The 144,179-nt window shown below is 40.0% G+C and overlaps 1 protein-coding gene across 1 annotated transcript; it reads right to left on the bottom strand.

Annotated features, from left to right (window-relative positions):
- Positions 1 to 75,413: 75,413 nt before the first annotated feature.
- On the bottom strand, positions 75,414 to 129,078 carry LOC148009757 (uncharacterized). Its single transcript, XM_087672332.1, has 8 exons — positions 128,949 to 129,078; positions 101,660 to 102,367; positions 101,380 to 101,531; positions 101,218 to 101,303; positions 78,616 to 79,027; positions 77,485 to 77,619; positions 75,817 to 76,077; positions 75,414 to 75,718 (listed from the first exon to the last, which is right to left on the bottom strand). The coding sequence occupies exons 2-7, from the start codon at positions 102,349 to 102,351 to the stop codon at positions 75,857 to 75,859; spliced, it is 1,698 nt and encodes a 565-aa protein (XP_087528458.1). The 5' UTR covers positions 102,352 to 102,367; positions 128,949 to 129,078; the 3' UTR covers positions 75,414 to 75,718; positions 75,817 to 75,856.
- Positions 129,079 to 144,179: the final 15,101 nt, after the last annotated feature.

Below are 144,179 nucleotides of genomic sequence, written 5' to 3'. Positions count from 1 at the left end.
GGATTATAATCATGTCTAGCTGGGATTACCTTCAATACCTTGTCATAGACATAACGGTCTAGACGTATCTACCCACCATTGGTAATCATAAGTGGATTCCTTTTGGACGGACAAAAGATAAATGCCTTAACTACTTTTAAATTTTCCATCCATTCAAGGCGTTTTAGATTAGCTTGCATGTTGAAGAATCGATCAGCCTCGATGTAACAATAACACTCATCCTAGAACCATCTTATTTCGCGATTCACAGGGAATGGATCATATGGGCGATCAAGTATCCTCATCATTTCTCTTCTCCACTTGTCATCCGTGGAGTTTAGCGCGCAGATGTGTACATTGCTGGAAAAACAAGGAACTAGTTCCAGGCTTCATTATTCTACCAAAGTTTATCCCTTAACAATTAGCAGGCATTATTCCTTAGAACAATTGGTCTTAAAAACCATAGATATTTTTAATTTCAATTATGCTCTATTACCACATATCACGTGCCTACCTAACAATTCCTTGGCAACACATTTTAGTGGTCCATCCTATCCTAGACAGCTTCACCTAGCACTCGCGAGAATGCATGGGATCTATAACTACCATGTCAATTTCGCTTCACATCCAAGGCTCCATGAGATCATAGAAATTCAAAAAGTCCATTTGAAGCAAGGGAAGCAAAGAATGCGGTCGATGGAGAAAATGTTGCGGTAGGAATTGGTAAAACCCCCCGTTATAGCAAACTTGAGAGAGGTAACATCTTGTCGGTTTGGAAAAGGAATAATGTTTTATAAGCTTATTGCTATATTTGGCTTTAAATTATTATAAACGCATTTTAAAGAAAATGCAAATGAATTGTCGCTTAGAAAAAAAGCCTAAGTAATATAATAATTAACTATTCAGTGAAAAGACTCTTTCACTTGAAAAATGAGTATATGCCTCTCATTAAGAAAATATATTAATTATGGTTTATTTCGTGATATTTATTTTTATTTCATTAATGACATATGTGATCATAATATCAGAAAAAAGGTAGACGATGTTAGGGAAATTAATATTTTATAGATTTTTTCCTGAAAGTTACTATCTCTATTTCATTTTGCTAATGATAAACATATGCATATGAGTTTTATAGTGATTTAAAAAAATCATTTAGATAATATCATGAAATAACCAATGCATTAAATCAACAAAAAATTGCATAGGAAAACATATACTAGATGTGCAAAAATTAGGTACACGAAAATATAATTCGATGTATGAAAGATAAAAGAAAATTTCAACTTATGTTTTTTGCATTTCTTAGAATAAAGTTGTCAAAAAAACAATCAACATTACACTTAGGACATAGCTAAATGAAAATTGATCTTTCTAGATAACGTTGAAAGTTCGAACATCATTGATTAAACCATGGAATATGAATAGAATAAAATAAAAATTATTTTCTTACTGAAAACACATATAATGTTAATATTGATGATTATATTAGCGATTGTCAATATCATGAGTTGACCCACATATGAATCAGCGAGAAAACCTAACCTAAAATATCGAGAATGTTGAAGCAAAAACAACTATGAAATACTTGACAACCCTGAAACTATCAGTACCAAGAAATTAAATAAATATCAGAATTCTATAGGGCTTGTTGGATGTTGATAAAAATTTGTCAATACAAATTCTAAAGTCTAAACAGACTTGGAAAAGCATTTGAAATCTTGCTAAGTGCGGGTTAGGACACGACAGTGCGTGAATTGCTTGCCATAGGTATAAATGCTATGCTTTTAGGGCGGAAATACTAAATTTTTCATATGGATAAAATAGACTTTAAATTCACGAAATAAACAGTGGATCCTGAAAAAGAGTTGCAAGTAGGAAGCGAAACCCTAAGAATAAGATGGGACCTTAAAAGAGAAACCCTAGATTTAGGTGGGGTTGCTTCCTATGCTAAAAACAGTTGTTGTTGTTTCTTTTTTATTTGTGCATGCATTGATGGTTGCACAGGAAATATTGATTGTGCTTGCATTAGTTAGATCTGATTGTAAATATATAATCAGGATAATAAGAGAAAAGATTGCGCTATGCACTTCATGAACCAAGGGTAACTGTGATCACTCCAGTCAGATGAGAAGTCCTTGTGAAACACCACCGCGATGGAGCTAGTTGACGCATTGAGACCTCAATTGTCAAATCAAGACCCCGAGCTTGCAGGTTGATCCTCATGGGGATGGTCGGTACCTTCCATTACAGGATGGACTCTAGGAAACCTAGACATAGTTTAGGGAGAGTTGGTGGTCGTCCAGAAAAATTTCTCCAGCGTTTTGGTTAGCGATATGGCTGTATGGGAGGAAGGCGTAACAGGGGGTAGAGAAAATGAAAATGAGGTAGAAGAGGGGTATTTTCCTCCTTCAAGCCTCAACCTACAATGGAAAAGAGAAGTGGATAAATTTTTCCATCATTAGGAGTTCTTCCTTCTTGCTTTCTTTGTGAAGGAGAGGGGGTGTATTTATAGGCGTGAGGGGGAGCATGCAATCGACTCATTCTTTTGGCTATTGGTCAAGAGCTAAGTAAGCTTTATAAAAAATGCATTTTGATTGCCTACCTATTGGATAGTGGCATGGGGATGATTTTAAAATGCTTTCTCTCCCTCCAGGCATAAAAAAGTCATGAATTTTGGTCTTTTTTTTCAAAAATGTCTTTTTTTCTTCAAAACGACTTCATCTGGTGATTTTTGGCCAAGTTTCCTAATAACTTATCTAGTTTATAAAGTCATGCCATACTCTTTGATACTTAACTTACTCAATATCATGCTCGTTCTTGCGCATTCTTTGTCTACCGATTAAGCCTTTTGCGATTTGTCTTGGGTTACAAAATCAATGTGATCTTTGACGCATTAAATGGAATTGAGAATGCTAAATCAATGAGATCTTTGATGCATTAAATGGAATCGAGAATGCTAAATCAAATGTAATGCGAGAAAAATTATGATCAAGCCATCATAATATTATTTATGAGGCATCTTTGCTTTTTGTTGGCTGGGAACATTGAGGCACCTTCTCGTGTCGAATTGCAGAATTGATTTAATATGAGACTCGATATCAAGAAAATTACATGCGGTCACTTATGTGATAGCTCAATGAGTAATTTTTAAAACATCTCAAGCCTGAATTCATTTCTTGATATGAAGCGATGTGGCAGGAATATTACAAAAACCTAGCCCTCTTGGATCTAATAACTCTTGAAGAAGCTTCTCCACTTCATGTCTTACATTACAAAACAACCATTTGTGTAAGGATTAGAGCTTCATTCCTACCTAGAATATGCCCAAAAAATGTATCATATTTTTTGCATGATTACTAATCTCTTCTTCATCATTTCTTGTCTAGACCATCATTGTCATGAATGTCTAATACGTGGCAAGAAAAATCATCATGAATCATCAACATTCGATCACTCTCCTTCTTCTTCTAACTCCTACAAACCCTAGATGCAACCATGAAAGCTTGGTTGTAAGCTTCAAATCTTTGGTAATTTCTTAAAGATTACACTCTATTTTAGCCTAGGGATTCATCTACATCAAGATTTCTTGAAGAAATCAAAGATATTGAGCTTGGTTGCAAGCTTCAAATCTTTGGTAATTTCTTAAAGATTACACTCTATTTCAGCCTAGGGATTCATCTACATCTCGAAGAAATCAAAGATATTGAGCAAGATTGGCAAGATTTCATCAATGGAGTTTTTATGGATTCAACATTTGGAAAAAATGGCTACAATGTATCAATCTCCTACCTTTGATGCCTAAAGTTCATTTCAAAGCTTTCAAGGAGTGAAGATTGATGGTTATTCAAGTCATATTGGTCATCAAAAAGCATTGTTAAGCATTAGGAATGTCCAAACCTTCTTCGGCTAATTGAAACAAGTAGTCTTCTTCCATTCTTAATCTCTCTTGTTCATCCTTTTGCTAGCTTTATCCATTTTCTATGATAAATCAATGAATTGAAGTTTTCATTAAATTTTATTTCAATTCATTATTAGAATGATCGTACGTCTTAATAATCAAAATAGTGAATAAGAAGCCTTTTGTATGAATTCTTGTATTGCTATTTGGCATCTGAATCTTGCCTAGGCAAGCTTGATTAGGAATGAATAAATATTTACAATTTTTTTTGCTATGCTTGATTCATACTTGACAAAATTCATAAAAGAGAATTAGTGTATTGTAATGGGTAGTGAGTCATTGATCTAAGAGGTACTCTCTACTACAATTTGCTTCATTTGATTGATCATGTCCTTTTTAATTGCAATTTCCAATTCTTGTTTGCTTAAGAGTAGCAAAATTTCCATGTTGACATTCTCACCAACGAAAATTGTAGATGCCTAGGGAGATAGTAGGACAAAAGAAAGGTAACCCTCTCTCATTAATCAAAGATCTCAAAGGCATACATAACCCAACCCAGGGAGGAATTTGACACACCCCTCAATGATTTGGAGCCCATGTAGGGATCCCTTTGCCCACATTTATATCTGTCACATAGATACCATGTATGGAAAATTGAATATTCAAGCTCCCATGAGGATCCAAGACTCTTGATGACTAAAACAAGGTTAAACAAGGTATTTACAGGATATTACAAGGTTTTTAGAGGTCATTACATGTACAATATTTACTATAGGAGATAACATACAAGTGTTATAGGTTGCCTACATGTCATATTTAAGGTCCCCATAGGGTTTGATGGCTTGGAATAGCCTTTACAGGTGTCATATAGCTTGAAATGGGGCACTTACAAGTGCAATCAAGATCTAGGACTACACAATTTTTTATGGCTTACTCATCTAGTGGTAGATGTGAATATTGCAAGAGAGGTGCCTACATTGCATTGTGATAGTCAAGGTGCCATTCAGTTGTTATAGAATCATGTCGCTCATATAAATACAAAGCACATTCAGCTAAAGTATCTTCACTTTCCTTTTATATTCCCATAAAGATGCATTGGCATTTAAGTGGGAGATTGTTGGGGTAAAGGCCAATGGCCAATAGTTGAGTAGGAACCCATTATGTAAGTATACATTCTATCGTACACTCATACATAAGTGAAGATGACAAAGAATAAGGATACCATTCATTATACCCACAAAACTTACATGTGTGCTTCTCTCTCTCAACCTCTTGCACTCCATTACTTCTACTTCATATCCCACTATTGCTTCCCTCTCACTCTATGTGTGCATTCCCTCTTGCACTTTCCTAGTGCATCTATTCATGTGGATTCTAGATTAGGCACAATGTAAGTGCATAATGCACTAATCTATGTGCAATAACACTTATTGGATAAAACTTCATGAGCATATAGATTCAACATAGTGTTTTTGGTGAAATTATTTATATTGTCAAATATTGTAATTACAAATTTTATTGTTATGTTTTTCTCTGGTGGTAGATGTATATATTTATAGGGAAAAAGTAAAAGGAGTTGGTCATTGCATGCTTACAACTCAAAATGAAGTTGCAATTGTGTAACCAATAGTTTTGTAGTCTTTTTAATACTAGAAAATTGTACATCTATTTTGCATGTATTTTCCCACTTAACTTGCAAATCTAATACATGCATGACATGGGTCTCTATACACACTGATATTGCACTCATAAGTTTTTTTATAGTTCAAAAATTATGTTTATTTACCCAACAGCATGAATATTTTATCGTTGTGTGTGTGTGTGTGTGTGTGTGTGTGTGTGTGTGTGTGTGTGTGTGTGTGTGTGTGTGTGTGTGTGTGTGTGTGTGTGTGTGTGTGTGTGTGTGTGTGTGTGTGTGTGTGTGTGTGTGTGTGTGTGTGTGTGTGCGTGCGTGCGTGCGTGCGTGCGTGCGTGCGTGCGCGCGCGCGTGTGTGCGTGTGTGCGTGTGCGTGCATGCGTGCGTGCGTGCATGCGTGTGTGTGTGCTTGTGAGCGCATGAATGTGCACACGCATGTGCGCCCGCATGTTGTCTATGGTTAATTAGTCAAATGCCTTAACTGTTGGAGTTTAAGAGTGAATGATGCATAGAATATAATTTGAAAAGAATAACAAAATTAAAGATTGGATCAATTTGTGAATAAAGAAACTCTATTTGAAGCTGTTACAAAGCCCTTTGATTCATGTAATGCACAACAAAGCAAGTCCAATACATGCACTCACTCTACAAGTGTACTATCTTGTGATGGGACATAGCCCAAAAAATCAGAAACAAGAACTCAATGAAAACTCTATTCTACAACAACACCCTACTATACATAGACTTTATGCAACCATAAAAGCTTCAAAAATAATCTCCAATCCAAGAAAACATGTAGTGTATAATAGCTACCATCAATCAGGCATGTTACCAAGTCTCAGTAATCTTGAATCGTATGAAATCCTTGTATAGGTCCAGATGAATTCAGCCCTATTTTACTAATATATACAATAGTGAAAACCCTCATTTATGCTGCCCCAACATCACCCTAAGAAAGTTCTTCATATACTTCAAGCATAAACTCATTGTAGACAAGCATTTGCATTTAGTATCGATCCCTATGTTCAAATATTTATATTGAAAATTAGAGACAACAATATATATCTTTGATACCTTGTTCTTCCATGTTTTCCATAGCTCATATGAGCCACAAATCACTTCTTTTCTGCCCCAAATATATACCTTGAAGTTCTAGGAGTATTTAGACATGTTCCTCTTCTCCAAAGCCTCCAAGTTACATGAGTTTCCAACCCCCTTCTTCTCCACGTTTTTCCCTAGCCCTCTAGAGAGCTCTAGATAGCTTGCACCCTTTTTTCTCCTCTCCTTTGTTGGCCCTATTCTCCTCTCTTTTCTCCCCTTTTCCTTGTCCTTAGAAGTCCCTTAAGTTCCCACTTAATCCTACATGAAGTCACATGCATACAAACTCCTAGTCACAAACTTATATCACTTTCCTTTCTCCTATTAAGTCAAACATCATTATTTGTAACTACACAATTGGATAAGAACTTAGCAATGTCTCTAGATCTCCTACAACATGTCCTATCATGTCATATTACAAACCCTTGAATGCATGAAATTATGGGATCTCATCTATCTTCATATTATGGATATAAAATCGTATGACATCCACCCCTTCCAAACCTGTACACCCTCTCTGGCATATGCCAAACTATCATTCTTTTGCAAGTTCAAAGCCCTCATCATCCACTTCAAGATCATCCTCATCCTCATCCTTAATAATGTCTTAGGTAACTCTATCCAAATCCACTTCTTTATATGCATCAGACTCACATCTCTTAAAGACTTTGATCCATTTCCCTGTAATTGGTATCCTCAACCCTATACATCTAACTCATTGAGGGAGTAGATAGTATTATCAAGCATAGTGCAAGGTCACTACCTTGCATCCACCCTTATTAGGTATTCCTTGTTCTTAAAATTTTATCAATCAGGTCAGCCATGTCTTAAACTACTCATAACTTTTGATTCATAACTCAAATCGTTGAGATTTCTGAAGGAAAATTGTAGCCCTAACTTCAAACTAAAACTTCCCTTAAGACACCAAAGACAAATTCCCAAATCTTTAGATTGAAAAATTCTCTTTGTAGCCTATAATGCACTTTTTTGATGCATAATCTTCTACAAACATCGACCTCCCAAAGCATGTATCCTCTATCTAATGACGGTTGGGTACCAAACTTGGTAGTCCTCTTCCTTAGGTGTAAAGTACATTGTAGATGTGTTGTGCACCATCAAAGGCTCCTTAATGACACTAGATTTTGAAAGTACCAAATCTACCCCAAAACTACTAACTGCATTAACCTACTCTATGCCTTGTCAAAAGACCACATGCATCTCCCAATAAATCATGTGCACAAACATACTACCACTGAGATCACAAACCCAAATACATGTCATCCACATTAACATATATTTAAACCAAGAACTCCCTCCCAAATCATAGGGCATCAAAAGTGCATACAACCCAAATAGCATGTTTCCCTCTGCATCCAAATCCACAAAAGCCATAGGTTCACCAAGATTGAAAGGTAGCTTCCCACCTCCCTTTTGCAATTTATTTACTTGGTTTTGGTACATCAAAGATAGCTATAGTTACCCCAATGTCATGCATAGAAAAGAATATATCCTTGTCTACTCCATCATCATGCATATTAAAGTATAAAATACATCATCTTTGGCTTGTATTGGTTGCATTATATCTATAACCTTCACAATTGAATCATCAATCACTACTTCCATATATTTATGCATCTGCATTCAAAATATCATATTTACTCCCTTGCAAGATTTATTCCATGTCCATAGCCAAAGCATCCTCTTCAATCACTATCAATGTATCATCTACATTCACAAGCAAAGCATGTGCATCACTCTCAAGCAGTACATGCTCCTCTACCACTATATCTATAATATCCTCAAGTAATGTATATGCTAGGAACACATTTGTGACATTAAACAACTCATCATCATTATGTTCAATTGGCCTGACTCCTCCTTGAGTATTGCTACAAGGAACTAAGTTTTTATCCAATACATTAGCATTTGCCTCCTCAACCACCAACTTTTTAGCATTATCCATATTCAAAACAATAGTCTTTTCATCTCCTTTTCATCCCCATAATCAATGTATATTCCCTACAAGCTAGGCTCTTCTTGCATCTACACCATAGCATTTGCATGTTCACTAAGGGGCTGTCATTTGCTCTTTTATAATGTTAATGATTTCATCATGAGACTCACATTTTGCAATATCAAGCACCTCCCCAAGAGTAAATTCCACCCTTCTATTGAGAATATGCTCTTCAAGAACTTTCTCTATATCCATTTCAATCTTAATGTTGGATTGCAACTTGTATCCCAGTTACTTACCCTTTTTCTTCCTATCCCAATTCTTTTCTTGAGATACGTTCTCCATTACATGATCAAGAGTAGGCTGAAATGAAACCTTTGGCTACACTAGATTTCTATATGTCACTCTTTTTTAAATCCTTATAGTATCTTCATCCCTCTCGCATATCCGCCACAAGCACATCTATATTTTGCAACTTAGCCATATAAGCATACATTGAGAAGGAATCAACTGGTGAGTCCCATCGTCTCATATCACAAATGCTTGTCCTTGCATTAGTTAAATCACTTATTGACATTTTTTCCTTCTTAGTTGCGTGCAATGTATGAGACCATATCGTAGCTTTCTGACCAGCCATAGCATTCCTAGGGACTTTCTCGATATGCAATCCAAACATGGCAACATGCACTACTGTGTATGCATTTTTGGCAACCACATCATCCATAATTTTTGCATTCCTCCTTTTCCAAAGTTCAAAGCAAGAGGAAGACTTGTTTCTCTTTCATGAACTTTCCATCCTTCCAAAATATTAAATCTCTCTCTAATGCATCACAATACATGTCAAATCCCACCTCTCATACTGAGGATTGTCATGTCATATATAATGACGAGCAAAGCCTTCCTGACGAGGCTTAGGGACTACAACCCATCGCTTTTCATCCAACTTCACAACCTTAGCTATAGATCATGCCTCCCCTTCACTAACTCATCCATAACATCCTCTTTCATTATAGGTATAGCGTGTATAGCCATAGCCACATGCGACTTAATTGCAAAATCTGTCGCCTTGCATGAAGCAATAGGCAGAGTCCCAACACACAATCTAGCCCTTCTTCTTTACTTCTTTTTCATAAGTGCATTAATAGCCTCTTTTACATGATGCCAATCTATCTTAAGCCCTATTCCCTTATCTGCTATTCTAAAGGTTCTTCCACACTTTCATGTAAGACAAGATCCATTGCATGAAAAAAAATCTCAATCTTCTATGCCTCTAGAACCTATTGCTCTATTACATCCAATTGATCCTATCTAATTTCCAATTATCATAAAAATTTAGTAGCCACAAGTCCTTTGTTGGCCTTATAATTACCCACTCTTGGAACATTTTCCAAGTAACCAAATTAGCATTCTCTATGTAAAACTCTTCTCTTAAAGCTTTTTAAATTTAGCCCAATTTGGGTCCTTCAAATACAATTCAATAATGAGTGCTTTTAACTCATGCAAGAGACACACTTCCGACAGCCTTCATGTTAGATTCACCAAATGTTGAGGGGTAATAAGTCGAAGGCCTTAATCGCTAGGGTTTAAGAGTGAATTGGCAAAGAATATGATTTGAAAAGAATAAGTAAACCAAATACTAGATGAATTTTTTAATAAAGAGACTCCCTTTGAAGCTACTACAAATCCCTTTGATTCATATGATGTACAACAAAGCAAGTCCAATACATGTACTCACTCTATGAGTGCAATACGCTATGATAAGATAATTGCTCAAAACTTTGAGATGACAACTTAGGGAAAACCATGTTGTATGACAACATTCTACTATACATAGAATTTATGCAACCACAAAAGCTTCAAAAATAATCTCTAATCTAAGAAAACGTGTAGCATATAGTAGCTACCATCAATTGGGCATATTACTAAGTGATGGTAAGCCTCAAATCCTTGAAATCCCTATATTGGCCTAATTCTATGAATTTGACCTTATTTTATTATTATATAAAATACTTAAAAACCTCCTTTATGCATCCCTAAATTCACCCTAAAGAGGATTCTTCATAAAGTTCAAGGATACACTTGCTGCGGGCAAACATATGCATTTAGTATTGATCCCTATGTTCAAAGATGTATGCTAAAAATTCAAGACATCAATATACAACATGAATACGATGTTTTTCCATGTTTCCCATAGTTCATATGAGCCACAAATCATTCCTTTGATGCCTCCAATCTATATCTTGAAGGTCCAAGAGTGTTTAGCCATGTTCCTCTTCATCAAAGCATCCAAGTTGCATGAGCTTCTATCCCTCTTCTTGTACACTTTTTTCCAAGGAGCTCTCCTTGTACGAGGATTTGGTCGAGCATGGGGAGATCCAAGAATGATCCCATTAGCTTTATACCTTGTATAGTGGTGAATGCTTAAAGAAAGTCACAACTATGTACATTGGGTCAATTAAGGACTTCCATACAGCTCATCTTTACTCTGAAATAGTCATTGACTGACTTTCCGTTTTAGCAATGACGCTCATATGGTATACTTGGCTTTCTCAAATGGGCTTTGGCCTTCTCCTTTCTATTATAGCCCTAATAATTCCTCAATGGTGTTGTGACACGATGGAATGTAGAAACCAAACAATGTTCCTCAACTTCCTTTTTGTTCTAGCTCTAATAATTCCTCAATGGTGTCAACATATTGCTGTCCTTGCTCTTCCCATTTTGCTCTTCCAATTATAGAATCCATTCTAAGAATTCCCTATGCTCTTTATCTAGGATTCCAACATCAACCTAGGCATAAACACGAGCAAGTAACATGAGTTTATCATTCAAATATTTAAGGCATACATTCATTGGTTGATATTCATTTTTATTGATATTAGTTGCCATCTCCTTCAAATTCCTAATCTTCAAGCTAGATTTCAATTGAGCTAGAGGGTTCATCAAGTTTGAGCATGAATTAAGAGTTGTTGAGTTGCTTGGGCTTGTTTGAGTGCTAATATCTCGTTTCATTGAAAATGAGGGGTGTGTTCCTTGGCAAAGTTAATAGGTTTAGTCATAGCTAGGGAGTGTAAAAATTTGTGTTTCTCCAACTAGATGAAAATTAGTAACCGTCAGGTTAGTGGATTTGATTGTGGTAGCAATTGTGGACAACTGTTGGATTGGGCCCTCGGTTTTTTTGGAAGTACCTCTGAATTTCAAAGGTTTGCATGTGGTTTGTTCAATGTCTTTGGACCCTTATGGCTATGTATTCAAGGGCCTTTTCCCATTGCCTTTAGGATCCATTCTAGCATATCCATCAAGAGATGTCAACTGTGTTTGAAAAGCTCAATCATATCACTCTTTGCTTCTATGTTCTTGTTAGGAGAGGTTTTGGAAAATTCACTCCACCTCACATCATTGGATGATGAAGTGGATTGTGCAAGAGCAGAATTAGAAAATGGATTAGGTTTGGTGCCACTCAACAGTGGGTTAAACCACTTGAATAAGTTCAAGTTGTATTGAAGCAAAGCATAGTTTTTGAGAACTTGTAGGTCTTGGATAAGCCACAAAACATAGGCACTAACATCAAGTATCATGCTTCCTTACCCTAACCTACTAGTCACATGTAATGCTTCATCTATAAAAAAAATTTCATACAAGGGATATTGCTAGGTAGGTGCAGAAGGTTTGACACCATGGACAATTCATAGCACTCTCTAAAAGGTAGGGGGCATATATGTGTGATCATGAATTGAGGTTAAGAGAGCTTTTCTTTGCTCTACAATAGCCATTACTTAGCTACCAACTTTAGTTGCCAAATTTCTACTAGAGTACCATCTCTGCTTGAAGACACTTTGTGCTTTTCCTTTCTTCTCTACTATTTCTAGTTTTTCCTTGTTTGACTCACAATGGTTAGTGTAAAATGAGGAAATTAAGTGTAGCTATCTAGATTTAGTTGTTGGCATACCCTTCATGACATCCTCAAGTAGGGTCATGTAATGAGAACAAATATGTTGCTACTTATCCCATGTCACTAGGTTTTCTAAGATCTTTTTTTGCTCTTCAATCAGGTTTCCAAGGTCGCCTTGTATGTATGCATGCATGAGTGATGTAAGCTCGATATCTAGCTCCATGAGACACTTCATTTCTAGTTCATTAGTTTGTTGTTCTATCGCCTATGCAATCTACATGAGGGATTTCTTATTGTGTCTGCACTAGAAGTTCTAGATGTGAGGAGGATATTTTGTGAGGCAACAAAGCTCATTATGCCTCTAGTTGTAAAACCAAGATTCACTTCTAGTAGTGAACAAGTAGAGGTTTGTTGATCAGGCAAGTTTTGTCACAACCAAAGGCCATGACTATTTGGGCCCCCCTTTAGGTTTGCAAGCTAAGTCAATGGACTATGTACTAGTGGCAATCAAGGATGACTACTTGGTTAAATTAGTAGACTGATTGAGAGTGGACATACTCTTGGCTATTTTTTGTGGATTTAGTTGCTTAGGTCAAGCAATTGCACTAGGTTCCCACTGTTGGATTTCTCATGTTTTCTTTGGCTATTACTACCTCAAATGGCTACCTTTCTTTCTTGAACAGCTCTATTTTCTCCCTTCTTTGAGCATTCGTTCTTGGCCTGACTAGCATTATGTGAATGGCACTTCATTCCCTTATCTAAAGTTGATGGCTCGTCACTCTCTATTAGTCTTGCTTTGGGTTTCACAAACGCATGAAGCAGTTGTGATTTAGTTGCACTAAGCTCCATTCCTTTTCTCTAGTAGGTAAGGTTTGGCCTCGAAATTTCTATCTTGGCTTGATTAATCTTCCCAGTGGTTTTGTTCCTAGACCTTGATTTATGTTTTGGTTTTTTCCTTCATTTTCTTACCTTAGGTAAGATCTAGGTTTTGGTTGACAGAGGTTGTGATGCAAGTGGTTTAGCTAACCAAATCCATTTATTTCCCATGTAATACCCTTGAGTATGTAGCAACACTTTGGAGACCCATTGCGACAATGTACTCTCTATATTAGCATCCCCAAGATCTTCACCTCTTCTTGCATGTTGGTCTTTTTGTAGCATTGTTAGGAACTACCTTGGAGCTATTGGCCAATTTTGATTTCTCACTCAAATGGGGGAAATATCCACAAAACAACACTTGCCTTTCCTCTTGTGCCCTTAGCAAGCCTTTAAGAACTTCCTTATTCTCCTCTCTAAGATTTCATGCTAGCTCAAAAACAAGTCACTACCCTTCCCTTTTGCATTTACAAGGTTGCATTTTCCAAAAGCCATGATTATCTTAATACCAAGTAGAATCAATTGTATCCAATATGCCTCATAATCCACATTGTATGAAAGGTCTTCCAAGCAGGTTTTCTTTCCTAATGCTCTCTTGGTTTGGAAGCACGTAAAACATAGTTGGCAAGCTTTTAGTTTCCAATGTCATCAAAATCTTACATTTTCCTAAAAGAGGGTATGGGGGGTCCCTCATGTGGATTGATTATGGCATTGGTGGACACAAGTTCATATTTTTGGATCACAGAGTCCATGCATGATAGATAAGGATGTTGTCCCCTCCTTCATCAAGGAGAGCTTCAATTACTTGCTCTCATTAGCCTTTAAATTGACTCTAAGATATGCAAGTGGAATCAACTCTTCTCATCATCTAGATCAAAGTGACAGCCTTGACCACATGTGTGGGGATGTTACACTTAGTAGGCATAAACACATTGCTACTATATATCAAGCCTATAGGACAATCTGATACAAGTGACCATAGCTACACTCAATGCATCGAGGGTCGTTTGCATTAGATTGTGGTTTTTTTGGGCACCACCAATCCTAATGACTTGGATGATGGCAACTCCAACAAGCTCTAGGTCTACGTGGCCTTTCCATGATTGATTTTTTGAGTAGCACATCATGAGATGACTACCAAACATACACATTTTGTGCCATCATCTCCTCTCTATTATGTGAAGGTTCATCAATGTTCCACAGGGGTTTCTACTATCATTTATATCTACCAATAACAACCACAACTTAAATTTAAGTGCTTTCAATGCTACTTGGTGTTCATCAAGGCTTTCTTCTTTCCAAACAGTTTGTGATTTCATAGAACAATAACTTTATAGTATTTTTTGAACAATCAGCACACAAGTTAAAGTTGATCTAGATTTTGGTCTCATTGGGCTCTCTTGGTTATTGTGATTTAGTCGCCCTTCGATTTATGTTAAAAACTCAAAGTATGTTTTTTATTGTTTACTTTACACCTTGGGTCTCCTTGCACTGGTTGTGTGTACATGGGTGTATGTGTGCACAATGGTGCAATTCGACCTATGTGTAATATGCCTCTATGTGTGTGGTGGGTGATGTGCCAAAGTTGCTATGCAAGAGTGTGGAATAAGTGCACGAGAGTTGTAGTGTACATGCAGTATCCTAAGGGGGAAAGTGTAATTCAAATATGTAGGAGCGGGCCAAGGGGGTTTAAAAAGAAGATTGAGACATAGAGAAGGGGTGAATGGTGCCTCCCAAGCCAATGTCCCTCATGGAAACAAGCCTTTGCAAATTCTATGAGCGACAATTGTAGATAGTCGGGGCCTAGGTATGCAGGGGTGATATGTGATTACATTGTTGAATTGGAGTCATTGTTGGAGAGGATGCCTAGCAAGACCAAGAGTATACGAAATATGCTATCGGAGATGAAGGCTTCGATCTAGCAAAAGAAGGTGTTCCTCAGGTATGAGGGGTCAAATGAAATGGCTGAGCACATAAAGGATGACACTAAAGTGTATGAAGTGCACCTCCAAAAGCTCCAAGAGAAGGATAAGCTTGAGCAGGTATACTCAATGTACTTTGTCTTGGTTTTTCCCTAGTACTACATCTTAATCTTTTGGGAGCACTTGGTGGTTTTGGATACATTTAGTACTCTTGAAAACCTTTCAATACCATTTGATCCTCCTTGCAACTCTCTCTAGTTATTCTTCTTACTAAAAAGGTTATTTGTATAGACTTTTTTTTTTGTATATTTTGGTGTTTCCTGTACTCTTGGCACATTTTAAGCTCTCAAGTACTTGAAGCATTTGGTAGAAATTGGTGCATTCTCAAAGTATTTGGTTGATCTGGTCCCGATTGATACTTGGTATATTTTAAGCTCTTTGGTACTTAAAGCATTTGGTAGAACTTGGTACATTCTTTTTGAACCTTTGGTGCAATTGGTGCTTTTTGGTGGTTTTTGAACCTTTGGTGGTATTTGAACATTTGGTGAAATTGCTACTTTTTGCTAGTTCCTCTTAATCTTTTTGTAGCACTTTGTATTTTTGGATACATTTATTACCTTTAAAACCGTTTCAATACCATCTAGAGATTCTAGGTACTTTCTAGTTGTTTTCGTTACTAAAAAGCTAATTGGTACTAGATTTGTCTCTTTTATATATATTTTGGTGGCTCTTATAGTCATTATACTTAAAGCTATATGGTACATGAAGTAGGCTATTAAATTTGGTACATTTGGTACATTTTGGTTCCCTTGGTATTAAGTATTTAATTGTACTCTTTGGTACCTTTGGTGTTTATTATTACTTTCTTGTGCTATTTTTGATCCACATATTTCCTTTGGTGCTACTTGTAGCTATTATTTATTGGTGAATATTTGGTGCTCTTTGCTACATTTGGTACATTGGTTGTCATTGCTACAATGGTTGGTAATCGTATTATAGTGGAAGTTTTGGTACCTACTTCTTGGTTCCCATGATGTTTTTTTTTTGTAATTTTAATCCTCTTTATTACTTTCACTTGATAGCAATAGTATGACAACCTAGAGGCCTCTTGCAAGGAAGGGTAGGTCCACATGGACTTTGTCAACCAGATGATCGTTGATGTGAAGAAGGGAAAGAGATTCGCCCTCTTCCCCATGTCACATATTGTAAACAAATATAAGATCACATTCATGTGTTTGGCATTTGTGTTGCATGCAGGGAGTCATTGAAAGTGGCACATGTTGTGGGTAGCTTCATGCCTCAGTGCTAACATCAATACCACCCCCTTTGCTTCAGTATAGTTCTATGTAGCAGTGGGCTTTGTGTGAAAGAAAGGTACATCATTGAAGTACCTATGATGGCAAAGGCATGGATCACTTGGCACTACAATGTGAAGAGTAACTTGGTATGATTATCCATCACAATTAGTTTTACATGTGGATTACAATGCTAATTTGGTGTGCTCATGCATTCGGGATTGCATGTGGTTACTGTGCAGATGAGAAACATGCGGCTAAGGTTGTCAAAGATAGGAAGACTATAGATAATGTAAAATATAATGAGCTAAGGCCAACAAAATTTGTTGCCAATCCCACATTCGAGGAGTTGTATAGTATGGAGTGTCAAGATTGTGGGAGAGAAGGAAGGAGTCTCACTTGTAGCTTTCTTGCTTGCACAATGGGGGAATACACACACAGGTGGAGGCTGAAAATAGTTTTCCTCTTCTTAGTTGTGTAAGCCAAAAAAGAACTCAAGTACATAGAAATAGAAGAACCCTATATATGGGTCTCAAACCAAACTCAACTAACTAAGGTGGCATACTAACTGAGCCACGAACTAGAGTAGATAAGGATAGTTGTCATCTAGCTATTATTGATGGTTGGTGTACCAACCGCATCTACAGCTAACAAGTCGGTGACATAAATGCACAACGGTCACCCTGGCATATCACGAGTGGAGCTCGATATCTCAACATGGAGAAGGTGAGAGATGTCCCATAGGACCTGAGCCCAGGAGTTGGTGATGTTGAACCTAATAAGAACATCGAGGATGATGCGCTAGATGTGAAGCACACTGGTGCTAAGAAAGACTCTTCAATTGATGAGGTGGTGCCACATGCCATTGGGATCGAGGGGGGTTTGGAGACTATTGATACCAAAAGTGGGAAGGGAACTACTAATGGTCCGAAGGGGGGTGGCAGGGGGACTAACAAGAAGGCAAAAGATGCCAAGGGGGGCATTGTTCCTAATGGTCATAGAAAGTAGGTGGAGGAGGCTACAGGGTCAAAGGTCTATGAAGAGACTACTGAGGGAGCAAGTACAAACATATCAACACTCAAGGGTGTAATTGATAGCCTACATAGTGATATTGGAGGAGTTACCAAGACAAATGCTTATCTGGAGATGGCTGGTATGGCAGCAAAATCTTCAGGTAATTGCACCTTGTTGGAACTCTTTTCTAAGGTAGGAGAGAAGCACCCTCATGGTCATTGTAACAAGACCTGTGCTTGCAAATTGTAGCTAGTGTAACAATGTTGTCATTGATGTTATGTACATGGTTTTTTTTGTCTCCTTCCATCACCTTCTATTTTAAAACCCAGATATTGTTCCATATTTACCTTTGTTGAGAAGATTCTTTTGATTCCTTCAATAGAATCCCATTGAAGTCAATGGTTATCAATCTACCCTTGGTTATAGGAAACATCACTTGGAAGCTTACTTTCCATGGCAGACTCCTCTTCGAGTCACCAAGCTCTTGGGGCTACAAAGTAAGTTAACAAATTAGGTATGCGTAGGAGACTAAACAAATAGTTGAACTCAAAAGTAGATGGGTTACATATTATCTTCATCTAGTCTCTACTCATTTGTAGGAATCATAGTGAGCTCCCTTTCTCCCTCGAGCTCCATCTTTTAGTCTCCAGAGATAGGAACCATAGTGGCATTCTCCTCTCCCTCTAGCTCCCCCTTCTATTCTTCACAAACAATAGGCTTAGTGGGTATTTTCACATGCATTTTTGCATCAACCCTGGTCATTGTGTTGGGTTTAGGATCCCCCAGCACCTCTTCCTTGACATCACTAGAGTCATGTCTAAGATCCTTTGGGTCCTTGTCTATAGCATGGTTGTCTACATGCACCATATTAGCCCCACAATCTACAAAGTTCAGCACTATGATCCATAACAAATGAGGAAAGGAAGAATAAGGCAAATAATATGAAAAAGAAGCAAATAGTTACTTACTACCATGAATGTATCCCTTGTGAGCCCAACTCTTGGCCACTTCAGGGATTCGATGATTACATCTAGCTTTCACAAAAGTATCGTTTGTCATGAGAATAGCAGCAAAACATAGGGGGTGGTATTAGTGCCTACATGCCAACATGAAAGAACCCACCACATAAGCAGAGTCTTAAGAGTCCCCATACAAGCAACATAGTCCCCAAAACATAGATTGTGTTGCCTTCATCCACAACTTGGGGTTTGGGAAACATTGCAAGCCTTCTTCCTCCCTCCAATTCTACAATTAACATTTTAAGAAAATTGCTCTAAGCCTAAGCCTCTTAACTCTCGGTCATGAGCAAATCACATTCAATTTGTAGGATAAACATGAAAATGTCATCAATAAAGAGTACCAAACAATACCAATATTATCAAAAAATACCAAAAGATAAATAAAAATATATCAAAATACACAAAATATATACCAAAATGTTTCAAACGGTATCAAAATGCATAAATAGTTAGATGCAAAATACACTATAATGTATCCAATAAAAGTGTACAAAAGTACCAAATAGTACCATGGAGTAGCAATTAATATTTGATATTCAAAAATAAAAAGAATCAAATAGTACTAAAGTACCAAAAAGTACCAAATAATGAGGGTTCCTCTACCAACTATGGGGGCCCCTCCGAAAAATTTTACATGAGGGTCACCACCATGCAATGGGGGGGCCCTCTACCAAGGGATAATATCCTCTGCCAATCGATGGGGAGTAGTAAATAATATTTGATATTCAAAAATATCAAAAAGTATCAAACAATACCAAAAATACCGAAAATTTACCAAGTGATGGGGGTTCTCTCCCAAGAGATGAGGGGCCCTTCACCAAGCAATAAGGAGTACCAAATAATATTTGATATATAAAAGTAAAAAGTACAAAACAATTCCAAAAATATTGAAAAAGTATCAGGTGATAGGGGGTCCTCCGAAAACGTTCATATGATGGTCACCACCAAGCGATGGAGGGCCCTTCGCCACAATGAGGGATCTCCCTCACTTGGTGGTGACCCATACGATGATTGGTGCACATGAGGGTCACCACCAAGTGATCCAAGGGCCCTCTACCCCAATGAGGGGCATCCCTCACTTGGTGATGACCTGTAGAGGGTGTTCCATGCACATGAGGGTTACCATCAAGTGATGTGGGTGATCTCTGCCATAATGAGGTGCCTCCCTTGGTGGTGACCCATATAGCATTCAATGTACATAACGGTCAACACCAAGCCTAATATACCAAAATGTTTCAAAATGTGTTAAAAAAATTCTATGAAAATGTACCAAAATATTCTAAAATTATCCAAATTTTTCAAAAGGCACCAAAATAAATATAGCACTAGCCAACAGAGTACAATAGCTACCAAGAAAAAAGGATGATATCAAAAGGTAAGGCAAAAGTACTTGTTGAGCTTCCATCTCTTAGGCAAGAAGCTTTGAATCCTTAGTGATTCCAAGTTGACAAAGCACATGCTTTGACGCATTCAGATCGGTCTTCATTCATTTAGCTCTTCAACATCAAGCGAACCTTGCAAGTGTAGCTCCTCCATGCATTACTCAAACATAGTAATGACATCCTTAATTCTCTTAGCCATGGCATTGGAGCTCTCAAGTCTCAATAAGCTCTCCTTTTTTCGTTGGAGAGATGCCCTCATCTCATGTGACCTGATCAATTTCTACACGTGCAGCTTGTTAGAATCCTCTCAGCAATGCCCTGCAAATCAAAAATGTAATCTAGTTTAGAAGGTCCTAGCTTGAAAACATAATCCTCTTCAATACACATGTTGCTTACACCCTACGTGCAATTAGTCTTTCTATTTGATCCATGTAGGCCACCTTGAAATATGTCATTTGCTCTTCTCCCATTTTCCAACTTCTTTTCTATCCCTTCCAGCTTGCTTTTTCACATGTCTAGCACAGTTGCCCTAAAATTTTCCCATGCAATCTTATATGTGGAAGGGTCTTCTTTTGTAGCACTATACCTCTCAAATGTGTAGTACCTGACAAAATTTGTCGTGATCTCCCCACACAATGGGGGGACATGATAAACCTTGTGGAAGAGTAGTCTACAATCCTCGAAAAAATTAGGTTGTAAATGGTTCAGGTAGTCTATGTAATCTAAATAATTGCTCCATGAACTAACCAGTTGCTTGTGAAGCAGTGAATTAAGTCTTAGTAGGAATGAAATGGGCTGCCTTAGTGAGTTTGTCCACTACCACATAAATGTTATTCCAACCCTTTTTGGTAATAAGTAGACCAGTTATGAAATCCATGGTAATATGTGTATATTTTCCTTATGGAATAGGAAATGGCTGCAACAAACCACTTGGCTTACGGCAGGTGCTATCCTTATTTTGCTAACAAGGCATACACTTCATGACATAGCTCTTAACATCTTTCCACAATCCTTTACACGATTATCCAAAAAAGTTTTTTAGGGATTTTCCAAAGCCTAAAACGTTTTGGAAAAGTCTTAAAGCTTTAGAAAAGTAAAACGAACATGGAGCCTCTTTTTAGAGAGAGAGAGAGAGAGAGAGAGAGAGAGAGAGAGAGCATGCTATGAATAGTGAGTAGGCCACCATGCATGTAGCTTTTCAATGGAGAGAGAGATAGAGAGAGCATGCTATGGTGATTTCTATTGTGCCAATGAGGAGAAGAGAGAAAAAGAGAGATGTTGCATCCTGACCTTGACCCCTCCCTCCCAACCCTACCACATCCATAATCAATTGCAACTTCCATTAATAAGGGACTATGGTACTTCAATCCTTGAGTTTAAATATTTTAATCCTTTTATTTCTTCAAAAAAACTTCTTCTAGTCAATGGGATTGTAGTAACCAAAAATTGGTTTATTCTACACACAATTCACTAAAGACATGTGGTTTTATGCCACCAAACCATTCTTTCAGTCTAGTACTTTTGTTGTCTATCATTCATTGATCATGAACTTTGAAGACATTGCATGCACCACCTTCAATGTCTCGTCATTGCTGCATAGAAATTGCCCTTCGATGAATCTCTCAAAATATTTCCTATTCCTTTTTAAATCTTTGTTTCTGGGGACTCTAAACCACATCAACATTGCAAGCATGGATCACTACTTATAACTCAATTGCAAATGAGGATAGTCATAAACATCTATACCATCTCCATATTGATCTGGAAGTTGAGTATGAATCCATTTAGAAGAGAAACCAAGTGTCTGAATACATCAAGTGTATTGGAGGCAATGAGATTAAAGGATAGAAAGAACATTGATCTATGGACTGATTGTAGGTTGTATCCTATGGATCCAACAACAAGAAGCACCCCTCCATTCTTGTCGTATGCCACATTGCTAAGGTTTGTTGGAGATGGTAGCCAAGGGCTTCAACCAGTGAGTCGTGGAAGTCCTTGACGAGCCCTTTTACATCACAGACAACTATCATAGAAAGAAGAGAGTGCTAAACTATAACAGTTGTAAAATGATATTCTTTGACCTAATGATGTTACAAACAGAAATTATTGGGTCTTACATGCTAGAGCATGAAAAAGAAAATGGATTGTCATTTTTTTAATCAAGCTGGATGAAAGTGAGATTATGAAGGGCAACAAAATAGATAGATTTTCTATCACCTTGATGAATAAGGCTCTTCAACCACATACCAAGGGGGGTAAAGGCTCGGAGAACTCAATGCACTTCAGTGTGCAATTAGAGTAAGACGTCTAGTGGTTGGGAGCATTTCAAGTTGACGCTGAAGATTTTGATATGTTAAACTAGGTGTTTCAACGAACTTCTATACGCAAGGTGATAAGTGCTCAACAATCAAGGGAGGAACTAACTATCAAAGGATTTGGACAATATAAAGTGGAGTGGCACATGGATGTAGATTTAAAGACACTAAAGTGCATGTATAATGTGTCAAAAGGCACTACTAATAAGAGTCCTTGCATTTACTGCATGGACATGGCTAAGAAGTGCAATGCTACTAGTTGGAACTAGGTGCCCGATAGACACAACAAAGATCCAAACTTTCAAGCTATTCTAGATATCCCTTTTAAAAATATCTAAATGTGCACATTGCATGCCCTGTGCATAATAGTTGAGAAATTTGTGCATGTGTACATTGGATTTGCATGGAAATTGCAACCTCAAAAGGCTAGGGATGGTGCTATCAAGGCTTATTAGGGCCAAAACACTTCAAAAATAGCACTTTTGTTAATCATTAGATTAAGAAAAGAGCCAACGAGAGTTTGCCATGTGTGCAAAAAAATGATATTCTTGCCTCCTCTACTTTGGAGATAGTAGAGATCATTTTGTGGATTTTTCCTCAAAATCTCTGAGATGATCTAATATCCTTTAGTAGTTTCAAAGCTCATAAATTTAATAAAGGCTGATAAAAGATGAGATAAAAACAAGATGCAATTAATACTATCGATTTATAACTTTTGAGACACATTTGAATATTCTTCTTGGCGGCGAGTGTATTTTTTTTAGTATTGTTGACATTCATTTTGGATTCATTGATCTTTTCTCTCTGAGTTTCCTTTTTTTGCATATTGTCTGCACTCTCTTTTTTCCATTGCCTCCACAAGGCATCCTTCTCATTGTATATACTCTTGCACCATCTTTAACAGAAGTGCAAATGGAAAATGTGAGTCCAAAATGTTTCATATAAACAATTGGGTTACACTATTACCATCTTGCAAGGGATCTCATAAGGTAAAGAAAATGAAATGAGAGCATATCAAGTATTACTAGAAGGGACATACCACTAGTTCCAAAATCATAGCTCATGGTTGGTTTGCTAGGGTGCAATATATTTACATGGCGAAGGAAATGCACTTGTCTCCAAATGAACATTTTTCGCAAACAAAGCCATTGCAAGTTTAATTTTGAGTTGAATCTCGTATACGAATATATTTTTTGTCAAAGCACTAAATAAATAGTGGATTATTAGTGTTAGATATCTTTCCATCAACAAGTTTTGAATGGCAACCCATGGAGAGTCTTAGTGGCATGTTCTATACAACTCATAAAAAATTTGTAAACATTATCTATACTGATCAAACTGTAGGTTTTTTTTTTTGTGAAGGTAGGATTTTTGTATAGTATGTATAAACGGATATATTGAGGATTTGGCACCAAACCTTGCATCCTTGAATTGTAAGACTCGTGATGAAGTAATGGTAAAGAGTTTCAAACTCAGAATAGCCAAAGAAATTCAAAAGGCCATGATGCCTACAAGGATATCTAGAAGAATACACTTGTCATGGTTTAAATACAAGGCTAGTCAGTTTTTTAATCTTCACTTTTTCTTCCTTTGAATTTTTATCCTTCTTTGACACACATTCATCTTTATCGGTTTCATTCATCATTGCTAGGTTTCTTACTACATGCTGTTTTTTTTGTTGCTAGAAGAATTTAAATTCACAAGTACCCTCTTCTCTTGAGGCTTCAAAGGAGATGGATCAAACCAAAGGAGAAAGCTTTGGTATTTCTTTCTTTGTGGAGGTAACATGAGTCTTTATGGTGCTTGACTTGACTATGGCCTTAACTTTCTTTGTAGAGGCAACAAAAGACTTTATATTGGTTGCCTTGGTAGTGCCCTTACTACTTGTAGATTTCATCGATCTCTTGGCTTTGCCCTTGAACACAATATTAGTGAGTTTGGGAATCTCCCAATTCCCATTTTTTGAATACTAAAAAGGTGGCACCCCAACAACATGCCCATAAGTTTCTCAAAACCATATGATGTGACCTATCATTGGAAAGCACTTGAAAAATGGAATCTATTGAGCTATAGAGCACTTGATTTGGAGTTTTAGTGTTCAAGTTATGAAAAATCTAAATATTTGACCATGTGTCCCAAACTTATGGGAAATTCCCATATTCCCCAATATGGTGTTCTTGGAAGATTTAAGAGAAAGAGGGGAGTCAGGATCTACCACTATGATTACCCTATCCAAAATTATCTCAATATACCTCTCTTATCCACAATGTATATGACTCAAAGTAATCTTTGTATTGAAACAAAGCACACAACAACTTTGTTGAGAACACAAGAGAATGTTAACTTAAAAGCAAAAGATGAAAGACTTGCATTCATCTCATCTATGTTCAATGACTTTGAATCTATAGTCTTGCAAACATTTGAGATACCTCTCCATCCACAACTATGTACATCACTTTGTAGTGTGACCTCTTAAAGTAGAAACTTAAAAGGTCTCTCAAAGTCAACAATATCATCCAATTGGATAGTAACAAGTCTAGCAGCACTGCACTAGAAATGAAAAATTGTTAGGAAATAGTATAGACTACATGCAAGAACAAATCTAAAAAACAAGAAAATGCTATTGATAATACATTTTTCCATGCCATTAATTTTTTAAAGAGAATTCATAAGGATGACCTCTCAAGCAAGAATATTGAAGTAGATTAGACTCCAATGACCCATATAAAGAAAATATTAGTTAGCAACAAATATGAAAAAAAATCACCAAATGTGACTATGTATAAGGGATTTATCTTTCAACATACAAAAAAAGATATGTGTGTGTGTGGCACTATCAAAAAAATTTTAACTCATGCAATATTTAAACTAGACTTTGGAAGAAGATCCATAGAGATAAGTCGATTAAAACAGAATTTGATAGTTGAATATCTTTCTTCTCTAATATAATCCTCTTTATCTGCATCTCGAGAAATATTCACAACCATTTGGGCAAATAAGTGACTAACATCTTCAATGATAGGCTCTGTCACTTTTCTCAACTTTGAGGGAACATTGAGGATCTCAAAGGTAGTAGTAGGCAAGGGCTTCAATAGTTTGTCAAATCTATACCTAAGTCTTGGTATGACAAACTATTAAATCATGTTGATATCTCAAACCAATGTGTGTGGGAAATTATTGTCGTCCCACCTCTTTACTATCAACAAACCAAGCTAAGACCCCTTATCCCACATGAGAGGGTCACACACTCACAGAGAGCATGAGTAGTGGCCTAGCTTGTAGTCGAGATATAAATGCAACTCTACCAGCAGCGTCTCCTAGCCTTGCCCCACCACCTCAATTTCCATCATATTGAGTCCCTTCTGGCCCTCCAAGACAAGCCCCTCTAGAATGTTTTCCTCAAGGATGAGGAGGCAGTCAATTGAACGAGCGAACAAAACCGAGCGAGCCCAAAAAAGCGAGCAAGATTCATAACTAGTTTCACCATAACAAAGATTCATAACTAGTTTCACCATAACTACACATAAGTTCTGCTGATAAAAGTGACAATAATAAAAGTTGCTTCCAAAGTATCAGAAGTTTGAATGCTCACTAATCATCATAGGGATTGTCCACAACTTGCACTTTGTAGGCATCTAGTTCTAGCTCCTCAACATCAAGACCCAAGCGTGCTCTCTTTGCACCTACTTCTTCTACAAGAGATCGAACCACAACATCGACTATATCTTCACATATATCAAATGAAAAACATGGACGAGAAGATGCTTGGCATGCACGCATCAGAGGTGCAGTGCCACACCCCATCTCCAAAATCAATCTCGATGGTGGACACAAAAGATCTAATACACAGAGCAAGAATACAGGTGATCTGTGAAGACCTCCACGCCAAAGAGTCGAAGAAGATGGTTGTGCCAATCTATTTCTCTCTGGAAGGTAATGGGGCCAGCAGTCACTCGAAGGATCAATTTGCAACTTGCGGAATTGAGAGCTGCTCTCTCCAAGAAAGGTGGGTGGATGACATCCACTACGACGAGCAAATACCAAAAGAGAAGATTGGCTCTACATAAAGCATAAAGGTCAGATATGTTCACTACAAGAATTACAAACCAAAAGTTTAAGATCACTTACTGGCACCTCAAGATCGCATTGTTCCCCATAGCCATATGGAAGCTTGTCAAGCACAAAAACTTGCCTGACAACTTCAAGACCAAGCACATGTATGTACTTCTCAAGCCAAGATAATGCATCACCTATTTTATCAAAGAAAAACTTTACTTTCTTGTTTAGTTAAGTACTTATGCCAACACACATTGACCAGGACAATATACATGTCAAAGTAATCCAAGTAACTAACCATCCACTATCTCCCAAAGAGGCAGCAGCAACTGTAATTCCTAGGCGAATGTGTGCCTCCGTGAGCATATTCCAAGCAGGCAAGGTGGTTTCTTTATCAATCAAACATCCAGTAGGAAAGTCAATGAAGACAACATCGCAAGCCCATTTCACATGCTTCCCATTCCGTACATATGTCATATCATGTTTTGCAAGCCTAGAAAAGAACTCATGTATTGTCTTGTAAGCATCATTTTTTCTCCCTGCAATAAAATCTTGCCCCATAGAGATGTAGTCACCCATCATGCACCCATAACTTATCACGTCATCATCTTTATTGGAATGGCAACTAGATTCTATTGTTTACAAGTATATTATCGCCACTCAAAACTTCATCATGACGTTTTTGTATACAAGATGGCACCGTATTTGTGGGAAACTGGTGCCACTAGACCAAGCATGAGGGAGTTTTTGGGAAATTCATTACAAAATCATTACAAGATATTGATGTTTGGCTAGATGGTGAACTTTTGATCATTATAAAGGTAGGGTCAATGTGCACATTATGATAATTGAGGATGGAGGACTGGCACAATAAAGACATCTAACTTCCTACTTCGTTTAACTTCTATGTTAATGATAAAAAGGTGCACTACTATTTGCATTGTTTATCTTGCTTTAAATTCACATGATCAAAGGAATTATTTACATCACATTATCTCTAACTACTCTCTTGATGTCTGCCAGGTTCCAATAAGAAAAGAAAAGAGCTTTACATGTAACAAGATAACAAACAATGTTGTGCATCTACATTGCCATTATTAGCCTGATAGAGCTATCTTTGAGGACTGCACAATTATAGGATTCCAGGCACCTACTTGTAAGATTCAAGGAGATACACCTAAAATCAAGGCTTGGACTATGAAAGAAAGATATATGTCATCATTACCTAAGAGGTCCATCTATACTCAACAATCACAAAATGAAGCTAGCTTCACTCCTATAAAGAGATACAATTGCTTTAATGATAGTGATAGAGATAGACAAAGGCAGAGAGTGAGAACACAAAAATAAAACAGAAGTTATGCATACATAAAGTAGAATAGGCTAAAGTTTAAGAATCACAATTAGCATTTGGATAGTACATTCCCTAGCTCTTTGCACTTGTTTTGTATTTTGGAATCATTCCATACGTATGTATAGGACTATGTTTATTGGTGGTTCTCTCTATCCTAAGGTACCAAAATGGGTAGTTTTGGTACTTCCATAGTACCATTACTGTTGGTCTCACCATAGCATCATTAGTAGTTTTTGTACTTTTGAGTACTAAATTTGGTAGTCCCAAAGTACCTTTCTATGGCATCTAGGTACTTTTTTTATATGATAAATAGATTTATAAATGCAAGTTCCTTGTGCTTCATTTGAGTAATCTCTCTTATTAGTGTATACTAGTCTACCTTTTGTGCCATGAGCAAATCACATTGGAGCTAACTATCATTGCGAATGGCATCAAATTTGAGCAGCCTACACTTGGAGCATCACAACTAAGTGATACGGGGGCCGTCACCCCAAGGAGGTGCTCCTCTCGCTCGGTCCTAACCCATATAGCATTCAATGCACATGAGGGTCAATATCAAGCAAAGTGGGGATCCTTCGGCTTAGATAGGGGCCTCCTTTTCTTGGTGGTTATCCTTTTGGGACTTATCGCATATGATACACACTTCAATCAACCCAACTATAATCAAAATGAATGAGCCTTTTCACAATTGTAGACACAAGTATTTTTCACAAAAAAAAGGTATATATTTCATAGGGCTTTTGTACTGAAGAATAACCATACTATTAAATAAATGTAAACAAGTTTAGCAATACATATGAGAACCTTTCCTTTTTCTTCTTTTTCATATACTAGCCAATGATCACCATTGGAATGTAGTGGATAAGTCCCTCTTTATCCATTAGTGACAACTCCTCAAGATAAGCCACTTGTGAACCGATGACAAATTTCAACTCACTCATGTGGAAAACATTATGGATCCAAGTAGTATAAGGAAGTTGCAACCTATAAGCCAACTCTCCATTTCCATTTACAAAGTGGTAAAAGAGCACCAAAAAATTACAATCAGAGGCTACAAAGATTAAGGGTCTCCTTGAGGGTAGGGACCAAATCTTTGAGAATGGGCTCGCTCATAAGGGTGGCAAGACTACTTGTGAGGGCAACAATGTTATCCTCAGGGCATAAAAGGGTTGTCACAAAAAGAATGCCCTCCATGCCAAGTTGCAAGGGTTGTCACAAAAAGAATGCCCTCCATGCCAAGCTGCAAGTTTGTACCTAGCCCTAGAGATATAGATGAAGTTAACCTTTAAAGAGCAAGAGTGTAACATCCCTCGTGCTTCCCCCGAGCCTTCCCCCATAAGAACCCCCCCCCCCTTAAAGTTTTTTTTTTTATTCAATGAATTTTTTTTACTCTCCCTCTCTCTCCCCCTTCAGTGTGCATGGTGGGGGGAGAGAGAGAGAGAGAGAGAGAGAGAGAGAGAGAGAGGGGGGCATGCAGCCCCCCAGATGGAGGGTGGCGCTATCCCTCCCCCCTCTATAAAGCCCCTTGTGGGTTGAGGCACAGGGCGCCCCTGCTACTGCTGCAGCGCTCCCCCCCTCCGACTGTAGCACAGCCTTCCCCCCTTGTCATCCGGAACAATGCTCCCCCTCCGTCTGGAGTACAACGTGCCCCCCCTTGATGTCCTGATCGGCAGCAACCCCCCCGTGTGATCATCGTGGAGAGAGAGAGAAGAGGGAGAGAGAGAGAGTAGGAGAAGAAGAGAAGAAGAAGAAGAGGAAGAAGAAGGGAGAGAGAGAGGAGAAGAAGAGAAGAAGAAGAAGAGGGAGAGAGAGAAAGGAGAAGAAGAAGAAGAGGGAGAGAGAGAAAGGAGAAGAGGAGAAGAAGAAGAAGAAGAAGAGGGAGAGAGAGAAGGTGAAGAAGAGAAGAATAAGAAGAAGAAGGAGAAGAAGAGAGAAGAGAGGGAGAGGGAGAGAAGAGAGAGAAGGAGAAGAAGAGAAGAAGAGAAGGAGAAGAAGGAGAAGAAGAAGGAGAAGAAGAGGGAAGAGAGAGAAGAGGGAGAGAAGAGAGAAGAAGAAGAAGAAGAAGAAGAAGAGGGAAGAGAGAGAAGAGGGAGAGAAGAGAGAGAAGGAGAAGAAGAGAAGAAGAAGAAGAAGAAGAAGGAGAAGAAGAGAGAGAAGAGAGAGAAGAGAGAAAAGGAGAAGAAGAGAAGAAGAAGAAGAAGAGTGAGAGAGAGAAGGAGATGAAGAGAAGAAGCTTGAGAGTCATGAGAGATGCGGGAGCTATGAGAGCCGACAGAAGCTCAAGCAGGAATTAACACCCCAGTCCCATGGCACTAAACCAAGTTCTTTTATAAAATTATGATGGATTTTGCATGGTTTTTCGCACACATAAAATAATAGGTTTTACTCACAAGAAATGATGAACGGAAGTTAGGTTTTGTTACATGAAATAGTAGCTTTCATCTTAGAGGTTTAGTTGCATGATAATTAACAAAGGGTAATAGGCTCCATGTTGAAATTTGCATGCATTGTCATGTATAGAGTTGCATGATGAAACTATACTTAAGCCACATCACATATATTGAAAAGCAGGAAAAAATAGGGTCGTGTTGGAGGTTGCATTGTAATGCATCCTATTACATAGAGGTTCGCTCAAGGCTTAATTTTTGCCATCAAACTTGGATCTTGTTCGCAATATCATAGAAAAACATAGGAGTGATATGGGTAAATTTCTTATGTAGATTTATTCAGGAAGTTAAAAAAAGTATGGCTTTTGGATTTCACACATATAATAGGGGTCATGATACCCTTAGGACCCTACATGATATGAAAAGGGGGGAATGCATATCTCAAGGAATGTGTTAATGCTTTAAGTGCTCCATGCGGAAGAGTGTTGAGTCTAGCAAGAAAATTCTGCATAGTACTGCACTAAGAGAGATGGAAGGCATGCATGCATCTAGACTATATCTTGAAGGCCTAGGTAAAAAGTCTTGCATTGCCAAGTGTGTTAACTTTACTTGGTTAGAGAGAGATGAGTAAAGAATTGGAAGAATAAAAGGCTCTTGGATGGGTTGCGAATAAGGCTTGTCCGTTGCCTTGGTTGACCAGTCAATGCTTTGAGTTAGGACTAAGTTACCACAAGGAAATGCCCAAGGGGAAAAGAAGCAGACCAAATCAAGTGGAACTGTTAATGTCTCAACACCTGCAGATCAAAATCAGGAAGGGGAGACTAACATACTAGGGTAAGGACGTCCTAGTGGACTCAATGCGCAACAACATTTAGGAGTTAGATAGGTAAACTATATAGGGAAAAATTCCTATGAAGACCTAGTCGATGCTAAGGTCGTTGGAAAGGGCAGATCACCGGTCCATAACTCGAAAAGCACGATTTGAATTGGCATTCGACTATGTAGATTCTTGTTCCTTACAAGCAAATGCGTACTTAGGGGAAAACCCCAATTCCCAAGGTATCGGATCTTGCGGGTTGCAATTGACCTAAGGAAGAGTGCTGAGGGTATTCAGGGACTTCACCTTAACAGGAATGTTGTACAAACTACCAAACAACTTGTCAATGTTTGAAACAATAGGGCAATGTTAGCCTTGATCAAATCAAGATCAAGGGGAAGACCACTTAGATCACTTAAAGGATCTAGAAGGATTTCTACCTTAGAAAAGGTTGTAAATTCCTTGAGCAAGTGTTTTGATACATCCAAGTTAAAGTATGGTTGTGCATACAATGGGATTGCGATGCCTTGAAACAAGAGGTTGTGCATTCAATTGTTTGTTAATGTGGTTTTGGATGTTAATCCCAGTGGGGTGTGATTGATGATTTCATGGCCGGGTCTATAATGATTGATTGCCATGGGAACAAAAAGGACGTTTTCCTAGTTAAAGGATGTTAGGTTGGTTGTTTCAGCTTGATTGTTCCCAAAAGGATACTTAAGGATTGGCTGTGGTTTTGGATGAATATCTGGGTGATTATATTTTCATGGCGGGAACTGTAAGGATAAATTTCCATGGGAACAAAAGGGATGTTTTCCCTAGTAAATGTTATTGGGCTGGTTGCTTCAATTGTGGATGATTTCCTAAAGGGATAATTAAGGAAGGATGGCGCTAGCTACCCCTTGCGAACCGCCAAACCCTAAACCAAGGGGGTTATGAATCCGTGTTGGGAATGTGGACCGAACCCACCGTGAGAGATCTCTCCGTGGAAATTACTTGGTGTAGGAGGACGCTTGGGTGCCAGGGAGGGGCTTTGGCCGTAAATCCCAATGCTTCCAGACCCTACACAAGTGTTCTATGTGACTCGAGATGGGATCTTGAGGCCTTGATACTAGTTACAAGGTAGAATCTTAGTAGGATAAACCTTCGGGTTTTTATTGCCGGGAGACGGAAGGATTTTTCTGTGGAGGCACAAAGGGACACTTAATTATCCTATATGGGCGGGAGACAAACATTAATCTGAAGATAAGTTAAGGAAGTGTTTGATCTTGTTATCTTGTCTTCGTGTCTGTGCCCTAAATTACGTAAAGGAACCTGTGATCAACGGGTTAATTAAGGAAGCTGCTTTTATGTGTCAAACATAATGTGGTAGGTAATTAGATAACTAAAACAACCCTTGAGGGAAGCATGGTGGATGTGACCGTCGGGTCCATCCTACGGCAGGGTGGTCTTGGTTAGCCGACAGCTTTCCTCAATGGAATTTATTTGATGTGAACGTTAGTTAGACAAGGACCTTAGAACTTGTAAGTTGAAACCCTGATTTATACCATTTTAGGGGACCAGAATGGGTCTATGCCCTACAGGCAGAGAGGTCGAGCGATACCTCCCTCTCGTTTCCCATTCTCTTTGAACCAAGTGCGGTATGTGTCTGCTTGGGTCTAGTTGTATCTATGCAAAGTGGAGCGGTTGTCGACCGACGCTAGAAGACTATTAGGAAGACCCAACTATGAGGAACCCGAACTTCAGGTCGATCCTAGTGGGAACGGTCGGATACTTCCACGTGGGGCAGACTCGGGAAGACCTAGATCACAAACCTTGTGACATTCCTTGCGAGTGCTGGGCAGCGCTTTCTAGACTCTCTTCCCGATGGGCTGCTAAGACGTGTCCCACAATTTGAGGGGCGGGCACGTTACAAAGAGCTAAATCTCAAAGGAGAGCCATCGACACTTATTGTTGGGCTCTTCCATGTAGTATTTGTAAAATAAAAAATGTTTTTATGCATGTCATACAATATTAGACTCCATGAGACCTATTCAATCATCAAATAAGATAGATTACGAAAATAAAGATAAAAAAATTAGCTGTACATAAACAAGCAATGCTATTTAATCGTGCACTTACTATTGCTGATGGTACGAAATGGAAAAAAATTGCACATCCTCGATCATCACGTAACTCCATTAATTCAAACTATCCATCCATGAGACATCATTGTCTTGTAGAGGACATGATAGTAGCGGTTGGGTCAAGACAATATACAAATCTCTAGATCTTCAGTAGTAGTGCTGCATAGCTATCAAAAGCAAGAGGCATGAAAAAGGATTATTAAGGTAATATACCAATGAGATCAAGGATTGAGATGCCCGAAAAAGAAACAATGACAACTTACTATTGGAGGGCAAGAAGGATGGAGTTGGTCAACTACGTCCCTCACTACCAATGCATACTCATTGAGGATAAGGTTGAGCTCGTTATCAAGGATGAGCTCATCCTTTGTTAGAATTGGTGGATGTCGAGGAGCTAAGGTGGAGGCAGAGGTACAAGAAGATGAGGGAGAGGAGATGGCTCCTATGATTTGGGGCTCTACACTTACTGAGGATGATTGTGGGTGTTAGGGCTTTGGCGGCATGGAGGGGCTTGACCTATTGGAGGGGGTTGTCCTTGAGGGGCTCCTCTTGGAGAGGATCAACCTAGAGGGTGGCTTGGGAGGCTCATTCTTGGGGAGCTCAATTTAAAGGGGCTAGGTCCTTGGAGACTCAGCTTGAAGGGGCATCCTTGGTTGGCTCAGCGTAGAGAGGCCCATCGTTGAGGGGCTCCTCTTGTAGGGGCTTGTCATCTTGGAGGGTATCGAGGGACTCAGGGTGGTGGGGCTAGGGCTTGTGGGCCTTAAAGGGTCTCATCTTAGCTCACAACCTCAACCTAGAGGGGCTCATCCTTGAGGAAAACCAAAGAGCGAGCAATGAAAACCGAGCAAGGCTAGAAAATCGAGCATGAAAATTCGAGCAACAAGCTACCTTCTAACATACCTACCCCTAGAGCATCACTGACGTATACAGATAAAAATTGTAGATTAAAATTAAATATAATGAAGGCACACATAGAGCTCACATAACTCATCCCAATAATGACACAAAAAAGTGTAATCCATGTTCATCTCACAAAGAAGGTGGTAAGAAAATAGTATGATCTTGAAACATAGATGAGGAACTAATTTCAGTCTCCCAATGAACAAAACAAGTTCACATTACAAAAGTATTTCTTATATCATTCCATATCATGGGATGAAGCTAACAAAACGGACACAATAGATGAAAGCTCATTAAAGGAGCTGTACATGTCCAAAAAGAAAAGGCCATATGTTGAATTCAAAAATACCCTAGCCTCGAATTGTTGAGATATCGAGCTCCACTCGTGATATGCCAGGGTGACTGTTGTGCATTTATGTCACCGACTTGTCAGTTGCAGATGCGGTTGGTACACTGCCCATGAATAATAGCTAGATGACATCTATCCTTATCTACTCTAGTTCTGGCTCAGTTAATATGCCACCTTAGTTAGTTGAGTTTGGTTTGAGACCCATATATAGGGTTCTTCTATTTCTATGTGTACTAGAGTTCTTTTGGCTTACACAACTAAGAAAAGGAAAATTGTTTTCAGCCTCCACCTCTGTGTGTATTCCCCCATTGTGCAAGCAAGAAAGCTACAAGTGAGACTCCTTCCTTCTCTCCCACAATCTTGACATGGTATCAGAGCCTTGTTCGTGGTAAGGAGCTCAAGAAAACAGCCAAGATCGCGGTGTTCTGGTAAGAGGACCAGTGTTGCTTTCATTCTTCTGTTTTGGGAGCAAGTCTCTGCAGGTAGCACAGCCGGAAAGTGCAAGAGTGCATTGTCTCAAGTTGAGACGCCCTTCGCGGTGAAGCAAGAGGGCAATATATGCTGCGGGAAAGGGCTTTAGGCCTAGGTGACCCTATTTTTTTTATTTGAGGCCATTTCGGGGCCTGTTTTGGAGGCGGAAGTTTTCTGCACGCACTCAGGAAAAGGCCTAGTTTTATACTATGCGACCACTGTTCTACAAGTCGGTGAAAAGTTACTGTAGAAATTACATCGTATGCTTGTGCCCAGAGACATTGGGAGTTACAGAATCATCCTTGTTGCCTATTGATGCAAAATCGTCACTAGGAAGTGACTGTGTGGTCAAATACCACTTTCGTCAGTTTTGCAGATTTGCTCTTGTGAGGCTGAAGCTGTGTTCTTTGTAGTGACAGAATTTTTTGCAGTGTTTTGTAATGGCGTCTGATTCTCTCTCACAGATTGTCACTTAAAAGCTTGACAAGAACAACTTCCAAGCATGGAAGTTTAGAATGACGAATTTTCTTATGGGAAAAGGATATTGGGAATTTGTTGTAGGAAATGAAGAAGAACCAGTTCTTCCTGATGTTCCCAATCAACAGCAAATGCAGGCATTTAAAGCATGGCATGAGAGAGCCATGAAAGTTATGTATTGGCTGTCTATCAGCATTTCAGACTCTATGATTGTGCATATTCAAGATGCAAGTACGCCAAAGGACGCATGGGATACTTTGTCAAAAATGTATAGCACAAACACGCAAGCCAAGAAAATGCAGCTCAAGCAAGAGTTGCACAATGTGCAAAGAGAAAATATGAGCATCAATGACTACCACATGAAGGTGAAGAAGATTGCAGATGCACTTGCTTCCATTGGGTCACCAGTGGAAGATGATGATTTAGTTTCTGTGACCTTGAATGGTCTAGGAAATGATTATGCACAGTTTCGAATATCCATTTCTGTCCGTGAAAGATTTCCTGATTTTGAGGAGTTGATTGCTCTTCTAATTTCTGAGGAGCAAAGAAATGGTGGTGCATCTTCTTCAGGAGGAACTTCAAAAGAAGCTATATTCTACTCAAATGCTGGAAGAGGTAGAGGCAGAGGTAGAGGAGGCCGATTTGGAGGCCGTGGTAGAAATCAGAATATGTAGCAAACTCAAGAAAACAAGTCCTATGGAGGAGGACGTGGTAACTCTAGAGGCAGGGGCAGCCAAAGAGGTCGTGGTGGATGGCAAAGAGGGCAAAATGCTAACAACAATGTTGAATGCTACTACTGTGGTAAAATGGGTCATATGGCTAAAGACTGCTATAAAAAGCAGAATGACATCATGAATGGAAAACTGCAACAAGGGAATTATGCATCTTCTAGTAGACAGGGTGATAACAGAAATGAGCATTTATTTATGGTGTAGCACGTGACCAATTCTATGACAAGTACAGAAGAAAGTAACGATGTGTGGTATGTTGACTCAGGTGCACATCCTATTGTGCAGATTGGAAATATTCCTTTGTCTATGCAGGATGGAAAAAAGAAATACATGTCAGATGTATTTCATGTTCCGAATATCACCAAGAACCTGGTTTCTGTTGGTCAAATGGTTGAGCAGGGCTTGCAGGTCAGATTTAATTCCCATGAATGCTTTGTTGAGGATATGAAAAATAAAGGTCGCTTGATAGCAAAAGGAAAGAAGAAGGGCAGAATGTTTACATTGGATGCAGATATGCCTGAATTGACTACAACAATGTTTGCACATGGGACCGGTGTAGTTGCAGATATTGATATCTGGCATAAACGCATTGGCCATGTTAATGTACAGCGACTTAAATCAATGCAAGCCCAAAATATTGTTGCAGGATTGCCAAAATTCAAGGTTGCAGAAATGCATAAGGTATGTGAAGCCTGTCAATTTGGAAAACAGGCAAGGAAACCATTTCCTAGACATGTTCAAGAGAGTAAGAAGCCATTGGAATTAATCCACTCTGATGTATGGACTACTAAAGCTGCATCTCTTGCAGGCTGTCATTATTTTATCACTTTTATTGATGACTATAGTAGAAAAGTTTGGGTGTATTTTATGAAAAAGAAAAGTGAAGTTTTTGGGCATTTCAAAACTCTTAAAGCTATGGTTGAAAAAGAAACAAGCCTGCAAATAAAATGCCTAAGGTCAGATGGAGGGGGAGAGTACCTCTCAAATGAGTTTGCAAGGTTCCTACATGAGCATGGCATAAAGCAGCAATATTCATGCAATCATACCCCACAACAAAATGGAATTGCAGAAAGGAAAAACAAGCATATTGGAGAGGTATCTCGTGCCATGCTCAATGAAAAAGACTTGCCAGATTTTTACTGGGTTGAAGCAGTTGCTACAACAGTCTACATTATGAATAGGACTCCCACTGCAGCAATACATGGGATGACTCCAGAGGAGAGGTATACTGGTAGGAAACCAGATATTTCTCATTTGAAAATTTTTTGTTGCATTGCCTATGTTCATGTGCCAGATGAGTTGAGATCCAAGTTGGATCCAAAACCTGAGAAGTGCATCTTTATTGGTTACTCTTTGCAGCAGAAAGGGTATAGATGCTATAACATTTCTACTCGTAAGTTTACAGTGAGCAGAGATGTTGTTTTTTATTAGATGAGTAGCTAGTATAAACCAGTAAATGTGATTGATGATGTAGATGCACAAAATGGTAATGCTGCATAGAATTCACAACAGCAGTCACAAAATATTAGTGGACCTGGAGCGTCCTCTAACAGTGGTTCACATTCTTCGCCATGGATAGGCAGATTGAGATCAGGAGAATCTTCTCAAAGCAATGCAGATAGTGGTATTTAGGTATCACGAAAAGGAAAAGAGAAGGTAGATCAGCCCATGTTTGATGTGAATGCAGGTCACTCTTATGTGGATGGTGAATCCAGTGGCTCAGAACAGAGCATTGATGATGAGTTGGGTATTCCTTCTATTGTTACACCTAGAGTAAGGAAGACCAGGGATTTTTTGAGAGCACCTGGGAGTGAACCTATTTTGCGCAGGTCTACCAGAGCTAGGTATCCTGTGGATAGGCTGAAATATGATGGATTTACAGCCATTCACTATGTCTATATGGTCAAAGTGATACAGGAACCAGAACCCACTTCTTTTGACCAAGCCATGGGAAAAGAAAAATGGGAGAAAGCCATGGATGAAGAAATGGATGCCTTGAAAGCAAATGCTACATGGGAATTGGTACCTTTGCCTAAAGATAAGAATGCAATTGGTTGTAAGTGGGTTTATGAGGTGAAACACAATGCAGATGGTTCTGTGAATAGATACAAGGCAAGATTAGTAATCAAGGGGTATGCACAAACATATGGCATTGATTATGAAGAAACATTCAGTCCGGTTACAAGGATGGCAATCGTAAGAGCAATCATTGCTATGGCTGCATCAAAGAAATGGTCTTTACATCAAATGGATGTAAAGAATGCCTTCTTGCATGGCGATTTGCAAGAAGAGGTATATATGGAGCAGCCACCAGGTTATGTGCATGCTGTTCATCCTGAGTTTGTTTGCACGTTGAAGAAAGCCTTGTATGGCTTGAAGCATGCACCTAGAGCATGGTCTGACAAGATAGGACAGTATCTTGTCACTATTGGCTTTCACATTTCCAAGGTAGATTTCTCACTTTATGTGAGAAAAATAGAGAAAGGTATTATGATGCTTGTCATTTATGTTGATGATTTGATTATCACAGGTGACAGTGTGATGAAGATATCCTTCATGTGAAAATGCTATTGAAGCAAAAGTTTGAGATGAAGGATTTGGGAGAGCTACGTTATTTCTTGGGCATTGAGGTGATAAGATCACCAAGTGGGATATGGCTCTTACAGAGGCAGTATGGATTGGACACGCTGTCCAAATATGGGATGACAAGCTGTAAGCCTATTTCAGTTCCTTTGGAGCAGAATGTGAAGCTGAGCGCAGATGCAAGTGAGCTTCTGGAAGACCCTACTATGTACAGACGCATAGTAGGAAGTTTGATTTATATGACTATTACCAGGCCAGATTTGAGCTATGTTGTTGGATTGGTAAGTCAATTTATGCAGGCTCCAAGGAAACCACATTTGGATGCGGCTAGATGCATACTCAGGTATGTGAAGTCGACATTGTAGTATGGACTACTTTATGAGACTGGGGTTCAGATACAGTTGTATGGATACACTGATGCTGATTGGGCTGATAGTATTTCTGATAGACGATCTACCAGTGGATATGTGTTCTCTTTTGGGAGTGCTGCAGTCACTTGGAGCAGCAAGAAACAGCCTACAGTTGCCTTGTCGAGCACAGAGGTTGAGTAGAGGGGTGCAGCAATGGCTGCATGTGAGGTAGCTTGGTTGCATAAGCTACTTTATGATATGCATCGGCCTACAGATGGACCAGTTGTCATTTATTGTGACAACATGAGCAATATACACTTGGCAAATAACCCAGTCTATCATGCTAGAACAAAGCACATTGAGGTGCATTATCACTATGTGCGGGAGAGGGTTTTACTAGGTCTTATTGATCTAGTTTATGTCAGCATAGAGGATCAGGTAGCTGATATATTTACGAAGGCATTGGGCGCAGAGAAGCTGGCAAGTTCAGAGACCTGCTTGGTGTGCAGGAATTGGGATTGAGCTCGAGGGGGAGTGTTGAGATATCGAGCTCCACTCGTGATATGCCAGGGTGACCATTTTGCATTTATGTCACCGACTTGTCAGTTGTAGATGCGGTTGGTACACTGCCCATGAATAATAGCTAGATGACAGCTATCCTTATCTACTCTAGTTCATGGCTCAGTTAATATGCCACCTTAGTTAGTTGAGTTTGGTTTGAGACTCATATATAGGGTTCTTCTATTTCTATGTGTACTAGAGTTCTTTTGGCTTACACAACTAAGAAGAGGAAAACTGTTTTCAGCCTCCACCTCTGTGTGTATTCCCCCATTGTGCAAGCAAGAAAGCTACAAGTGAGACTCCTTCCTTCTCTCCCACAATCTTGACACGAATACCTTAAACATAGTGATTTATCTACCTATATAAAACCCTTAAGACGAAAGGATACTTTTTTTAAATGACAAAACATTTAGGGAAATGTTTCCTCAAAGCTTTGGCCATCCACAAGACCAAAAAGCACACTATCCAACTCTTGGAAGTAGTGCTTGAGCCAGCTCCACCTTAGTAAGAGCTGCTTGGTGTATGAATTGATGCACGACTTCATTATGAAGACATAGTATAGGTGTTTGCATGGCATGTATACCAAATTCTTCGTGTCTCGCTGAGTAAAGTCCTCACATGAGCATCTTGGATATTGTGACATAGTGATAGAATAGGTCAACCCATTTGCTATTGAGCCTTCTGTCTTTAGAAAGTAAACATGAGCTTCACCAAGAGTAACAATACTCTCTTTCACAACCTCTACAACCATTCACTTTTCCCTATTTATTCGTTCTTGAAACTGTTTAGATAACTTGCTTCTCCACTTCACAGGCTTTCCATTTTTCCACAGTGCCCGCTCATGGCTTGGAGGTGGTTTATCACATGGAACTGTGAAGCTATCCACAACCTCATCATTCTCTGCAAGAACAAATCCAGCTCTTTGCAAGTTTGCTTTCTCTGTCTCTGTCACCATGGTGCTTTGAGCAATCTTCCATGTCGCTGGAGCATCTCCTGGTATTCCTATCACTGAGCTATCCACCTTCCATGTATGGAGAACATCATTTCCACAAAACCATATGAATTGTCCCACTATACCATCAGAACTATAACGTCTCCTTCCTTTGAAACATGGTGTAGGCACACCTACAGTTGCATTCTTACCAAGAGGGTTAATTAGTTTCCCACATCTAGCCTTCTTGGACTCCAAGAAGCCAAAACAAGTCACAAGACTATGTGCTTCTGTTCTTTTGATGGCCCAATGCGTAGGGTGGATTGTGCTCTTTTTGCATATCTTCAAGGCAATTTCTGTCTCCTTTTGCAAATTTTGCTCCATTCAATCACCTCTAAATCCCATTGTTTTTCCAACAGTCACTGTTGAATATTCAGGTCTATGGCTATCTGTTGGCAAGATCACTCTTGGGTCTACGTTACCCCTTTTCCTTCTAACACTTATTGTCTCTTGTTGTGGTTTAAACATCTCTGGTGATTTCACACCTGCCTCTGAGAGCACTACATGTGTCAGATCAATCAGCTTTTGACTAGGACCACTTGATTCTCCACACAAAATTTTTTCTTTCAATCTTTGCAAGGTTGGTCCACTACCAAGGTGCTTTCCTTCCATAAATGCTTTGTAGTGTGCACTTTGCAACACAGCCAATGCCAAATCAGCACTACATGCCTCATAGAGTGAGACATACTTAGATTGCCCATGAGTTGCTTGCATGCTCAAGTGCTTACATTCCGATAAATTTGTTGTTGGCACAAACCTTGCATTTTCATGCTGCTTCATGAACATCCCTCCCCATTGGGAAACCCTGACATCCCACTAGTGGAACCAAGCCATCAATCCAGGGAGCTCTCCATCCTTTACATGGACAGGAGACCAAAACTTTAAGAGTGCCTCTTTGCACTGTTCGGCTTCTTGCTCTGTCCTTGCAACCTTCCATTTTCTACAAAGAAGTTTGTGCTCCTCTAGATATGGGGCCTTGACACATCTCTTTGCATGCATGACCATGCTCATCTCCCAATGAAACGAGCAAGTCCTTTCCCTACCATGCATGATGTTGCTTGGTCCTCCATTGTAGACTATTCTAATTTCTAGCCAATTTGCTTGTGCTATATCTGCCATAAAACCTCGAAATTTTGGGATAGAGAATCCATTTGCTATCATAACATTATTTAACATTTGCCAAAATGATACTTGTGCATGCTCATCCTCCACTTTGAACTCGCAGGTTGCAATGGTCATTATTTCTCGAATATGGGGATCATAAACATGAGCTCCCATTGTGTTCCAACCTTTCACCCTATGTACATGGCCAAAGTGGATCCATTGATCTCCCAAAGATCCACCAAGTTGCATTCTATTAACAAGGTCAACTCCTGAGCCTGGTCCAATTGTAGACATCTTGAATATGTGTGGCATGACATTATCTCCAAGCTGTTGCGGAAACAAAATACTGTGAAAGAAGGGGTACATGCACTTTCTTTTCAATGCCAAAATTTCATCAAGCCCACCTTCAGCATGTCGCTTGTCTCTTCTAGCAATGTTTACTGACCTTTGCATCCTTCTTCTCTAAAGCAATGGGGTAAGGTTCTCCAGCACCTCATGCAACTTGGCTTCATTGAAATCCTCGGAGCAATCTTCTTTTGAAATCAACATTTCCATCACAAGATCTTGACCAACAAACACTTCAATGCTTTTACATGACACGGAAGGATTTATTTGTGCACGAGTTTGCACCATGTCTTCAATCTGCTTTTGCTTTTGTCGACACGAGCCATCTTGCACAGGGTGATCATGAAAACCAACATGAATAGCACATCTTGTGGTATTCACTTTGTCAAAGGGAATACAGTAGTACATATATGCAACACAAGCCTTTACACACTCAGGAGACATTCCACAATGTGTACACCTCAGGGTCCCAACCTCAGGCTGCAGAGGGCCAGTTGATGAAGGAGGCCTCTTCAACTTACCTTTCCACTGGGTCATCTGCAATACCAGTCCTCTCTAGATATGGACATTCCAAGGAGAAGCATCTAAGATAACCACAACATCTGCTCATCCTCACCGTACCATTGAAGAATCTTGAGAAACATTAGTGTACTTTGCCCATGTGTGCCCATCATTCTTTTGGTCCATTCCATGCATTGAGCTGCCCTCGATCGACTTAGGTGGCAACTCAAACATAATGTAGCCATTGTATGTAATTGGTAGCTCATCCACCTTTTGTATCTCTTTGACAGATGAGTATGCAACATGAAGAGAACTAGATAAGGGAAGCCTATCCAGTAGAACTTGCACACTCATTGAGTCAGTCATTTGCTTTATAAGAGGGATATGCTTAACTTGGAGACTATAGACACTACTTTGTCCACCATCTAGTATGAATCCCTTGCTACCATCTTCTAGTCTCATCAATGGCATGGTCGTGTACACACCCGGCTAGCTTGTTGCATGCTACACTTCCACATCAATATCATCACCAATCTCAAAGTGACTCTTAAGCTCTTCCAATGACACCTCACAGAAACATGAGTCATACCTTATTGACAAGGTATTGAAACTACCATATTTGATTTGCATAGTGTTTGGCATTGTTGCTAAATAGGTAAATAGTCTTGTCTGCGTGAATGTCTTCTTAAGAAGCCAATAGACACAGTTAGAAATTCAATAGAGTTGAAGAACAATCTATGCAAAGGGAACAAGATAAGAGTTGTTCTTCAAGTAACTGTAATAAGATGGCAATATGAAAATAGATCTCGATATGAAAATAGTAATTGTCAAGGTTAAACAGTCATGTTAATAATAACCTTTACTTTTTCCATAATGATAGGTGTGTACTAAATATACACACCTAATGGTCACTAGCACATCTAGTGATCATTAACCCCACCTCTGTCTCTCTCTCTCTCACACACACACTCAATCATTACATGCACTCTCTTTTGGTGTTTTTATTTACTAGCACACACAAACACTCTCTCACATTGATGGTTGTTACACACACACACACACTCTTTCTCTCTCCCTCTCTTGCAACAGAAAAAGGACACCTCTAATTAGGAACTGTAGTCTCCCCTCTGCACTAAATATTCACAGTAATGGCCACAAACACATCTGATGGTCATTAACTCCACCTCTCTCTCTCTCAATGACAATCATTACACACACTCTCTCTTCTAGTGTTATTTATTTACTAACACACAAATACTCTCTCACACTAATGGTCCTTTCACACACGCACGGGCACACACTTTCTCTCTCTCACATGTCAGAGAAGAAGACACCTCTAAATAGAATCTGCACTCTCTCTCTCTCTCTCTCTCTCTCTCTCTCTCTCTCCCCCCCCCCCCAAACAAGCAAGCAGAAGGAGGACCAAAACAACCTCGCACAGAGGAGAAGGCAGACCAATCAAGCAAGCGAGAGCAAGTTTTTTGTGTGTCAATATGGGTGCGTTTCATAACGCAGGTACAACAGGGGTGCTGCATCTGTGAGCCGACTGTGAAGAGCCAGAGGCTTGTAGCTTGCATCGATCAAAGCCACAAGGTAGGTGCTTCTCCTCTCTTGGGGGTGTTTGAGGTTAGAGTGTGTGTTTCAGCTGCGTTTCAAAATGCACTCTCAGTCACGTTGGGGCTTCCACAAGGCCCGCTCTGGTTCCAACAAGGTTTACTAGTGCATTTTAAAACGCAATTCATAACCACATAGTGGGCAATCAGAGAGTGCTGATGTGCCTTCTGCAGCTCGCAAAGCAGGGGATCTGCGACGAGTGATGCAAGGCCAGTAAGGCGGCCCTCTAAACTTTGCAAGAGGCAGTCCATGTAGGTGCGAGAGAAGTATGAATACTTGCAAGAGGCAGTCCATGTAGGCAGGAGAGAAGTATGTATGGCCTATTTCAAGTGCGTTTCAAAACGCAGTCATAGTCACAATGGGGCTTCTCTTCGAGTCCTGCAAGGCAGTAGGAAATGGAACTGCAGAGGCCAGAGAATTGGGTGATTAAGTGGTGCATTTTAAAATGCAGTTCTTGAGCTTGGATTGCAGTAACATGCGAAACCCGTAATGTAATGTCACATCTATTAAGGATTCCAACTTCTACAGTATGACTGGATAGCTCATGATCTGTTACAAGCAGAGAAAAGGGCTACGTTTTAAAACGCAGTGAAATTGGATGATGCTAATGTATGCAGAGCTATTGATGCCATTTTATGTGGAGCACAAAGTGTTGGATGATGCAAGCAAGTGAAGTTGCATGGATGTTACATGGACTGCACCTAGATTAGGGTGCGTTTTAAAACGCAGTAAAAAATGGATGAGGCTTGTCTATGATTGGGCAGACAACGTTTGAAGGCCAGTATAGTAATTAGACTTGCTCTTCAAACTAAAATGTTACATTTCAGCTACAGGACAGTTGCAAAGTACTCCAAGAATAGAGTTTGAGACATTATTTGCTTGGTTTAAGACATTATCTGCCATTATACTTGCAATGTTTGGTCATTTAATAATGGATTACTCTCTACAAGCTCAGTGCTTTGTATTTTGTAATAGTGTTTTATACTTTGTTTGCATTTTGTAAGAACGTTTTAAAACGCTTGCATTTTTTAGCCAGAGTGAGATGAGACTTTTGTTTCTTGAATGTTGCAGGTCAAACGATCCAGTCTCTCACACGTATCTACTTGTGTTGAGCATCTCAGTAGAGATATTGCTGGTATTTTGAAAAGCCAATCTCAGGTACTCTTTGTGCATATTCAAGTAATACAAATAGATATATATTCAAGCGCTACACATGTACTGATTCTTTTATGTGGTATTTCAGTCATGTCTCCACGAAGGGCCAGAGGCAAAGGTCGTGCAAGATCATCCAAAGATAATTTAGCCACTCCACAAAAAAGAACTCGTGGATCATCCCTCTCTACAGTTCTAGAGGAGGGTACACCAACTATAGAAAGTGAAAAGACTTCGAGTGTTGTAGTGGGGACTTCAGATCCTCAACTGCAAGAAGAAAGTGAAGAAGGAGATGACACAGTGGTGGGGCAAGGGTCTCAACTGGTACAGGAGGAAGACGAGGAAGCAACAAGCCAGGTTTCTAATATTGATATGCAAATGGTAGGATGTGGAGATGTAATAAGTCAATGTAGACTTCTATCTCAAGAAGTTTGCCCTCGTATCCCCTTGTGTCGTATGATTGCACATGCTATTGTTAGAGGGATTCGTACAGACATGTCCTCTTTAAAAAGTGCATTTCAATATGAGGGTTATTTACCAAAGAAGGGCTCATTTGTTGTGTCTGTATGTAAGTATAAAGGAGAAGAAACACTAGTGACCCCTCCCATAGTGTCAACTTGGTCTCCTCTATGGCGTGAAGTGGATGCAGAATTTGAGAAGGGGGTCTTAGCAAAACCGGAGTTCAGGTTCTTTTCTGGTAAAATGTTTTACGTTCACTAAGAACATGGTTCTTGAGGTCTGGACTTCAATGCTAGAGAAGAAGTCCAAGAAAATGGCTATAGGCATAAAATTGGATATTTTTCTTTGACTACTTGAAATGTTGGGATTTAAATGTTTTTGCACCTCGTGAAAAATTTTTCACCTATAACTCTTGCTTATTGTAGAATCTGGTAATGGCCACTCTTTGCTCTTGAAATCTGAAAAAGGGGAAGGGCAAATCACGCTCCCCATCGTCCACCAGAGGGCGGTGATAGGTAAAAATGGTCGTAAAAGAATGTGCCCCTCTTAGCTAGTGCCACTTTGGTCCTCCCCTTGTAAACCTCTTCGCCAACAGATCCGTGAAAGACATCCAAAATATCTACCACACATTCTATTGGCTACCACTCATGGGCACTTGATGGATACAAGTCTGTTAACATCAAAAGGTTTTATCAATTACAAGGTGAATAAGAAATAGGACCTTCATTCATACCAAAAAATAGATGCACCAACAATTGGGTCTATAAAGAGGAAGATTATAGGTAGTGGGCTTAAGGTGAAGCTCCTTATACATGAAAACATGTTGCACATGACTTCTTTGATTGTCTTCTTGGAGCCACCAAGCCTAAAATCTGTTATCCTACCCTTCCATCATGATAAAGAAGGGTTGGCTATTGAAGATCTCTTTCGCTTTCTTCATTGCATGATTATCCAACTTCACTTTGTTATAGTTGAGAAAATCCATATGTCCTGCTCATCAAGCATATTAAAACCCTATGGACTCGATGGAAGCACTAGGTCTTTCACATTAAGAAGATGCCTCCATGGAGCATAAAGATGGAGAGCATAAACATGTGGTTGAGTGGAGAGAAAACAAATAAAAACTTGAAAGTGTGTAGAGTGGAGGTAAGAGAGGGGAAATGAACATTGAGCACTCAAAGATTTCAAACGAGGAGAGGATTCCATCATGTTTTATTTCCTTCAATAAGAGAAATGGCTAAAATATGACAACGAAACATTACTATTGGAAAATGGCAGTCACTGTGCTTTACTACTGGAAAGCAACAATTACTCTACTCATTTCAATAAAACTAACAATATCAAAAATATCAAATTTAATTTTGAAATTTATCAAAATAATTTTTGAAAAAAGTTTTCTCCTCATTGTGGAGCACACTCTGTCTCTACATACTAAAAGACCGAAAAATGACCTCAAACTCCTGCTAATGTCTACGAATGTGAATCTTAGGATGTAATGGATGAGAGATGGCCTTAGCACTAGTATGCATTGAGGTAGGATGAATTTAAGTGGTGTGCTTGGAAAGTCCCACATCATTAATACTCAATGAACTCTCCCCTTCCACTAGGATGAAAGTCTAAAGACTTGAAAGAAGGAGATTTCTTATGGCCATATGCAATTAAGGGTGATCTACATCGTCTATTTGCACTAGTTAGTGTGTGAGAGGTATGTGCACAAAGGACCTTAGTGTGAGCTCCAATGTACAAGTGCACTTGATCAGTATTGCATCAATAGTGGCTATGTGTGCTAAATGCTATAGTACCAAGTAAACTAGTGCATGTGTATACTAGTGTGTTTGCATGCACTAGGACTAAGTAAGAGTAAATTGGATGCCTTGTCTAAGTAATGCACTACATACATGCTTATGTGCAATGAATTGGATGCTATGGTATGCTAGATGCACTTGTAATGGGTGTGCACTAAGCTTATATGTGTAGTAGTGATGCATTGGTGCACTAGGGGGTCATTAGTGAGGTGTAGTGAAATGGATATTGTGTTATGGTTGAGTGTATAGTGGCTTATGAATGTAAGACTGCGGGCTAGGTGTAAGGTTATACTTAATGGTGGTTATGCTAGGCTAGGTGCAAGATGTGTGCACTATGGAGTGCGTAGGAGGTAAATTGGTAGCATGTGCACTAGTACACTTGTGCATTAGTGGGTTTATAGTGTAAAAGGAGCCTCTAGTGCCTGTGTGCACATGTGCGAGGTATATCAAGATGCATGTAATAATGGTTCAAGTGGGTACTCTAATATATGTGTGTACTATGTTGTGTGCACTACACTTGGTGCACTAGGTGGTGTGCCAGTGTGGTTAGGTACACATTGTGCATCTGTGAAGGGTCCTAAGGGTTAGTGTAGAGGTGTGGCTTATGCGCAACGAGTACACTAGTGTAGGATGTGGGTGGTGCAATATTCTAAGGATGTAATGTGAATGAGTCCTTAGTCCATATGTGCATGTATGCACTTGGTATGCTATTGTGTGGTGTCACTAGGTTGGTGCATATGAAAAGAGTCCTAAAGTGAGGTTCACTATGGCTGGATAGGGTTGGTGTGTGGATGATGCAAAGGTTAGTGTGGTGTGTGTATGTTGGATGTGTGCACAATACTCTATGTCGAGTGCTTGTGGGTATGTACTTTGGTGCACTAATGAATGCATGTGCACTAGTGTGGCACTTGCATTGGCTTGTAGATAGTGCAATGTCCTAAGGATGTTTGTATTGCTTTGTATGCAAGGTCATTGCTCTAGGGTGGAGTACACCCATGCAATACAATGGTGGACCATGATAGTGTGCTAATGGGTGGTGCCTTGATGTATTATAGAGTATACAAAGTGATGTGGATAGGGGGTTGTGCACCATAGTGCTTAAGTGTAGAATACTAAGGTAGGATGTAGTGCCATGTGCACAATGGCTCTTCCACCTAAACACCCTACAAACACCATCCTTGGCAGTAGGAAGAGATTCTAGGAGCTTGAGATAAAGAGACTTCTTACAAGAGGTTGTGGTGTAGCTATGTGCATTACGATGCTACGTACTGGATGTGTTAAATGAACTAGTGCATTTGCGTACTTGTGCACTCTACTGCAATATGTGTTCTGGTGCATGTGTGCTCTAGGTTGCTTATGTTGTAAAGCGAGTCTCTAGTGCACAAGGGTTTAGGGATGCAATGTTTTCTAGCACATCAAGGTGGTGTAAAAGGACTTACGTGGTTTTATGGTATCACATGCATTGAGAATAAAGGTTTTTAGCACAAGTGTTCACATGTATGTCTCGATTGAAGTGTGTTGGCATACAAAAGCACATGGGTATCGAACACAATTTTAGTGAATTTGGGAATATTTCAAGCCCCATTCTTTATTATTTAGAATATTTGGACTCCAAAAATACATAATTAAGTTTTCCAAAGCTATCATATGACACATCGTTGGAAACCTTATGAAAAATGGAATCTATTGAGCTATTGAACAATAAATATGGAGCAACGATGTGAGAATTATAGCAAAGAGAAAGTTTTGACCATGAGTCGTAAACTTGTGGAAAATTCCCAAATTCACTAACAGCGTGTTTATACACACATTTAACCAATGGTCATACTGCTAGGAAACAACAGGGTGGATGCAAGGTAGCAAAGACAAAGGAGGGCTCTTTATGTGCACTATTAAGCCTAGGTGTTGTGCACTATGAAATCTTGATATGGTGTGAATGCAAGTGTGTGTGTGTGTCCAAGATGCAAGGTTTTGTGCAAGGTGGATGTGCACAAAGCTACCAACCAAGGGTAGTGTGTGCATGGTGCACAGTGTGTAAGTGCACTATGGGGTCTTGGGGGGTCACCTTATAGAATATGTAATATACCATGTGAGTTCAAAAGAAAGGGTATTTTTATTATGTTGACTTACAGTTTTCCAAAAATAGAAGGGGTTTATAAATGCACCTCATGTAAAATTTACATTAGGGGTTTTTTTTATTCAAAGGCGGGGGGGGATGGGAATGGGAATGGGAATGGGAAGGGGATGGGGATGGGGATGGCTGGGGGGAAGATGGGGGGAGGGGAATCAATAATTAAATGCATATATGTTCTCATGAGACAAATATTTACAACTAGCATGGGGGAGAGGGGGTGGATTCTATCATAACTTTTCATCAATATGAAATTACCTTGTGTTCACATTAAAATCTAGACAACTTCCAAGTTTGAGGATATATAGGCCACACGTGTGCTTTTGTCTGATGAGGCAAAGCATCCATAGTTGTTCCCTCTCCTTGCAATTTTATAAGCATTGCCCTGTAGGGAATATGTTAGTAAAATGGTGTGTGGCAAGGTAGTGCATGACTCCAAAAAATTAGCCACACTTTACACAAGTTAAGTGGCTCACTATCTTGAGTAAAGTGGCCCACTTTATGAATTAAGAGTTGTGGATCTTGGAAAAAAAGGAGTCCTTAAAATTAGGCATTGGCTACATCAAGACAGATTAGAAGTGTTGGAGAAGGGCAATCAAGAGGTTGCTCAACTCACTCAACCTTGTAAACTATCATGGATAGTGTTCAAAATAGAAGTGGTACAATGGTATAGTAGTAAATCGCATCTTAGTACGGATAGCACCCCCCTTCTCTGCATAGAAGGCAAGAAGATTAGCCAATCATTGTCTTCCACTCATGTTAAGAAGTTATTGTTAGGGTACAGACCTGACTTTAGCCACATTTGCAGAATCTGGGGCATTGAATTGTTAGATGTTGAGATTGAGGGGGCACTTGTTCATCTTTGGAACATTAGGGCTCCTATTTGAGATAGAGTATTTGGCTAGAAACTCATTTCAAGTGCTCTTTTTATACATTAAAAATTGAATAACATAGGCATTTTAGATGGTCTATGTGTTTGTGGAGAAGTGGAAACACCTTCACACTTGTTCTGAGTTGGTTTCCATGCCCCCCAGATTTCAAGGGAGGTTCTTCCAAAATTGACTCAATGGGGATTAACTATTCACAACCCAAAATTTTATATCCCAGCCCACAAACTTTTTCTGTTAATATAACTAGGTGATTTACACTATGTGAGATATGGTAGGCACACGTTAAACTCCTCTTAGGAGAAGGAGATGAGAAAGTTGTCTAGGCTGCAATATGGCCAAAAGTTTGGTGATATATTAGGGGACTTTGTAAAGAGAATCACTTTAGCAATAATGAGCTAAGTTAGCTAGCCAAATGGCTTCCAATTTTGTAACCCATCGATTATTTTTTGACACCATTAATAATAAAACAATACTTAGTGACCTCCAAAAAAGGAGTCCTCGATTTTAGGTTAATGCATACTATATCATCAAATGGCTGCCTCACAACTTGATACTAGACAAATTTTCTCCATCCATTCCTACAATTAGAGATGTAGAAGAGGAGGTATCATCATCATCATCATTCACCATTATCATCAATCAGATTGTCATTCTTACCAGTAGCATTTCTACAAGTTTCAGTAAGAGAGATGGTCTTGCAATTGGTAGCTCCCCTTTGCATTCAATCAAATATCAAGAAAGTGAAGACAGAGTCGTTATGGATGCAGTAGTTTAAAGATCCCTCGTTGTGGTATGACAATTATAACAATAAGTTAGTTTGCCTCGACATATCTCATCATGACATATTCAACCTCTACAAAACATGAAATCTTATGAGCTATCATAGAGACATGGCTTTTTCTTTCACCCCATTCCAACCGCAAGCCAGTGCAAAGGTCTCTAGATTTCAAGCACAAAGTGACAACAAAGCTCTTGTGGTTGGATTGCCAGTACAATCCAACCTAGGTTTTTGAATAGCTTAGAAAAACAAATCAAAGTTGATACTTGAATTGAACAAAGCGGAGCCTCAAGAGGAGAAAGGAGCTATCTTTTGATAGGAGACTATTCATGTTGTGGGACTTTTGAAGGCTTGTGCAAAGCAAACCAATCTATTTAAGGGCACAAGGCTACGTGAGAACATTTGCAAACTGCGCTTACTTGAAAGAAGCCCCTATGCTACAAGCACTTTTTATGTATGCTAAATGTGATGCTCTTGAAAAAGCACAACAAGTACTTGACAAGGGTATTGTTCATGGATAGATTCTCATGACCTGCACTAATTGTAGGATATGCACAAAATGGCCATGATGATGAAGCTCTAAAATGCTTTGATAAGATGCAGCACGAAGGTCACTTTCCACATTTAGTCACCTTTACATGTGCATTGAAACCCTATACTTGTGTAGAAGCACTCGATAAGGGTGAATGAATCTGTGATGAGATTTTCAAATCAAATTTGTTGAAGAAATATGTTGTACTCGTCAATAATTCTGCTTTGGTGAACATGTGTGCCACTTGTGGTGCATTGGGAAAAACACGAGTGTTAGATAATCTTCCTATCCAAGATGTAGTCACTTGGAATGCAATAGTTGTTGCAAGGTATGCACAACATGGGAAAGGCAAAGAAGCATTGAAATGTTTCAATAAGATGCAACATGAGGGACACTCCCCCACTTTAGTCACCTTTATTTGTGCCTTAAAAGAATGTGTCAATGTAGGAGCACTTGACAAGGGCAAACAAATTTGTGACTGGATCATTAAATTGGGGTGGTTGGGCCGAAATGTTATGCTTGGAAATTCTTTGGTGGACATGTATGCCAAATTTAGTGCACTTGTAGAAGTGCATGAGCTCTTGGGCCAGTTTCTTGTGCACTATGTAGTGTCTTGGAGTGAATGAATTGTAGGGTGAGTGTAGGGTATGCATAGCATGGGCAAGGGAGGAAGGCATTGAAATGTTTCAATAATATGCGATATGAGGGGCACTACCCCACTACAGTTTCCTTTACTACCTTGAAAGCATGTGGAGATGTAAAAACAATTGCAAAGGGTGAAGAAATTCATGATGAGATAAATAGACTAGGGTGGTTGGAGAGAGAGTGTGTGCCTAGCAATTTTGTGGTGAATATACGTATGCCAAGTGTAGTGTGTTTGCAAAAGCAGAGTGAGTAGCTCCATGTTAGGGATGTTTCTTGGAGTTCACTTATCATAGGCATGGAAATATAAGGAAGAACTCAAATGTTTTGACGAGCCACAATAGGAGGGTCACATTCCTAATGTAGTCACCTTCTTGAGCGCCTTGAAAGCATGTGTGCTGACATAAGAGCAATTGACAAGGACAAAGAAATTCATGAAGAGATTGTTAGGACAGGTTTTTTGGAGGAAAATGTTGTGCTTAGAAATTCTCTAGTGGATATGTATGCTAAGTGTGGCAGATTTACAAAAGCACGGGAAGTGTTTGATGAACATCCTATGTGTGGGATGTAGTGCGGGATATATCTATGTAATCCCTAGGGTTGTTGACTAGGTTGATGAATATAAAAGTTTTGTAAAACAAAAACTATCATGTAGCATGATGACTCCATGAGGAATTCATGAAAAGTGAAAAAGAAGAAGAGTGAAAATGTGTAGGATTGGAGTAAATGTCATACAACGAGGGGCTTGCTCAACTTCTTTCAAGTCTAACAAGTGACTTGTAAGTGACTTGTAAGTTTGTGATATCTTCTTAACCTTATTTAACAATTCTTTAAACAATGTTTCGGGAAAGAAAGCATGTACCATGGGTTGTGTTTGTTGATGTGGAGGCCGCTATGATCGATGAAGTGCGCACATGAACATACTTCACATTGAGCAACTAATCAATGGCAAGGAAAATGCTGCCAATAACTTTGCTCACGGTTGCTACACCAAGTAAGCATCTTTGCATATTAGGTGCTTCATCATTCCTTTATTTTTTTAAGAAAACATGTTTTCTATCATAATTGCCCACCTTCTCTTTCTCTCATAATTGCCCACTCTATAACAATAGTGATTTAATGGTTGAAATTTCCTAGAGGCTCCTAAATCATGATTAGGTCCCCTTAAACCTCTCTCCCCCCATCAGCTCCTCTCTCTCTCTCTCTCTCTCTCTCTCTCTCTCTCTCTCTCTCTCTCTCTCTCTCTCTCTCTCTCTCTCTCTCTCTCTCTCTCATAATTGCCCACTCTATAACAATAGTGATTTAATGGTTGAAATTTCCTAGAGGCTCCTAAATCATGATTAGGTCCCCTTAAACCTCTCTCCCCCCATCAGCTCCTCTCTCTCTCTCTCTCTCTCTCTCTCTCTCTCTCTCTCTCTCTCTCTCTCTCTCTCTCTCTCTCTCTCTCTCTCTCTCTCTCTCTCTCTCTCTCTCTCTCTCTCTCTCTCTCTCTCTCATAATTGCCCACTCTATAACAATAGTGATTTAATGGTTGAAATTTCCTAGAGGCTCCTAAATCATGATTAGGTCCCCTTAAACCTCTCTCCCCCCATCAACTCCTCTCTCTCTCTCTCTCTCTCTCTCTCTCTCTCTCTCTCTCTCTCTCTCTCTCTCTCTCTCTCTCTCCCCCTCTCCCCCTCTCCCCTCTCTCCCCTCTCTCTCTCTCCCCTCTCCTCTCTCTCTCTCTCTCTCTCTCTCTCTCTCTCTCTCTCTCTCTCTCTCTCTCTCTCTCTCTCTCTCTCTCTCTCTCTCTCTCTCTCTCTCTCTCCCCCCCTGAGATTTACTCTCTCCCTCTAGATTATTCTCCCTCTCTCTTACTCTAAAACCTCAATTCCTCTTTCTCTCTCTCTCTCTCTCTCTCTCTCTCTCTCTCTCTCTCTCTCTCTCTCTCTCAATTCTCTCTCTCTCTCTCTCTCTCTCTCTCTCTCTCTCTCTCTCTCTCTCTCTCTCTCTCTCTCTCTCTCTCTCTCTCTCTCTCTCTCTCTCTCTCTCTCTCTCTCTCTCTCTCTCTCTCTCTCTCTCTCTCTCCTACCTGCTCTGTCAATAGCACCCTAGCTGAAGACTTCCTGGAGCTGACGACTTCTTAGAGCTGCCCCATGTTGTTGCTGAGCTGCCCAGCATACGAGAAGTCCTCCACAGATGACCTTGCCTCTCTCCAAGCTACCACATGTTGTTGTTGAGCATACGTGAACTCCTCAACTCTCGCCACAAGCTGCCACACGCCTCAATGGCATTCAACCCATGCTTATGTCACCCTTTTGAAGCTTTATATTAATTCTCACAATGATGCCTATTTAAGTCCAAATTTGTTTCAGTTTTATTGGGAAATTATCTAAAGAGTCTCATACTTTATCCTCTCAGTTGATCCCTTTCCAACTACTCTATGCTAGCAAACATGTCACATCAGACGGAAAACCTTTAGGGGCACTGTACCAATACGCATACAAACAGGAATGTTGAACATGTCGAGTGCCAATTGCTTATGTTTGGGGCAATTACCAAAGCAATCTCTAAAGATAATACTGTGTGATTTTTCTTTCTCCAACAAGAGGATTTGCTAGAAATAATATATCACCTCACCTACCTACACTCTTTCTCGATGCAATTTATTGGCACCAAAGTTAAATCAAAGCCAAAGTAGTGGTTATTAAATATGGAAGGGAAAACACATATAAGCATTGCGCCATGTGATAGCAGCTACATAGCTATTATTGGCTAGCATGTGACTAGGAAGAACATAATAGACGCTTCATCAAATGAATGGCGATAAAGCCTAAGGATGTATTTATTCAATCATTAAATATAATCATTCCCTTGTGAAAGCATCCCATGTAGGACATATATTTAGCTCTTTGCCATCATCTTTATCTTACTTTGTATAATTTGTAGGTACACCTTGGTGACCTGGAACAAGGAGAAGGCTACCAAGCCTGCACAAGGGTGAGTACTTCTTGTTGATCAAGTGCGCACTCTCTCTTTCTCTCTCTCATACGAGTGTGCTCAAAGCCAAAAATTTATATTCCTCATCCTCATCTTCTTTGAGGTATACGCATTTGATAATCCAACTTTGTGTTGTTATTTTAAAAATAATTAAGACATCTACTCTGAGATGCTTGATCCATTATATGTCAGAGAAATGCTTTCCAACATAGATCAATCAAATTTTGCTATGTAGGAAAGCCATTTAGGAATAAAATAGATTAGATTTACAAAAATCAAATGGTTGATATTAATGTTGATGAACATGAAAATTAAGATCCACCCTTTGCCCTTAGTTAGGCATATGTAGCTTGCCTATCTTTATGGTCACTACAAGGGACGAGGGATATATCAATACCAATTTTTGAAGTGCACTTGAAAAAATCAAAACTCTTGCTAAACTTCTTTCAAGTCTAGCAAGTGCCTTGTAAGTTTCTAATACTTTCTTAACCTTATTTAATGATTCTTTAAATGATGTTTTGGGCAAGAAAACATGTACCATGGGTTGTGTTTGTTGATCTAGAGGCCACCATGATCGATGAAGTGCGCACATAAACATACTTCACATTGAGCAACTAATCAATGGCAAGGAGCATGCTGCCAATAACTTTGCTCACGATTGCTACACCAAGTAAGCATCTTTGTATATTAGGTGCTTCATTCCTTTAATTTTGTTTGAAACATGTTTTCTATCATAATTGCCCACATCCTCTTTCTCTCATAATTTCCCACTCTCTATAATGATAATGATTTAATGGTTGCTCTCTATAATGATAGTGATTTAATGGCCCCCTTGAACCTCTCTCCCGCCTGTCAGTTCCTCTCTCTCTCTCTCTCTCTCTCTCTCTCTCTCTCTCTCTCTCTCTCTCTCTCTCTCTCTCTCTCTCTCTCTCTCTCTCTCTCTCTCTCTCTCTCTCTCTCTCTCTCTCCTCTCTCTCTCTCTCCCTCTCTCCCTCTCTCCCTCTCTCTCTCTCTCTCTCTCTCTCTCTCTCTCTCTCTCTCCTTCCTGCTCTATCGAGAGCTCCCCAACTAATGACTTCCTGGAGCTGATCCAAGTGGGTCCATTCTTGTTGTTTTGTCAGTGCTTCCAAAAATTTAATTATTGCATGCTACCATTATCAAACCCACCATTTTCGTGCTCCCAAGTTTAACTCTTGCTGCATGCACTCGATGTCAATCATCACTGCCTCATCCTTAATCTCTATCCATCATGCCGATTGTACCAGCTGGCTTGTAAAAGTAGGTATGAACTTGTGTGTTTTGAATTGATCATGCATGCATGCTCTCATTGACAACTCCCCAACCGATGACTTCTTGGAGTTGACCCAAATCCCACAGTTTTTGTGCTCCTAGGTTTAGACCCTACATGCGCTTGCGTTGATCATCACTGCCTCATCCTTAATCTCTATCCATCATGCCGATTGTGCCAACTGCTGGTAAAGAGTAGGTATGAACTTGCATATTTTGAATTGATCGTGCATTCTTAGAGTTGACCCGAGTCAATGGTCCATTCTTGTCGTTTTGTCAATGAATATTATATACATTCAAATGGTTGGGAACACACTTCAAATGTATATATTCATTGTCAATGTAGCTCGTTTTAGATGGTTGGGAACACATTTGAAATGGATGGTTTACTCGTACTGGTTTTTTGATCTTTCTATTCAACGTGTACCTCTCCTATTTTGGCCAAATTAGCATGAAGGGAGACTTACTTCTGCAATATTGAAAATAGGATAAGATATTATTGCTTAGACCCACCCTAGGACCTACAATTTGATTTAAAGGCTTAAAAATTGTAATGAGAATCCCTTTGATAAAGAGAAAGGGGGGATAAGAAGAGGATTGTGAAAAAGAATGTTATAACAAATGTGCAAAGTAATGTGTATAATTTGAAAAATTGCTTATGCACTAATATCTTAATAGATGTATGTATGTATTTATGTATATGTACTTCTATGATTAACACTTAATGCTCCCTTGCCCCCTTGAATGCATAACTCAGGTACACACACATGATTAGAATTATCACCATGTATAAGGGTCTTAGGGGATGAGTGCATCTTAGGAGATGAGTGTGTCATGATATGTTTGTCTTGTGATGAGTTTGTAGGACCAAAAGGTTATTGTCAAATAGGCACTTAGTCATGAACTCGGCAAGTGAGTGTCTTTTGATAAGTATGTCACAATTGACTTGGCACTGTATCGTGAACTCAACATAGAGGTGTCACTTTGGTTGTGATACCCTCCCTTCCCCCCTGGGTGTAGATGGGCACGTGGTCGTGAATTAGGCTAAATAGTGTCCTGATGGGCTACACACGAAATAAGTGATGGGCATTTGATTGCGTATTCGGCTGCACAATGTCCTGACACACTAATTGTTTGCTATTGTTCAATGGGATGGGCATTTAGGTTGTCTATTCGACCAAAAAATGTCCTGACCTATATGTAGTTTTTTTTAATATATCATGTTCTTGCATTTGTATGCTTTTTATTAGTTATGACTTGATGTAATTTTTGTTACCTTTTCAACATTTAGATGGTATCATGCAATTGAAGTTCATATTCAACACCAATATAAATTAAGATTGATATCATACAATTGTATTCTTAATCAAAGATTATATGTCATATATTTATATTAAAGTTATGTAGCTTAGCTTACAATTGGTAGCTTAAGCCTTGGCCATTATGCTTATACACTTGCTTTTCTTTATTGTAGAGAGTTTACAATTTGTGAAGATGGCCTTGAACGTTGCCAAAGCACTACACATTTTCTTAATAGAGGCTATATCATCCAAAACAGAAGAGCAGATATCACTCCTCAATAGTAATGGAATTATATTTTTCAACTTCTACAATTTAGCATGTACATCCATGCGGACCATGTTGCAACAGTGAGGGCTTTCGCACCTAGTCATATGCATTTTGTGATCCCAAGAAGAACTTTCATCTTTGTCATACATTGCTTGGGAATGCACCCAAGATGGTTGAAGATCTTAAGGAGTTAGCACTAGTGTCTATATTGAAGGAGAGGTAAGCCTTATGGAACATGAAGTGGAGAGAAGAGATGGCATGCTTAAAGCGAGCAAAGGACTTGTCCGGGGCAACCTCTCTACCAAAGCATCTAAAGACCACTATAAATGCAAGTCCTAGTTCTAGTCCCACAAGGTAGAGAGATAATCCATCGGGGGCAAGAACTATATTGTGCACATTGAGGAATCACCAATGAGCACCAACGATTGGCATTCCCTTTGACGCCATCAAGCTAGGTAGAGTCATTGGTGAAGGTTCCTTCGGACAGTGTGTCCAAGTTATTATAGATAATATTACTTATTTTCCTTTAGATTTAGCATATTTTGCCAAAATGTACAAGGGCTTCAACAATGTTAAGTTGTAGCAATTCCAAGTGGGGCGTGGGATGTAAACAGTCAATGCATCCATTGTACGATACATTGCCTTTACTTATGAGCCCCCCTAGGTTACGGTCTTTCTCTTTTTCAATGGTGGTATAATAGATTATATATTGATGTGGGACCCTTTTTAAGAATGTAAATATAGAAAAACCATCGAGCACCTCCACAAGCCATCAATGGGGTTCAGACCTGATCCTGATAGGGTGTCTACTACTGCAGAGGAGAGGGCTAGGATCGTGGGCATCATCAATAATATGCCAAACATTATTCATGAATTGGTGGAAGGGATGAAGGCTGTGCATAGTGCTAGTATCATCTATTCGGTCTTACATGCCAAGAACATGGTGTTGGATTTCACCAGAGATAACACCCCCAAGGTGGGCATCATAGACTACGGTCTCATGCTTATTTCTAATATGAAAAGATGAGCTCTCAACTGCCCATCTGGGGGACCAAATGAGCCCATGCACATCGTAGATGAGTGCCGATGGAAAGGAGTGTTGGAAAGGAAAAGAAGACCATGGATTGCTCCTGAGATCTATGATCCATCGTGCAAGTCTGCTTACAACAAGGAGTCACATGTATACATAGTTGGTTGGTCATCTGTCTTGTTGAGTTTTGGCAACTAGGCCAATGTCTATGGTTGCGTAGGGAGCCGAGAGATGCCCCAGATGATTTCATAATGCACCTAATACAGTTCAAGGCAAGGGATCGCATGTTGCTAGATGATAAGGCCATGCGAATGTCCTTTGCAGATCTCAATGACTTTTTGAGGGCACAATGCAACACTAATCTTGTAAAGGCACAAAGACTACTTGTAGAGCTTGACCCTATTCTAGTTCACCCTTTTTGAACATCCCACCTCTTGTAATCTCTCCTTGTATTTTGTAAAACAACCTATCAATTTTTTGAGTCTCTATGACTCGTGAAACTAAGGATGCCTAGAAAAGTTTTATTTTTTTTGTAAAACTATATGCTCTATAGAATACATCTTGTAATTTGTGCTTTAAGATTAAGTTAGTTATGTGGATGTACTTCTTCAAGAGCAATTATCTTAAGATTTTGTGTCTTTATGTGTCTTGTCAACAATTTGCATGGTTGACTTTCTCAATTTTTGAAATTTAATAACCACATTGTTTCATATTTAATATCATGGTGTAGATTTTATATCTATAAATAGTCTCTAGCTAGCATGCATGAAACAGTAACGAACCATATAATGTATGTTCAAAGTTTCAATCTCTCTTATTTTCTTTGCTAAATATGATTGTACAAATGGAGTGTTGTATGCATGCGATTTTTTAAAGTTGCCAAATAGATATATTGTACACAAGCGTGCAAGAAAGAGAACTACTTCAATGGTTTAAAAAGCTATGATTTTCACATCGTATTCATATTGCATTTTAAATTACTATGATTAGAAAACAATAATACATTATAAATTAATGATTAAAAAACTAATAACCAAGTGTACCTAGCAACTATAAATGATGCCAAACCTCTTAAACTTTCCCTGACAAATTACTATTTTTGAAATGATGCAATAACTTGTCACCTCCACTAGTGCAAGTAGACATTCTCGTGTGAGATATACCCTAGTTTTGCAAGCTTAGTCATCAACGTTATCAAGTGTATAAAATGTATTGGTGAATTGTATATCTTGTTATCATTTCTAATGCTATGTACTTTATTTTCTATGGATAGGCTTTATTAGATAAATATTTAAGTCTTTACTAGATGCATTGCTTTTATAGTTGCAAGCTAAAAATGTAGGGTCTATTTTTCACTGAGTAGAAATTGATGCTTGTGTTATGCGATGGAAACACTTCTATTTTATTTTTTAAATATTAGTGTTTTTTTTTACATATGAGAAGTTACTAAATTATTTTTTGTTTTGTATTTGGTTATAAGGTTGATCATTCATGGCTTCAAGAACTCGCATGAAGGTCTTTGATTATGGCCTAGTGAGAAGAAACTTTTGGGTTATGTTCAAGTTATGGTTGATTCCACGTAGTGCTATACGACAAGAGATTACACAAGATGAGCTTATATCTGGTCCCTTTAAATTCATAATTGAAGATGAAGATGATGACATTGGTTGCACCCTAAACCCAGTACAAGAAGAACGTTGCCATGTAGAAAATGTTAAGTTTATTGGTATAAAGAGAGATTCAAGCATGGTAGATAAGGTTCGGGATGAGGGTAGGCCTAGAAAACGCATATGTGAAGGCTTGAAGGATACTCTCGCGGACACTAACTTCAATGCAAGCGATGAATGTCATCATAGTTTGCACAAGTCAGGTTCAACCTAAAGCATGTTAAAAGCATGCTCAAGAGCACATTGATTTCAAAGTCTACTCTTGAAAGGTGGCTAAACCAATGTGAGAAGACTCGCAAGAAGTTGAGGGAGTAGAACCCACCAAGAGATGATAGGTTTGAGCTTGCCATAGAAGATCTTAATGGTGCACCCTTGGCTCGAGTATGGTGCCATGAATGTGAAGCTCCTTATGGATCAAAAGTCATTGGCAAGTAATTTGCTTACTCATGTCTTTCTAATTTCATGAGAACCCATATATTGGAAGGCCAAGCCCATCAAATAAGATATTTGACAAATCAAAGGTTGAATGTGGGGGCGACATCTAGCTCCAAAGACGTAGAAGAAAGCAATGAAGATAATATGGCTGCGGTTTTAGCTGTAGTAGAGGAGATGGATATTTTTAATAGCACTCATGAAGGCAAGTGACATCTTTTTAACCATTGAAACCTCCAGTAAAATGTTATTTTCATATACGACAATTACTGGTTTATGAAAGAGTTGAACTTTAGTAAGGTTTGGGTTTGTTTTAAAATCACTTTTGTATATGTATCTTAGGGATAATTTCTAACCATTTTGGAGATTAATTTGTGAGAGTCTTGACTTGAAATCATACAAGATCTAATTTTGAGCTTATTCAGGCAGCATTGAATGACTACAAAGATAAAGGGAGAGTAAGAGATGTATGCAAGTATGATCAGAAATGGTTGCATTTGTGCCCTTTAAGATTAGACTTGCATACGATTCTCACAGAGCATATCAAGTCCAAGTCTCACATCATGGCTATATCCAAAAAAACATCTACCAACCATGTAGTTTTGACAAATGCTAGAGGGCGACCAAAGAAGCTCTTTCATGCAGATCCACAACAAAAGTCACTGAGCTCTTTTCTTCAGTCAACCAAAGAAAGTACCATACTAACACATTCATAAGGACCTTCTACTTGTACAGGTGACCCATATATGCCTTCTTCTTGTGATTTAAATTTGGTCAGTTGGGGATTATGGCAAAGGATCGTGCCTTACAAAGCATGCGACGTCAACATAAAATATACTTTACATGACCTTAAAATAGGAAAGGAATGGTATCTAGAGCCATTCACAAAAGCTATCTTATATGACAGATCTCTTGAAATTAAGATATATGGATGCTATGGGCACATAAATTGCCTTCGTATTTCATGTGATGGAAATCCCCTTGAAAGTTTTACTTGTATCATTAAAAAATTCCCACTTATGATGATTTTTGCATGACAGTATACAAAGAGAGTATTGCTATTGAGAAGAGAGGGGTTAGGAATATAGAGGAGGAAGGCGATTAGATTATCTTAGCAGTGAAGAGTTTAAAAATGTGACAGTTAAGTCCAAGAAAGACTTGAAAGAAGCCAAGAGATAGATATGGTAGTTAGAAGCAAGAATTATCGTGCTTTGTGTGAGGATTAGGTCCTTCAAATAAGCAAACTTTGAATGCTTTAACAGGAAGGATGTGTGGCGCTTTTGTAATAATATAGTTGAGGCCCATCGACAATGTAAATTTGGAGGTAAACAAGCTTTGTGGGACTTTTTTCAAGATGTAGCAAAGAATATAGTACGAACAAAACAAGCACAATGATTCAGTGAGTCCACAAAGGCCATGTTTGAGCTCATTAAGCTTTGGGGTGGGCCATGCTTGCATGAATTTATGAGTACTAACCTTGGAGGGCCATCCATGTGCACTACAAGAAGGCAAGGGAAGAAAGAAATTCACTTCATGCTTGGAGAACATGAGTATATATTTGAGGCAGTGGGTAAGATATACATGGATGCAAAAAGTAAACATGGAGTAACGTCAATGGTGCCGATTATCATTGTTGAAGATAAGATAGCCATCAAATGTTGCATAAGGTGAGCTTAATAGATCTAATGTCTTGTATTTTGCAACATTTTTTACTTTCAATCATGTAAAGGAAGTTTGTAAGATATTGAAAGTTAAAGCAAACTTTTATTTATGCAGGTGGAATGCAAAGGATGACACTCTTATTGGATTTTGTGGAAGTAAAGGAGAACATCACCAATGCCTTACCTTGGAGAGCATACTGACCAACTCTTTTTTAATTGGTGTGGAAAAAAGCTTGTTAGTCCACTTGATAGCCCTACTCGACAACTTGCGATTGGTAAAGTTTGGATTACACTCAATCATATTGCAATGATCCATAACTCATTTTTCATTGATGAACACAAGCTACATGATGGAGATATACAAAGAAATGATCATCAAAATTGGGCAGTTGCCCAAAGGATTGCAAGCAGACAAGTGCAATGTTGTATGAGACAATTACAGAAGAAAGAGAGAAGTATGCAAGGAGCTGTGGGATATTTGCATATTCTGGCTAATTACATTGATGTTTTCTTATCACTATATCTAAACTTGAAGGATCGTGTGGTGATGGCAACTAAGGTTAGTTTCTTCTTCAAGCTTTGGAGGTTGTGGATACATCAACATGCAATGTACAACTTGAAGATAAATTTCATAAGTAGAGAGGCCTACATAGATATTCAACTCTCATGCCATTTTGTTGTGCTTCTCATAAAGGTTTTTCGTGACTTTTATCCTACTCTCCAAGTGTCCATTGCATCTCACAAGATTGAATGCAATAGCTGAATTTTATTTTAGTAAAATTGGAGGTATGGTGGGACAAGAGAGAACCTTTGACTTTGGATATTTGCTACATAGTGTTGGCAGTTTGAATAAGATTGCCATGCATGAATGTAGTTCAGATGGGCTGGTTTTCTCAAGAGCTCATAAAAAACAAGAGCATGTATGAAAATGCTTGAATAAAAAAGATGAAATTATAGACATAGATTTAGGCAACTATGAATGTGTGTCTTTAGATGATGTAATAGCGGATGCCTTGAAAGAGGGCTTGCATCAAGCACAAATGTCGTGTCAGTCATTGGGATTGAAACCTAGCAAGGCAGATAACTTGAATTGGTAGTTACACCCTTGGGAGGATACAGATTTGACATGGTCAAAACTAGATGCTGAGATGGGGAGGCCGATGAGTATGATGACTTTGCACAACCAAGTGGTGATGACCAGCAATTACAAGAGGTTTCAGATGGGGATGATGAGATCATTGCTCTTAGTGAGATTTGACATGAAATCGATGGGCTCTTCGATGAAGTTCGTGACTCAGGCACTATTGCAAAGAGAAAATATTAACCCAACAGTAGTAGTTGATGGAAAGTATATCTTCAAGTCCACATTGATCAACCAATTGAATGGGAATTCAACATTTTCAAAAGATCGATTAACAACAGTGAGGCAAGGTGTCTATTTCATTCATGAATCAAAATGACAATCATCAAGCAATGTGAATTGCTTTGGGATAGGTTGTGATTGTGCAATATGTTTTGTGTATGACATGCAAGATACTGTAAGCATCCAAAGAGAGATGGAAAAGCCACAAACTTAAATAAAATGGATAAGTCTCATGGCACATGGTATCTTGGCCAAGTCCAAAAGATGAGGAAAAATTAGGACATAGATATGTGGATTATAAACAGGGCTTTGATTTGACAAATTGACCTCAAGGAATAAAAGTTCAGCTTGGTTGGTACCAGAGGGTGAAAGGACAACGTATGTTCACGTATGACTTAACTAACTTGAATAAAATTGCTATAGAGTCAATCATCACATTGGCAAATTAAGCATACAATGCATCAAATGATAGATACCAACTAGACGAGAATGATTATAAGATATTTAATGACTTTCTCAAGTGCACTGAGTAATTATTTTCATGCTCAAAGTAAGTGATTGTAATCTATGATAAGCTTTGTATTGTCTTTCTAAATAAGGTCATTATCTTTATTGTAGTGTCTTCTTTCTTGTAGGTAATGGATGTTCAAGCTAGAACTTGGCAAGGCTGGGGTATACTCTTTGCAGTTGAAGTATTGCAACCGAAGAGTTCTTTTAAGATCCCTTCAAACTAGTCATATGGCAATGTGCTACATTGATAGATGTATATTTTTGTAGCAGAAGTATTAAGGTGATGTATCACTATTGCATCATGATTGAAATATGATGCATATATTGTAAGTAATATCTAATCTTTTTCTTTTGATTTTAATTATGCTATATACTTTGCACACATTGTTGATGTGTGAGTGATTGACAAGATGAAAATTTTTTTTGTTTTGATTTCAGACCAATTTTGTGTTGTTTTGATCTTTTGGGATTCTCAAGCAGCATAATGCATGGAGATTGCTAGTCATGGAAGCAATGAAGTCAACATACTTATGTATTTTTCTTTTTTATAGTATACAGCCTTTATCATACTACACAATCCAAATGTATAAAACATGCTTTGGACATGTGAATCTTGGAGTTTTTTGTGTATAGCTCTATGTTGCAGTGCTATTGTAAAAGTTTCATAATATTAACATCGTGTCCGAATATCCATCTTGGATCATTGTGAGAATTCCATGGCTAAAATATTGTAGTATCATGTTTTAATTTGAACTATATAGAAGGGGCCATGAAAATGCACACTGGATTCGAAATTTAGATTTACAGAGGGAATATAACTATTGCCTTCAAAATTCACAAAAGGGGTATATAAAATGGTGAAAAAAAATTTAATGGGTTTTTAAAGTATTCTTTGAACACACGTTATATAGAGGGCTTCCATAAGGTGACCCCCCCCCCCCCCAAAGTATGGGGTGTACTAGATGGAGGATAGAGTGCACTAGTGCACATGTGCACTAAAGTGTGGCAAGGGTGCGACAAACACCTTTTTCCTTCCCTGCTACTTGTTGCAATCCTCCCTTTCCAATAGGGTGGATGTGCAAGCATATAAAGGGTTTACGGATCACGCACACACATTGCCATGCAAGGGTGCACACTAGCACATAGGGTTCAATGATACAATTTGTGCACCAATGCTTTGTGGTGATGCTACGATGTATATGAAGCTTGTCAAGAAAGAAAAGTTATTCATCATTGATTGCAATTTCCTCAAGGTTTTTAAATGCAGCCATTCGTGTACAAGAAAGAAAAGTTATTCATCATTGATTGCAATTTCCGCAAGGTTTTTAAATGCAGCCATTCGTGTACAATGCATTTCTCTCTTTTGAGCATCAATTTTAAGAGGATCCAAACATGTGTATTACAAATTTTCAAGTGCACTAAATTTAGAAACCCCTTAAATGCATCGATTAGTCCATAGATTGATAGCTTGGGCCGCTCTCTCGAGTCTCACCCACGAGTGTGCACTTTCCCTTTCCACAAGGTGAATGTGACTTATGGGGACTTGAGAAGTTGAGAGAGTCCTTCCTTCTCTGTCTCTGCATTAACCCTCCAATCCCCGAGGCTCATTCAATGTTAACACATGATGTGCAATAAACTCATACCTTTTCCCTTTCGTGGTGCTGTGTGCGATGGTTTCTTAGGGATGTTCCAATGGTTTCTCCTTCTGCAATGGCCATACTTCCTTCGTCTCCGAAGGACCTCAAGTGCTCATGATGCTCAAGGCTATGTTTATGACGATTATGATGATGGTTCAGGCCATGAAGTCGATGGTGATGATGATGACAACATTGCCGCCCATGATCGTGCTATTGCTGATGATGACGATGATATTTGATGATGCAGAATCTCCAAGCAACGATTTGTTGTAGCCGTGTTATGATCATGATGACAACCTTATTGCTGCGTGTGGTGGTCGTGATAATGTTGATGAAGCTGGCTACGATTCCGATAACGATAACGATGTTGATTATGCCAGGATGAACCAGTAACAATTGTTGCCAATTTACTGTGTGTTGGATGTCGCTATGAGAATGATGGTAATGATGGCAATGATGGGGCTGCTGCTCGTGAAAGATGGAAAATGCCGTGTTGCAGGTCATGATGATGGCGTTGTTACTGTCCGCGATATCCATGCTACAGATCGTGTTGCCAAATGTCATGTCGCGGATGATAATGATGGCGATGATAGAGATGTTGGTCACACTACAGTCCATGATGATCGTAATGGCGTAGAGGTAGGCCAACAATGATTGTATAGACCCCAAGTGATGCGGATGACAGCTAGCGGCCTGCTTCAGGTCATGAAGACGATGGTGGAGATGCCAACGATGGCAGTAGACGATCATGAAGATGATGATGATGATGTTGTGCTGATGAGCAAGGAGGGAAAATAGCAGGAATCGATTGCAGGAGAGGAGGATTATCTCCAAAAAAGGAAGGTGATGATGATGATGATGATGATGTTGTTGTGCTGATGAGCAAGGAGGGAAGATAGCAGGAATCGATTGCAGGAGAGGAGGATTATCTCCAAAAAAGGAAGGTGGAGAGGGTGGCACACTTGCTGTTGCCTTCTATTTTCACCTCCTTTTTTTGCCTTTTTGCTTTTTTTGGGGATAAAAATCAAGCCTATACCATTGTTCATGCGCTGAGAATCCTCTCTCTTTCATCGTTCTTGCTTATCGCATGTCCTAATAGATCCAAGGACTCTTACTATCAAGGCAAATTTTTCAAGCAACGAAATTCATGATCGATTCACTTCATCTTGCGTGCACAAATTATACATATGTATCTCCAAGGTCTATTCCTACTGCTTGTGCATATTGACGAAAGTGTATTTCCTTAACGTTGCGCTATTCTCATCAAACTTCATTCTTAACCAAAATAAATATTGTGTAATTTTATTCATTGTAAATCAAGGCTTTTTAAGACTTGGAACTATGTGACAATAGTCCTAACTACCGCATGCACATTTTGAAGCTACCAGGCATACACCCCTCATATTTTGCAATGCACGATGCACTAGTGACTTCATCGACCGACATACCCTTGGTCTTGACAATGAAACCAAAACGTTGGGCAACATGCACTCAACAATGGGACATTGGATACACCCTTATTATTTTAGAAGCTTCAATTACAAAGCACAATGGCTATCTCTGACCTGGCCTCTTGTATGTCACAAATGCTATGATCCATTTGTAGTTAGCATGCATGGCCTTCCTTCAAACACAAAAGACACACATTGCAAGCTCCATGATCCATGATGCACTCCCTTGGTTCTCAAATCCTCTATGGTTTTTGCATGCAAGAGATAAGCATGGGTATAGACATGAGAAAACACTAGAAAGAAGAAATGAGGCTTCACCACTTGGTCCCTCACCCTCACACTCTCACTCCCTTGCTCTCATTAATCTCACTCTCCCTCACACACACACACACACACACACACACACACTCTCTCTCTCTCTCTCTCTCTCTCTCTCTCTCTCTCTCTCTCTCTCTCTCTCTCTCTCTCTCAATGGTAAAAACAAGAAGGCAAGAATGAGGAGTTTGCACACACATGAACACCTTGTTCTATTCAATCTCATCCTTTAAATATAGCTTTTTAGGATTAGGGTTTTCCCATTCCCCTTGGGTATCTAGCCCTCTTTTTGTTCCAATGATCAGTCACCTCTTATTGCATGCTTTCCTACGGTGAGAATAAAATAGAATCTCTTCAGTTTTGCCTTGGGAGTCTACACCACCATTACAAATTGCACAAGATTGAGCTCAGCTTTTGGAATTACATGGCAAGTGATGTAATTTCTTGGTAATTTAAGTGTACACCCGCTTTGTGGCATTCTAGCAATGATCTTTGAATTTTTCATGGCACAATCCAAAAAGTATGCTCCATTTAAGCCAAGATATTATGCTCCAGCATTGCTTCTTGCAGTTAACAGCTACATAGCACATGGTGGATTTGTGTAGTTTTTTCTCTATACCTACAATGTTTGCATCAAGTGTAATCAATGGCCATGGATAGAAACAAACATGTGTTCCATATATTGGCTATTGAGGACAACTTGGACAAAACCAAATATCCACTTCGGGCTTATATTAGCTCTGGATTATTGTGCAGGGAATTAGTATGTCCTTTTATGGTTATAGAAGCGAAACTTAAGTGTGTGCTTTTAAGAATATTGCAAGTTTCAGTTCTTCTCCAGTTAATACTAAAGCAATATCACCTACTCCTAAAGACATTTGTTGAGATGGCAAAAACACAGAGGCTTATGCATTAATTGCATTATCTACTAAATGCACCATGATCCCACACATTTGTTTGTATAAAAGGACTAAAGAGGCTTGGGACTTGCAAGTTTGCTTGCATCAATGAAGAAATAAAGCATGTTTGCTTACTTGTTAAACAATTACAGAGTGAATATATGGATGAAGGTGACTTTACGGACAATTTTTTGACAAGGATTGAACATCTTAAGAAACAATTAATTATTTCGTACGAGATTTCGCTAGACAACTCACTTCTACTAATTATTCTCAATGGTGTTTTACATTCTCATCAAAGTTTTATGTCCACTTTGCGTTTGATGATAAAGCACAATCCCAATGCCTTATGATTTGGATGAGTCAAAAAAGTAAAGAAAAAGCTACATTTTCTACTAATAAGTTGAAATCTACAAAAACTATTTAGACAAAAATAGTTAATAATCATAAGAATAGAAATTATATTAAAACCTAGTACAAGTATTGTAAGACAACAAATTATGTGATTCATGACTATCCCAAACTAGCTACAAAAGAGGTTAAGAAGAAATAGGCTAGTATGTGGTTGCAAAAGCCTTTCCTTCCAATTTAGAATCTATAAGTGTTATCCAAGATAAAGAGTGGACATTAGTGTAAAATGTAGTTATGATCCTTTCTTGCATGGTTTTTGTATGTCTGTTATGGATTCACATATATCGTACTTTGACAATGGTGCCACTATATGCATATTACTATGCAATGACATTTGTTCATTTCTCTCGAGTGCGCCCCTAAGGGCAACAACACAATTACATTGTAAAAGGAGTCAGCAACATTGTGTTGATTGTTACTATTGGTTGTAGTTTCACACTTACAAATGCTTTGTATATCCTAGAGACAAAAAATTAAGCTTTTGTCAATTTTTGCACTTGCCAAGATTATCTTGATTATCAAATTTTTGGATGCTGGATGTACAATACGTGATCTCTTATGTGTTGATATAAGTATTACATTGAGTTCACTATATTATAGGTTATATAGGCTCAAAAATCATGGAAAATGTGTGGTATATCTCATGAAAACAGCATGATGTATAATCAAAAGTCAAGCTTTTCCATATGGTTTCTAGCTTGAGGCTATTATGTGTGCAACTTGCATTTTAAATAGTTGTCCCAACATAACATTGCAATCTATCACTCCATATGAGGCTTCACATGTGAAAAGTCGTTTCCTATTCCCTTGTGTATTTTTGGTTGCCTAATTCATGCAATAGTACCTATATAACATCACAAATAAATTGAATAAAAAGTATGTGAAATGTATCTTTGTTGATCATAATCTTACATCAAATCATACCATCCACAAAGTAAGCATATTTCAATTAGTCTTAATATTGTCTTTGTCAAAGATGTCATGCAACCTTTACTTATATGTACCAAGAATACAAATTTACACTCATATAATACATATAACACTTAGTGCTTCCTTTCAATGGTGGACAATCAAATGTAGCACCAATTGAGGTAATTTTCCAACCTATGCAAGGTGCTAAGGAGCCCACAAATTAGCCTATATCTAATACAAGTGTAAATGATGCACTTGTTATTGAGATGCAAAAATGGCTAGTACAAATGTTGTATGATAGTACATTGGATGAACTTTGTCTAGCCATACTCGTTCTGGCTCTCACAATGGCTAGTACAAATGTTAATTGATAGTACATTGGATAAACTTTGTCTAGTCATACTCGTTCTAGCTCTCACAATGCCTCTTATGCATCAAATTATTATGTGTTGGCTATTTCTAGTATGTGTGATGAGGATAAGCTTGGTTTTTTAAAACAGAGATATGAAATTCCAAAATTTGGATGGTTGTTATGCAATCTGAATATAATGTCATCAAAAATGGCACTTGGTTCTTACGTGAGTTATCTCTTAGAAAAAAGGTCGTTTGTACTAAGTGAGTTTACATGTTAAAACCCAAGATACATAGTAGTGTTTGTAGCATTTCTATATCAGTAACTTATAATGGTTTGAATGTAAATTACTTGAAAATTAAAAATACATTTCTAAATGGTCACTTGTCTGAGGAAGTGATGTCTTTGAGCCTCATGGTTTCATTCAGAAGGGGAAAGAACACAAAGTCTACAATTGAAGAAGGCATTCTATTACTTGAAGCAAACACCTCAAGCATAGTGTGAGCAACTACATGCAAACTTGACTACATGTGGTTATAAGAGTACCCCAACTAAGATTACCTTATATGTTAGACTTAGGGTGATGCTCCTCTAATGATTGTGACTTATGTCAATGGCATGCGATATATTGATCCTAATGAGACATATGTTGCTAACTTTAAAGCTAAACTAAATTCAGCTTTGACATGTCAAATTTCATCCTACTACATCGTTATTTGGGCCTTCATTTCAACCAATGTGATGGATAAATTTATTTGTGTTGAACAAAGTATGTCTAAACATTGCTGTGGAAATTTGATCTTCAAGACTACAAGCCTATCACTACTCGTGTGGAGACACACTTGACCTTGAGTATTGATGATGCCAAAGATTGTTTTGATGTCTTTCTTTATCAATGGGTGGGTTGATGCTTGATTTGTATATGCATTATGAGGCCTGATATTTAGTTTGGAGCCTCACAGGTAAGCAAGCTTATAAATAGCCCAATCACCAAGCATTGACATGCATTAACCTTTTTGTTTTGTAATTTGAGGGATGCTAAACACCTTGGGTTATCATATCCCAACAAGGGATCATTATTGATATATTTATATGCTTTTTCAAATTCTATCTAGGCTACCTATTACAATACTCATATATCCATAAATGGTTTTTATTTCATGATTGGCAACTCAGGCACATCATGGTTGAGCAAGAAGCAACTAATTATGGTAACTTTTAGTTGTGAAGCAAAGTACCAAGGCAACTTTCACAACTATAGTTAAGTGTATTTGGCTCAAACACTTTTATATGATTTGGTTATTGGACAATCACCTAGTATCGCCATCTCAGCAATTGCATGGAACACAATATTCCATGCTAACACAAAGCACAATGAGGTGCATTATTATTATGTCATGAAGAGACTCTCTACAATAGAGATTAGCTTCATCTATGTAACAACTTAAAACAATCTTGCAAATCTTTTTACAAAGGCTTTGCATTGTGAGAAGTTTGAGGCATTTTGCAAAGCTTTGGGTTAATCAAAATCCATCAAGCATGATATTTTCCTATACATGAGTACTAGCTCTTGCCTACAACATTACTCCCAACAGTATTTGTTACCATATTTTATAATAATGAGTGAAGCACCATCAAGGCAGTTTTTTTTCTCAATATGAGATTCCCCCCCCCCCCCCCCCCCACCTTGAATATATGCCCATTCACTCTAATGCAAACTTAGTCTAATAAATCTTCTATATTAACACCTCTCAATACACTTTGTTGTGTGCTCAAGCTTTTTGTTTCTCCAAGCTATGTATGCATGTTCATGCAACCCTAAATCCAACATCCCCAAAGGAAAAATGTTGTCATAAGTAGACTTTCTTTTCTGATTGCTCTACAACAAATTTTACTAACAGGGATAAATGTTCTTCTCCTTACAAATAAATAGTCATAAGGATTACTCCAAGGCAAACTTAATCTAGTGGATATTCTATAATAACACCTCTCAATACACTTTGTGTTGTGTGCTCTCAAGCGTTTTCTTCTCCAAGTTGTGCATGCACAATCATGCAACCCTAAATCCAACATCCCTAAAGAAAAAATGTTATGATAAAGGTAGACTTTCTTCTCTATTACTCTATAACAAACTTTACTAATGGTGATAAAGGTTCTCCTTACAAATGAACAATCCCATAATATCAAGCTAAAACTTAGCCAAAATACTTAGAAATCTTTTCTTGAAAATGTAAGGATTACATCCAAGATCTAAAAAGGAGTTAGATGACCACTAGCAAGGTGCAACTTAGCTTCTTGGAGTAAATGAAGGCTACCATCAAAGTAAGATCAAGGGAGGATGGAATTCTGTTAAGTCGATGTAATTGTCAAATCTAGCTACATTGACAAAGTTTAGTTGTGTAGATGCATCTAATCCTAAAAAATAGCACTAGTATTGTCCTCTTACCATATACTCAGTTATTTCCTTATGTATATTCTATGCATGTACATACATGTATTTTTATAATTACTTCTAGATACTAATTAATTGCCCTCTAGAAAAAAGCTTTACTACTATGAGACATGCGGCCATGAAATGCTAGTTGTACGCTTAGTGGCTCAACTTTCATGGCTACAGAGGATGCTCATAATGTTACGAGCATGATGTTAACATATGTCCTAGTGATCACATTTCATATAGAGCTCAATCACAATCCTAAGGAGTGCTTGGTACATGTAAAATGGATTGAGCATCACCACCATTGAAAATAAGTGCTAGGTACATGAAAAATAGATTGACAATTTATACACATGGTAATGAAAAGTGCCAATATCATGCAAGTACCTCTATTAAGGAAGAAATAGCTTTGTGATGACTTAGTTGAAAAATGATCACAGAGTTTACTCGAATGAATGCTTTTTTATCATGAATTATATGATGTGCCCTCCCATTATAGCCTACATCATTATGAGAGATGTCTTTGTACATGAGCTTTATCTAGCAAATTATTTTCCATATGAGGGATGTCAAGAGAGTTGCATATCAAAAAATATATATATTCCAAACAAAATATCCAAAAATATGCCTTGCTAATCATAAAACCTTTAGTAATAGGCAAATCAACCTCAATTTGAACAAACACACATCAAGTTCATTTGAAACCACAACTCTAAGGCAAATTAATTATCTTGCAAAAGTATATGCCTTTCCACATTGAAATTTCCAATGAAAATAGAAAGAACCAATGCTAATTTGTGCAAATACACACTAGGCACTTTTGTAACCACAACTCTAAAACTTCATTACCCCCACAACAATTTTCTGCACATTGATTGAAGTCTGAACGCCCACCTAGTGGTTTCTTTGAAGATAAGAAATGAATTATAGAAACCATAGTTGTGTTGATATCACCAAGTTTGTATGAACCATTATCACTCTATTACTTGCAATCTAAAGACTATTGATAGGCAAGCTCTATTATCTGAAATGATTTGCTGAAAGGGTAGTGCATTTTGTAAATTCCCAAAGAAAAACAATAGTTAGAAGCCTTTTTGTAATGACAATTGAATACGTCATCCATTTAATCCTAGTTCAAGCCCATTGTTTCTGGAGCCGGTTCAAATTTAGGAGTCCCAGAACATTATTCACTTTGGCATTGCTGCTCCTTTGCTCTTGTCATAATGCAAACTCACTTCTTAACAAGTCATATTAGATTTGTAGAATGGAATGTTTAGTTATTCAGAGATGGAATTGGTTCATGCAAAAAATATCAAAGATGCTTCACGTAAAAGAGTTAGATCAACAGGAGATTATGAGACAAGCTGTGATGAGATGCATTACAATAGTTCTGAAATTGTGTAACAAGGGCATATGACGCGCACAAGAACATTGCCCTTTTGTTATTAGTATTGCTTTCTAAAAGTATGCCAGTTAAATTAACTAGAGGTAATCTTTCAAAGAATCACCTTCTCTCCGTTTCATTGTAATAGCATATGCCCTGATGGGCAATGCTAGCAAACATCCACCTAAATTCCACAAAAAGCTATATTTCTTTACTAGTCTCCACTTTGGACACTCTACTCTGGTCCAAGAGCCCAATATAAATATATTCTCCAAAAACTCTTTTAGTCTCTTCAAAATGGCAGTGGGAATTCGAATCAATCAAGGCTTAACATAACGAAGTGCTTTGAGCTTCTATTAGGTGCTCAAGTTTCCTTAGATTGACTATTTCAGGCTCTGCACTTAGTACTTACCAAGTATGACAAGATTTGGTGATGCCAAAGGAATCGAGGGGGATTACTACCAAGCAAAGAAAGAACCCACTTGAGTGGCTTCCACAAGCTATGATCACATGCAAGACTTCAATAACTCTTCAAAGGACAGCCCATTAACTCGTTTAACATTTTTGACCATTCGCAGAACTTCAATCATAAGTAAGACAATAGGTCATACACAACCTTGTGCACACTAAGCACAACAGAAATCATTGCACACTTGTTTCAACTGCATACGATGCTTGCAGCATGCAACTCTGTTTGAGACTATTTCTCACCCTAGTACACTTGCACTTAAAGATGCCATTCAAAAGTGCAGCAACGTTGAGTACTGTCAAAAGAACTAACAATGTCAGTTTGAAACTCTCGCCCTGGTACACATCCAATTAGAAAGGCCTTTTGAAAGTGCAACAAAAATGCGCACTACTGTCAAAAACTGAAAAAATATCTCATCTTTGATGAATATCCAGGTTCCAAACCATCATACAGGCTACTGGGATTAAGCAGCCACTCATCTTAAAGGAAGAGAGAAGAAAATGTGCTATAGTTCACTGCCCTCTGCACTTCAACGTGACAGCATGCTGCCTTGCGTACCGTAGACTTAACCTGCATGGCATATTTTTGCATGTCAATTCTTTTTATCTTCCATGACACTCTCAACATCGAACAAGCAATCTGATATAGCATTTAATGTTGGTTCATACCTCAGATTCATGTATACCAGACCTTCCGAAGTTTTGTTAGCTAACGGGGCCACCCACCAGCAGGACCACCATGCTGTTGCCAGCCTGGAGGTAAACCACCCTGCATCATGTTTTGCTGCATAGATTGTTGGGGGTAACTTGGGTGAGGCACTTGCTCCCTTGGTTGTATCTCCACCTTGATAGGCCTCCCCAAAATAAGCATACCATTAACTGCTGCTACAGCTGCCTCAGCAGCAGGCAAATTTTCCATGGTGACAAGTCCTGCATCCAATACACTTCTTTTGCAGCCTCACAACAAGACCAAAGGAAATTTTTCTTCTAAAACTTGCACATGAAAATAACACTCAATACATGAGCTTGTAAGAAGCTGGTCTTTTATTCTCCAAAGCATAAAAGAGCAAGTAAACAGTTCCAGTTTGCAAAATGTCAATTTTGTAACTGTGCCACATCAAATTATAGCATCACATTTGTGAGTGTGCTTCTTTCAGGGAGGTAGAAGACTAGTTGAGAGAACAAAATTTGCAAGCAGATGAACTCAAAGAGCTCTATCAAAACACTGCATAAGTGCAGAGAAAGACATAAATTGTATCAACTAAGCAGCAAAAATCATATCAGAAATCTGGGAAACAGCATTAATTTCCCACATTGTGTACTCGGCATGATCAAAGCAGATATTATGCTCTCTTCTTTAGAGCTGCTTAGAGCAAGTCATAACCACTCATCAGAAGAAAAGAGAAAAAGTTGAAAGCTAGTGATAAAGATAATATTGAGAAGGCTTTAGCATTTTGTATCAGTCTTAATTGGCAAATTTTTCAGATGAGCATGTCTTCAAAAAACCTAAGATGAGACATGATGGGACCTATCTTGAGGATTCCACTAGTCATTGGTGGTTGGGAATGGAAACTAAGGCCAAAGATGCACAAATACGGACAATTTTCAAGCAGTTATGTCACCATCGAATACTTTGTCATGCCTTTGGTTTGACAATTGCACCTGCTACATTCAACCAAAAGATAATCAAATTTTTCAAAAGTACTGAGAGTTTATGGGTACCTTCTTTCATGAAATCCTGGTTATTCCCAGAATCAAAAGGAACATCACAAACATTTGAATGCAGCATCTAAGGATTTTGAGAAAGTACAAGCTGCAAATCAACACCAAAAAGAGATCCAAAAAGAAATGACTTCTTTTGACAGATTAATTATTTCAGGCATCATCTCAAAGGATGATGTCAAGATGGATCCTGTAAATATCCGAGCAATGCTTGATTGACCTTAACATGAGGTGAGAAGTTTCCTTCTTGTCCATTTAACAATACTTGTCTAGACCAACATCTCATGAGTAACAATTCAGACAAGTGGAGCCTAGAAAAACACTAGAACCAAAAAGCATATCTGAATTCATTTCAGAACGAGTAATGCTCCAAATATTATTGAGCATATGCTGCTGTTCATCTAATTTGAGCAGTTAAAGCCCCAAACACATACTCTGAAAATTCCACATAAGATAATAGATTTACGAAAAATAAATTGTATATGTGTCTTACTCCTTAAATTCCACATAAGATAATAGATTTATAAAAAGTAAATTATATATGGTTATTACTAATATAATGTCAATGAGGGAGAGATAATAAAGACCAATACAGAACTGTGGAAGAAGAAATACCATAGAATTGAACAGCTCCGGGTTTGTTATCAACCATAACTTTAGCATACAGAACTCTGCCGTATGGAAGAAAGAAACTTGCCAAATCACGATCACTAATGCCTTCAGATATCCCAAATACCAGAAGATTTATTCCTGAAAAGTTGGTGATCATTAGTACAGGTGGATCAAGAACAGATGCAAAACTGTATAATTATTTCAATACTCCAGTCATTGTGCCTCATAAAAAATGTACTTTCTAAGAAATATCATGACCATCTACTCTGTGTAGTTTCTCTTGGCTCACCATTAAAGTGTATTTGTTGGAGACATGAATCTCAAAAATCCATTGACACAATCCTCCCTACCTCCTTGTTTCTCTCTGTAATCTCCCTTTAAATAATACAAGCCTTTTTATTTCATAAGAATGTGGTGATGCATTGATGCCTTTCTGTGGTAGCACAATGAATCCCTCTCTTACTAATATGGAAAGCTGTCACCTTTACAACAGGCAACAGTGGAATATCAAGTGCTAAGAGCAGAAAAATACACTAGCCAGTACAGCTCTTACTACAATGAATGGCTCGACATCATCAATTCATAGGAAGGCCATGAAAATGCACGAGTACATACGCTGGAGACAGACTCCTCCAAGATAGGTGAGAAACAAATGAGTATCATGAGCTGTCTCAGTATCAATCAGTGACCAACTGTCAGAGCAGCCAGCAGACGCCAAGCTAGGTGAGAAACAAATGAGTATCATGAGCTGTCTCAGTATCAATCAGTGACCAACTGTCAGAATAGCCAGCAGACTGCACACATCCAAATGAAGTCTGGAGCCACCAGCTTTGTAGCCTACAAAGCTAGGGTGGAAGAAAGGCCATAAAAATCCTAACAGGAAAAGTGCAAGTGATATATTTGGTTAAAAGCAAAGCTAATTTCAGAACGTGTGCACCAAAAGATGAATGTGGTCAAGATTGGGAGTTTCATCATAGCTGATAACAATCTTTCATTGGCCCCTCCAAAAGAGAGGAGCAAAACTGTATCAGCTCTGAAAGGTAGATACAGTAGCATGCATATGGCAACACCCTGCCACTGAACACTGTTTCTAGGTTAAAAATCATTGCAGTTGAGATAAAGTACATAGCTCACCATAGTTGGCCTGTTGAGGGTAAGCAGGTGCTGAAACATGTGGCTGAAGAGGTGGCTGCTGCTGCTGCATTGGCACAGGCGGATGCTGCTGCTGCACCATAGCCAATTCAGGACTTACAGCTTGCCCATGTGTGTGCTGAAGCTGGCTTTGATGCATTGCTTGGGCATCACCAGCAGTAGATGGCTTGTCCCACTGTGTAGCACCAGTCACTGCATTATAGTAAAAAGTCTTCCCATTTGGTGCAGAATGCTTAGTCCATTCTGTAGAGGGATCTGAGCCAGGAGTAGCTTTAGGTAAACGATCCTCTGGAGTTTGCATCTTAGATTGATAGCCTTCCATCCCAGCCCCATACTTTGAACCCTCCATGCCAGGATTGTTCTCGGAACGATTGTGTCCACCTTTTGCAGCATCCTGACAAATCAACAAAACACCAGATAAACAATCAACTTCAAAGGAGGTTGGGAAGTAACCACTGGGAAACAACCACACCTGCTGAGCACAACCAAGACCTTTTATGCAAGAGACAGAAGTTCAGCAACATTGCAGCTATAGATGTAGAATCTAGGACAAAGACCACACGATAAGATGATGGCAGACCAACAATCCTTGCTTCGTTATTAAACACATACATCAATGACACGTGTAGTCCCTAGGATTTCCTTTCTTTGATCAAAGTTTGAACCATGATTACAGGCTGCCCCAATTCAGATGTGGACAGGAAAATCACATTCACCAAATTTACACTCAAAATAACATATTTTAATCACAATTTCCTTCCCTGTGTGCACATTCTAACAACAAAATCAAAAGCTTTCTGTTTGTGCATTTCAATTCAATCCTTGGTAGAGACCAAGTTTCCACCTAAAATGAAACAAGTCCAAAACCACTGGAGTTTGTTCCAAGCATTGGCAACAGTCCCTGTGTGGATTGAAGTCTCTAACTGTTTTGCAGATGAAACACTAAGTAGTCAAAATTTGCAACTTGTGCCTTGATGTTCTCCTCCCAAGCGAGGTATGCCATCCATGTATGGATAAAAGCCCAAAAAAAGGTTCTGTTCAGCCAAAAAGAGAGAAAAGTTTCATCAACATAGGTTTATCCAGATCTGAAGCATTTTCTTGGCCCAAAGGTGGGCCTGACTGCTCACAAATGGTCAAATGAAGGGCACAGAAACATAGAACAGGGACAAGGAGGGGGATGGGAACGGGGATGGGATGGGGATGGGGGCATTCAAAACCAGGGGACAGGGCCAATGATGGGCAAATTAGACAAAAGCTTCTTTTAATTTATTAAACTCATTTGATTGAAATATTCTTGAAGGAATAACACAAACAAGAACAAAAAATGTTGGAAGCATCCGTTTATTCCAAACTTACCAAAATCCAACTTACAGACGGGCTATAAGTGCACACAAAAAGTGAAATATCTGTCCCAAGACTCCAATGAAAAGCATATGATAGATCATAGGACACTTGCAACGTGGCAAAATATAGGCTGCAGCCCACAGCTTAAATCATACAAAAGATAAAAGGCTATTAAATTCACAAAATACTGAAGACTGAAGCAGGAGTTAGCTACAACTCCCAAAACTCTGGCATAAATCAGAATCGGAGTGAATAGCTCTGGAACTACTAGCTTCATGATAATGAGTACCAATGGCAGACTCCATCTTGTTGAATATACCCCCTTCATGCTCATCTCAAACTGTCTTAATAGGATCAGCCTTTACAATCACAACATTACGAGATATTTAAGTTTGCACAAACAAAAGCAGACCCTTCACTCTTCCACTCAAAGGCAGCTCCTCTCTTTTGAAGCAATCTGACATTGGGAACACCACCATTGCTCCAAACAAGTGGAGCAGGAACCTTGACTGAGAAAGTGCATAGAAATCCTTGTTGCCTTGTTGTTCCATCAGTATCAAAATCCATTCTTCACACAACCTTGAACCAATCTCTTGTGCATTCAACACAACCATATGAACCACAAAACAACCTATATGCAATAAGTCAGCCTTTGATTTTACATCTCCATACAATCCAAGATGAGTCTTCAACCATCACTAACCTCTTTACAATTCTCTTGACATTTGCCTTGAAACTTAGGGCCCAATATGCAAGCTCTTGCATACATGGATAAGTGAAAGGAGTTCGACCTCATAACGTAGATCATAGATCTCCTCATATCTGTCCTTGTCAAGTACTAGCTCTTGCAGCTTCTCTATCATCCCATCCCAAGCCTCACACACATTCCTAATACGTGGTTGTGTGGCATCCACAAGCCTCAGATAATTTATATCATTGCATCACCATGCTTCATATCATCCCAAGATTTTGTGCTCTCTGCCTTTGCCTTACCTTTTACTTCCATAGATGCACATCTAGTGATTAACTAATCAAGTCTAAAAAGTTGTCTCAATGCCATTGCATTGTTTAAAGAAACCAAATGTTCGTAAGTTATATACAAGAATAGCTATCTTAAGCATCTAGCAAGCTTGTCAATTATTGGCTCAAGTCATGACCATACCCTTCAATAAATTATTCATCTAATGTGCTATATGAAGTGATAAAATATGTGTTTATGGTAGCCCTCAACAACAACACCAAGTTTACAAGCTTACCATCTACACCAAAACCCACAACACACTGTAGACTAGTCAACTCAATGGCATTGATCTGCTTCAATGCAAAGAATGTCAACGCTCTTTCTTGTCCTGTGCGAGGATATGAAATACACCTAAATGGTGAATAGGCAAGAATGCCATAGATGGGCCTCTTTCAAATGTCACACCATCTATCTTCTTTGAGTTTTCAACGGCTTGCTCCAATCTCCAAGACTTGCTTCTTACCAATATGTAGTTAGGGCCATAATCCCTAATCTACTTCATCAGAGCCTTGAACTCGTGCTTATCAATAGCATCTCATGCCCAAGGACATACAAAAAGTAGGCCCTCAATTTTTCCACCAAACTGATCCACCAATAAACATAGCTTTCCTGCCTGTCCATGAGATCATCTCCCACTTGCAAGGCAGTCAACATTGACTTCATCCAACATGACTATCTCTGCTGCTGGCACAATGAGGTGTTGGTATTCTTTGAAAAATCATGTGTGTGGCCAGATACGCAAAAAATGGGCTGCCTAATAATAGACAACAAGAAGGTGAACAATAAGACAGCACAGGACACTATTGAACAATAAAAAATTAGGTCCAAATCAAGTCATCAACTCTTGGTGGACTTATTTGGCTCTTGCACAATCTCATAAAAGACCTTCAATTTATTTAATTTCCTTAGTGTGTCATAGGACAAACCTCCAAATGAACTCTATTAAAGGGGCCAGGCAGGACTGCCACTGTTCATCCCCCATTCAGCCATCTACAGCCTTAATGCCAACATTCCTTCCCAATACTAGCTTTCCATAGGTAGCTCCATCAGCATTCAGCTTGCTCTGCTGCCTAGCACCATCCCTACTAATGTCATGGTAACCTGCCCTCCAACCAGTGTCAGCAGCATACTCCCTACAGTAGGTTGCTGGCAGCTTTCTAAAGGCTCCAGCCATTTCCAATGGCTGCCATATCATCAAGTGCCACTGTCTAGACCTATCCAGACCAAAAGGCACACCACCGATGCCTCCACAACTACTCTAGAGTTGGCACCTGCTGCCCAAGAGTACACACTGCTGTTTACTGCTGAAAATGCTGAATTTCAGCCTGCCTACGTCATCAATCAGCCCCAAGACTGCTGTATTTTCACCCTCCTGTGCTATGCTGTTGGGTATGAGCTTGCAAAGATGGATCGGCAGGCTATGGCAAATAGAACGTAGGGCACTCTTGCACGTACACAACTCAAAAGATAGATTGATAATAATAAGTGCGATAGAAGTACAAGTGATAGGGCTTGAATATATAGGCTAAGTTGTGTATCTAGCCCTTTGACCCTTATTTAATGCTAAGTGGTGTAAAAGGTGTGGACACTTAGACACGCTTTTACACACAATAATGTGTGTTCACACACAGGGATAAATAAAGCTAACAAACACCCCTTTGGGTCATGGGTGACTAAACCTGTGACATGAAACATATGACAAAGGAAATGGGATGGCCTTACCTCGAAGGAATAGTGTCTAATCCCATACAATGATCCTCAAAGGAGATACATAGCTAATAGAGATGCAACATGAAGATAGTTATGAAGGATCTACAGACAAGCTCAAGGACCCAAGGTAAGGCATGGTGTAGAGGTGTGTGTGCATAGCTCAGAGCAAAAGCCAACATGGCTCATCGACACTAGGCACATGACCATAGTTGTCAGGTACGAAGGGTACGATACGGTGCAGTACGATAAAATACGGTACTAAATGGTACCTTAAGATTTTATGACGTACGGTACAATATTCATACGACAAAAAAAATAACTTGATTATTTTGGACAAAAGATAATAGAATAGATATTTCAAGTCCAAATAGCAATGCTATTAGAGTATATAAGATGAGTACTTTGGGGTAACATGCCAAAACCTAATGCGGAATGCGCAACATGCGCTACTACTACTTACAACTTATAACTACATAGATGGGAGTGGATACATCATACATGCATGATCATACAAATAAGAGAAGTGTGGGCTTGAGAGAAAGAAGGTTGAGAGAAATTGTTTGAATCTCAAATAACCTAATCTCATGGGAGAATCATATTAATATAAGGACCATTTAGCTCGTCCCAAAGTGCGGTTCGAATGGGAAAGATACATCCATTAAGCTGGTACCTTATGGTACTAATACATAAGGTACGGTACCTAAAGTATGGTATAGTATCAAACCTTTCGTACGTGGTACTAGTGCAACTAGAGAGAGGAAGAGGCTAGAGAGAGAGAGAGAAGGTTGAGAGAGAGAGAGAGAGAGAGAGAGAGAGAGGCTTGAGAGAAAGAGGGTGTGAGAAGCTTGAGAGAGAGAGAGAGAGAGGCTTGGGGGAGAAATAAGAAAAAAAGAAGAAAAAAAAAAGAAATGAGAAAGAAAAAAAGAAAGTTGTAGACTTACAGTAGAGTGGCCAAAAAGTGCCCATTTTTTCGTACGAAATCGTACAGATCGTATCGTACGGATCAGTCCGTACTACGTACGAAGACAACCCTGCACATGAGCAGAGGCTGAATACCAAAGTATAGCCTTTGGGCTCGACTCGGAGGCCATGCATGAAGTGGTACAATCTCCTCAAAACATAACTCCTTTGTGAATCAAAAGGAAAGGAATAAAAAGGAATATGACTCATTTTGAATTAAAATACAACCAAAGGATCCCACATAAATATTTAGTAAGTGACAAAAAGATCTTAGCACATGCATGTGCATGGCTAGTATCTAGCTCCAAACACGTAATTTTTAAACTAGTTTTTTAATTATTTTTTCGTTTTTTTTGTTGAATATTGCATGTGGCTGACATCTATCATAGGCAAAGCAAGCACAATGTTAGACACTCGAGACAGGTGCATCAACGAGCAAAAGACTTTCCCGAAGCAATGACAACCAGCACAAGGTTGGCGGACGGCGCACACTATTAGTGGATAGTACTCAGGGCAGGCGGCACAGATTTCCAAGTGACAGGCTAAGCATCCAATAAGCAACAGCAAGCGTTGACAAGACAAGTCAAACTTATTGCTCCTACTACCGCGTGTGGGACTAGGTGACAGGAACACGTCAAAGATCCTCCTCCTCTTCTTCTTCTTCTTCTTGTGGCACATGCAACCCTACACAAGGACAAGCAATGCGCAGCTATAAAGTGACAAGCAGATTGGTAGCATTGGAGTTGTGATGGGCTCAGATGGCGAGTCAATCCTACTTTGATACCATTATTGCGTATGGAGCTTACAAAGATGGATCAACCAGCTATGGCGGATAGTACTCTTTTTTTTTGCGGGGAGAGAGAGAGAGAGAGAGAGAGAGAGCTCTCCTACCATACACAAACTAGAAGATAGATTCATAATAATAAGTATGATATAAGTACAAGTGATAGGGCATACAAAATCTCACTAGTACACAATAGAACTATCCCACAATTGGGTATGTTTGATTCTCAATTGTCAAGGATCTTGTCCATGGCAAATGCATCTCACCACTACTCTCAAGCTACCCTCCTGTGGGGAATTCCCAACCAACACCAAGCTGCCTCTACCCCTTACGTATCTATTGGAGCCACCCCTCTTAAGAAACTCGCCTTTACCATTGGGCACACTAAAGAGATTCCCTATGTTACCTTGCTGCTACCACCTATCTTCCTCTTGAGGCAAGTGCGCATTGGAATGCGAGATAGAAATGGAGCAAGAGCAATGTTGAGAGTGAGAGTGCGCATTGGAATCACAAGATGAGTGTACCAAAAAGTCACAGTACACAAATAATAAAATGTATTTATATGTTAGGGTACAAATAAGGGTGTGTTCACACCTATAAAAGTTTATACACACAGAGATTAAGGGACTTTACACCCAACAACCTTTCGCTTACCGGCTCGAAGTGGTACCTTTAAGCTAGCCAACTCCCACTAATCGAATGCAATGCTCATGATGAGCCTTTGCAAGACTCTTATGAGAACATCTGCAAGGTTATCTTGGGTTTTGACCTTAGTCAATGTGACAAGACCATCATCCAAGACCTGTCGAATGAAGTGGTACCGAGCATCTATGTATTTGGTGCATGCATGAAACATGGCATTCTTAGCTAGACATACAACACTCTAGCTATCACAACCAAGCATTGGAATACATGAAGAGATGTCCTCCGCGAAAGAGGTGTGGGCAGCAAACTAAAAACACTTGAAACCTGCAAAAACGAGATATTGATGCAATGAAAGAAGAAGAGAAGTGGATGCAGAATCCACAACTGGTCTTTGCCGTCATTATAGTGGAGGATCTTTGCCACTATTTGAGCAGATCCAACTCCAATACCATGTCAAAAGATACGTACCAACGAGACAGTAGGGTTTGTGGGGAGGAACACAGAGTGAACTCGACAAACACTAAGAATAGACGGGAAAAGAGAAGAAACTCTAATGAATGGAATGATGAAGAACTAAATCATGAAGTGAATGTGATACAAGGGAACAAGGGCGCCATAGCACAAGGAAGCTGATGAAGACACCCACAAACCATGAACCGCAATGTCCTCCCAAAGGGGTGTGAGGGCAGTGGAGAGACTGGAGAGAAGAGGTGACGGACTGAATGAATCAGCAGTGAAGAATGGGTGACAAAGGCAGCCGATAAATAGGCATAGTTAGCCTATAAATAGGCACAGTTAGTCTAGAATGACGCCCCTTTTTGGGGCTGCAAACCCTAAACGCAAAACGCAAAAACGCAAAAAACGCGGGTGAATGAAGGGTTTCTCAACACTCCCTTTAGCTGGCGGCTCCATCATACTGCTATACCCTATGTTTTTCTGCTAGCAGTTCTGTCCACTCCACTAGCGGCTCAGCCTGGCTTACCGGTGGCACTTCCTGACTACTGACAGCATTCAAACATCTACTTCTATCGCTGAAAGCTACATTTGCAACCGGCGGCTCTTCCAAGTCAACCGGTGGCTACCCCTAACTATTGGCTACAACCTCTTATTGCTGGTAGCATCCTCCTCCCACTGGCAATTCACTTCTAGCCCTTCCACTACCCTCCCAACCCTTGAGGCGGACATTGTAGTTCATGCCTCGCACTACTCTAACACCCCTTGAGAGCAAACAATGTAGTTCATGGTTCGTGGTGGCTGACCTCTTCCTTCTTCAACAAGGCACATTCATACCCATGGCTTCTTTACCGACAGATGACTAGTCTATTGGGTGCTCCTATTGTGGCATCACTGAACACACCACCAATGCTTGCTGACTTCGACCTTTAATCCCCCCCCCCCCCCCGGAGTATATGTGTCTCCCACCCGGCAATACCTATGCCACCTCTCCTTTTTGGGCCACAAAGATCATTCTACATCGGCTATCAGAGTACTATACACAAGGCAATAAGACGCATCCGATGCACACTAAGTCCTTTTGAGCACATGGAGGATCGATTGGCGCTATGACCTCCTGGAGATTGTCGCAATGCCGACAGCAATCTTCTCCCACCTATTTTCGGATACAATGGCTACCATGGCTCGCGGTTCTACAATCCGCTCCATCAAGAGACAGAGATTGTTTGATATCGTCTCCTCATCAATCCACTCCTTTGAGAGGCAATGGCTACTCGATTCCTTTCTCTTCTTCGACTTCCTAGTCCGCTCCATTGAGAAGCAGCGATTGTTGTCCACTCATTAATCAACATGAGTCCCATCCATCTCCACCCTTGCCTACTTAAGTTCGAGAGGCCATCTTTAGGAGTTCTTTACCACCCCAAATAGCTTCTTCACCATGGCCGACGGCACTTCCTTCGTCCTCATACATTTTGAAGTCCATGATCCATGAGTTTTTGGATTCCCTATCTACCTCAGAGGGGGATTCAAATGCTCAACATGGGCTCCACCCTTGCCTACTCAGGTTCCAGAGGCCACCTCTAGGAGTTCTTTACCATCCCAAATACCTTCTTTGCCACAGCCGGCGGCACTTTCTTCGTCCTCAGACATTTCAGAGTCCATGATCCATAAGTTTTTGGATTCCTTATCTACCTCAGAGGGGGACTCAGAGAGGGATGATCTTGCTTTGCCCTCCGAGGGGGCATCTACATCCACTGCGACTTCAAAGGGAGCTCCTATTCCTCCAGTTTCAAAGGGGGTCCCCATCTACCGCTCAGTCCTTCACACACCCTAGCGGAGGCCTTTTACCTTCTTCTACTACCCTTGGATGGGGTGACTTCCTTCCAACGGTCATCTCACCTATTGATACCCAGGATCTCAAGGATCTACCTAGATCAAGGCCTTGGAGTTTCAACCACCACGACTTGAAAAGGCCTTCGTATTCCTTTTTGCATGGATGCACAGAGCTAGTGGCTTCTCTCCCAAGGCTGAGTTTCGGGTTTTCCAGTTCACTCTGACTATTGTTCTTTACTGCACGTTACCTTTCAGGTGGAAATCTTGAATCTTAGGGATCCTCTACATCTTCTTTCTCCTCTTCTTTTTGCCTTCCTCACTTAGTCAGCATGGAGCCAACTCCCAAGATCGAGAACAAGCATATTTTTATTGTTCTCGACACCATGCAAAGTCCGACATTCCTCCTATGCATTGCATGACTTCATCATCTTTGTACTAGGGTGCTTGGACAAGTGAACAATTTTTCCACGAGGGATACCGTCCAAGAGGCACCTGTTGCATGAGCATTCTTCAACTTGCAGTATTGAATCTCCATCTCTCTCTTCTCTTGTTCCCCTTTTTGAGCCTAAGAGAGGGTGTTAAGAAACCCTTCACCTGCAGTTTGCATTTTGCATTTTGTGTTTAGGGATTCACAGTCACAGTGGACAGCCCCAAAAAGGGGCTCTAAGAGAGGGTGGTTAAGAAACCCTTCACCTGTAGTTTGCACTTAGCGTTTCGTGTTTAGGGATTCATAGTGGACAGCCCCAAAAAGAGACTCTAAGAGAGGGTGTTAAGAAACCCTTCACTTGCAGTTTGCATTTAGCATTTCGTGTTTAGGGATTCACAGTGAACAGCCCCAAAAAGGGGCTAGGCGCCCACAATGGCGCACCACCCTAGATAGTCAACGACCTCCCTAAGGGTGCCACCCTAAACAGTCTCTTGCCTATTTATAGGCTGCCTCTGTCACTCATTCTTTACGGCTGATTCATTCAGCCCATCACCTCTTCTCTCTAGCCTATCGACTGTTGAGAAACCCTTTACCCGCAATTTGCATTTTTGCATTTCTGCGTTTTGCATTTAGAGTTTGCAGCCCCAAAAAGGGGTGCCACCCTAGAATGACCGTGCCTATTTATAAGCCATTCTCTCACTCATTCCTTACGGCTGATTTATTCAGTCCGTCACCTCTTCTCTCCAACCTCTCCACCACCCTCACACCCCTTCGAGAGGACATTGCGGTTCATGGTTCGTGGTTGTCTTCATCATCTTCCTTGTGCTACAGCACCCTTGTATCACATTCACTCCATGATTCAAATCTTCATCATTCCATTCATCAAAGTTTCTTCTCTCTTCTCTTCTCTTCTCAGTGTTTACCGAGTTCACTCCGTGTTCATCCCCGCAAACCCTACTGTCTCGCTAGTACGTCATCTTTTGACATGGTATCAGAGCTAGATCTACTCAAACAGTGGCAAAGATCCTCTACTCCAATGAAGGCAAAATCCGGTGGCGGGTTTAGCATCCACCTCTCTTCTTCTTCCACTGCATCAACATCCTAATTGGCAGTTGCTCCCTCCTGTGTTTGCTGTTTTCAAGCCTGCATTTTTAGTCCTCTCTCCTCACTTGCCTTTTTAGTATTTCTCTCTCTTCACCTGCGTTTTAATCTCTCCTGCACTGTCGTCAACCTTCCTTGGCTACGTTTGCCCACAAAGATCCTCCTCATCAAAGAAGACAAAGACCAGTGGCGGGTTCGGCATTAACATTTGATTTCTCTATCATTTCCATTGCGTATTAGGAGATGTCCTTTTTCTCCCTCCCACCCTCCCTTCTCCAATTTGCCACACCGGTACCATAGCGTCTCCACCGACAGATTGCCCTTCTACTAGGTACTACTACTGCAGCACGAAAGGTCATTCCACTGATGACTGTCAACTTCGACCTTTGCTCCCCACCCCCCGAGGTGTATGTGTCTCCCACCTAGCACTTCCTGTGCCACCTCTCCTTTTTGGGCCACATAGATCGTTTCACTGATGACTGTCAACTTCGACCTTTGCTCCCCACCCCCCCGAGGTGTATGTGTCTCCCACCTAGCACTTCCTGTACTACCTCTCCTTTTTGGGCCACATAGATTGTTCCATTGATGACTGTGAACTTTGACCTTTGCTCCCCACCCCCCCGAGGTGTATGTATCTCCCACCTAGCACTTTCTGTGCCACCTCTCTTTTTTGGGCCACATAGATCGTTCTACATCGGCTATCGAAATATTATGCTCAAGGCAATAAGCCACGACCGATACGCACTAAGTCCTTTCGAGGACATGGAGGCTCTAAGACCTTACGAGGCGATAAGCCCTTCTGGAGGCCACCCCACTATGTGGAGGTTTTCCCCCCCTACTTCCGGGTACAATGGTTTCCACGGCCCACATCTCCTTTACAATCTACTCCATTGAGAGTCCACGATTGTTTCCCACCCTTAGCTCATCCTGAGTCTCCTTCTTCCCTAATCTCTTCCACTCAAGTTCACCAGGCCACTTCTGGGTGCTTTTCAGCTTCTTTTTCCAAGCCCCAAATACCTACTTTGGCACAACCGGTGGCGCATCCTTCGTCATCAGATGCTTCGTAGTTTGTGAGCCATGAGTGGTTGGATTCCCTTTCTCTCTCAGACTAGGATTCAGAGGGGGATTTTCTTACTTTGTTCTCAGAGGGGACTTCCCGTTCTTCTTCGGCCTCACAAAGGGCTTCTACTTCTACTCCTTCCGATTTAGCGAGAGACACTCTGTGCCATGAGGTTTTTCTCACACCACCACCTTTCACTTTCGAGGAGTGGCTCTCCTTTGAGCAATCATTTCCTCTACTCATACCCAGGATCTAGAGAATCTACCTAGATCGGAGCCCTTGGATCTTCAACAGTGACTTGGTGGCTAGGCCTTTGTATTCCTTCTAGCATAGAGTCACAAAGCTAGTGCCTTCTCTCCCGAGGTTGAGTTTTGAGTTCTACAACTCATCATGTCTTTTGATTATCTTCAAAGGTCTCCTTTCAGGTAGTATTCTCATATTACAAAGTGGATCTTCTTTGTCCCTTGGTCAGCATGGAGCCACCTTCTGAGATCGAGTATGGGCATATCCTAATGATTCTCAACACCACACAAAGTCCGACATTCCTCCTATGCATTGCATGATTTCATCATCTTTATACTAGGGCGCTTGGGCTCTTGCCATGTCCAAATCACAAAATCCCTATAACTTTAGTGTATCTTTTCCATAGCATATACACTTTTCCTATGTACCTTTTAAATATCTAAAGATACATTTCACTGCTTCCCAATGTGGCTTACCAGAGTTAAACACGAATCTACTAACAACTCCCATTGCATGAGCAATGTCACGACGAGTTGCAACCATAGTATATATCAAAGAACCACAAGCTGATGCATAAGATATGCCCTACATAGCACTAGCAACCACATCCTCCTTTAGGCAATCAGCTTTCCTAAGCTTTGTATCTGGAGATAAAAGCACACCAAGAGGCTTAGTGTAATCAACCTTCCTTCTGTGGGTGGGTGGTAGTTTCCTAATTATAACTTAGTTATAGCAAAAATATTTGTAACAAAACTGAAAATTGCAAATTAACTTATGATCTTGGACATTGGATATCATCTTGGCTCCAAAACTGGTGCCCCTTTAGGTATTTATTTAACTTAATTAAAGAAGAAGTTGACGTACAAGAGGATTCTTCCAATCCCTTTCGGTATTCCAACTCCCCTTGCTGTCCAAAATGACCAGCAAGTCTTTAATCCGATTTGCCCCTTGATTTGGGCAATCAATTGGCCTTCATGCACTTTGATGGAGATGGAAAAAGCCCCAAATTCATTGATTTGTTGGTCCCTCTACCTAAATTTGACTGAAAATAGCTTCAACCCTATTGAATCCAAGTCTTGGAGCTTCCGATTTTTGGCACGCTTCAAGAGGCTGTTGCTAAAACCTAATTTCTGCTACAGATTAGAATTTACAACAAAGAAATCTAAAATTCCTCACCCTTTAGTGATCTCAATGCTGTAATCTTCTAAACAAGACTATAGAAAGGCTAGGAGATAAGAGAGAATGATGAGGAGAGAGAAATTTCAGTCTTTCTTCATAAAGAACTGAAGAAAATCGGTCATTTACTACTGTTGCACTATCTCAATAGCTTGAAGATGCTATCATCTGCTGTTGATTAGTCTTCTCTTACCCCTGGCTGCCTCAAAAGGTCCTCCAATGGCTGCAAATCAGACCAACAATATCTCCTCTCTCTCTTGCAGGTTGAATACACTAAAATGCCTCTCTTCAACTTCTAAAAACGTTTTTCAGTCTTGCATGGATATTTTTGACAAGTGACAACCTTCCCAAATGGTTTTTCTAACATTATACATAATTAAATATTAATTGTCAATCTTTAAACACTAAAAATTAATCTAATAATTATTTTGGTACCTTAAAAAATAATCTAACTAACCATAATTAAATTAGCCAAGCAACTTCCATTCCCGAGTGTCTCTGCACCATCTTTAACTATTAGATTGGCGTTAGGTACCATTAAACACCACTTCTATAGTGTCACTAATAACTGACACTTATGGCCAAATGAATGACCTAGGCCAATAACAAATACCACCAAGTATATGTGCAACATAGCTTATAGCAACTTTTGCCTTTGACATCCTGTGATTTTCTCAAGTCCCAAGCTCATAAATTTACTCTAACCCCAATTACGCCTCACATGTATAACATTTACTTAACCACATGATAAAAATTTAATTCATATGTTAAGTGAGGTTTCAAAAATACATGTCCTCATGATAGCCCTCCCCCTTAAAATCCTTGTAATCATCCTGGATTGCACTACCAGATGCATCAAAAGCGAAATAGTAGATTGGAATTTTCACAAGGCATCATAGTTAACACAACATTGCGCACTATTGCACAACCATTCCATATACCCAGCACATGCTGAAAATTTCCAACCAATCATAACATAACACAAGACTCACAAAGAATCTTAAAACCATCGGTAGATTATCATGTGACATGTCTATTTCTCATGAGCTCAACTCGTTTGGCAAAACCAAACCATAGCATAGTATAACCAAGCATAAACCATGGCTAAAACATCAATGGCATCATAACATATATTGTTGTCCATGGAACCAGATATAAACAATTGAAAATTGAGCATAATCTGATCATAAATTGATCACTTGTTGATCTGAGAACTGATCATAAATTGTTACAAATGTAGCCCCAAACTAATCACAAACTCATTGCAAAAACTGACTAGTAATCAATGCAAAACTAATCCCAAAAGTAACCATAAATGGTTCTCAAGCTCATCAAAAGCTTAGTTGAAACTAATCTGAAATTTTGTCTCAAAATTGAGGCAAAACTCATGCCAATTCGATCATAAGCTGATGCAAAAGTATAGTTCCAGTGCGCAGGTGAAACTCATACTCATCTACATACATCTCACAGTGACTAGTACACTAAGTAGTGACCTCATGGCAAACATATTGTCAGCCAAATCCGTTGGATGCATACTGAATACATCCAATATCCACTACATACGAGAGTTATCCATAACTGGAGGAGTGGAAGTGCTACCTCCCCCTTAAGCATCAAATAATACTTCAGACACTTGCTTTGCTTAACCTGACGGAGCCTGAACTAAAGTCAGCTCTAACTAAAAGGCATCCAAGTAAAGATGCAACAACTGAGGATGGTCTGCCAAGTCGTCCTCTTCCATCCGTTTGGCATCCATTAGTGAATAATTTTAAAATTTCACTAAGTATCTCCTCGAAACTTTACCTTTGACCTTTCTTTGCTTATGTGTCAAAATTTGCTTGGGTACCAACTCATCCAGCTCTTCAACCTTAGGCTGAATTTCAGCAGATATATCCTTTAGCACATCAACATGAAAAGGCCTCAACAAACTGACATGAAATGCATTGTGTCTCCGCCAATGTGGAGGTAATTTCAGCCAATACGCCACATCATCGATCTTCTCTAAGACCTGGAAGGACCCATAGTATCTCATACTCAACTTCGGATACAATATTTCTCTTACTTTCATCTTTTTAAGTCTTGCCTTTTCGAAACGCAGCAATACATAATCACCCTCTACAAATTGCAAAGCATGTGTGTGGTTATCAATTGCCCTCTTTTGCTTTTCTTGCATTCTCTGAAGTGCATATATTATCTTTGCATAGGCTACATCCAAGTTTTCCACACAACAATCAGCCTCAAAGATCCTATCCTTAGTTTGCAGAATAGGTGGTACCTTCTTGCCACCCTCAACCCCCTCAAATGGAGCTTTGCCCATAGAACTATGCATTGTGTTGTTGTAAGCAAACTCAACCCAAGGGCAAATACTGCTCCCACTATGTCTTTTGGTTTGAAACATAGTAATTCAAAAGATCTAACACTGTGGAATTTGCTTCCTCAAACTAACCATCTATCTATGGATTGAAGGATGGTGAGAATTTCAGCATGGTACCCATATTCTCAAGAAACCCCTTCCAAAATAAACTTGTCGTCCAAGGGTCTCGATCACTAATGATCGACTCTGGCATACCATGATACTTAAAGATGTGCTGCGAAAACAATCGTGTTATATGATCAACTTTTATTTTCTTCCTCACTGGAATGAAATGGAATTGTTTGCTAAACCTACAAATGATAGTCCATATCCCATCATTCCCTGAAGGTATCTTAGGAAGCTCAAAAATAAAGTCCATTGCAATGCTCTGCCAAGGCTTATCTAGAACAGGCAAGGGCTGCAACAAACCCAGCATATTTTGCCTGTCATGCTTTACCTTCTAGCATACAACGCATGTCTTAACAAACTATTCTACATCATGCCTTAAAGCTTACCAATAAAAGAAATGCTCCATTGCCTTGACCATGGCATCAGTACCTCTATGTCCTATATACGGAGAAGCATGACTTTTAGTGATAAATCTAGGCCTTAATTGCTTTGTGACACACAGTTATCCATGCATCATCAAAAATCCATCTCTTAGCACAAAGTCTCCATGCCTTTGGCCATTGCAAAACTGATCATAAACATTAGCAAAGTCCGAATCAGTAACATATTGCTCTTTCATGGCATCCAACTTAGTGTGATAAAACATGTTGACGGCTGAAATTTGTGGCTTACGTAACAGTGCATCAACCACAACATTCCTTTTACCATCAATATGTACAATCTGAAAATGAAACACAGAGAGAAAATTTACCCATCTCATATGCTTCTCTAAAAACTGTCTGTGTCAAAAAGTACCTCAAAAATTTCATGGTTTGTCTACACTGTAAAATCAGCCCCTAGAAAGTGGATTTCAATCCTTAGCACCCAACTTATTCCAAGTTGTCATGATGTCCACCTCAAAGGTGCTTGTGAACCAATTCGATGCAAACATTTGCTTTAATTGTACCCACATTGTTGGTGCTCTACCTTGCACCAAAAGAGTGGACCACCACCGTAATGCATTCCCTTTCAAGAAAGTGGTTACCTTTCGAATCTTCTAGGACTCAATGAAGTTCCACCGTAAATAGGTTGCATCAATCTGAAAGTCAAAGCTTTCAACCTATCTTGCACACCACTGAAGCACTCAAACTTCATCGCTTTTCCACCCTCATTATAGTCTTTTGTTGCCCCTTTGGGTGTCATGTTGTCATACATTGGCTGCTGCAAAAAGGGTACGTTTGCTGAGTTTACATCAAAACCAATGCCAAACAGAGCATTTATATGACCAGAATTCATTCCTTGAGCCCCATAAGCATTTAAGGGTGTAGATGCAATATCAAATATGCTACTTTGTGCCCCATGCATCAAGCCAATGCTGCCATACATAGGGTTTTGCATATTTCCAACCATACCCGTATACATTGGGCCTTGCACACCATACATTGGTTGCTACATACCATAAGGATTTGTGTCATACATTCCCGTATGCAATCTTGGCTGCCCCATCATAGCATGCATGCCCGACTCTCCAAAATCCATTGGATTGGCCTTGCATTTGCATTCCTTGCCCCGTAGGTACCAACTGTTTTATTTCATTAGCTTCTTTGGGAGCTTCAAATGAAGGGTTTGGCATTATCTTCTGTCCATCTTGCTGTCTTGAAGGTGTAAAACACGTCTTCTTCTTCTTGCCTTTGCTACCCTTCTTTGGAGCATTAAAAATTCAGGTAAATTAAGGATCCTTTGCCAATTCAACAAAGAGATTTGTTGATGTCCTCATCCGATTCTTGAACTGGTCATCAAATTCCTCTTCACTTTGTTAGCCATCAACCTCCTTATGCCCTAAAGGCCGTGCATCTTGCCCAACAGCAACATTTTTAGCTTGCTATCCATGATCTGAGCCTTGTCCAAGGTCAAGCATCGCATTTCCTTCACTCCCATGTGAATGTTCATACTGAGAGGTATCATCACTACTTTAGTCCATCTCACTGTATGGAGACATATTATTGTAATTTCTCAGCTGAGAGTAAAAATCAGCACTAGCATAAAGCTTTGGCTTGCAATCAGGTGCCTCGAGCCCACCAAATCAAGGAATTGAGTGGTAATCCCAGCGATAGAATCATGAAACCATTCTTCCTTCCATAGCTAGGTGATAATTCCCTAATTACAACTTAGTTACAACAATAACATTTATAACAAAACTGAGAAACTCAAATTAACTTACAATCTTGGACAATGGATAGCCTGTTAGCCCCAAAATTGGTGCCCCTTTTGGTATTTATTTAACTTAATTGAAAAAGAATTTGACGTATAAGGGGATTCTCCCAATCCCTTTCAGTATTTCAACTCCCCTTGCTGTCCACTTGCTGTCCAAAATGACCAACAAGTCTCTGATTTGGGCAATCAATTAGCCTTCGCCCGCTTTGATGGAGATCGAAAAAGCCCCAAATTCATTCATTTGTTGGTCCCTCCACCTAAATTTGACTGAAAATAGCTTCAACCCTATTGAATCCAAGCCTTGGAGCTTCCAATTTCTAGCACGCTTCAAGAGGCTATTGTTAAACCCTAATTTCTGTTGCAGATTAGGGTTTACAACAAAGAAATCTAAAATTCCTCAGCCTCTAGTGATCTCAATGTTGTAATCTTCAGACCAAAGCTATAGAAAGGCTAGGAGGTAAGAGAGAATGCTGAGGAGAGAGAAAATTCAAACTTTCTTCACAAACAACTGAAGAAAATATGTCATTCACTGTTGCTGCATTATCTCAACAACTTGTAAATGCAAAGAACTGAAGAAAATCAGTGATTTACATCACCAGGTGACTGATTTTCAGCATTTTCTTACTGTTGTAACCCATTTTCAACATGTTCTTCTTGTTGTCATATTCCATCTTGTGCATCTACTTGCTATCCATTATCTTTTGGTTGTAGCACAATAGGTTGCTGCTCATTTTCAGCATCAAAAGAAACAAAATCTTTAGCTAATGGTTGTTGAATGGTTGGCTGTTCATGCTAAAATTTGACCTTCTTTTTGTCAAGATCACCATGTGTAGCATTTTTCAACAACTTTGCCTCGTTAAATACTACGTCTCGACTGCATACTATCTTCCTATCCTAAGAAAGCCAAACTCTATAACCCATCTCTCCCTCATCTCCATATCCCATGAAGATGCCCTTGATGGATTTCATGTCTAGTTTAGTCCTTTGATTTACAAGAACATGCACAAGCACATCACAACCAAAGATGCACAAATGGTCGTATGAAGCAAGTTTGCCAGACCAAACCTCTTTAGGAATGTCATTTCCAATGCACGATTGGGAGAGCGATTGCATATATGAACAACAGTTTTAAGATCATCTCCCCAGAACTGCTTCGCGAGATGAGTTGTGGACAGCATGCATCTCACTCTCTCACAAAGTGTGTGATTATATCTTTCAATCACGTCATTTAATGCAGGATTGTAAGGGGCAATCAACTCTCTCTTAATGCCATGCATCTCACAAAACTTTTTAAACTCATTGGAAACATTCTCACCCCCATTATTTGTTCTTATAGCTTTTAACTTAATCCCTTTCTGTGTAGTAATAAAAGCATGAAACCTTTTAAAGGCATCCAACACTTCCTTTTTGCTCTTTAACACATACACCAATCATCAATAAAAGTGACAAAATACCGCGCACCCCCATGTGAATTAACAAGCATAGTGCACACATCAAAGTGTACTAAATCAAGAGCATTGAACTTCTTAACAACACCAGAGTAATAAGGAGACTTTACATGTTTTCATACGTGCAATCATTACAAAAGTCGAGACCAGAGCCTTTTACATCAAATTTCCTAAAGAGGACAGAACCTGAAGGTCTTTCTAGCTTATATGGCCAAGTCTTTTTTGCCAAAGTTCAATCTGTGAATGAACTTCAGTCACAGCCAAAAACTTACCAGGTAATGCTTTACAATGCAAATAGTACAAAGTTCTCTTTTTGCTGCCTTTGACAATCAGCATAGAGCCCTTGTGAACCTTCTAAGATCCACCACCAAAGGTAGTAAAATATCCTCTTGCATTAAGCTACCCAAGTGACAATAGACTTTTCTTTATACCAAGTACATATCCGATATCCTGTAAAATCAACTCTTGGCCATTTTTCAAAGACCAAGTGAATGGTACCTACACTCTCTATCTCACATGCATAGTTGTTGCCCCAAGTAAACATTGCCTATGCAACCTACAATGTATTCAGAAAATGACTCCAAAGAGGAAGTAACATGAAAAGAGACATCGTTGTCCACTATCCATGATTAGGATAGCCCATCAAGAGCTAAAAGTAAGGCATCAATCACCTCCTTTTTGGTGATGTGCATATCACCTGCTACTATCATAACATCTACATCATTGTATGAGGCTGCAACAAGTATCTCTCCAATGTTAGAGAGCTCTTCAATGACCACACTAGATGCAACATTTGCCTTTGCAACTTCTTTTGAGGAAGAGCTATCACCATATTTCTTGTCATCCTTCTTTTTCTTTCCTTGTTGTTTCTTTCTTTCTTGCTCTTTCTTGTAGCACTGACAATTGGCTTTTTATGCCCTTTACGTCCACACTAATAACAAGTAACATCCTATTGTTTACCCTTGCTTTTACTCCTACTTTTGCCTTTATTTCCTACATTTATCCGTCTTTTCTGACCTACCTCTAAAATGATAGGTTGAACCATCGCCTTCTCCGTTGGACTTTCTTCTAATCTTCTCATTGAGAGGAGAGCCCCTAATACCATCAAAGGTTAAAATAGGATTGTTGCTTAGTGAAACAACCAAAGACACCCAGCTATCTAGCAAAGTTATCAACAAGAAAATAGCCTTCAATTTATCATTGAAGGGTTGCAAACCTGAGTCTTGCAACTAACTCAAAATCCCAGTGAAAGCACTCAAATGCTCTGATACTGGCTTGGACTCATCCAACTCCATATTCACAAGCTTGCACATCAGATGCACTTGATTTACTGGAGTTGTATTTTCATAAGTGTCCATCAACTTTTTCCGTATGGCATAAGCCATATCAAGACGCTTAATGTTTGTAAGTACATCATCAAATACATCCATTTTAATGCATGCAATGGCCTTCTTGTTGAGTCTAGCCCAATCCTCATCTATCATAGCTGCAGACTTGATTTCCAAAAGAGCATCATCACAGTCCTTCAGAAACAAAATGCCTTGCATCCTGTCCTTCCACAAATCGAAGCTAGTGCCATTAAACCTCCTAATTTCAAGTAGGGATTTACTATCATTGCTACTAAAAGCATTAGTGGTCATTGTTCAGCAAAGTGCCAAGAACTAATGTTGTATTTTATGACAATAAATATTAGGCTGAATATTCAGCTAATTTCAGCCCAAATTTTTAAGAGATAAGAGCAAAATTTGATCCAAATACATGTGCAAGAGTAGAAAGGATGACTTTCATCAATATAACTAAGATTTTAGCATACAATCCATGCATACACCATTGCAAGGTGACTCCCACTTCAGCAATATCACCAAAAATACATTTGCAACAATCCCAGATCTGCAAATGATCACTAAGACTGTTGCATCATGAATATTCAGCAATACATCAACTCAATGGGAGCTGCCAAACATGCATATTGCATATATATATGCCCAAAAGCACTTCTGACACACAAAAACACCAAAATTCTCTGCAATTTCTTCAAAATCTCACAAGTGGGAGATAATAAGCTCGAATTTCACTGCTTATAGCACCAAGATTGCTTCAGCAATGTTCCCAATGTGCATTTCACGCATCAATTTTGCCAAAATTCACAAATTTCACCAAAATTCCCTAATTTTCATTGACCAATCTACCCCAATTGCATTAATATATGTTCCTGAGAGCATAAACAGACAAATTAGCAAAATTTTGCAAACTTTTGCAAAAGCCCCAAATTTCTCAAGTCCAAATGTGCACCAATGTCAGTAAATTCAGCTCAGCTGAGCAACATTTCACTGATACATGAAAAGCCCCAAATTTTTCAAGGCCAATGTGCACAATTTCTGCAATGTCCGGGTCCAATGTCACTATTATGCATGAACAGCATCAAATCTGGGAAAACCCCCAAATTTTCGGGCATAAATATGCACAAATCTGAGAGCTGTGCTTACGGGTGCGAACCCCGGACAGTGAGAAGGGGAACAGACTGCAGAATTTTTTTTTTTTAAATCTAACAAAAAAAAAAACAAGACGATGTCGTTGACCTGCCCACTATCATGTGATCTCCGCCAGGCCATCGCCTGCTCACACCTGACCTGTCCAGCCCATTGCCTGCTCACACCTACAGTCAATCACGGAACCCATCACCTGCTCACGCCTGCAATCAATCGCAGCTCATGCCTGACTATCGCAGCTCACGCCTGATCCGTCTGGTCAAGACTGACCTATCAACCCCCTCGACTGGTCAGCCTGGTCAAAAAAAAACAACCTGTTGCCTACCTTGCTTGGTCACAACTGACCTATTGTCTGCCTCGAGAAGCGTGCACTCCTTTGCCCTAGCTCTGATACCAATTTCTTGAGGTGAGTGCGCAATGGAAATGCGAGACACAAATGGAGCAAGAGTAGTGTCAAGAGTGAGAATGAGAGAATCCCAAGATGAGTGTACCAAAAAGTTACGATACACAAAGAATAAAATGTATTTATATGTTAGGGTACAAATAAGGGTGTGTTCACACCCGTATAAGTTTATACAGACAAAGATTAAGGGACTTTACACCCGACACTTTCCTTATCATCTTCAACTCTCATTGCTACAACTAAAAGAATTCCTAGTAATAGGACTCATTTGAATCAAACTAGCTTTACTACTTGGTCTAATTTAATGCAATAGGCCCTCCCTCTCCAGGTCTTTGGAACTTAGCACAAGGCTTAGAACCAATATAAACCATGCCTCGTACATTGTGTTGCATGTTTCTTTTTCCAATTTTGATGGATAAACACTTTGATTTAGGCAGAGCCCAAGTTCATTGTAGAACCCAAAGCTGCAAAAGAACAAGCCATGTCCTTGTCTCTTACTGTAGCATATGATCTGACATACCCTTTTCATCAAGTTCTTTCATCTTGAACATTACTACAAGAGAAGCTAAAACTGCACACAAAACTGGCCACTTCCTTGCCTCTTACTCCTACCATACTTTCCAAGCAAGGGTCAAATACATGAGTTTTCTTTTGTAAAATCACATAGTGATCCTCTTCCCCCCCCCCCCCCCCCAAAAAAAAAAAAATCTGACAATTGAAAACACGGAGTAAAATTTCCAGAATCAACTCGTCAATTTCACATCATGCAAAAGATGGAAGTGATATTTCCAGCATGGCAAGAAAGTAAATACCTGTTGACTGCCATAGTTGTTCCCATAAGCTCCAACTGAGGGTGCAGAGTTTTGTAAAGCAGCAGGAGTGGCAGCACCACTAGACGCTGTGCATAACAAAGCCACATAAACCCATGATCTTAAAAGCTTAGCAGTCCTCATTTAATTCTAACAAGATAATACCTAACATAGCAGCATGAGCTCGTCTGTCTGTAATGGCCAGTTCTGCACGTAACTTCTCAATTTCCCTGGCCATAGTAAAACAATTCTTTTCCATTGCCTGAGTTTGCTCCAGTCTTTCGAAGTTCAATTTCTTTTGAACCTCAAAATCCATTCTACACAGAAAATGCCAAAGGAGTTATATGAGTAGAAAGAAATTTCTCTCAACAAAGCTCATATTAAAAGTGAGAAAATGATAATAGTGCTTTGAGAGGAGCCAAACAACTCGTGAAATGCTAAGTACCTGGCTTGTTGAAACCTTTGTCGTAACTCATCAACCTCATTTTTCAGGGATGCAATCTCCTGATCTTTTAGGGGAAGTTTTCTAACCTCCATTGTTAGATGTTCCATTCGTGCAACAAGCTCCTCTCTCTCAAGGCGTAACTTCTCAAACTCATTCTTCATTGGTTCTGTTGCTTTGAGTTCAGCTTCTAATTGTGCAACTTTGTCGACAGTACCTCGCATATGCTGGTCTTTCTCTGCCCGAACAGCAGTTAATGCTTCCTGCAGTCTGTGAACGTCTTGCTTTGCATCTGCAAGTTCTTGCCTCAGTGCAACTTGTGTGATTGTTAGGCGTTGTTCCATTTCATTGTCAACACCCATCCTGTTTTGACGCATACGTACAATTTCACGCTGTGCAGCAACAAGCTCTTGCCTTAGAGCTACATGTGTTACTGCAAGTCGCTGATTGTCAGTCAGAAGTCTCTGTATTTCAGCATGCTGTGTGGCTAATTTTTGCTCAAGAATCATAGGTGGAGTAGGCATGCCATGGGGAGGACCCATGGCAGAAGGTAAAAAATCAGAGTCAAATTTATTCATCAATGGTCGTGCAGGTCCTGCAGAAGAAGGTAAGTCTGGAGATGGTGCACGATGAGAGCCCTCTTTTGACTGATGGCCGTCCTTTGAATGAGATTTATTGGGCCCCTTCCCCGCCATCCAAGCTTGAAAGAAACTGAATGGGTATCACAATAGGTTAAGCTGAAATTTGCATCATTGTAACAAATCAAAAACAGTCAATATTATGTAGAGATACTTGCAGAGCATTCTAGAACTACAGACCCAGGAGCAACAACCGCCTGTGGTATGTTCAGAACAATCTAGTTTAACATTGATCAAGGACCTGAAAACCTCCATTGCTTGTGCCGTGTGCATGGCTTTACATCACGTGTCCTTCTAATTGGACTAAAGATTATAATTATCACCCATCCCGAAGCAGTACAAAGAAAACTGCTTTCTAAACATGCTTTTCCCAGTCATGACAAGAAGAATTATCAGCAATATGTGGCTTTCTAATCATGCTTTTCCTAATCATGACAAAAAGAATTCCCAAAGTGAGATCCATATGCAGCTGGAAAGGAAGCCTTCAAGAATCAGCATATGCCGGCTGTAGGTTTCCCCCTGCTCATTAATCAGACGTACAAATGGCCAAAGGGGTGAGAAAAAACTAAATAACATTGGATCAACCATTTGAAATAACTCAAAATGTCACAGGACATTATTGATTTCAGGTACTTTGAGCAGGTCCATGACATTGTATGAGCCATGTTAGACAAGGGTACATCCATTGGGTTGCTAAGGTTACATGAAGGAACGATGAATTAATTAATGTATAAGTTTGTATTCAATTAATTCAATTCAAATAGACCATAACCTGAAAGTTTTGTCTAATTTATCAAATTTGGGCATGGGGCCGAGTTTTGGGCTGTGACACTTAAATCTAATAAGTTCATGACCCGAATAATTAATTTTGGGCATGGCCATAGTTTTAAGCCAAGATGTTGAAAAGCTGACAAAACACATTGTAAGCAAGAAAATGCCAACTTTTGACAAACATGGGCTTTCTCTAATAGTTTGTGGCTTTATGAGTGCAAATCATGGCTTTCTCTAGTCAATCTTGAGCCTAGCAGTGAAAATACCTGTCCTAGAGTTGGCGATCTGATCTATAGGCATCACAATGGCTATTTTGGACATCGCAATGGCTGTCTTGGCCATGGTGATGAAGTTCTACGCATGGTGATGCTGCCATGGGTCCAATCATGTGGACCTAGTGCTGATGTAAGAACCTATGTGTGCTATTCTTGAGACCTAAGTTCTTCTTGGCTATGTTTTGTGGCATCCACAAGAGACTTGTCAGAACAAATCTTGCCAAAGGGATTCTTCTATTAGCAAATTAGTCAATTCATGTGTGAGTCTATGCTGGGTTTCGTGGGCTGTTGAGAGACCAAGTAATTCAATACATTTCTTCTCATTCCTTTTGGTTTCACACTAACAACCCCAAATAGGGTTGGGTGCCCACTTACTAGGGTGCCACTCAAGAAAGTCTGCCTATAAATACAGCACTAACTCCCCTCATTCCACAAACTCTTGCTCTTAGGATAGTGCAGTCATCTTCGAGCTTTTGCTCCATTGTATGAGCTTGATTCATTCAATATGATACAATTATTAATTACTAACTCTTTTCCTTCTAAGTTTTTGAGTTTTTCTTCTCTCAATGTTTGCCGTACACTCTATTTTTGTCACCGCAAACCCTGTTGTCTCTCTGATATGGTATAAGTGCATATTGTCCTATCACTTTTTCTTGACACTAGGCATATTAGTTTGTGGACGCCTGATGTATTGGCCCTAGTTTATGACCAACTAGTATTTATGATGGCTGCATTTATTTGCCAGCTATTTGTACTCGTTGACTTGCATTTATGGACCTCATTATTGCTGGCCGACCAAATCAGATTTATGGCCTCTTTATTAGCCACTTACTCCCTCCTCCAGTCAATTGAGCATACACCTTTCCTGTAGATCTTGTTGGAGAGAGCGAGCTGGTGTCAATGCCCGCACAGCCAGTGACTCGTGTTGTTTCTATACAATCTCTTGTCGCAATATATGGATCCCATTTCCGAGCATCTCTTTTCTTTTGAATTCTTTGTGCAATGTTCTTCCTCTTCACAATGTTTCTCTTTTATGTTCTCTCTTGTGTCATGCAGTCTATTACAGCAGATTCTCACACTTCCATCACTACACCCACTTCTCGCATGGTATCAAATGTTCACGTTAGGTCCTGTGGTGCTGATTTCTTCTGTGTAGATCTGCATTTTACAGAGTCTGCTGCTGATTGGACCTGTCCTAACTTGCTGCACTGTCCCACAGCTTGGGCGACCATCTACTGCCATTTTTCAGTCTGTTTCCAGCTTCTGATCCCTGTGTTTTCAGCACAGCTCCCTGTGTTTTGACTGTCTAACATCTGTAGGGCAGATCATGACCTGTTTTCTCCAGTTCTGCTGCATTTATTGCCTAATCAGCCTCTGTTTTTATGAGCTGACCCTGTATTGTCAGCATTTAATGTGGTTGCAGGCCGCACCACTGTGTTTGCAGGTCTGTCTTCCTATTTTTTGGCTGTAATCATCATTTTCAGGCTGCGTTTGATCAGATTTTGTCCTTTTGCAAGAGTCATCTTGTCTGCTAATCTGCTTTTGTGATTAATCAACCTCCATTTTTATGATCTGACCCTGCATTTTCCTTATTTAATGTGGTTGCAGACTGGGCAACTGTGTTTGCAGGTCTGTCTTCCTGTTTCTTGGCTGTAATCATCATTTTCAGGCTGTGTTTGTCAGATTTTTCCTTTTGCAACAGCCGTCTAGTCTGTTGATCAGCTTTTGTGCTTCATTACCCGGCTTTTGAGAGCATTCGTGTGTATCTAGTCGTTGTGTTCTACGCACCACACTCAATGTACTGTTGAACTATTCTCTATATCCTTTCTTTATCACTTGAACTCTTGAAACTGCTGTGAGTCAGCATTTTTTGGCACACATCTATTCCTCAAAATCCCTTGCCTCAGTTCCATCTTCTTTGTATCTACCTCCTCATGGATTCTACAGCTTCTACTACTAATGCTCAGCACGCAAACATTGTTTACTCATCTACAAGTGTTCTATTGGAAACTTTGCTAATGTCTAGATTTCAATTTTGCTAAGGATGTTGTCTCTAGGTACTTCAAGCATTCTAGCTTTAGAGAGGGGTGCCATATGGTGTCAGAGCATGTAGGGTTGAAGGTCTACTGCAAAGGTGTGAGACAAAAGGGTGTAGGGAGATTGAGACATGGAACAAAATGAAAGGAGATGTCCCTTCTTGCCACGATAAGAGCTTTGAGACTTTGTTCTTCTTTCATTGTCATGGGATTTTTGACAGTGTGAAAGTGGGATATGCTTTGTCTTGTGGAAGAGTTCGATGGTGGTGCCACCTATCATGTTCCATCAACAGATTCATGTATGCATAAAATTTTGAGGGGTTACCTACATCTTTTGGATTTTGTTTAGCAAAGATTATTCTTGTATTAGTGCATATACTGAGCCATAGTCTCGATTTGTGTCGGGCTACTACAATGTTTCTCTTTTCTCTTCTCTTTTGTGTTGTGAGGTCTATTACAACAAATTTTCATGCTTCCATCGTTGCACCCACTTTTGACATCTTCTATGTTGATCGCCAAGCATTTGGGCATAATTGTATTATCCTACTTGAGGGCCCTGAGTGTTGGGTACGAGGTAGTGAGGATCTTGCTTAGTTAATGCTTTCTTAGCGGTTTAAGGGGAGAATCTGAAAAGATGCAAGGTTCAAGAAGATTGGTCTTCTTGTGCTTTAGTAGATGGTTGTCTAGGGCATGGTGATGCAATTCTCAGCATGTCAATTCTGTCATGGGCACAATCGTGTCGACCTAATGCTGGTGTAAGACCTATTTGTGCTACTATTGAGACATAAGTTCTTCCTGCCTATGTTTTGTGGCATCTACAAGAGATTTGCCGCAACAAATATTGTTAGATGGGCTCTTCTACATTGATCGTGAGGCATTCGGGCAAAATTGTGTTCTACATGAAGGCCTAGAGTGTTGGGTATAAAGTAGTGGGGATCTTGCTTAGTTCATGCTTTCTTGGCAATGCAAGGGGAGAATCTACAAGATGCAAGATTTGGGAAGATTGGACTTCTTGTGCTTTTGTGGATTCATCTAGCACTACACATCTACTTGTTAGAATTTGCCAATTCTACGGGCAACACCCAATGTTTTAGTTAATTGGTTTGCAATGTCAACACAACTACATTAATAAGTTTTATCACCACTTCTAGAGCTAGTTCTAGAGTTAAATTAACTCTAGTTGAGTTAGGGGAAGGTCTAACTTACTTAAGAACTATTGTACTTTCATTCTATCATTCTAGCACTTGCATCTTTTGAGTGTGGAATTGCTGCCCACTCTTGCTCATTTTCTTGTGTTCACACTCTCTCTCTCCATTTCCAACATTTGGTATCAGAGCAACTTCCATGTGTGGATTCTGAACAGCCATTGTCAACATGTGCCGCTCCGCCAAGGGCCTACTATAGCCAGCCAACATTCAGTCCGAGCAAGAGAAGTTGCTGTTTTGGAGGAGGTGTTGCTACCATTTTCAGCCTGCACGCAATCCCCTACACAATCTTGCATGCAACTATGCACACATAGCCTCTCTCAACCCTGTTCATAATATTCTCAGCCCTACTTGCCATTTTCTCAACCTTACTTGCCATTTTCTCAGCCTTGCTCACCATTTTTTGCAGATCTCAGAAAAAATGCAAAAACCTTAACTTTCCAAATTTATAGGTTTTTGAAAATTTCTGCAACTACTTATCCGTCTTACTCATCTCATACCTAATTTTATTGAAATTTTCAATTTCTCACCATAGCAGCCAAAAACGTCAGAAACGTTTAGAAACGAAACATCAAAAACGTGTTTTGTGAGCTTCTTTCAAAAGGGGGTAGAATAAGAAATGCATGTTTTTTATTATAGGGATTTTTTAATAGTTTTAACGAGGGAGGAGGTTTTAAACCTCAATGAAACTCTCTATTAAACAAAGGAAGGCCAATCGAGCTTAAGTGATAATACATGAGAGTCGATTGAGAATAATACGTTACATATACATGATCCATTATTGACTTACGTCAAAGTTAGTCTTTAGACAAACTATACTATGGTTCAAACCTCAAACATTATGATTCATACATATCGAAGCCGAGTATCAAATACTATGGGCCCTTCCACGTGTTGGAGAAGATCAACAATGTGGCATATCGGCTAAAATTACCTTTACATTGGCGGATACACAATGCCTTTCATGTCAGTTCATTAAGGCCTTTTCATGGAGAGGTGCCAAAGGATATGTTTGCTGAAATTCGGTCTGAGGTTGAGGAGCTGGATGAGATTTTGATACCCAAGCAGATTTTGACACATAAGGAAAGAAAGGTCAATGGTAAAGTTTCCAAGAGATACTTGGTGAAATTTCAAAATTATTCACCAATGGATGCCAAATGGATGCAAGAGGATGACTTAGAAGACCATCCTCAATTATTGCAACTTTACCTAGATGCCTTTGAGTTAGAGCCGACTTTACTTCAAGCTCCATCCAGTTCAGCAAAGTAAGGGTCCAGAGTATTGCTTGATACTCAAGGGGAAGGTAGCACTTCCACTCCTCCAGTTATGGACGGCTCTCATATGTAGTGGATCTCGGATGTATTCAGCATGCATCCAAGGTACTGCACTGATAGTATGTTTGCCATGAGGTCATTACTTAGTGTACTAGTCACTGTGAAATGTATGCAAACGAGTAAGAGTTTCACCCAAGCACTGGAATTATACTTATCCATCAGCTTATGATCAATTTGGTATGAATTTTGCCTCAATTTTGAGACAAATTCTGAGCAGTTTCAGCTCAGTTTTTTATGAGCTTTAGAATTGTTTATGGTCACTTTTGGGATCAATTTTGCATCAATTTTCACATTGATTGCTGGTTAGTTTTTGCTTCAAGCTCCATCCGGTTCAGCAAAGTAAGGGTCCAGAGTATTGCTTGATACTCAAGGGGAAGGTAGCACTTCCACTCCTCCAGTTATGGACGGCTCTCATATGTAGTGGATCTCGGATGTATTCAGCATGCATCCAAGGTACTGCACTGATAGTATGTTTGCCATGAGGTCATTACTTAGTGTACTAGTCACTGTGAAATGTATGCAAACGAGTAAGAGTTTCACCCAAGCACTGGAATTATACTTATCCATCAGCTTATGATCAATTTGGTATGAATTTTGCCTCAATTTTGAGACAAATTCTGAGCAGTTTCAGCTCAGTTTTTTATGAGCTTTAGAATTGTTTATGGTCACTTTTGGGATCAATTTTGCATCAATTTTTACATTGATTGCTGGTTAGTTTTTGCAATGAGTTTGTGATCAGTTTGGGACCACATTTGCAACAGTTTGTGATCAGTTCTCAGATCAGCAAGTGATTAGATTATGCTCAGTTTTCAATGGTTTACATCTCGTTCCATGGACAACAACATACCTTATGATGCCATTGATGTTCTAGCCATGATTTATGCTTGGTTATGCTATGCTATGGTTCGGTTTTGCCATATGAGTTGAGCTCATGAGAAATAGACATGTCACATGATAATCCGTCGATGTTTTAAAAATTATTTGTGAGTCTTATATTATGTTATGATTGGCTGGAAATTTTCAGCATGTGTTGGGCCTATGGAATGGTTGTGCAATAGAGCACAATGTTTTGTTAACTATGATGCCTTGCGGAAATTCCAATCCACTATTTTGTTTTTGATGCATCTAGCAATGCAATCGAGAACAATTGCAAGGATTTTAAGGGGAAGGGCTATCATGAGGACATGTATTTTTAAAACCTCACTTAACATGTGGATCAAATTTTAATCACATGGTTAAGTAAGTGTTGCACATGTGAGGTGTAATTGGATTAGAGTAAATTTACAAGCCCGGGACCCAAGGAAATCACGCGATGTCAAAGGCAAAAATTGTTATAAGTTACGCCACACAGGTACTTGGTGTTATCTGGTGCCACTTGTTGGCCTAGATCATTCATTTGGCCATAAGTGTCAGTTGGTGACACTAGAGAAGTGACGTTTAATGGTACCTAACGCCAATCTGATGGTCAAAGATGGCACAGAGACACTCAAGAATAGAAGTTGCCTAGCCTTAGCCAATCAAATTATTTTTCAGGGCACAGAAATAATTATTAGGTTAATTTTCAGTATTTAAAGAATGAAAATTAATATTTAATTATAACTAATGCTGAAAAAACCATTTGGGAAGGCTACCACCTGTCAAAAATGCCCATGCAAGACTGAAAAACGTCTTTAGAGGTTGGAGAGAGGCATTTAGATATATTCACCGGCAACAGAGAGAGGAGATTTTGCTGATCTGATTTGCAGCCATTGGCGGACCTTCTGAGAGAACCAAGGGCAGGAGAAGACCAATCAACAGCAGGTGACAGCATCTACATGCTGTTGAGACAGGGCAACAGCAGTAAATGACTAATTTTCTTCAGATCTTTGAATCTACAAGCTGTTGAGACAATGCAACAGCAGTAAATGACTAATTTTCTTCAGTTCTTCGCGAAGAAAGTCTGAATTTTCTCTCTCCTCAACATTATCTCTCATCTCCCAATCTTTCTACAACCTTGCTCCCAAGATTACAGCATTGAGATCACCAAAAGTTGAGAAATTTCAAATTTCTCTGCTATAAACCCTACCTAATCTGCAGTAAAAATCTGGGTTCAGCAACAACCTCTAAAAGGGTGTAAGAAATTGAAAGCTCCAAGACTAGGATTCAATAGGGCTAAAGCTATTTTCAGTCAAATTCAGGTGGAGGAACCAGCAAATCAATGAAATTGGGGCTTTTTCCATCTCCATAAAAGTGGATAAAGGCTAATTGACTACTCGAATCAAGGGGCAAATCAGATTAAAGACTTGCTGGTCATTTTGGACAACAAGGGGAGTTGGAATACCGAAAGGGATAAGGAAAATCCCATTGTACATCAACTTCTTCTTCAATTTAAGTTAAATAAATACCAAAAGGACCGCCACTTTTGGGGCCAACAGGGTATCCATTGTCCAAGATTATAACTTAATTTGCATTTCTCAGTTTTGTAATAAATGTTACTTTTGTAACTAAGTTGTAATCAGGGAATACCACCGATCCACGCAAAGAAGACTCGTTACATTATCAATGAAAGTGACAAAATAATAACAACCACCCAATGACTTTGTCTGCATAGGGCCACATACATCCAAGTACACAATCTGTAATCTGACAATTGCTCTAAAAGTAACATCACGAGGAAATTAAAAACAATGGATTTTTCCCAAAATTGCACCCCTTGCATATATGCTCACGAGGTGTCTCCAAGAGAGGTAAACCATCAAGCATCTATGTATATTGCATAAATATCAAGCTACCATAGTTCACATGCCCCGTGCGAGCATGCCATAACTCTGCCTATGACATAGCAAGAGTGAGAGTAGATGCTAGATAGACCAACTAATCAATTGAATAAGCATCCAACTCATATAACCCATGACATAAAATGCCAGTCAAAACCAAAGTCATATGTTCCTTATCTCTAACCATACATCTGTCATCATCAAAGGTAGGTGACTTGCAAACCACACTTTGCCAAGGAAGAAATAGATAGCAAATTCTTCTTTATAACAAATTTTTCTTTACGCCCAGCACAAATAATCCTGCAAGCGGAGAATGGAGCCATCAATGGCTGTCAACACAATCTCCCCAATGCCTCTAACAAGATATGATGCATTGTTGGCACACTGTACAAACTTGCCAACAGGGGCTGCAATAACACAAGAAAACAAATCCCTACGAGATGTGATATGCCTAGAAGCACCTCTGTCAAAAAAACATGTGCTCGCATCCTCAATAGAGCTAAATGCTCTATCAGCCCAAGAAGAGTCATAATTGCATGTGTAAAAACAATACTCCCGCTCTACAACAAAAGACACGAACTCAATAGCAATAGAAGGTACATCAAAAATAGACATCCCTAACTCCTCCTTGGCTATACGCTTTCTACATTTTGTTGTGTAGTGTCCTGGCTTCTTGCAATAATGGCACTTGCCCTTCTTGGCTTGCATGTCCCCTTGTTTCTTGCTACTCTGTGAAGCACCTAGTGTCCCAGAGCTCTGCGGAGCATTTTTAGCTCAGCTACCCTTGCCCTTCTGCCTTGCCATTAAAGCCTACTCGGAGGCTATAACATCCACACCACTATTCTTTCTTATCTGCTCTTCCTCTAAGAGCAAACTAACCAACTGAAGGAAAGTAAGTAACTGTAGGGAAATCCTCATGGTGAGGTTTAAGGCCGTATGAAAAAGCCCAAATGCGAGGGCAGCAATGCATTTAAAGTAATAGATATCAACTGTCCATGTGAGTAATACTCATCTACATTCATAAGCTACTCACGCAAGTCCTGAATTTTATTTATATGATCCTACATAAAATCACCCTCATTTATCTTCATAGTCTCAAGCTCTTTCTTCAAGAAAGAGATGTGTGTCTCATTCTTTTCAGCAAAGATCTCCTCTAAGATCAGCCATGCTTCCCGTGAAGAAGTTGCAAACCGAATGTGTGGGATGATGGACCGCTAAACTACCAATGCAATCAGTAACAAAGCATGAGCATCCCATGTGTCCCATGCCTTTTGTGCTACTGATCTATGGGGAAGTGGCTGAGCTAGAGCGGGCAGCAAGCTGAACAGGTTGAGTGGGTTGAGTAACCCTTTGTCCACATCCTCCCGAGGGAGGTGTAGCTAGAGCCACAACTCCAGGCCTAACTTCACCGCTAACATAATCCCAAAGATTCTTTGCAATCAGCACACTCTTCATCATAAAAGACCATAGAGAATAGTTGTTACTATCCAACCTATCCTCCTTGCCCTAATTGGCCATGGTAAATGTCCCTGATCAAAGAGCAAAGGAGCAATACTTCAAGCTGGACCAACCTGGAAATCTCCGAATTTCCATAAATTAATGCAAACACTTTGATGTAATTAGCAAAGCTAACCACACTCTATCAAAAATTGTCTGAAGTATACGCTGTCTAAGGTGCAAACAATGCTCAGCAGCACTAAAAATGAAAAAGCCCCAAATTTTCTTGTTCCAAAATGCACAAATTCAGTCTATTCCATACTGTCACTCATGTACATTTGCCCATCTCTGAGCTAACAACAATTTCATAAAATCTCTGCGAGAAATGTGTCCTTGACACTTGCAAGAGCAAAAAGATGCTGCCCAAGCACAAGCCCTTTCCAATAAATGAAACCTAAATTAAAAATTGAGAAAAAAAAATCATTTTACCTCCTTGAACTTTGCATTTGGAGGTCAAGCTAGACTAGCAAGTAGATCAAGCGGGCTTGGCGGGCGTTGGTGGAGCTCGGCTCACAAGACAAGGGCGGAGCTGGTTGTGCAAATGGCTCTCAGCCAAAGCAAGTGGAGGCGCAATCGAGTAGACCAGGGGCTAGGCAGGCAGCGCAACTAGAGGCAAGCGCAGACCATAGGTGCCGGCGAGCGCCTGTGGTAGCAGCGCGTAGGACAAAGGTGTTGCCTAGATCGGCGGCGCGTGTAGGGAATTAGGGCGTCTGTCACGCAAGCAATTGGCAGACAAGGTCTAGTAGGCGCTAGTGGCGCAGACCAAAATGGTTGGCCCTGGCGAGCTGAGGACGGGCAGGAGCTGCCACAAACACCTAGGGATTGCGGAGAGGTGATAGTTGAGAGGTGGCGAAGGGCCAGCTCTGATACCAAATGTGAGAGGTGAGAGAATGCATAGAGATCAAAGCTCAAGCTCGGCTGAGAGTACAATTGACAGTGAAGAGAGTGTGTGTGTGTGTGATAGCACAACACCCAATGCAATAATCTGAAGAGTGTCAAATGCAAGTACAAAGTGTAACCCTTAAACCTTAGGGTTGCTAGACTGTGTTTACACCCGAAAGGTGTAAAACGTGGTAAGTGCCCAAACTATGTAACATAGGCACATAAAACAAAAGAGAATAAATTTGGGGGAATCGTAAGGAGAGTAAAAAGTGCCCCAGTGTCCTACGAAGGATCACCGGCACTCCTCTGTGAGTGTAAGTGTGAGTCAAACCCAACAAGAAGCAAGCTAATGTAGAAGGCATCATAGTTGGGAGATGGCAACTGAGTAAGAGAATCATCACCATGTCCTCTAATGAGATTGTCTACCAAGGGATACAAGTTCCTCCTATATGTCCTCCATCTTGTTGATGTGATCCTATATAGAAAGGGAATCATCAACAAAAAGCATCTGGAGCTTCTCCTCTATGGTGATGCAATGGACAGGTTTTCTAATGGTACAGAGCAAAGAGCTTCGTCTACTATACTTGCATGGAAATGTGTTTCCCAACGTAAGAAACATACGAACAAGTAGGATACATTTCTTACCTATTTAAGCCTTTTCCAATCATTCAAAAACAAAGTCAATGTTTGAAAGGTGGCATTTTCTATCCCAAATACATTATCTATTATCAGAACGATGTTTTTCCTCCTCAAAGGCACTAAAAGCAATGTTTTCTCTCTTGCAAGTGTATCTTGGGATTCATGACAGCCCATAGAATATCAATCCATGACAATCCAACCTTGGTATTGCCAGTTAGAGAAGCTTATATTTTGCCATTATAACTTGAAGTTGGAGCAAAAGGGGAATCCAATAGAGCCAAGGCAAATTAATGTTGATAAAATCAACATTACAAAGGCAAAAGATATTTCTACTATCTCTCAAGAGAAGAGGGATATTTATTCATGTTGTATGAGGAGCTTATGGTGTATATTCAAGCTGTAAGATCAACTCGTACTCGTACTATAGCTAGCACAAGTACTATTGTAGCTAAAGATATGAATCTCCTTGAGAGCTCGAACTCTAGTAGTGGCACTGATGATGAGGAGAATGAGGACATTGAGAAGCACATTGAGCATGAGTCATGATACATTCTCTAGGATTTAGGATTGAATTTTAGTGGTTTTCATTTATGTATTGAACATTTGGCAAGGCTCATTAGGCTTGAGACTTGTTTGACACTTTGTCACTTTCGAAAAGCCTCAAACTTCTCACATAGTAATGCTTTGGTGAAAATGTCTACAACATTTTTCTGTGTGGATACATACATCAAGTTGATCTCTCTTGCATAGCATCTCTCTCTAACATCATGTAATGCACCTCAATGTGTTTCGTGCGAGCATGAAACACAGGATTTCATGCTACTGCAATAGCAGTCCGACAGTTAGAAAGAATGGGGGTAGGACCCTCCAATGATAAATGTGAAGGCTGCCCTTTACTCAACCTCACAAAATAAGGTAGCCACTATAACCTGTTTCTTACTTAGCCGTGAAATGCAAAAGCGGCACAAAAAGAAACATTATTCACTAGTAGATTGCCTAGCATCTACAACATCAGCCCAATCTGAATCACTACAAGCTTGTAGATGCTCATAGGAGATGTAGGAGCAAAGGTTTCCTCGTAATCTATGCCCTTCTTCTGTGCATAGCCCTTAGCTACCAAGCATGCTTTGTATCTATCAATAGTGCCATCAGCCTTGGGTTTGAGTTTAGAAACCCATTTTTTGTCAATTGTCTTTTTACCAAGTGGTAAATCCACAAGATCCCATGTAGAGTAGTGGCAATAGAACCCAACTCTTCCTGCATGGCTACATCCAATGTACATATTGCTAAGCTTCACCCACGGAAGTGGCTCATCATCATCTCGCTACGAGCTCATAAACACATGCTCATCACAATCATCTACTTCCATAAAATTAGCCAAACAGAACCCCCTACATCATGTGCTGCATGCCTATTAGCCCTTCTAGTGTGCTAAGGGAAGGGAGCATCTATTCTACTCTCCTGGAGAGTGCATAACAACCACCTCAGGAGTTTTGGCTGCATTTACAGCAACCCTTTCATGATGTATTGCACCTTCCACTCCATGAGGCAAACCATCATCATAACCCTACTGTTCGGGAGTATGTGGTGCAGCAATAGCTGCTTGTATTATATCTGTCCAGCCATTGACAGCAGGCATGAACTCCAAAGAAACTAGCAAAAGACCCTCAAAGACATAATCAATGTCATGGGCGGCTGGTATCTCAAATTGATCATGTGAAAATGCAGCATTTTCAGCAAATATGACATCCCGACTGACAAAAACTTTCTTTGTGTGTAGATCATAAAAGCGACAACCCTTGCTCTCCGAACTAAAGCCAACAAATATGCATTTTACGGTCTTGTCATCGAGATTTCCACAAAGCTCTTTCAAAATATGTGCATAGGCTATGCATCCAAACACCCGAAAGTAGTAAACTTTGGGTTTCTTGCCATGCCGAGCTTCAAATGATGTGATCGTCTTCAGTGCTTTGGTGGGTGCACGATTTAATATATGATTCGCACACTGAAGGCCTTCTAGCCAAAACTTATGTGGCAGCCCCTTGCTTTTCAGCATACAACGAGTCATCTCCATAAGTGTCCAATCTTTCCTTTCAGCAACACCATTTTGCTCGGTGTCATTCTTGTAGTGGCTTGATACATAATGCTATTTTCAAGCAAATATGTCTCAAAAGCACGAGACATGTACTCCCTTCTTCTATCCGTGTGAACTATCTGCACTTTCAAGCCAGTTTCAGCCTCAAGCTTTGCAACAAGATGTTTCAAATGCATAAACACATCAGATTTTGCTTTCAGCCCATAGATGCATGTATAGTGAGAGGAGTCATCAATAAAGGTGACAAAATAAAGATGACCCCCAAGTGCACTTGTCCTCATGGGACCACTAACACTGGAGTGAATAACCTGCATTTTCCAAACAGCACACACTACTCCATCCTGTTAGTAGTCATATTTGTTATGCCTTGTCATCTCCTGCCTGTGAGCCTCAGTCTAAGTTAGATGAGGACTTTAGGAGCTCTAACCTGTCTATCACTTGTTTTGACAAAGGAAATAGCTCATTCTAGAGCACTCAGTTTATTGCATTTCAATGCATTTTCTCCTCCAGACAAGATTTTATGTGCATTTCTCGGGGCAATTTCTGCATTCTTCAGCCTGCCAAACATTGTCCAGCCGTTCCAGGATTTTTTTGAGCATTTCTGGCATTTTTACCAACATTAAATGCTGATTGGCCATATGTTTTGCCCCAAATTTCAAGTTGGGTGGTTTTTGGGATATTTGGCTATATATACCCATTTCCCACTTGGTAGTGAGTCATCTCATTCAGTTTTCTCTCCACCAGGTGCATACTCCAACTCCGTCGTCTTTCTCCATCTTCGGTGTGCCATCATCATCAACCTAATCCAGTGCCCTCAATCACTGACGTTGTGGGCTACATGCAAGGACTGATCAATCCTCCTTTTGTATTCAGCATTTGTTCTTTGTTCATTGCAGGTTTCTTTTCTTCTTCTTCTTCTTCTTCCTCTCTCTCTCTCTCTCTCTCTCTCTCTCTCTCTCTCTCTCTCTCTCTCCTGTGTTCGAGTTCCTTCTTCTGTTGCGCACTCTCATACATACTTCTTGAAAGCAAACCTATGCCTTTTGCCCAAAACACATCCCTCGGATGCACGAGGAGGTGGGGTCTCCGTCAGTGGGCTACGTGCAAGGACTGATCAATCCTCCTGTATTCAGCATTTGTTCTTTGTTCATTGCAGGTTTCTTTTCTTCTTCTCTTGCAGACTCTCTCTCTCTCTCTCTCTCTCTCTCTCTCTCTCTCTCTCTCTCTCGCGCACGTTCGAGTTCTTTCTTCTGTTGCGCACTCTCATACATACTTCTTGAAAGCAAACCTATGCCTTTTGCCCAAAACATATCCCTCGCATCCACGAGGAGGTGGGGTCTCCACTTGAGGCAAAACATCTATCATCGGACACCTCTAAAGGGTCATCAAACTATCAAAACTCGTGAATCCATAGCCAGAATGCCATAGCTACACATTCTACATTGCCATTAAGAGTACTAACTACCAAAGCATCATGAGAGTGTCTCTCATACGTATTCAACGAAAAGAGACCCTTATGCAGGGTGCCAGATAGCCAGAGTTCATAATCCATCTACCTATCTTTGACAAGGCATTTGTAATCTTCAAAGATGACCCGAAAGCCATGCCTATTAAAAGTAGATATAGACAACATATTCTTTGTAATGCCAGGCATAAACAAAACATCCAAAAGCATGAAATCAGAACCATTTGCAATAGTAATCGTGGCTGAACCAATGCCACATACATCATAACTGTTGTTATTCGCACATGTAACACACTTCCCAACAAGGGCCGAATGCAAAAAGGTAAAGAGACATTTCCTAGAGGTGATATGCTTTGACACCCCACTATTAAAATACCATGTATGCTGTGTTTCAGCAGCATTAAATGCTGAATCAGCAATCAAAGAATCAAAACTACATGTAAGAAATGCGTAGTCCTCCTCCACAAAGTTAGTTAAAGCACACCACCAATAGATTTGCTGGATGATGTCTCTTGAACAGGCAAACCAGAGCATTTCTTCTCTTTGGCCAATCACTTTCTACATTCATCAATGCAATGACCAGGCTTCTTGCAATAATAACATTTCTACTTTTTCTTGGACTTTTCCATTTCTTGGGCAGTCTTATTTGATGGCCGTCCAACATCAACCTTTTGCTGATTTTTCACATTTTGCAGGACTTTCTCTTTGCCTTCGTACTTTGAAAGCATAGCCACATCTCTCGAATCCAATGCAACATTCTTCCGAGTCTGTTCCTCTTGCAACAAGACGCTTTCTAGTTCCTCAAATGTAAGGGGTTGCTACCCAAAATGCCCCCCCCCCCCCCCTCTCAAAGACAACATCAAAGAGGGGTGGAAACCAAGATATGACTCAAAAAGAGAATTCAATGTAATGTTTACCAATTCTACATCCTAAATGACCTCATCAACATTGAGCAACTACTCACGCATATCCTATATATATGTAAGGTGATTTGTCATCCTATCACCCTCATCCATAATTACATTAGCCAACTCTCTGTGGAGATAAGATATCCTGACCTCATTATGTGCTGCAAACATGTGCTCTAGTACATCCCAAGCAACTTTTGAGATCCTACAAGACCGTATATGCAAAATGATGGCCCTTTCGACTGACAAGGCAATCAAAAATAGTGCTTGTGCATCTTTCGAGTCCCGCCTCCAATGATCCTCGATAGGAGGGGGAGGAGGGGTAGCAATGCCAGCAACCTATCCTCTGGCATTGCGCTAAGGTGTCTAAGCTAGTCGCTACAAATCACCAATGACATAGTCACACAAATCCTTCACCACAAGAAGGTTGCACACCATCAAACTCCACAAAGGGTAGTTTGTGCCATCAAGCTTGTACTCCTGAGTGAGAACACCAAGGATGCTGCTCTGATCATTATGCCCCTGATGTGCCATGTTGTCAATGATGCACAAAAATCAGCAGCCAAACACTTGTTATAAAGAATGTACTCTGTTGAGTACCAAAAATCCCCTCATGAGATGAGAATGCTAGTATCAACCTATCACAAATCTTACCAAATGTGCCTGATGTCACACAAATCAGCAATGCACTGCTGCACCACACTTGCCTCGAAACGCATGCCCAAAAGAAAACAATTTACAGCAATTTAATGCTGAGTCCCACCAAATTATACTGAAAATCCCCAAAATTTGCTACCAAATCTAACTATCACAGTGATTTAATGTTGTTGCACCACCTGATATCTACCTTGGAATGTATGTCAGGCAAAAACCCCAAATTTCTTCACAAAATTTCAAAGAAATTTATACCTTACAGTTTGAATATCTGCAAAAATGTCACCTCGGGCCGCATGCCAACAGTGACCGACAGCTGGAATCTGCCTCTAATGCATGCCAAAGCCTCTAGACCAAAAAGCCCCAAATTTTTCGTACAAATCAAGAAGAAATTGTGCAATGTCGGGTTATCAGGTGTCAATTCGTGCATTGGGTGCTGATTTGAGCAAAAGCCTCAAATCTTGGGCATCTCGGGAAGCACGCAAAGGTCAATACCTTCAAGTTAAATTGGAATCAAGGCGATTGGCATTTCTCCAATCAAAGATAGAAGCTCAAATGGCTGAGCGAGTAACCCAAGTGGCGGAACTAGCGGCGACTAGGAGATAAAGGCAATGGCGGCACTGGCGGCTACAATAGCATAGCACTGGCAACAAGACAAGGGAGATGCAAGTGATGGGCGGCAGCTGCAGGGCGGAGGGCGCTTGTGACAGCAACGCCAGCAAGTACAATGACGAGCAAGAGCACTATAGCTAGTGCTAGGTGAAGCACTATTTATGCTAGGCATCCGAAGAACAGTGCTACCGACGATGCAGCAAGCAAACTTGGGGGGCACACCAAGTGTAGAAGTAGAGCAAGCAACCATAGGCAATGGCACAAGTAGCATACCAGGCAAGAGGAGTAGGTGGCGGCACTAGTGTTTTAGGCGGGCGGTGTTGCATAGGCAATGCCTCTGGCTACACAAGCACTATTGTCTAAACAGAATGTTGCTAGGTAGCAACGGCCTCAATGGCAATGCCTGCTGAGTGGCTAAACGAGAGGAGCTAGCCGCTATGTAGACAATAACTCAATCTTCAGCTTTCCTCGCCCGCAGCATAAACAAAAGCTGGTGACAGCAAGACCTTGGGCGGAGCAGCACCGGCGGCTAGCGAATGCTAAACAAAACCTACCCACAAGTTGCTCTATTACCAAATGTGAGAAAATGCACCAGCTATGGAGGAGAGAGAAACAAGAGACAATGACAGTGAGTAAACTAAAGCAAGAAAGTAGACTGTACTTGCTGAACTAAAAAGATAGTGTGAAAGTACAACACTAAGTTAGGTCATGGGTTGACCTAACAAGCCTTCCACCAACTAACTAGAGTTAGGCTAACTTACTCTAGTCCGTAGTGAGAGTACTTCACTTAGTACACACACTAAATTGACACACATTAAAGTATCTGCACTACAAGAATTACATGGACACTGCCCATAATTGGCAAATTCGAACAACTCAATTTGTTCTCTGACAACACTCCAAATCCCTAAGCCTTACACCGCATCGAGGATTTAAGGGGGAGTGTAAAAGATTCGCCACCCCTAGACTATTTGAGAGGGGACGTTAGAGATTAGTCACCCTTGGGACTTGCATTCTCAAGATACAATTGGTGCAATCAATTCTATCAAGTGGACTTACACATTTTCCTATCAGTTATTTGGGCGTCCTTTTTAGCAAGCACCAATGTCTGGGCAAATTTGGCAGGCAATCCAATGGGCAAGCTGATCAAATCGCATTTATCGAAGATCGCAAGTGGCCAAATTTAGTGAGATTTGGGCAAGATTTGACAAATTGACCAAATCTAGCAACAATCGGCCAAATTTGTCTAGCTGATTTGCCGTATTTTATCTTTCTTTCTTGACTATATATGGCACCACTTCAGCCTGCCCCCATCACTTGTATTTTCAAATTTGTTGGGAAAGATCCAGCTCAAGAAGATACAACGACAGCCCTTGTACATCTGCATTCTTCATTTTAGCATTCATTGACTATAGATTTCTATGTTCTGACTCTTTTCTCTCTCCCTCTTCTCTCTTGTTCATTGTCTTTCAACCTTGTCCATATGCTTCCATATGCACTTTGACAAAGTACACTTATCATACTACTTGTCACATTGAAAGGAATGTTTGCACTATTTATGGATTCTAAGTAATAATTTATCCAAAACAAATTCACTCTTGAATGTGCACACTAGACCTCCCCAATGTTAGATACTTTAGCTCCTTACTAAGAGAGCTAGATTACTACTCCAAATGCTGTGACCAACACCCAATACAAGAGCTCTCTCCATAGGGACTTGTCGTTTAGCTAAGAGGCACCAAGAAACCAAGGAGGCTCTAGCTATAGTTCCTTGCACACTCTAGGACTAGCTTAAGCCCTACGAGCCTGAATGCATCTCCCGAAAGACCCTGATGCTAGCTGAGGGCGAACTTAGTGGGTTTTTTTTTATATGGCCTTTGAACAAAGTCCTTATGGACTAAAACAATGATTGTAATAAGAATAAAAACAATAAATATGTATAGATATTTTGTTTTCCAAAAGAACGATTTTCCCTTGTATTTGTGCTTGTGCTTAACTTACGTGAAGGAACACGGTTTAATGGGTTAATTAGCAAAGCTAGCTTTTATATGTGAAACTAAATTATGGTCGGATAATTAAAAAACTAAAGCTACTCCTCAAGTGAAGTGGACGGTTAGATCCCTAATGGATCTTTCCTATGGCAGGGTGGTCTCAATTAGCCGAGAGCTTCCACAAAAAGCTTAAGTGTTAAATTGGGACAAGTTAGGAAGGGCTAACGTTAATCGTCCGAGTGCGCCATCCTAGATCCCAACCAATGATGCTTTAGAGGGGCAAAGTCAAGACTATACATTATGGGTAGAGGGATCAATGCCATCACTGTTAGAGATCAATTGCCTAGTCGGACTGCACAGTCCACAGTCCAGTCGGACTGCCACGTGGCAGTCCAACCTGCTGCAGTACAGTCGGCTGTATTAAATGCAGCAGACCTGCATATTTTGGCGCCCAGGTTTTTGGCTATTTATAGCCGATTTTTCCAGCAGTCTCCCACATTCTTCTGCTCGCAGATTACAGGCTGGAGGCTCGTGCAGATTCCGTCTCTGTTCGCAGATTTCAGTCAGGAGATCATGCAGACTGCAGCGGACTTCGAGGTGAACAGCAAGTTGCATCATCGAGGTGGAGACACGCAGTCCAGCGCATTGCGCCCGTGTATATATCTGCATATCTTTGTATACAGCACACTTTATACAGCAAATCTTCATCTTCCACTGTCTCTTTCTCTCTCTTCTCTCTCTCTACGTTCTCTCTCTCTCTGTCCTATGCTTCCGCACCGCTGCACTCTGACATGGTATCAGAGCAGTGTTGGAGGGCTGACTGAGTACAGAACCAACCTGAAGAGGAGTTTCTATCGCGACACAAGGCTGCGTTTTCAGCGTTTGAGGGCAGGTAGGAGGGCTGCGTCTCGGAACAAGGCTGAAGCGAGCGTGGGCGTGCAGGAAAGGAGTCCAGGTGGTGGATTTGCTGCTGTTTTTCTACTGTTTCGACGAGGAGAAAGTTTGAGTTTTCAGCTTTCAAGTGCAGGTTTTGTTTTTTTATCGCCTCCGGTGGGTGAAGAAGTTTCGGGACGCGGAAGAGCCCTAGCAGGCTGCGTTTTCACAGTCAGAGGGGGTTGCTTTTGCGTTTGTGAAGGCATTACAGGTGAAGATGTCTACAGAGATTGACTTGGAGTTCCAGACGATTATGGACCGGAAGGTGCCTGTCTTACCGGCTCTTCCCGCAGATCAAAAGCTCGATGGCGACAACTACCGCATCTGGTGCGTGATGATGTTGGCCATCCTTGAGTCCTACGATTTGGCGGAGCTTGTACAGGAGGAGATCGACCGGCCCTCGGTGAGAGATGAGTCCAAACTCTCTTCCGATGCTCATGCGGAGTTGGCCAAGGCACAATCTTACCGGGACAAACTGAATGCCAGGATTCATTCCTTTCTTTTTCTGTCTTGTACTACAGCCGTGATAGCTCACATCGAGCACTTGACGGTAGCTCGGGAGATATGGCTGGAGCTTGATCAGATGTATAACCGGATGACCCTTATGAAGCGGGTTTCTTTGAAGGTACAAATGCGGACCTTGTCCGTAAACAAGTCTTCTTCGTTGCGGGAGCACATCAACAAGCTTAGACAGCTTCAGATGCAGGTTCAGAATGCGGGGAAGCCGATTTCCTCCGAAGACATGGCGATCACACTGTTGTCCCAATTGCCGCCACGATTCGGTGCTTTCTACTCCGCCCTTATTGCTTCGGGGCGGGAGTCCACTCTTCGGTGGGAAGAGTTGGTTCCTATGGTCTTGGACCAAGAGGAACAACTAAAGGGACAGAATGCTTCCAAGTCGGAGGCACTGATAGGTCAAGCCTCTCAGAAGAAGGGGAAGGACCAAAAGAAGAAGAAGGGGGATAACAAGTCAAAGAAGAACAAGGACAAGGACAAAGAATCCACATGCCATATTTGTGGAAAGACTGGCCATTGGAAGAAGGATTGCCCTGACAAAGACAAGAAGGACACGAAGGATTCTGGAGCGGTGGCTGCACCCTCATCAACTGCATTTCTTCATCTAGCTGTCATTGAGGACTCTACACCGAATGCTTCTGATGCTGCGATGACGGCTCCCCAGGCTCGAGAGTGGATCGTTGACAGTGGTGCCTCCCGGCACATAACTCCTTCATCAGATGGTGTTGCCCAGTTTGCGACCTTCGCGTGGGCAGATTCTCATTGGAGATAGCTCTTCAGTGTCTATTGCAGGATGGGGTGAGATGCAGCTTATTCCAGATGGATGTGGTGGTACCCATACCTCAGAGGTCTTGCATGTACCAGGTTTAGGGTATCATCTTCTGTCAGTTCATAAGATTTGCTCCCTTGGACTTTTGGTGGAGTTTGACAGTGATTCGGTGCGAGTCCTTGATCGTGCGTCTAGGAAGGATCTCTCATCTAGATATGAGGAGAACGGCATCTACAAATTGAAGTCTTCCACCGCCCTCTCTACTCTTCTTCTTACCTCTCAGACACAGTCAGAGCTATGGCATGCTCGGTTTGGTCACCTCAACTATGATTATCTTCGGAGGGCGTCACGTGGACAGCTTGTTCGAGGGTTGCCGAACATAGTGGTGAGCCAACAGCCATGTGTCTCCTGCATTCGTGGGAAGCAGCATAGGGATGCCATTCCCCACAAAGCTTCGCGGCGGTCTACTTCACCGATGGAGCTTGTATCTACGGATCTTTGTGGCCCTATGAGGAACGAGTCCTTGCGAGGGAGCTCATACTTCATGTTGATCGTAGATAACTACAACAGGATGACATGGGCCTATTTTTTGGCATTGAAGTCAGAAGCTTTCTCCCACTTCAAGGATTGGCTTCTCTTTGAGAAGAACCGATCAGGCCGGAGATTGAAGACCTTGCAATCCGACAAGGGTGGTGAATTTGTTTCTAATGAGTTTGCTTGTTTTTGTGCAGATAAAGGTATTCACCAGGAGTTTACTAATACCAACACTCCTCAAGAAAATGGCATTCTTGAACGGAAGAACCGCAGTGTGATCGAGATGGCACGCACCATGATGGAGCACCGACAGACACCTCAGTTTCTGTGGGCCGAGGTTATGGCTACTGCAGTCCACATCCTTAACCGATCCCCCACTTCGGCCGTTGATGGGATGACACCTTTTGAGGCTTACTTTGGGACTAAGCCCGATGTTTCTTATTTTAGGATCTTTGGGTGTGATGCCTATGTTCACATTCCCAAGGCTCATCATGATATAAATTTGAAGCAGCTTCCCGAAGACAGGTATTTGTTGGCTACAGCTCCCAATCCCAAGGCTATCGTTTGTATGATCCCGTCAAGCAGGATGTGTACACCAGTCGAGATGTGCGCTTTGTGGAGGTTCCGGCCATACCAGCGGCGGGTGAGGAGCATCCCGTTCTTGGAGATCCAAGGGAGAGTTGGGCTCCCGCTACAGTTCCTTTGGAGCCCGCGCCTTTTGATTTTGATTATGTTTCTGACACAGAGTCTACTGTTCCACCGGTCACCCCCGAGGCGTTATCACCGGTGGATATCCCAGAGTCTTCAACTGCTGGAGAGAGACGAGGAGAGGTCCGGTCTCCTCCTCGTTGGGCCCGTGACACACTCCGTAATTCAGGGATCGAGGGGGTCCTTGAGGAGTGGGGACCGCAGAATGGTCCGCGGCGGTCACAAAGGCACCAGGCACATTCTACAGAGCTTGTTTGCTCTAACTATTGTTTGATGACCCGTGTTATGCAAGATCAAGAGCCCACCTCCGTGAAGGAGGCTTTACAGTCCGCACCATGGAAGAAAGCTATGGAAGCCGAGTTGGAGGCTAATGGGAGGAATGGCACTTGGTCACTCGTGCCTCGCCCCCCGAATAAGAAGGTGATTGGCGTTAAGTGGGTCTTCAAGACCAAGTACCTTAGCGATGGTTCTTTGGACAAGCACAAGGCTCGCCTTGTTGCTAAAGGTTTTGCACAGCGCCCAGGGATTGATTGTCATGATACTTTTTCCCCCACTGCTCGTATGGCGACTATTCGAGTTGTTCTTGCCTTGGCTGGCCATAGGAGATGGCATGTCTACCAATTGGATGTGAAGTCAGCCTTCCTCAATGGTGATTTGAAGGAGGAGATCTATGTAGAGCAGCCTCCTGGCTTTGGATCTTCAGATGGAAAAGTCTACAGGTTGAAGAAGGCCTTGTATGGCCTCAAGCAGGCTCCGCGTACATGGAACGAGAAGATTGATTCATTCCTTCAGTCACAGTTGGGATATCGGCGTTCCAAGGCCAATCCGCAGCTTTATGTACACACTTCCGAGGCTAGTTGTATGCTTTTTGTGTTGTATGTTGATGATTTGATTATCACAGGTGATCATGCACAAAAGGTCCAAGAGACGAAGGCAGCTTTACATCGGACGTTCGAGATGACGGACTTGGGTCTACTCCATTTCTTTTTGGGCCATGAGATTTATCAGTCTCAGAGGGGGATCTTCATCTCTCAGCAGAGATATGTACAGGAGCTCTTGGTTTCTTTTGCGATGGAGGATTGTCGGACCCTTTCTACTCCTATGGATCCGAACTGGAAGGCCACTTCCCATTTAGCTTCTCCCATGGCGGATGCTTCCCGCTATCGTCAGTTGATTGAATCATTGATTTGGCTTCTCAACACTCGTGTTGATCTTTGTTTTGTTGTTGGGCTCTTGGCAGGGTTTATGAGTGAACCTTAGACGGTGCATTGGCAGGCTGCTCAGAGGATACTTCGGTATTTGAGGGGGACGTCTGATTTAGGGATTCATTATCCCGCAGGCACACGTGGTTCAGATCTTGTTCTTGCAGGTTGGAGCGACTCCGATTGGGCCGGTGATGTGGACCACAGACGATCTACTACAGGTTACTGTTTTACCTTGGGTGCAGGTGTTATCTCATGGAGTAGCAAGAAGCAGCCCATAGTAGCCCTTTCGTCTACTACTGAGGCGGAGTATCGAGCCGCATCTTCCACCACATGTGAGGTTGTGTGGCTTCGGAGATTGTTGGAGGAGCTTGGCTGCCCCCAGACTCGTCCTACTTTGCTGCAATGCGACAATCCCCTTCATTTCCCACTCTCTTTGACCCAAGTGTGGCAATGGTTTGCTTTAGTTTGAGGGATGATAGCAAAGGGAAGTGTATCACAATTCTATCACAAGAAAAACCCACTAATTGTGAGCAAACAATGAGAGTATGCTTGGGAATTGTATACAATAGGTTTGCATGAGGAATACTCCATAAATTTGAGCTTAGTTGTTGGATTGATCTCCTAGGATTTGGGAGTCTAAAGTGTTCGAGTGGGCATTTGAATAGTCCAAATTACAACAATGAAGGTAATAGTCCTTGAGCAACTGTGAATTAGTACAATCGCAAGAAACTACTCGAGATGCAATCTTATGTATTTACGTCAAAGCTTTCTATTGTAATCTAAGAAATACCACAAAGGGAGCTAAGCTTTGGGACCAACAAGTGTTGCATGTGGTGCAAGAGAATTCTAGCTTGAGTTGAGTATGCTTTAAAGTTGTTGGGTTTCCTATTCTTCTAAATTAAGAGTTTGCATTTTACTAGTTCACTTCCCTCTGGATACGCAAAGGCTAGTTTCAATCATGAAACTAGCTATTAGTAGTTGAAATTAGCTATAGAATAATAAATATTTCCACTTTTTACACAACAAATGACCTTGTATTCAAAAAGCCATTACTAGATCTTAATATTTTGACTCTAGATGCACCATAATCTTTACTTATGAAAAATGTGATTTTTAAAATTCAAGATATAACACATACATTAACTACAAAATTGACTTTGTCAAAAATCAAAATAAAATGATCAAGGAATTGGATTTGAGTAACTCTTTGATAAAGACGCAACTATTATAAAGTCTTATGGCTCATTTGGCTATTCAGAGGCTTGTATAGATTAGTTTCTTGATAACAAAAGTATTTTATTATACAAGATCTTTCAAACACAAGTGAAATTTGGATATTATCACATAACACAAACATTTGGGAAACTAAGTATGTCTTAAAATCCAACAAATCTAATTGATTCCCCACAATCCTCAAGACAATATACCATGTGATTGGAATCCATGAACCAAATTGCCAAGACATATCAAATGAAAACACATCCTCAACCTATGCACTATGACTCCAAGAGCAAGCACACAAAATTTAGCATCTTCAAGAAGCAAATGAATGGTGTAATAATCTCTAATTGAAATCTTGTCCTAGATTTATCAACCCTTGTATCAGCCTCTCTTTGATTGCTTTCAACAATAGGAAATAAATCAACTCTATTTTAAAGTTTTTTCCTTCACGTCTTTAATGTACTTTAATAGAGTTTCCCTAACACTGTGAGACTCTTTTTTGCACATGAAATATGGATTTTTAACCAAAAAGTGTGATTTATGTATGTGCATGTGTATAACCATGTACAAACACACCAACGTTTACACATTTATATATTCATAAGACAATGTGTTTGTTGGTGTTACAATTAATTATTCTTTGTTATTCTTATTTTGTGATGCATCATCTTGGTTTGAGGTTTTCTAATTCTACACCATTAAGCATCAAATAGTGGAGTTGCAAGTTCATTGAAATTTTCCTTCTTCATAATTTTTCGAGCTTCCATGTATATTTTGCCAAATGAGGTGTGGTTCTTTTTTTTTTTTAGCATTATTTCCTAAAAGTAGGCCACTTAACTCAATTTAACTAGGGATAATCTTTCAAAGAAGAATCACCTTGTAACCATACTACTTCATTGTTAGAATTATTTCCTAAAAGTAGGTCATTTGGCTCAAGTTAACTAGGGGTAAACTAACAAAGAAGAGTCACCTTGTCAGCATAGCATACCATTGCAATAGCATCTGCCCTAACCAGCAATACGTACAAAATTGAGCATCCTTGACGTTGTGCTCCTCCTCATTTCTTTGTTGTTAGCTTTGAAAAGCTTATTTGCAATGCAAAATGTGTCTAACAGCATCATCACTTCAGACTTAGGTGACTACCAATCAAGTACCATGAGTGGTACCTGCTGCCCTTTCAGTTAACAGGTCCAGTATGAAATAACAAAATTTTCGGATAGCAATTACTGAAAATTTCCAGAAACATTATTTAGTGTGCTAATTTAAGTAAAATGCATCACGAGTTGACAGCACGTATTGGGTGCTAGCCTTCTACAACCTTCTAAGGTTCTAGTAATGGCTTCAGTCACAGCCATGCTGGCCTCCTGCATACAATTAATGGATTCACGGTCCCCGTGAAAGATTCCGAAGCGGAAACAGGGAGGTCGTTCTCAAACCAGGAAAGGGCACAACCATGAAGATTTAAAGCTACAAATGTGAGAAGGCAGCCTTCAACTAAAGCTCTCCTTCCTCGGAGACCAAGTAATCCCTGAGTTTTCTCACTTTTGTTTCACTTAACTCCAGTCAGAAACAGAAGACAGTAAACGGCCTTGCTCCGAAGTGAGAAGCCAGCAAAGCGAGAAGCAAGAAAGGAAAAGGAGGCCCTACTCACCTGGAAGAACACGAAGAGAGCTCGCCGCAACAGACGTTCCTCCACCCCCGAGCCCGAAAGACAAAAGCCCTTGCTGACGATGTTCTTTGAAAAGAAAATGAGCAGTTTTTTCTTAATTTTCCCGAATTGTTTTGTGTGGAATATACTTTTTTTTTTTGTTGCTGGCCTTGCCCCCGGGCGTATAGCATGGGTCTAATGGAATTTTACCTAAAATATAAATAAGTTTTACTAATAAGATGAGCATCTGATTGGTCTCTTCAAAGAAATTCCTTGATATTATGGAAGCGATTTGTTTGAGAGGCCTTCAAATTTCTTAACAAATATATATTTGCTAAAGTCTAGAAACTTTCTAATAAATTATTACTAAGTGCTACGCTCTTAGGTTCTGCCAGTGCAAGCATTGATAACGATTAGGGGCACTTCACATCGTGACTATTACTAGCTAGTAATGCCCCCCATGCAAGTGCTACGCTCTTAGGTTCTGCCAGTGCAAGCATTAATAACGATTAGGGGCACTTCACATCCTAACTATTACTAGCTAGTAATGCCCCCATGCAAGTGAGGGGGTGCTTCTATGACTAACACGTGGCATACATTCAAGGCATACTTCTCTCTTTTTCTCTGTCTCCATTGTCTCTTGCTCTTTATCTCTCTCATCGATTTCAACTCTTTCTCTCTCTAATCCCCAAAACTTCTATAGGCATTCAAGACTAATGTGGCCTTCACTTTTGATGTCTTCTTCTTCTTCTTCTTCAAAAGGGTTCAAAACTTGGAATTGTGTAAAGGCAACTTGGGATTGTGCCTGCCATGTAAAAACCATTTTTCTTGTCTCTCTACGTTGCTTCCACCCACATAGACATTGTTTGAGTATGTTTGGGATTCGATTCCTTTTTAAAAGATTGAATGTTCTTATCACACATCTTAAACGTCAAAGCTTTTAAGTTCTATTCCACACTCTTAACTTGCTTTAAAGGCTTCATAATTTTCTTTTCTATTATATTATTATATTTGGAGAGTGTGGGATTGGAGTTGTGCACCAAGATACTTCCACTAAAATAGATGCATTTCAAGAATGTGCATCCATCAAGCTATTGCCAAGTTATATTTAAAAATGACATTAGCTTTCAACCTACATAACCATAAGTAAAGCAGTCAAAAGCTCTTTAAACCATGTTCTTACAAACCAACCTCCCCTTGAGGTATCTCGAGCTTTTCATACACATGTGAAGCACTCTCTCTCTCTCTCTCTCTCTCTCTCTCTCTCTCTCTCTCTCTCTCTCTCTCTCTCTCTCTCTCTCTCTCTCTCTCTCTCTCTCTCTACACACGCACACACACACACGAAGAGTACAAAGTGTTCCACAATCCACTTTGATAGGTCTAAAATACTCATTTTTTGAGAAATCGATTCCCTTTATGTGGCATATAGATATTCTGTTGAACTAAAAATAGATGTTCTATTATGGATGCATCCTCTGGTGTGCACCTAAATCTCATATAAATGCACTAAAGTAGATTTGGATTTTTCTCCTACGGTATAGTTGAAAGTATGAATTATGGCATCATTGAGAGGTTTATTCATGTGTAGATTGGATAGCGATCCTTGGTCATCATTAATAGCTCCCAAAAGGCTAATGTGAATGGAACTCAAATATAACACCTATTGAATAGAGAGAGAGAGAGAGAGAGAGAGAGAGAGGGAGGGAGGGAGGGAGATCATGTTTAGAGGACAATCACCTTATTTGAGACTCTCCTTTAGCATATCTTTTTATGTCTCAACCCACACACACACACACACACACACAGATCAACCCCATTAGCACACGTTCCTTTGTATTCCTCCATAGCATGCCACAAATCATTATGTCCCAAAGCAATGTCTTCGTTTGATGTCCCCAATCCGTTTAAAGGTTTTAAAACCTTTTTTTAAAAAGAAGCTAAAAAGAAGAGGAAAAGTAGCCAGCATTGACCATTAGTTTGCCAATCGCCATCTCATGCCACTGTCATGCAACCCATCGATTTGATGCATCCCCATCACTCTCACCAACATCACCCCTACTTCAACTATGCAAGGCAACAATCCTCCTCAACATGGGACCATACCGATAACAAAAGGAATGAGAGAGAGAATGATGACTATTACGAGAGAGAGAGAGAGAGAGAGAGAGAGAGAGAGAGAGAGAGAGAGAGAGAGAATGAGAGAGAGAGAGAGAGAGAGAGAGAATGAGAGAGGGATAGAAATAGAAAGGGAGAGAGAGGGAGATAGAGAGAGATAGGGAATGAGAGAGAGGATGATGACTATTACGAGAGAGAGAGAGAGAGAGAGAGAGAGAGAGAGAGAGAGAGAGAGAGAGAGTTCTCTAAACAATGAAGATACTCCCCCTAATAGCTATATAAAGCCATATAACACCTTATAACATAAGTCTAAGGGGACTATTAGCATTGAATTTTTTGGAAGGATAGGATGCTATGTTGTTGGGGAGAGAGAGAGAGAGAGAGAGAGAGAGAGAGAGAGGGATAGAAATAGAAAGGGAGAGAGAGGGAGATAGAGAGAGATAGGGATAAAGAGGAAAAGAAAGGGGAAAAGGCAAGAAGCAAGCTTTTTGAGCGATCTTTTTTTGGTAACCCCTCTATTCTTGTTCCAAGTAATTCACTTATTCCACCTTTAGATGTACCCACCTCCGCTTTCACTTCCACCACCACCATCACTACACTCATCACCACCTCTCTCTCTCTCTCTCTCTCTCTCTCTCTCTCTCTCTCTCTCTCTCTCTCTCTCTCTCTCAACCCAAAAATTATATATATTATATTATATTCCAAAATAATAATTTGTATTATGAAATGTATTTCAATAAAGTAGTTTAAATATAATCCAAAAACAATTTGTATTATATTGCATTATGAAAGGTGTTTCAATAAATAGCTCTCTCTCTCTCTCTCTCTCTCTCTCTCTCTCTCTCTCTCTCTCTCTCTCTCTCTCATTTATAATACAAAGTAATTATTGCAAGCAATTCGGATCTAGATTTGTATTACATTGACATCCGACAAGTGTACTATTGTTCCACAAATTGACAAATAATGATAGTAAAAGTTTATCATAAAATTGATCGTGGCTAACCAAGCAAAGTATGTCTGTATCTTCTCAACAAAGTAAAATGCATTTGCTCTAAGAACTAGTAGAGTCTTTACTTTGTTGGCCGCACTATGGGCAATGCTGGGAAAGTTCTTCTCTTTCCAAATATGAAATGTAAGTTCTCTCAATAAGCATGGGTTGGTGTATAAACATGTCTATATTTGCATTCATTCCAAATACTCGCTGAACATTTTTCTTTATACATGGCTCTGGCAACCTCATTAAACATTGGTTAAAAAATAAAAACTCATTGTTAAAGCTTATACATTTGTGAATTATTTATTGTGGTGGCAAGAAAGAATATTGATTGGTGAAAACAAGTATAAATATGATACTCAATCAATATGCCTAATGAAAGAGAGAGAGAGACTATTATCTTAATCTCTCATTGTGCATATCTTTGCTAACTTGACATCATGTTGTTGTAATATTAAGATTCCTAGGCTATAAAATATGATTATACTTCTTTGAACTAATCATATATGTGTGCATGTGTATGTGCGCTTGTTAAGACTTCCAACGTACATATAACAGCGCACACACACACACACACACATGTATATATACGTGTATATATATTAATGAGAGAGAGGGAGAGAAAGAGAGATTTTTAGTAACAATAGTCTTTTAATGTGTGTGTGTGTGTGTGTGTGTGTGTGTGTGTGTGTGTGAGAGAGAGAGAGAGAGAGAGAGAGAGAGAGAGAGAGAGAGAGAGAGAGAGAGAGAGAAACAAGCTCTTAATGAGACACGTGTGTGTGTGTGTGTGTGTGTGTGTGTGTGTACACATTACACACATATACACGAGGAGAGAATAATCAAGGTAGGTTTGTCTAGTGTATATTATAGAACTAAAGACATAGCTTTAAATATTATTGCTCATACAAACTTTAATCCACCTTGACTAAGTAATTCATCAATGGTTTGCCTAGTCTTTAAAATCAAAAGTATATTCTAGATACTCAATGGAGAAAAGAGGGAGAAGAGAGAGATAAAAATAACTTTTGGATGAGAGAGAGAGAAGATAAAAACAATTATTGATGAGAACAAGAGAGAGGTGCCTTTTTGAAAATAACGTCAAAAGTAGTTTAGATAGAGAGGTACCTTTTCCAAATCAACGTAAGAGCACAAAAGTAGTATTGTAATATTGTAAAGAGTCCTATGAAATTTTAAAGCCAAAGAAGAATGCTATGAATTTTTGGTGTCCCCCTTCTTTGGCTTCAAAAATTCCTATCACTCTCTCTTGTAATACTACCTTAGACACTCTCCTACATTAATAGCCTTGATCTTTATCCACTTATACACACACACATACACACACACACACATATATATTTCTAGTAACTCTCTCCTGTAATATCACAATACTACTGTTGGACTTCTCCTATATTAATAGCTTTAGACCTTTATCAAAACACACACACACTCTCTCTCTCTATATGTGTGTGTATGTGTGGATTTAAAAATTTATAGCAACTTTCTCTTACAATGTTACATTTGGGGCTTTCCTACGTATTAACAGCCTTGGATCTTTATCAACACTCACACACACACACACACACACACACACACACACACACACACACACACAATCTTTGTCTCTCTCCTATAATACTACAACTAGCGTTCTGCGCACACTTCTTGCACACAGAACGCTAGGCCGCTTCGCTACCTCGAAGCGGCAAGCAAAGAGCTTCGCTCAACAATCCATTTCTCATATTTCTCTCTCCTCTTTTTCCTCTCTCTCTCTCTCTCTCTCCCCCTCCCTCCCCAAATTCCCTATGTCTAATTTTCTCTCTCTCTTTCTTTGCCTTCTATTTTAGTTTTTTTTTCCTCTCATGGTTCTCTCTCTCATTTTTTTCTCTCCCCGCTCTTCTTCTCTCTCTTTCCCCCCTTTTATTCTCCCCCCTCTCTCCTCTCTTTTCCTTCTCTCTTCCTCTCCTCTTTTTTGCTTTTTTTTCTTCTCTCTCTCTTCATTCTCTTTTTAAAAAAAATTTCTCGCCTGAGAGAGAGAGATTACATGACTTGCTTTGAATTTTTTTTCCATCAAGAAGGGGCTTGCTAGTAACTCACCAAGAAGAGAGTTGCCAACAACACTTCTTGAGATGATTTTTTTTTTTCACAAGTCTCCTCCATCATTTCTTTAAGGGGACTTGTGAAAAACAAATTCACTAAACAAGAAATTGCCAATAACCCCTTCTCGGTGAAATTTTTTTCGCTAAATGTGGGACTATCAGCAACCCTTTCCCATCCAAAATAAATAAATCATAAGTCCCCTTAGAGAGATGAAGGAGGCAACTTGTGAATTTCCTTATGCCAGAAAGGGGTTGCTGGCAATCCTTGTCTGGCCACAAAAATTTCACGTCCCCTTAGAGAGATAATGGAGGGGAGTTGTGATTCAAAGCTCTCTCTCTCTCTCTCTCTCTCTCTCTCTCTCTCTCTCTCTCTCTCTCTCTCTCTCTCTCTCTCTCTCTCTCTCTCTCTCTCTCTTACACATCGAGAAGGGGGTGTCGACAACCCCTGTCTGATACATTTTTTTAAATGTCCCCTTAGAGAAATGATAATAAATTCGCATAATCTCTGTGTGTGTCGGTGTGTGTGTCTCATCGAGAAGGGGTTGTCGACAACCCTTGTTCAATAAAATTTTTTAAATGTCCCCTTAGAGAGATGACAATAAAGTCACATAATCTCTCTCTCTCTCTCTCTCTCTCTCTCTCTCTCTCTCTCTCTCTCTCTCTCTCTCTCTCTCTCTGTTTTTAATGATGAAACTACTACAACATTCAAGTAGACAAAGATTTGTTCTTCTAGTTCACATAGGAGGTAAAGAGAATTTCAAACCAAATGAAGATATTGAGTCTCAAAAGTCATGCAAGTTAGCAACATGGAGACTTCTCTACATGCATAACTTGGCATCCTTCTATAGAAGTGTATTTGCAATGGTATATTGTCAATGTGTTCTCTACATGTAATGGAAGGTTATTGTATAGGCAATTGGAGAAGAGGGTGTTGCAAACTTTGCTAGGGAAATACAAGGATTAGGTGGACTTGAAGGAGGAGTAGCTCATATATAAAGATCACCAAATTGAGCAACAGGGAATGAGGAGGTGTACTAGAGATATTCTATATTTCTCAACTACCTAAAGGTGAATTCCCCTCTAATGAGAAGACATTATACCAAAATTACTCAAAGGAAAAAAGGCGCAAGAAACATAAGCATCCAAATTCATGGTAAGTAATTCGACATGTATTCTTTAGAATATGTCATATTTTCATGTCTTTTGCTAAAAAGACTATGGTTGATCATAGGAAAGTGATATCATCGGTGCATTTGTTCTCATTACTCACTCTTCGAGAAGAAATCAAGGTGAAACCACAATTTTTAAAATGTTTTGATGATATTGATTAGCCACACTTTAGCCCTATTATGATACTATTTGTGGATGATAGCATTAAAAAATATGCAATGTAACCCATCTAACTCCTTTATATATCCATCTACATTTCAAGAAAATCCCATGGATACATCCCCTTAAACACATGCTTCCTTATTTAACAGAGGAAAATCCTATAGACCCCATGCTCTTGGAATACATGTTTCTCTATTTGACTAAGTTAGTAGGTTTTTATAGGGGAGTTTAGGAGTTTGTTAGAGAACACCCATTTTACCCTCAAATAATGGAGTTGGATTGATATTTAATATTTGCAATAAATATATTCATTTACTTTGCACACAGGAGTTCACTAACTTGCAAATGTACTTGAAGATTTTGTATATTTTTTAAATAGTTTTTGTAGTAAGTTCATGCAATACAATGTGAAATATATCAATATATTAAAATATTTGATTGCTAACGTTTAGAGTTTAAAATGAAGAATTCTTGGAAGGAATAACAACTATAGGTAATGAAGCAATACAGAGCTATATTTTATAAAGTTTATATCACTTGTGTATATGTAATTCAATCACTAGCATTGTGATAATATTATTAAAAAAATTACATAAGCTTAATCTATTGATGTAAAGCAATTAGTGAGGTTGTTATTGAGGGGGAAGAGGAAAGGAAGATGCATGTTATGGGTCTCCGAGAGAGAGAGAGAGAGAGAGAGAGAGAGAGAGAGAGAGAGAGAGAGAGAGAGAGAGAGAGAGAGAGAGAGAGAGAGAGAGAGAATTGGTTGTGGATTTGATGAGGAGAGCGAGAGTAAGATGTGGTGGTGGTAGTGGTGGCGATAATGCTATTGAGGGGAATGAGATGTCGATGGTTGGTCCCCAACATATGAGAGAGAGAGAGAGAGAGAGAGAGAGAGAGAGAGAGAGAGAGAGAGAGAGAGAGAGAGAGAGAGAGAGAGAGAGAGAGAGAGAGAGAGAGAGAGAGAGAGAGAGAGAGAGAGAGAGAGAGAGAGAGAGAGAGAGAGAGAGAGAGAGAGAAAGAAAGTTATATTAACGTCTTCTAAAGACCAAAACTGGCCTATGAGACAAACTGTGATACAACTGATGAGGTCCAGCTATCCAAAATAAAAGTGCTGAATGAAAAGCTAAAAACTAGAAACTGAAAATACGGTGCTGTGAGTGTGATAAGTGTCGTATATGTGTATGTGCGTATGTAGCTCTGGTACTCCAGATAATGGCTACAAAAGGGGAACAAATGTCGGCTGTGATAGGGGAACAACTGTCGGCTGTGATAAAGTGGTGCGATGTGTATATGTAACAGATGCAGGGAGATATACTATCCTGGGATGTAGTAGCAGTCGTCGAAGTCGGTAATAGCAGGTGATCCCTCCTGGATGCAGGATGTGGTACATCGGTGGTGGAGAAAGAGCAAACTGGAGATCTGAGATCCAATGTGTCGAGTGTTGTCGGATCTCAGTCTGCTGTCGATGTAGATCAAGAATCCTCCAGATCTCTTGTCGGTGTGGCTGTGGGGTTCGAAACCCCCGGATCCTCGTGCGGCATCAGGTACGCTGGTCCTCAGCCTGCTGTAGTGTGAGCCCGGAGGTCTGGCTGGAGGCTGGTATAGTAGCTCTCACTCTGTCTGTCTGAAAGAACTGTGTAATAGTCGTCTGGGTGGGCCCCTCTCTGACTGGGACCCGCTGTGTGCTCTGCTCTCTGATGTGCCATGCCTCTCCCAGAAAACGGCCAAATGATCTCTGATCCATATCAGCCATACATCCCTGAAGTGAGCTGCTCAATGTGTATCTAGATCTCAACTCTGAGTATGCTGGGCATCTGAGAACAAAATGCTCCTCACTCTCCACCTCTGATCTGCAAAGGGGGCATATCCTCTCCTCCCGTGGGATGCCACCGGCTCTGCCACTCTCAATCATAAGAAGCTGATGTGATGATACCCTGAGCTGTCCAATAAGAACTCTCAATCGATGTGGCATATAGATCTGCATATATCTCGGAATCTCTATGAATCCCTGCTCTGATATGCTCAAGAACTGTGTATAATAATGTGCCATCTTCGATGGCAGTGGCTGTGCAGGGCTGACCCATGTCCTCTGTATATAAATATGCCATATCTCCTGTCTGATGACTATGTTCCTCTCAGAGAGAGAGAGGGTATAAGTGGGAGCCTGAGTATCATATAGAAGAGGTGGGAGTCTATCAATGTCCAGCCCATGTCTGTCAAACCAAGCTCTAGTCTGTGCATACCATGATGTGGTATCCCCCGCTCGAGTCATCTCCTGAGATGCCATATATGCTCTATATGCAATGCGATCTCTGTCCATATCCTGAAATCTGTGTAGGAAGCAGACTGTCTGAAATAATGCCTCGACTAGCATGGGCGGTGTGGCAAGCTCTGCTCGCACAATGTCATGTGGGACTGAGGCCTTGCTGCGAATCAATCTAGATATCATGATCACTTGAGGTCTCTCCATCAATATCCATACATAATCGGCAAGGCTTGGCCCCCATATAGCTACTCCATACATCAGTGCTGGAGTGACTAGAGTATCAAAGAGCCACCCCTTGGTGCGGGGCTCCTAGAAGTGTGCCTGATAACACTGTCGCTCCATAAGAGCCAATGCTGAGTATCCTCTAGTGAGGCGGTCAGAGCTGCTTGTGTCATCGAGAAAGTCCCTGAAGCTGCTGTAAAGGTGACTCCCAAATATACATATGATCCAGTGACCTCAATACTCCCTCCTGCTGCCATGAAAATACTATATCTGCGTATTTGAGCTGATGTATGGAATATAAGAACCTTGGTTTTACCAAGGTTCACTGTCATGCCTCTCTGTATGCAAAAATCATCCAATGCTAATAAATGCTGTTGTAATCCCCGAGCTGAGTCTGAGACCAACACAATGTCAGAGGGGGGGACAGAGAGAGAGAGAGAGGGGGGGGGGGGGAATTGGTTGTGGTTCTAATGAGGAGGGGGAGAGTAAGATGTGCTTGATATATGACCAAAAGAAAAAGAGGACGAAGTGGACTATGTGGCATAAATTTGAAGGTTTCCAAGAAAAGCTTACTCCAAAATCTTACTTCTTGCACACACTCGAAAGAAAAAAGATAGAGAGAGAGAGATAAAGATATAATAGGAAAAAGGAGAGAGAGAAATGGTAGGAGTAGAGAGAGAGAGAGAGAGAGAGAGAGAGATATATATATATATATATATATATATATATATATATATATATATATATATATATAAGAAATACTATTTCATGATGATGGAAAACATAGCCCCATGATGAAACTCCTACTCTACCCTTTTGTTTAGCAAGATCACATGAACATATTACTTGCAAAGAACTCCAAGTGTTTCCTAGCCCTCCTCGTACTCTCATGATTTATTATGTTTGACTAGTCATAATAAGTCTTACCCCATAAAAGTTGAGATTATGATTGTCCTTTGGTCATTTTCTAAGAATCTCTATATGTCATAAGTCATGGCTTCAAATCTCAATGCCTAGGCCAATTTATTATTGCATAGATCTATTGAAATAATAGCTCATTGAGAGTAAAGGTTTATCATGAGGTTAGAATGAAGAAAATTATACATGGAATCATCTTGTAAGGTAGAGACTCATATTACCTAATGTTAGCATTGTTGATTTCCAATTGATCATGTTGTAAAACGGTTCTACGTAAACCTCTAACTAGAAGGGTTTACGATCAACCTATATAATACTAAGTCAGTATCCATGAGAAGAATACCATGAAATTAGTAACCTTAGTCTCTTTCCTTGATAACAAAATGTAGACATAAAGGTTAGGATTTGAAAATTGGGGTAAAACTACAAGGGACTTGATGATCCCTAGGTTGAAGATAGGAATGAAGATAAATGCCTTATGATACAATAAAAGAGTGACCATGCGAAAGGGATTGAATTATCACCTTATAAAGCACAAGGGGGAATTTCATGTATCACTTTATGTGGTCACACTTTAAGAAATAAGAATTTGTTGTGGATTGTATCATCTTTTATGATGCATTCAAAGGACATTGTTTTGGGTTGCAACATTGGTCTTTTTAAGATAAGGTTTATTGATTTGAGAAAGAGGTGGTTTTTCCAAGCCAAATATAAATTGGTTGATGGTTAGGTACTAATCAAAGTGATTATTAGAATGATATCAAGGAAAAAAGATGTTTTCTTGATTGTTGATGAGACAGGATGATTGCCTTGGTTGTGTGTTTGTACAAAAGTTATTGTGCCCTCATAGGAAAATTTCTAGTCACACACTAAACCTCCCCCAAGGTTAGTGGTGGGAGCCTTTTACCAAGGGGCTAGTTTGATTGTATTGGAGACTAGGATTGGCCCTAGATATGAGAGTTCTCTTTGCAAGAAGGACATTAGGCTAGGAGGTGACAAGGGTACCAGGGGGCTTTGGTTGTAAATCCCTCGAGTCTATTGAGGACTAGCCTAACCCCTACGAGCCTAGGATGGACTTCCTAGAAGGCCCTAATGCTAGATAAGGGCAGATTGTGTGCCATGATATTTGGACATGAGTCTCGAATTTAGAGAGGAAATGCCAGGTTGGCATTGCACTTTGGAGAAGGTGCGAATAAATATACTTGTTGATATTATCTTTGTGTTGTGGATTAACCTATGTGAATGAATCCAATGCCCTAAATGAATAATTAAGAAAGTTGTCTTTAGATATGTTGAAACTTAAAGGTGTTAGATAATTAGATAACTAAAACACACCATTGAGGAAAGTAGGAGGGCAAAATCCCTAACATGCCGTCCTATTGATGGGTGGTCTCATCAGTAAACCAAGAGTTTTTCTTCAAGTCAATGGAACTAGGAAAGGACCGAATACTTGACTGTCTAACGTGTCATCTTAGATCTTGATCAATATCATTTTAGGGGACCAATATGCCCTATGGGTAGAGGGATCGACGCATATCACCCCTCCTTGTTTCTCACTCACTATGAACCAAGTGTGACATTGATCTGCTTCAGTTTGAGTTGACTTACGAACACAAAGACTCAAAGATCAATGCTAGACAGGTTGTTAGGTGGCCTTAGCATCAAAATTAAGAAACCCAGATTGAACCTTCTATTGCGAACTAGACATAAGAGAACCTAGGTACAAACCTTGTGTTATTCCAAGGAGTACCAAAGCAATCTATTGATGGACCACTAAATCATGTCACTGAGGGCTTCTCAGTTGAGCATGTTACACGTGGTGTTAACCTCAGCACAAGAAGAAAGCGAAAAAAAGTGGAAAAGTGTAAGTCAAGACCTAAAACAGATGGCCTGGGAGGAAATCAAACACAACAAAAGAGACAGGAAGGAGAATGACTAAAAGCACAAGGGCGGCCTTAAAAATCAAGTCAAAGGCAAAAATGCATTTTAAAATACAAGGTGACCCTAAAACTATTGTAAAGGACCGCCAGGCTCTCTCTTGTGCAATTTGTAAAGGTAGATGGGTGGTAGGACTAAGCTAGGAAGTTAGGGAAAAGGGAAAAAGGGCCATGTCTCGGCCGGCCATGTAAAAAGGGGATGATCACCCAAGGGAAAGAGGGCATGTATATAAGCCAAAAAGTTAATGGAAACTCTCATTCTTGGTGTGTGGCAAACAACTTCTTCTTCTTCTTCTCTTCTTCTTGCCTTCTTGTGTGTGCTCGAGGGAGGGAGTGTGAGAAAGTGAGGGAGTGAGTGTGTGAAAGTGAGGGATCAAGGAGAAGAAGCTCCCCATCTCCTCTCTTCATCATCTTCTCTTCTCTTCTCTTCTCTTGTCTCGCGTGGTTGTGGAGGATGGAGCTTGACAGAGAGCGATTGAGGTTGCTTGAGCTTGCCTCAAGGATCGTGGAGCTACCGGAATGTGAGAAAAAGGAGGGTACTCAATCGAGCATCAAGGTAAGCTCACTACACCCCATAGGTAGGGAGAGTGTGTCGGCTATGTGAGAGGTAGCCATGGCTGCTCGGCTTAATACACTTGACCAATAAGCGGTCCGTAGGTCTCGGGGGTTGAGCAAGAGAGCTCCCTTCATTTTGGTTTCATTGCCGGGACAAATGGGTTTGAGCCTTGAGCATCACGTGCGTCGAATCGAGCATGGAAGTAGGGTTTCATCCCCGAACCAGTGCTTGAGGTACATAGGAGATTTAGGAGTATTAATCTTCGAAACAAGTAAGTATTTTGGGTTTTTGATGTGTAGATGAGTAGGTTGATTCAACCCTAGCATTGTCTTGTGATTTTTGTTTGCATTAAGGTAGGATATGACCAAAAGATTGTGAGAAAATAGTAGGGTTTTGTTGCTGTAAACAAGGCACAACCAAGAAAAGACCTGGAAAAAGATGGGCTTCCAAGCCTAATGACTAAGGAGGGTGAGTTGGAAGGTAAGGATTGAGTAAGACAGGACCATAAAAGCCCAAGGATAGGGGGAAAGAGCTCATTTCTGCACTCTGAGAGTGAAACAAAGAGCTTGAGAGAGAGAGAGAGAGAGAGAGAGAGAGAGAGAGAGAGAGAGCGAGAGAGAGAGAGAGAGAGAGAGAGAGAGAGAGAGAGAGAGAGAGTTGCATGGCAAAGAAGAGATCATGCCCATTGATTTAGAGTTTTCTAGCCACCCTAGGTAGATACAAACTTTCCTTGCTGTGTCTTTGCTCGATCTAAAAAGTCATGTAGGCAATTGCAACCAATGTGTGGAGAAATTGGCCAAAAATCATCGCGTCGCGCCGTCGGGCTCGCAGCCGGGACCACTATGTCCTGGTCCAACTCCTAGAATCGAAGCGTTAGACTATTCAACTGCTCCAGTCAGGACCACCCATCAGTCAGACCATGTGGTCCGATTGGACCCAGACCCCGCATCCAATGGGGTGGTCGGACACCCAATTGCCAGTCGGACCTACTCCAACCCAATCCGATCAGTGAATAATCAGATCACACAAAAAATCAAACCAAACTTTGAGTCCAAACTATCTCGGTTCGATCGGACCCTCTAGACGGATCATCCGACTCCCAGAGTTGGACCACCCAGAATCGGACAATTCGATTCTAGGAATTGGACCAATTGGGCAAAGGACAAAAAACTAGGAATCGAACCACTTCCCCACGTTAGGACCAATTGGGACACATTCTCGAACATCCTTAGATGCCCAATCCAGCTCACTGAAGCCGAAAACCAAAGAAAACCACAACTATACAATATAGAAGCGACCTCTTGCGGCCTAGTTGATCTGAACTAGAGCCAAAATCAACCTTTATATGGTAACTCAGCCTTGATAGAGTGTAGAAGGAGTGGCATAGACCCCAGACAATCCTTAGGAGCGACCAGAGACTGCACTTAGAGCCATACTAGGTCATAGACAAGCCAAGGGGGTAGCCATACCTGTATGATTGTTTTATTTTGCTTATGCACTCCACAGTGATTTCTTTCACATAAGTACACCAAAAGAATGGAAAGCTTGATTTTGCACCATGTACAACAAAGCACCCAGTACTAAATGTACATAAGTTCAGGACTATTTTCAATAACAAGGAATACAATCACACTTAATAACTCGAAGGAACCCACCAATAGGAGGAGACCCCAAAACATAGTTGGGTGCCCTAGAGCCCCATTGATAGGACCTTTAGAGACAGCAGGAGGATTGAAAGGACAGCAAGATTGAGGGCAAAGCACTACCAGAACTACTCGGACTGATCAATAACCTTATGGAGCGAGAAGTAGAGATGATATCAAGAGCAAACATAGACCAAGGAAATGATCAACTGAACTTGGGTGAATTCCCAGTCGCGGTCCAAGACATGGTCAACGAGTACAACTTGCTAACCAGGATGGTAATCCATGGTAGGTCAATAGAGGAGGTAGTGGCAAGCCTAGAGAAAGAGAGGAAATCAATTAGGAAAGTGTTGCAAGGCATAATTGTCTACAACCGTGAGTAGAGAGCTAGGAAGCTGCAATAGGACATAGATGTGCACAAAGGTTGATGTGTGCTAGCCTAAGTCGACAAAAGCAAGGCATGACTGAGCATGGAGAGAGAGAGCACGCTAGAGGCAAACCTACGCTGAGCGAGCTTGTGACCAAGCAGCTCATGGACAACACGGCTGCCGAACAGAGTGTAGCAGTACTAGCGACCTCGCTACTCTCAGGACAAGGAATTACTTAGGGGGCAAAGTGCCAATAAAAATCCCTGCAGTAGCTAAGCAACTGGACAAGTACTAGCCTACTAGTGACCTGCACAGCTTCGTAGAGCAGTTCGACTAAGTTTGCAAGGCCAACAGTCTCACAGACCTTGCACAATCCTAAAGGTAGGACGTGGTACACCAGCTTAGACATAGCAGTTCGACCAAGTTTGCGAGGCCAACGGTCTCATGGACCTTGTAGAATGCTAAAGGTAGGACCTTTTTATCGAAAGATTCTCGAAAATAGGATACTCTGACAACCTCATAGTCCGACTGATGAATGTTAGTCAAAAGAACGAGGACATAAGAGATTATGTCACTCATGTGCGCAGCCTCTTCAAGAGAGTCCTCGCAAATGAGCAAGGCAATTAAAGATTTGTCTCCACTATGTTCATAAACAGAATCTGGAGCGAGGAACTATACAAGGCTTTAGCGAGTAACTCTAGCTTGCAACAAGATGTGTTAGCTAGGGACTTTGACGAAGCAATTAGGGTGGATGACTAGCTGAGAGAGAGAAGCTCTCGAAGTT

Source organism: Lygodium microphyllum, chromosome 30 (genome assembly GCF_053477565.2).
Source record: "Lygodium microphyllum isolate KBCC chromosome 30, Lygodium_microphyllum_v1.1.10, whole genome shotgun sequence".
Lineage (NCBI taxonomy): Eukaryota > Viridiplantae > Streptophyta > Polypodiopsida > Schizaeales > Lygodiaceae > Lygodium > Lygodium microphyllum.
This window is presented reverse-complemented; position numbering and strand designations above follow the sequence as displayed.

What these genes read in the sequence shown, in the direction of transcription:
- LOC148009757 (XM_087672332.1), bottom strand. Translation starts at nt 102,351, where the DNA reads ATGGCGGGGAAGGGGCCCAATAAATCTCATTCAAAGGACGGCCATCAG. An exon ending in CAAAGGTTTCAACAAGCCAG is followed by an intron (nt 101,532 to 101,659) that starts GTACTTAGCATT and finishes TTTTCTGTGTAG; the next exon opens with AATGGATTTTGAGGTTCAAA. An exon ending in ACAACTATGGCAGTCAACAG is followed by an intron (nt 79,028 to 101,217) that starts GTATTTACTTTC and finishes TTGATTTGTCAG; the next exon opens with GATGCTGCAAAAGGTGGACA.